This window comes from Stenella coeruleoalba, assembly GCF_951394435.1.
Source record: "Stenella coeruleoalba genome assembly, chromosome: 16".
Taxonomy (NCBI): Eukaryota; Metazoa; Chordata; class Mammalia; order Artiodactyla; family Delphinidae; genus Stenella; species Stenella coeruleoalba.
The window spans coordinates 35,542,681-35,686,859 of NC_137162.1; the positions used below are offsets into that span (position 1 = coordinate 35,542,681).

The following is a 144,179-nucleotide window of genomic DNA, read 5'->3' on the forward strand; positions in this document are numbered from 1 at the left end:
GACGCGGCGGCAGTCTTCGCTGGGGGTTGGTGGGGGAGAGGTTACCAGTTATAAGGAGAATTGATGTCAGGTGGGCTCATTAGTTACCAGGGAAACTAGCAGAAGGGCACGCCCCTCCCGGCCCCTTTGATAAGAACAATCACCAGCTGGGGCCTGGGGCAAGTACATAGGAAGGTCAGTCAGGTGAGTAAGATATAGGAGAAGCAGGCCACTGGTCGGGCAGAGGATGTTCTGAGAGCGAGAGAACAGCCATCTTGAGTGGCCTGACCGTACATAATACAAAAAGAAAACTAATGGCACAATTTCAAGTGAAAACTTCCAGGTAAGAAGCTGCATTTGCATATATAGTAGTAAAATCCCAATTGAAGAAAAGCTTATATGTGTAAGTCCTTGTGTATGTATGTATACATGTGTATACCAGACTGTTAAAGTGGTTATTACTGAATGTTGACATTATCGATGATTTTTATTTCCTTTTTTATACTATTCTGTATTTTCAAAATGTTAATGATAAGTATTTTTTAATAGTAAGTGTGATTTACAGCCTATTCTTTTCCCTTTCCTTATAATTTTCTGCATAGAATGTATAACTGGAAAAAAGCATCAATTAATTCACAGTATTGATATCACTGTGTACTGAGAGACTGTCTGCAGAAGTGGCTTCCTAATTTAGTAGACTTTTGCCTCCAATAGATCTGTAGACCTGAATATATGTGTCTGTGTGTATGTGTGTGTGTGTATGTATTTATATCATAAATGGATTTTTACAACAAAATGGATTATTCCCGAAGTGCAGTTTGAATATGCTTTCCCAGACTGTCACCATGGACTCTAATGAGATTGAGCTTACCTGCCCTTCAAAATACAGGCACTAGAATTTCATCAGATGGCTTTTAAGCGAGCAAATTCATGTCCTTAAAGTATGGAGATGTAGTAACACTAGGCCATCCCAGTCAAATTTATTTAGTAAATTTGCTTTGCTTTCTTCTTGTCAATATGGAAATCTGTAGAGATATTAAAATGTAATTCATGTTGTGCTTAAAGAAAATAACTGTTGCTCAATACAATACAAAGCCATTGAATGCTAACACCATGCCCCTCCTTGAACTACCAAATACCATTGAGAGGAGTGAGTGAATTCTCAGAGGTGATTTTAATTTAGATTACTAAAAGATTTCCATAGATATAGAAGTTTGAGTTGATTAAACTTTAAACTTATCTGATTATAGCACTTATTATATTATGGTTGAAATTACAGGAAAGTACTTCAATTCATTGGATAATTATGAATGAATAGGGAAAGTACTTCAATTCATTGGATAATTATAAATGAATAGGGAAGGATATGACGTAGAAAATTTGTTCCAATTATTTAAGTGATAACTATATGAAGGAAATTAAGAAACTGAAGTTGTCTCAACGTATCAAATTGCCAGGCAGAAGCTTTGAAGATGAATGGCTTCATGGTGCCTATGATGCCTAATTATCTTCTGAGATGTTGTTTCCTTAGTTTAAGAGATAAAAAGATAAAGATAAAAACATGCAAATTCAACTAATAGAAAGGCTGACCTATTGAATATTATGTGTCTCTAGCTTATTTCCTTAGCTGTTTTTAGAGAAGTCCCCCAGCAAAAGTGTCGTTAGGTGTCCTAAACAGATCTTCCTCACAGAGCTTTTCTTTGTTTGCAGCTATTCTGTAGTTAGCCTCCCTGATTAATGAGCATGATTAGTGGACAGTTACACATTTAAAGCACTGACATCCACAGAGGATGTTTAATAGTGATCCCTGTTTTCAACTTAAACTCAATCTGGGAGTTATGGTTCTTTCCCCAAAGCTAAGAAATGAAACTTCCTTTATGCTGTAAAATGAATCAGCACAGGGACGTGGACTCACGTGGGTAGAAGAGCTAGGGAGGGGGCATCTTTTGGGGGAAAACCCATTTAAATATTTTCTGCCTGTCCATGTGCTTAAGTTAACTGTATTGTAAAACTGTACATGGATCTTGTTACAAATTGGGATTAGTCATTCTCATAAAATCGTTGGCATCTCCATAAAGGCATGTCTTAAAGAACTGTTCCATCTATTGTAACAGACAAATATCTGCTCTGGATGCTCACCCACTGTCTATAGACAGAGGAGAAGACAGTTTTAAAGCTCTTTCTTTAATTCACAATCACTGCTTCCCTATCCAGTCTCCCATCAGTGAAGCAATGCTCAGCTCCCAGTGATAGCCTGATATTGAGCAATTTGTATGCTTACATTCCTAATATCTCTTGCTGTCATCTCTTCAGGCTTCATCCTTTTCTCAGATACCAGGGGGAAGTTAAGTTTGAAATCAATTGATAATGTCAAGCATGACTATAAGTTGGTTTCACAGAGATAGTAGGAAATAAAATTCTTAAATAATACAGGTCAGTGAGAGTATAAGATTGGCAACTTATATTCTTAGGGCAGAAGTAGCCTTCTTTCCTTCCTTCCTTCCTTCCTTCCTTTTCTTCCTTCTGTACCTTACCTTATTCTATATAGGACTTGAGAAAATTTCTATTCACTCATTCTAAGCCTTCCTAAACTGCATGGCTATAAAGAGGAGAGGTGTGCCACCTCTGTCTATTTTGGTATTTTATTTTCTCCAATACCTGCGGGAGGAAGAGGATGACTTATGTTCCTTCTGCACCTTAGTAGGGTCTATCCAGATTTAGGTTTGGCAAATCAACCAATACTTCATTGTTTCTTTAAACTGGCACTTTTAAGGCAAATTTATAATAACAGTTAAGTAGGATTTTTTTGGTTCCCCTCCTATTCGCTCAGAGTTTAAAATGAGTTATTTTAGGGCTTCCCTGGTGGCGCAGTGGTTGAGAGTCCGCCTGCCGATGCAGGGGACGCGGGTTCGTGACCCGGTCCGGGAAGATCCCACATGCCGCGGAGCGGCTGGGCCCGTGAGCCATGGCCGCTGAGCCTGCGCGTCCGGAGCCTGTGCTCTGCAGCGGGAGAGGCCACAGCACTGAGAGGCCCGTGTACCGAAAAAAAAAACCCCACAAAAACAAAATGAGGAATGAGCGCTTCCCTGGTGGCTCAGTGGTTGAGAGTCTGCCTGCCGGTGTAGGGGACGTGGGTTCGTGACCCGGTCCGGGAAGATCCCACATGCCGCGGAGTGGCTTGGCCCGTGAGCCATGGCCGGTGAGCCTGTGCGTCCGGAGCCTGTGCTCCGCAGCGGGAGAGGCCACAGCAGTGAGAGGCCCGCGTACCGCAAAAAAAAAAAAGAGTTATTTTATTTAAGCCCCCAAATAATCTTATCATTAAGATTTTATTATCTCCATTTTTCTCCTATGGAGACACAGAGGCATGGAGAGATTAAGTCACTGGTCCAAGATCTCAGGAGTGATGGGAGCAGTGTTTAAACTGACTTGAAACTCAATGCTGTAAACCCCCAAATCCCTCTGCACATACACTGTGAATTGTAATCAAAATGTGCTAAATATTTAAGCCAAACTTAGGGAGTTTCTGGTTAAATACTTGCAAAAGCATTTTTACTCCTCTTTCTTCCCTTAAAACTCACCTAAAAAAAAAAAAAAACCTCACCTAAAGTGGCAAAAAGAATGAAAAACAGGGGGGAAAACCCCTTATATTCAATGAAACAATAAAATGGCCCCAACTGCAACCTGCCCCAAACTGCCCCAGATTTCTCTCAAATGTCCCAAACCTAAAGACTCATCCTATAATTCTTTAGATTCCCAGGATATCTTCTATGCTATGACAGGACACAGGTCCCTAAGTGAGGAATGCCCCATGGAGACCCAGGTTAATAGTTCTCACTGGCAGTGATGCCATCTCTAAAAGAAAAGTCTCACTGGCATTCCTTTTTTTTTTTTTTTTTTTGCGAGTTTAATTCTCTTTTTTATTGAGATACAGTTGCTTTACAATATTATATAAATTTCAGGTGTACAAGATAGTGATTCACAATTTTTAAAGATTATACTCCATTTATAGTTATTATAAAATATTGGCCATATTCCCTGTACAGTATATCCTTGTAGCTTATTTATTTTAAACACAGTGGACTGTACCTCTCACATATGAGGAAACTCAGGTCCAGAGAGGTTAAAGTGTCAAAGTTTACCCTGGGAGTAAGGAAGTAAAAGGTAGAGCTGAGATCAGAGTCTAGGATATTCCTCTTGTCTAAATCCATCCAAACAGCAGCAGGATAAAGGAGAGCGGGGAAGCTGTTTTTCACCTACTCATAACCTAGAAAGGACTTGATGGACAGCGGCACTAACCCTCAGAGACAAAGGGGAGACATCCTCCCAGGGCAAAGCATTAGGTGTCCCACCTCTGGACCTGCCCTCTGGCAGATTTCAGCAACCACACCCTCCTCCTTCCACCTTGATGTCCCCGTCCGCACCGCCCCCCTCCCCACCGCTTCTCAGCTCCTGGTCTGAATCAGTTGGGGCTTCTGAATTCCTAGGAATGGCAAGAGGAAGCACTTGGGAAGGAGCAGAGCAGTCAGGGCTGTGATTTGAATCCTTCTTCAGCTTTTGGCTTTTCCATGTAGGTACTAGAAGTATGAGTCAGGAGGATACATGTGCGTAATCAGAGCTTAATTGATTGTCTAACCAGTGGCACAGATCAGTTCTGAAATTCTGCAGTACTCAAGCTCTAAATCCCAATACTAGAGTTTCTTATACACTTAACTCTGCCTCCTACATAATTCTGAGTATGAGTCATCCCCTTTCTCCCTCTCCCAAGCATCCCTTTCAGTTACACATCTTTTGGTTCTAACTCATTTTGCCCCTGCCTATCCCTGGGTTTATTATTTACCAGCAGTCTTCATTACCATTTCAGTATTTCACTGGGGATGAGAAAATATTCCACTGTGATGCTGAACAACACTGAGCAGAAGTGTCAACCTCCATGAATTTTCACTCCACACGAAGGCTGGAGAAAGATAGAGGGGTCTGCCTGTAGCTGAAAGTGATGGGTCCACAGCAGGGGCTCTATATATTCCAATCTCTTTGGTAATCTGTATGTTTCATCAGCCAGGAATGTTGGCGATGAGCACCCTTTCAAAGTGGATGAAGGTGTCCAGATGGCTGTTTCCTTTCATTCTGATTAAAACTGTTAGCTTAACATATGCACCAGAGCTCCGAGCCCACCATATAAATTGAGATAGACTCAGTGAGACTGTGTCCACAGCCATGAACCTGAATTGACTTTGTGGATTGCTCTAGATCGCTCTCCCCTGTCCACATTATTCCTTAGCTAATAGTTGGCTCCATTTAAAGAAGACTCACTATTTCCATTTTAAAGGGTAGAAAAAAATACATCACAAAAAGAATCAACCCCCAAAAATTACCAACAGAAAGGAAGAGTTCAGACAAATAAGTGTACATATTTTTTAAGAAATTACATTATGTTTTCCAAAAGAGAGCTCAAAGGGTTCTGTGAAGAGACTATAATACATCAAGCAGGAAATGAATAGTGTGTCAGTAGAATTTAGGGAAGAACTGCAAGGAAACAAAATCATTACAGAGATGAAGCACACTTCAGAAGTGACAAGAGTAAAGGACACAGTGCTGAAAACACAGCCAGAGGTAAAAGTGGTGAATAGGCTTGAGGAATCACAAAGACAAAAAGGAAAAGACAGAGATATTAAAAAGGGTGTATGGGAATTCCCTGGTGGTCCAGTGGTTAGGACTCAGTGCTTTTACTGCTGAGGGCCCAGGTTCAGTTCCTGGTAGAAGAACTGAGATCCTACAGTGTGGCCAAAGAAAAAAAAGAAAAGAAAGGTATGAAAAAAAGAAAAGAAAGGTATAAAAAAAGTGGTCAGATTGGAAGACAGAGAAAGCATAATCAACAAAAGTAGAATTGATTTTCTGAAGAAGAGAACAATAAATGGAAGAGAAAAAGTATTCCAACATATCATTTATGCATTCAAGGAGTATTGATTGCATACTTACATAACTCTAGACATAAAGGAAAAATTATCGAGTAAAAATATAATAGAAGACAACTTTTTTGAACTAAATAAAAACATGAAGTTACAGATAAAAAAGACACAGTTTATCCTAGGAAGAAAAAAATAACAACTTTGATAGTTAAGGCACATCTAGGAGAAATTACTATATTTTAGGAATAAAGGAAATTCAGTGGTCAGAAAATTTAGATCTTATACAAGGGAAAAATACGTTTGATCCCAGCTTTCTTAACGGGACCAGCCAGTGTCTGAAGACAATGGAACAGTATCTACCAATATCAAGTGGCTTGGTTGTGCAAGTGGAAAGGTGTAAAACAGACATTCTAAATCATGTGGTATCTGTGATCCAATCTTGAAAAATCTACAGGATGACAAACTGTAGTACATCAAGAGATAGATGATGATGTCATGATTTGTGGAGTAGTGGTGAAACTCATGGAATTAGAGACCAAACAGCTATGAGGAATATGACCACAGAACAGACTGTAATATTATAAACTTTGACAATGTAAAATAATTATGTAACTAATAAAAAGTGGGAATTGAGGGAGGGATGGTGGGAGAAAGTATGGTGTTAATTTCCATATCTTTCAAGAAGGGAACGACTAGGCATTAACTAAACTTAAAATAAGTAATTAAGAAAGAATCTTAGCATAGTTTAAAAAAATAACTCTATGTCTTTTTGTTTGGGTTCCTTTTTATAAATTAACTCTCAGAAATATTGATTTGAGATTTAGTAATTTTTCAGTTCTTTGGTAACTTCCGGCAAATTTCAAGAACACTGAATTTATAGTGAAAAATTTTATCTTGCTTAAGAGATAGGTTTTAACATGATCCCAGAATGTGAATATTACATGTAATCAAAATTTTCTTTGAAAATCTCAGAAAGTGTGTGGCAGTGAAGGCCACTTTTGCTTAGTGAGTTCAGCACGGCCAATTTAATCTCCAGCTTTGGAAGAAATCATTGTTTCCTCATTAGAGTACTAGGTAGGGTAGTAAGTTTGTGTTTGGAGGCATATTATGCAAACAGTATGTCCTCTTGAATGCCAAAGCTCGTATTCAGTTCAGCGAGATACTTGCATACGGAGGTACATTGTCCTTGACTGTGAATGAGGAACAGATAGAAATGTCTCTCATGCTCCTTAAGTGAAAGGGAAGGTAAGTTGAAATGTCTGTACTATGTAAATTTTTAATTTTCCTCTCTGTCTCTTTCTCTCTCTTTATATAAGTGTATGGTTGTATATGTGTAAGTTAAAGAAATGCTTAGTGTTGACTTTAAAAAAAGCGTAAGATCTGTGAGTTTAAGTTTTATTCAGGGTCTTGCTGAGGACTAGAGCCTGAGAGTCAGCTACTCAGTAGCTCTGAGGAAACTGCTCCAAGAAGGTAGGGGAGGAATGAGTTTATACATGATTTTTGGTTAGGAAATTCATGCCGTCAAGCATACATCTTAGTAAAAGATTGCTGCTAATCGTGAGGAACAGATATCTCAGATGAATGATTTTAGTGCTTTTCTGTGTATGGGAAGATGTGAGAATCTGGGGTCATTGAAATTCTTCCTGAAGTATGCATCTAACTATTGAAGGGCTTGCTTCTCAGGAAGCACAGAGTGCCTCATCCTGTTTTTCATCCTGAATTCCTTTCTGGGTTTGCTGTTGGTGGTCAGCTGCAGTGGGTTCTGACTTAGCCCTTGTAGAACTGAGTGGTGAGTAATGTTCTCTGTCTTAGCAATCTTAATTTTTGCTGTATCCACATTAGATAATGTGACTCCATGGAAATATTTTAATGAAAACAGCAGGTAGAGTAAGTTCATTTTGCAAAAGTTTTCTTTCTTTCACTCTCTCTTCCTTCCCTCCCTCCCTCCCTTCTTTCCTTCCTTCCTTCCTTCCTTTGTCTTTTATTTTTGCTTGCTTGCTTGCTTCCTCTTTCTATCTTTTATCTATTTGTTTTGTATCTGTGTACATCCTTCTGTTCATCCAACCATGCATACAGTTATGTGTGTGACATATATGTGTGTGTGTGTGTGTGTACTTAGATGTGTGTGCTTGTATATATATATATATATGTTTATATATATATGTGTATATATAGATAGATATAGATATAGACATATCTGATTTACCTGAAATGATGTCTACAATGTGGTAGCAATGCTAATCTCCAGTAGGTGGGATTTGGGTACTTTTTTATCGTCTTTTTTTCTACCATTCAGTATTTCTAGAATTGTTTCATGAGAATGTATACATTTATGGAACTATTAGTCATTCTTTTCTACTCTCTATACATAAAGAATTATACAAAATTGACTCCTAACGTGTTATGCCGTTATATCTACAGGTAGACCTGCACAAACGCTGCATTTTGTACTTAGATCCATAGGGAGCTGGCAAAAGCTGATGTGCCAAAGAACAGGGTCTTGGTGTCTCTCCGTACTCCATCTCTTCGCCTGTCAGCCATCTCTGTTGGTTTCTCCTTTGGAGCAATCAGTTCGCAAAGATTTACTGATTGTGCTGCTCCTTGGGCTGTCATCTTGGAGGCGACCTACTGTCACTGGGGACCATTCGCTGTCTGCTTGTCGTTATCAGCTTTCTAATCATTTCTTCTCTTTGTTCCCTCACTTTCTTCTTTCACTTTGCTTTTATGCTGCTCTCTGCTTCTTTCCTCCCTGCTTTCCTTCCATTTCTCCCTACGCTTTCTATGATGCCATGCATTCTGTGCTATGGCCTTGATTTATTTCCTTTGGACTTGCTTTTCTATTTTCTCACTCATGGGATGGGGCTCTTCATGGCACTCCTAAGGGTAGTTTGTTATTTTGCCCAGGAGGAACTGATATAGTGGACTCTGCCATCAGAGTCTATCTCTTTCCAAAAAAGCACTCTCTATCCTGGTTCTCAGGAACAACTGAAAGCATCTTTAGTAGAAGCTACAGGACATGGGATCAAGGAAGAAAGGCAAATCGATTCTCTGGAATGCCGCCAAACATTCTTATCCCAGGTGCAGGCATTGCCCAGGGAAAAGAATCAGATTTGAGAACATTATGCTGTAGTGCTATTTCCTTCATCTTTCTTCTTAGGCATATACATATGTATCTGACTCACTTTACACCTAAAACTAACACAACATTGTAAATCAACTATACTCCAATATAAAATAAAAATTCAAAAGACTAAACAAACAAAACATTGTATCTTAAACATATTGTTTCTCCCTTCTTATCTCTGCTCTCTCTTCCATGAATTCCCAACAGACATTTTTGGAACTCATGTAATTTTTCTTGCCTCTTTACTTTTTCATGTTTTTATCTCTTTATCTCTTTGTGCTGTTTTTTTTTTTTTTTTTCTTTTGCGGTACGCGGGCCCCTCACCGCCGCGGAGCACAGGCCCCGGACGCGCAGGCCTAGCGGCCATGGCCCACGGGCCCAGACGTTCCGCGGCATGTGGATCCCCCTGGACCGGGGCACGAACCCATGTCCCCTGCATCGGCAGGTGGACTCCCAACCACTGCGCCACCAGGGAAGCCCTCTTTGTGCTGTTTTATGTGAGACTCATCTGGGGAAGCATCAGCATTCAAGCTAATGTGGTTTTTGGGAGTGTTCAGTTCCTCGCAGGCTTTCGGGCTGAGGGCCTCAATTTCTTTTCAGCTTTGGCCAGAGGCTACCTTCAGCTCCTTCTTGCCTGGCCCTTTCCATATGGCAGCTCACAATATGGCAGATTTCTTCTTCAAAGAAAGCAACAGAGAGAGAGACTCCTGGTAAGATGGGCTAGTTTTATGTACACACAGTCACCTACATTCTGTTACCTTTGGCATGTTCTCTTGATTAAAATCAAGTCACAGGACCCACCCACAGAAAGCATGGGAATCATGGGCTCACCCTAGATTCTGTCTGTCACAGACACCTCTATAATTTAATGCAAAATGAACCTACATAACCACTAAAAATAGAGTGTTGCCTGTACCCTTTAAGTTCTTTTTGTACCCCTTCCCAATCATTTTTTCCCTTCTCCCTAACGATAACTACTCTGTAAAACAATCTCATTTTTTCAAAGAAAACATATTTATTTATATTCCACCTAGGAATGCATCCCTAAACAGTATGGATCAGTATGGGCTATTTTATTTATTATTTTGTTCGACTTCTGATTTATTTTAAGGATACAGAAAAAGAACTTAAAACTTTTATTCCCACTAGTCCCCTACTGCCAGGCATAACATCTTCCAGACACAACATGAGGGAGTTCACTCATGCATAATAACTTTTCTTCATTATGACCACTGCATCTTCCTGACCCCAGCAGCTCTACGTGGCACATGGTACTGCAGCATGAGCAGTGTAATTTATTTCTTCCCCATATTACATTGAGGTATATACACTCTTTTTTTTTTTTTTTATTCAGTACGCGGGCCTCTCACTGTTGTGGCCTCTCCCGTTGCGGAGCACAGGCTCCGGACGCGCAGGCCCAGCGGCCATGGCTCACGGGCCCAGCCGCTCCACGGCATGTGGGATCTTCCCGGACCGGGGCACGAACCCGCGTCCCCTGCATCGGCAGGCGGACTCTCAACCACTGTGCCACCAGGGAAGCCCGAGGTATATACACTCTTATCGGTCAGTTTGTCCTGTTGGTTTGTGTAGATGTTAAAGTTCTCTATGCTTTGTTCTCTTACAAGTGTTAACTAGAACACTTTTGATAGGGTCAGAACTCAATCTTTTTTTTTTTCTTTATTGAAGTATAGTTGATTTACAATGTTGTGTTAGTTTCAGGTGTACAGCAAAGTGATTCAGTTATATGTATGTATATATATATTCTTTTTCAGATTCTTTTGCATTATGGGTTATTACAAGGTATTGGATATAGTTCCCTGTGCTATTCAGTAGGTTCTTGTTGTTTATCTGTTTTACATATAGTAGTGTGTATCTGCTAATCCCAAACTCCTAATACACCCCCTCCCTCGTTTTCCCCTTTGGTAACTGTAAGATTTTTTTCTATGTCTGTGAGTCTGTTTCTGTTTCGTAAATAAGTTCATTTGTATCATTTTTAAGATTCCACAAAGAAGTGATAGCATATGATATTTATCTTTCTCCCTCTGACTTACTTCACTTAGCATGATATTACTCAGCCATAAAAAAGAATGAAATAATGCCATTTGCAGCAATATGGATGGACCTAGAAATTATCACACTAAAAATCAGCTATTTTAAATGGAACCATCTTTTTTAAAGTGTTCCAGGTTTGCTTTATTTAGCTCAACATTAGGTTTGTGAGATTCACCTAGGTTCAGTGTGTAGCTTTATCTTGTTCGTTTTTATTGTGTTACAATAGTTCATTGTATGAACACATCACACTTTGTCAAGTTTACTATTGATGGACATTGGCTTATTCCAGTTTGAAGCAACTGTAAATAATGGTGCAAGGAACATTCTTGCACTATGTGTACGCTTACACTCATTTATGTGGGATATCTATCTAGAAGTGGAATTCCTGGGTCATAAGGTCTGCATATTTTCAATTTTAGTAGTTATGTCAAACTGTTTTCCAGAGTGGTTCTTCCAATTTACACCCTCCACCAGTAGTGGGTGAGAATTCCTTCTGCTTCCCATCCTGACCAATAGCTTGTATTGTCAAGTTTTTTTAAAAAATTGTTTTTACTTTTAGCCCTTCTAGTAGGTATATAGTAGTACCTCATGTGACTTTAATTTGCATTTCTCTGATCATTGATGAGGTTTCATGTGTTTGTATATGGTTATCAGCATTTTGGATAGACTTTTCATATAGTACCTGTTCAAATTTCTTGTTCATTTTTCTGTTGAGTCGTCTGACGTTTTCTCATTCATTTGTAGGGATAATTTTCTTTTTAAATGTCCATTAGACATGAGCACTTTGTCAGTTATAAATAATATTAAGAACTTCTCCCACTCCATGGGTTATCTTCTTACTATCTTAAAGGTGTCTTGATTTTAATTTATTCAAATTTGTCAGAGTTTTCCTTGATAGTTACCATTTTGTGTGTCAGGTTTAAGAAGTCTTTCCTTTTCCTTAAACCATGAAAATACTCTCTTCATTACCTTCTAGGAGCTTTATTTTTGGCCTTTGCATTTAGATTTACAATTTACCTCGAAATCATTTTTCTGTATGGTGTGAATTAGGGGGTTATGTTTCTTTTATTATAAATGGATTTACAATTGTGCTGGGACCATTTATTGTAAGTAATATCCTTTCCCTACTACTCTGCCATGTTATCTTTGTCATAAATCAAATCTCCATAAGTGTAGGGGTCTGTTTCTGGGCTCTCTATACTTATACTTTCTGCTCTTTCTATCTTTTCATCAATACTGCAGTCTAATTTTTTAAAACAAGCTTTATTTTTTAGAGCAGTTTTAGGTTCTTAGCACAACTGAGTGGAAAGAACAGAGATTTCCCATATACCCCTTGGCCCTCACACATGCATAGCCTCCCCTATTATCAACATCTCCTACTACAGTGGTACATTTGTTACAATTGATGAACCTACACTGATACATTATTATTAACTAAAGTCCATAGTTTACATTAAGGTTCATTCTATGTGTTGTATAGGTCTATGGATTTTGACAAATGCATAAAGTTATGTATCTACCCTATAGTATCATACAGAATAGTTTCACTGACCTAAAAATTCCCTGTGCTCCACCAATTCATCCTTTTTTCCTTCCCACCCCAAGCCCTAGGAAACCACTGATCCTTTTGCTGTCTCCATAGTTTTACCTTTTCCAGAATATCATATGGTATGGAATCCCACAGTACGTTTATTGCAGGGCCAAGAAAGGAGAATGGGTGGCTCATGCTCAAAAGACCTGAACGCCCCAGTGGGTTTCAGGGAAGAAGGTTTTATAGGCAAATTTTGGGTTGCAGGGAGTCTAACTCTCCTCTGACTGGTTGGTGGTGAGGTAACAGGGTGGTGTTCCAGGAATCTCAATCATTAGCCTTCTAGTTCCAACCAGTTTGGGGTCCATGTTCTTGTGTTTAGCCTGTAGTTACCAACCTCCACCTGGGTGGGGGCCATAGTTCCTGTAAAAGAACTCAGAGGTATGTATCACATTGCTATGAACACCTGCCAAAGAGGAACTAGGACCCTGCCCCACCGCTGCATTATCATTTCTCTGTGTTCCCTCACTCCTCTAGTTGCTAACTGTTTGAACCTGCCCTTTGTAACTCAGAGAAGGTCTAGGAGGCTGAAGGCTTTTCCCTACAAACAAGAAATGGGGAGCACAGAAAGGCCTTCATATATACTTGGGAGGGCCCCATAGGGTCCTACATGGTTTCAGAATCATAAAATGAATTGGGTCGTGTTCACACTTTGTGTATATTCTTTGGTAATATTTTCCTGTGAGCCAACTTTCTGTGAGCCTTGTGGGGTTACAAGGTTTTTAATTACAGAGTCAGACTTTTAAATTGTTAGTAGACTGCAAATTTACTATACCTTCTGTATCAGTTTTTGTAAGTCTTATTTTATAGGAATTTATTTAATTCATCTCTTAAAAAAAATTTTTTTTTAATTTCTTTATTTTTTGGCTGTGTTGGGTTTTCATTGCTTGCTCTAGTTGTGGTGAGTGGGGACTACTCTTCACTGCCGTGCACGGGCTTCTCATTGTGGTGGCTTCTCTTGTTGCAGAGCAAGGGCTGTAGGTGTGCGGGCTTCAGTAGTTGTGGCTCGCGGGCTCTAGAGTGCAGGCTCAGCAGTTGTGGCGTATGGGCTTAGCTGCTCCGCGGCATGTGGGATCTTCCCAGACCAGGGCTTGAACCCGTGTCCCCTGCATTGGCAGGCAGACTCCTAACCACTGCACCACCAGGGAAGTCCCTATCTCTTTTTTTTTTTTTTTTTTAGTTAACTAATATCTCCAAGAGTTGATAAGTTTATTCCTTTTTTTAAAGCACACACATTTTGGCTTGGTTGATATTTTCTATTGTATGTATTATTTCTAGTTCATTAATTTTGTTATCTTCCATCTTCTATTTATCTTCATTTGGTAGGTTTTTGTAATTTCTTGAGATGGATGTTAGGATGTTTATCTCATTGATTTTCAGTCTTTCCTCTTTTCTAATGCATGCTTTAAAATTATAAATTTGCCTCTAGTTGTTTTCATAAGTTTTGATATGTCATTTAAAAAACAATTTACATACCTTCAAATTTCCATTTGAATTTTTCTTCTTTGACTCCAGGTTACTGAAAAGTGGTATTTCTGAAGTTGCAAACAAATGAGGATTCTCTCTTATCTTTTTGTTATGGATTTCTCTGTGGAAATAATTGTTTGCAAAAATAACATTAGGTGATAGTATCTTCCTCCAGTGAAGATCTAAGTTTGCTTTTGCTAGGCATCTGGGGACATAGGAATCCAGGATAAGCTTCAGAGGTTGATATGATTCGAAGCTGAGCTGCAGGCTCTGTGAAAGCCTATTGATTTCTAGGAAACTCCTACTCCTTGAGTGTAGCTCCTCAGGCCCTAGAACAAAGCTAGGGGCATTCACCGGTCTTCACCTTTGGCATGCCCTGGACTTAACTACCTAGCTCTTTTAGACCATTTTGCTCCCACCTCTCAGTTTTCTCCTGGAATGGGCAAACACTCATAGCAGAACAGCATCCTCCAACACTCTTGGACCACCAATTATCCCAGAATCTTTGCATCACACTCCTCAATATCCTGTGAGCTCTCCAGTGTTCCTAAGCAGATGTGTTTGACATTCCACCCTGCTTCTCTAATTGTCCCTGGTGGAAAGGTTTGTCTGTTTTCCTTAGTCTGTAATTATTGAAAGTGGAAATTTTATTTAGTTCTATTTATGTCAGGTCAATTTTGATAGTAACTTGTTCTTGTCTTATACTTAAGAAGAAGCCTCTTTTATTTCTTTAAATATATTAAACATACTTATTTTGTATTCTGTATCTGATAATTCCAATACCTGAAGTTTTGTGGATTTGATTCTATAGGTTTTTTTTTTCCCCCCAGTTGTTGAATTTTTACTATAGTGTCTTCTTACCTCATAAGATTAGGGATTTTTTTCATTGTGTGCTCAATTTCCTGGGAACTTTATCTTAAATTCTTTGAGTCCTCTGCCTAAAATATGTTAATACAGAAAGGATTTTCTTTTGCTAATGCCATGTTCCTGGGGGCATAACAAACCTAAACCACTTTAAACTAAAATTTTAGTTTATGCTTTCCTGGGCCACACAGGCTACTTGAGTTTTAGCCCCAATTTGCCTGGTTATGAACTTATGATTAAGAATTCTAAGGAGCCTTTTCCCCAACTATTTCCACGGCAAAGGCCAAGGCCAAGGGAGTCAGGCATTCCTGTCCTCTCCTTCAAGGGTGAAAATCCTTGGTGGGGGGAGCGGTTCCAGGTCTCTGACTGACCTCTTATCTTATTCTCATAGGTTTGTTTCCAGCCTCCTTATGCCTGTTAAATCCCAGCTCTAGACCTCCCAGGATTAATGGTAGATTGGTGCTTACTTTTGACCTGTATTTCTTCTTTCCCCACAAGCTCAGCTATAAATTTTTAAAGGTTTTAAAAGATTTCATCCAGAATTTTAAGTTTTAGGGCTGTTTCAGGAGCAGTGTCCATAAAAATCTGCCCACTGATCAGAAGTCTCTCCCCTTGTCATTCTATACTTTGTGATTCTAAAATGACTTTGTTACTGATTATTACATTATGGTTATGCTTGTTACACAACACTCCTTCCCTATCTACACTTGCCTGGGGTCTATAGGAGTCCAATACATTTTGACCAAAAGGAGGGGGGATACAGCCATTAGTCTGGATGTTTATATATTACACAGGTCAGACATTTAGATGATTCATTAGATCCTTCATCACTAAAATGTGCAGTGCTGTTTAGATACATCAGTAGTTTGCACGTCCTGATTTGCTGCTATCATTTTAGATATATCAATAAATATGAATAATTCATTTATTTTGGTGCATCTTGTCATCTCACTGCTGCTCTTTCTTTTCTGTAAATATGCCAAGAGGGGAGGCATTATTTTAGAACTAGATGTTAGTATAAGAGTATGGCTAAGCTACCGTGGCATGAAATTCTGATTATAATCAATTCCTTTCTTGGCATATCCTCCTGAGGATGGGATTACATAGCAGAGGACATTAGCATCACCACTTACACTGATGCATCTATTTTGGAGCATTAAGAAAAATGCAGAATCCAAAGAATAATTTGGAATTGTTAAGGAGTTTACTTACTGGGTGATTTCTGTTACAATGTTTTAATCCCATTTTATCCACAAGGAATCTCATACTAGTAATCAAATGACTTACTGATTTATTGAGAAGTACCATAAACTAGGAGAAAATAGAAGCAAACCCATTAGTTCTTAGGGATCAACCAAGCTTCTTCCTAGAATTTTGTTCATATAGTTTCTAAATAATGAGAGATGTGCTCAGTTCACAGCAGCGAGGCCCATGACGTGTATTTCTCTGTTTGTTCTACACGTTGAAATAAAATGGAGGACTTACCTGGTAGCGCAGTGGTTAAGAATCCACCTGCCAATGCAGAGGACACGGGTTCGAGCCCTGGTCTGGGAAGATCCCACATGCTGCAGAGCAACACAGCCCGTGCGCCACAGCTACTGGCCCGTGAGCCACAACTACTGAGCCTACATGCCACAACTACTGAAGCCCGTGTGCCTAGAGCTCGTGCTCCGCAACAAGAGAAGCCACGACAATGAGAAGCCCGTACACCACAATGAAGAGTTGCCCCCGCTCGCCACAACTAGAGAAAGCCCTCATGCAGCAAAGAAGACCCAATGCAGCCAAAAATAAAATATAAATAAATAAATAAAATGGAAACATATTCAGTAACATCCATCTGAGGTCAACAAAGCACAATGAGCAGAAGACCTAAATAGACATTTCTCCAAGGAAGATATACAGACTGCCAAGAAACACATGAAATGATGCTCAACATCACGAATCATTAGAGAAATGCAAATCAAAACCACAATGAGGTATCACCTCACACCAGTCAGAATGGCCATCATCAAAAAATCTACAAACAATAAATGCTGGAGAGGGTGTGGAGAAAAGGGAACCCTCTTGCACTGTTGGTGGGAATGTAAATTGATACAGCCACTATGGAGAACAGTATGGAGGTTCCTCAAAAAACTAAAAATAGAACTACCATATGACCCAGAAATCCCACTACTGGGCATATACCCTGAGAAAACCATAATTCAAAAAGACACATGCACGCAAATGTTCATTGCAGCACTATTTACAATAGCCAGGACATGGAAGCAACCTAAGTGTCCATCGACAGATGAATGGATAAAGAAGATGTGGCACATATATACAATGGAATATTACTCAGCCATAAAAAGAAACGAAATTGAGTTATTTGTAGTGAGGTGGATGGATTTAGAGTCTGTCATACAGAGTGAAGTAAGTCAGAAAGAGAAAAACAAATACTGTATGCTAACACATAGATATGGAATCTAAAAAAAGAAAAAAAAAGATTCTGATGAACCTAGGGGCAGGACAGAAATAAAGACACAGACGTAGAGAATGGACTTGAGGACATGGGAGGGGGAAGGGTAAGCTGGGACGAAGTGAGAGAGTAGAACTGACATATATACACTACCAAATGTAAAATAGCTAGTGGGAAGCAGCCATATAGCACAGGGAGATCAGCTTGGTGCTTTGTGACCACCTAGAGGGGTGGGATAGAGAGGGTGGGAGGGAGACGCAAGAAGGAGGAGATATGGGGATATATGTATATGTATAGCTGATTCACTTTGTTATAAAGCAGAAATTAACACACCATTGTAAAGCAACTATACTCCAATAAAGATGTTTTAAAAAAAGTAAACATTTAAAATAAAATTTGAAAAAGGAAAACAAAAGCACAATGAGCACTAGAACAAATTTGTTATTGTTCTAAGCTCACTAGTTGCCACAAATATTATCCTCCTTATATGAAAATGAGACCATAGTAGTTCACCTTAAGAAGGAGGTGAGGGATTGGGGATTATATTCAGGAATGAAGATAGATTTGGCTCAGACCACCCACGCTCTGCTGGTTGAACTAGCCCACACTTCCTCTGATGATGATAATAAGAAGAGTGACAATTAAACAGACTTACGTTACTGTAGCATTTTGTAATGTGCAAAGAGGTTTTTTTTTTTTTTTTTTTTTTTTGCCGTACGCGGGCCTCTCACTGTTGTGGCCTCTCCCGTTGCAGAGCACAGGCTCCGGACGCGCAGGCTCAGTGGCCATTGCGCACGAGCCCAGCCGCTCCGCGGCATGCGGGATCTTCCCGGACCGGGGCACGAACCCGTGTCCCCTGCATCGGCAGGCGGACTCTCAACCACTGCACCACCAGGGAAGCCCGCAAAGGGATTTTTATTTACCTTCTCTTAATCTGATCCTACCAAGAGCCCCTTGAAGTTGAAGAGGCAAGGATTATGAATTCCTCCTTTTACAAAGGAGGAAACCAAGGCTTAGGGAGATTCCATGACACACCTGAGACTGAAATCCAAATATCCTGATTCTCAGCAGAGTGTCCTGTCCCTCCACCAGTCTAGTGATTTGGCAGGACTCTTGCTGCTGCAAGAGGAGAATGCAAACAAAACTAAGGGAGCGTTTTGGCCACATGACCTTGACGTGGTCTGTGACATGATTCCCTGACACTCTTACGTTATGAACTTCCTGGGGATTCTCATGTTATAACCTCTCTGTGCTTCACCAATACCTTGAGCCTTAATTATTTTGGAATAAAACAAACACATCAACAACTTTTCCTAGAAGGTATTTGGTGAATGCAATGAGTGGAGAGTTTGGAAAAGTGAGAGGGAGGGATGCTTTGGAAGATTTTTCTTTTATCTTTTGTTTATTTCTGTTATTAATCCAGTTAATCTTGTTTCCTTGCTTCTCAATGGTATGAAGTTCTCTGGAATATTCCTGCTGTTTTTTGTCTCTCTCTCTCTTTTTTTTTTTATCCTGCTGTTGGTTGACAGTGGATGGAGGTGGCCGACATCCTGGAGCACAGTGAAGTGACAAATAGCACTTCCTGAAGAAACTTTAGCCACGTGATGTGAGGGTTTGACATCTTTTCCTTCTCTTGTATGAAGATCTAAACTCTCCCGTCATTGACTTTTCTAAGCCCTTTTCGGGTTTTGCCTTACCTGTCTATGTCCAAGAGGAGATTAGCTTCCTGACACATTAATTTAGGAATTGTCCATTAGAGGGATTCAGAGTGGCAACAGAAGACAGCGCCCAGACACTCATCAGACTATTGATTTAGCATGTTTGAACCAAATGTTTCCAGTTCTCATTGAATTTGTTTTCTTTTTTTCTTTTATTTTCTTTTCTTTCTTCCTTTTTTCTTAAAAAAAATAATAATAATGGGTTCTTCTCTTTTTCAACTACCATATCCAACCTGTATGGCCCATCTTTTCAAGGATGTATTTCCATTCCTGTCTCTGGAGCCCACTGCCTTTGCCCTGGTTCAGGCTTGTGCAGTTCTCAAATGCATCAATCCATCAACGTTCTAACGGGTCTCTTTGCCTTCATTTTGGCTCCTCTCCCACCTGCCCTTCCTCGTGCTCTCCAAGAGGGATTGTTATAAAATGCAGTTCTTATCATGGTATTCCCTATTCAGACTCTTTCACCATCGTCTCCTTATAATTTTCACTAGTTTAGCACAGAAGACTTTCCGGATGTTGGCTCTTACTTCCTTTAGAGCTTCATTTCTCACTCAGGTACCCTGTGTCCAGACAAACTAAATCACTTGCAGTTGCCTGAAGATGCCATGGTATTTGCTTCCTTTGACCTTCATATCTGTGCAGTTCCATGTCCCTTACGTCCTTGTCCACCTCATGCACCTGGCTGGCTTTCTCACACCCTCGCAACTCCAGAGAAGCCTGGTTTTCTCTGGCTAGCTTCCCCTGCCTCTTCTCTCCCCCAGCCAGCTTAGACGCCACCACTTTCACCTGCCGTCCAGCCTCACTTGTCCCACAGCACATGTCGCCTGGGACTCTAGTCACCTGTGAACTTGTCTGTCTTTCCCACGAACCTGTAGATTCTTTTTTTTTAAATATATTTTATTATTTATTTATTTATTTATTTAATTTATTTTTGGCTGTATTGGCTCTTTGTTGTTGGGTCTTCATTGCTGTGCACGGGCTTTCTCTAGTTGCGGTGAGTGGGGGCTATCCTTTGTTGTGGTGCACGGGCTTCACATTAAGGTTGCTTCTCTTGTGGCGGAGCACGGGCTCTAAGCGCACAGGCTTCAGTAGTTGTGGCTCGCGGGCTCTAGAGCTCAGGGTCAGTAGTTGTGGCTTGCAAGCTTAGTTGCTCCGTGGCATGTGGGATCTTCCCGGACTAGGGCTCGAACCCGTGTCCCCTGCATTGGCAGGCAGATTCTTAACCACTGCGCCACCGGGGAAGTCCTGAACCTGTAGATTCTTGAAGGAAGGAGCTGTGTCTTATTTGACTTGGCATCTGTAGTAACTCTCTAGGTTCTTTTACATGATAGGCACTTAAAGATTGAGAATGAGCAAAAAAATGACCCCAGAGATATCCTGGAGAAGTTACGTTAATTGTGCCATGTCAGGGGTAACCCTGCTGCACACCCAGGTGCTGGACTGATTCTAGAACTTTCACAGTCAAGGATGATGTGGCAGTGTGGGCATGAGAACTGGTTCAGCTTCTGCCTGTTTATGCCAAGTGGCTGCCCACGTGTTATGACTCAGGGACAAGCAGGGTCTCTCTCCCTCCTGCTAGCTCCAGATGCCTGGAACTGTGCTGTGAATGCAATATTTCCCCAGGAGAGTCATTGCCCCATTAAGATTTCATCTTTAAATGTCAAATACAACCAAAGTATGAGTGGCCATAAAGGTGTTCATACCGATTCTTTAGACAACTGAACTAGAGAGAGACTCCTTGAAAAAGTAATCCCTAATGCCACACAACTAACAGTGACATCTGGGCTAGAACCTCAGTGTCTTGGCCTTCTGTTCGGGTGTGATATGATTCTGCTGTCCTCAGTTCTATGTGTGGAAGTATGACCTAGCGTGGTGACTGCAGTGGGCTCCGTACTTCTGAGTCAGGAGGTCTGTGCAGATTTGGGAATCTCCATTCAGCATCACGGTCTGGGGAATTTTGAATTTTGATGCAGCTTATGAGAGTGAAGAAGTTCCCTCCCAGGATTAATCCCCTCTCAGGTAGTTTGTGCATCTGTTGGGTAACTTATGTCTGCCAGGTAGGCTTATAGGGGTAGAAATATGTGAGAAGGGCAAGGATTATCATCTGCTGCCTTGTGCTTTTTATGTAAAATGTTATTTATTTACTTTTTTTAAAAAAGAGCAGAATTGGGCTCTACCATCTACTTGGAAACAGTAGAAGTAAGTAGAAGTAAGTGGAATAGCAGTGCCCTCAGGGCTCGGCTCCCGGATGTTCTCTCGGGCCAGTCCCAGCCCGTGGAGTCTTGGGGAGCAGAAGTTGATCACTTTCCCAGCCTCTGTGCTTGGGGCTATTTTCAGCTTGCCTCTGGGTTTCCTGTGTTCTATCCACACGTGAATCACAGAAGGGAGTGGTACTTTATCACTTGCCACAGGATTTCTAACCTTACTTCAGAGTTTCCCAATATTGTTGAAAATGGTTCCTCTTTCTTCTAACTAGAAGATTTTCTTTTAAAAAAGGAGTCTGGACTGGTTTCTTCTGAACATATGAAACTTTCAAATTAAGTAGAAAGCTGTTTAAGACGTCTTGCTTAGGGCTTCCCTGGTGGCACAGTGGTTGAGAGGCCGCCTGCCGATGCAGGGGACATGGGTTCGTGCCCCGGCCCAGGAAGGTCCCACATGCCGCGGAACGGCTGGACCCGTGAGCCATGGCCACTGAGCCTACGCGTCCGGAGCCTGCGCTCCATAACGGGAGAGGCCACAACAGTGAGAAGCCGCATACTGCAAAAAAAAAAAAAAAAGTCTTGCTTATAGACCAGAGGGAGCTCTTTTGAGCTGTGCTCAGTATTGGTGTTGAGTGCAGTCCTTACAGGGTGATCATTTTGTTCTAACACTGAAGAGTGCATGAGTTTATCACTTCAAGCTTCAGGGACCTTAATGAAAATCTGATCCAACCATTATATTTTACAAGTGAGGAAATGAAGGCCAAGCAGCAGAGGATAGAATAAGAGGGTATTAGGTGCCTATGAATAAAGGGTGCCCTGAATGGGAAGAAAGGCATCACGTTTTAAAAGGCATTTGTGATTCTCTGATTGACCCATTTCACAGGCTTTCCTCCATCAGGGTTGCAGCCCACAAGACAGTGACACGTCACTGGACAAGTTGGTTCTGAGATTCTCCACGGTTTTAAATCCAGGCGCTCTCTCGATGGCTCTCTGAGCATTTTAATTTGATCTTGTCTTTGTTCATAAACACGTGATATAGAGAAAGGGAGGGCCTGTGATTTAGAAGGGCAGCAATTCTGGGCACATTCATAATTCACTTCTTCTGAGGGGAGGAGTTTGGGGTTTCAGCTAATAGTGGAATCATTTATCTTTGTCAGAGAAGGGAAGCCTTGTTTCAATTTACCCTGGGTCTCAGTGTTAGATATATGTATATATGTACATATATTCACACACACTATATGTATGATGTATGTATATATATACTACATGTATGCATACATATTAGTATATATATTCATACACATTAGCACATATATATATGTTTACACACACACGCACACACACACAGTCTTTCTGGTCTTTCTGGCCCTGAGGTTGTGCATGTTGCCTGATTTTATGGGTGTCAGTGTCTCTTGTCATCTCAGTTGAGGACACCCCACTCTAAATTTCAATCCAGTGGAAACTAGACTCTCAGTGACTTTTTAGGAAAGGACCATGCTAAGGGAGCTAAATTAGACACCAGGGGCACTCAGACATGGATCTCTTATTAAGTCTCCCAAAAGGATCATTTTGATATCCCACCCTTAGTGGAGATAACATTTTATCTCCTTACCAAAAGAACAGGAATTTTAAAAACATTTCATCAACCATGTCTTTAAAGGTGATAGTAAAAAAAAAAAAAAAAAAAAAGCTTTCAGTGTAAACTAAATCTACAATAGCCTTTAGTGCTTTTCTCTTTTTCCCTTCCTTTGCTTTTTCTTCTTTTAACATCTTTATTGGAGTATAATTGCTTCACAATGTTCTGTTAGTTTCTGCTGTAAAACAAAGTGAATCAGCTGTATGTATACATCTATCCCCATATCCCCTCCCTCTTGCATCTCCCTCCCACCCTCCCTATCCCACCCCTCTGGGTGGTCACAAAGCACCAAACTGATCTCCCTGTGCTATGCAACTGCTTCCCACTAGCTATCTGTTTTATATTTGGTAGTGTATATATGTCCATGCCACTCTCCCACTTCATTCCAGCTTACCCTTCCCCCTCCCCATGTCCTGAAGTGCATTCTCTACATCTTTATTCCTGTCCTGCCCCTAGGTTCTTCAGAACCATTGTTTTTTTAGATTCCGTATATATGTGTTAGCATATGGTATTTGTGTTTCTCTTTCTGACTTACTTCACTCTGTAGGACAGACTCTAGGTCCATCCAACTCACTACAAATAACTCAGTTTCATTTCTTTTTAGGGTTGAGTAATAGTCCATTGTATATATTTGCCACATCTTCTTTATTCATTCATCTATTGATGGACATTTAGGTTGCTTCCATGTCCTGGCTATTGTAAATAATGCTGCAATGAACATTGTGGTACATGTCCCTTATTGACTTACGGTTTTCTCAGGGCATATGCCCAGTAGTGGGATTTCTGGGTCGTATGGTAGTTCTATTTTTAGTTTTTTAAGAAACGTACATACTGTTCTCCATAGTGGCTGTATCAATTTACATTCCCTCCAACAGTGCAAGAGGGTTCCCCTTTCTCCACACCCTCTCCAGCATTTATCGTTTGTAGATATTTTGATGATGGCCTATCTGACTGGTGTGAGGTGATACCTCATTGTGGTTTTGATTTGCATTTCTCTAATGATTCGTGATGTTGAGCATCCTTTCATGTGTTTGTTGGCAATCTGTATATCTTCTTTGGAGAAATGTGTATTTAGATCTTCTGCCCATTTTTAGATTGGGTTGTTTGTTTTTTTGATATTGAGCTGAATGAGATACTCATCAATTTTGGAGATTAATCCCTTGTCAGTTTCTTCATTTGCAAATATTTTCTCCCATTCTGAGGGTTGTTTTTATATCTTATTTATGGTTTCCTTTGCTGTGCAAAAGATTTTAAGTTTTATTAGGTCCCATTTGTTTATTTTTGACTTTATTTCTATTTCTCTAGGAGGTGGGTCAAAAATAATCTTGCTGTGATTTATGTCACAGTTGGTTCTGCCTATGTTTTCCTCTAATAGTTTGATAGTGTCTGGCCTTACATTTAGGTCTTTAATCCATTTTGAGTTTATTTTTGTGTATGGTGTTAGGGAGTGTTCTAATTTCATTCTTTTACCTGTAGCTGTCCAGTTTTCACAGCACCACTTATTGAAGAGGCTGCCTTTTCTCCATTGTATATTCTTGGCTCCTTTGTCAAAGATAAGGTGACTGAAAAATGCCAATGGTAGTTTGATAGGGATTGCACTGAATCTGTAGATTGCTTTGGGTAGTATAGTTATTTTCACAATGTTGTTTCTTCCAATCCAAGAACATGGTATGTCTCTCCATCTGTTTGTATCATCTTTAATTTCTTTCATCAGTGTCTTATAGTTTTCTGCATACAGGTCTTTTGTCTCCCTAGGTAGGTTTATTCCTAGGTATTTTATTCTTTTTGTTGCAGTGGTAAATGGGAGAGTTTCCTTAATTTCTCTTTCAGATTTTTCATCATTACTGTATAGGTATGCAAGAGATTTCTGTGCATTAATTTTGTATCCTGCGACTTTACCAGATTCATTGATTAGGTCTAGTAGTTTTCTTGTAGCATCTTTAGGATTCTCAATGAATACTATCATGTCAACTGCAAACAGTGACATGTGACTTTTCTGATTTGTATTCCTTTTTTTTCTTTTTCTTCTCTGGTTGCTCTGACTAAACTTCCAAAACTATGTTGAATAATAGTGGTGAGAGTGCGCAACCTTGTCTTGTTCCTGATCTTAGAGGAAATGGTTTCTGTTTTTCACCATTGAGAATGACGTTGGCTGTGGGTTTGTCATATACGGCCTTTATTATGTTGAGGAAAGTCCCCTCTATGCCTACTTTCTGCAGGGTTTTTATCATAAATGGGTGTTGAATTTTGTCAAAAGCTTTTTCTGCATCTATTGAGATTATCATATGGTTTTTATCCTCAGTTTGTTAATATGGTGTATCACATTGATTGATTTGCATATATTGAAGAATTCTTGCATTCCTGGGATAAACCCCACTTGATCATGGTGTATGATCCTTTTAATGTGCTGTTGGATTCTGTTTGCTGTATTTTGTTGAGGATTTTTGCATCTATGTTCATCAGTGATATTGGCCTGTAGTTTTCTTTTTTTGTGACATCTTTGTCTGGTTTTGGTATCAGGGTGATGGTGGCATCATAGAATAAGTTCAGGAGTATTCCTCCCTCTGCTATATTTTGTAAGAGCTTGAGAAGGATAGGTGTTAGATCTTCTCTAAATGTTTGATAGAATTCACCTGTGAAGCCATCTGGTCCTGGGCTTTTGTTTGTTGGAATATATTTAATCACAGTTTCAATTTCTGTGCTTGTGATTGGCCTATTCATATTATCTATTTCTTCCTAGTTCAGTCTTGGAAAGTTGTGCATTTCTAAGAATTTGTCCATTTCTTTCAGATTGTCCATTTTATTGGCATACAGTTGCCTGTAGCAATTTCTCATGTTCCTTTGTATTTCTGCAGTGTTCATTGTTACTTCTCCTTTTTCATTTCTAATTCTATTGATTTGAGTCTTTTCCCTTTTTTTCTTGTTGAGTCTGCTAATGGTTTATCAATTTTGTTTATCTTCTTAAAGAACCAGCTTTTAGTTTTATTGACCTTTGCTATCGTTTCCTTCATTTCTTTTTCATTTATTTCCTGTCTGATCTTTATGATTACTTTCCTTCTGATAACTTTTGGGGGTTTTTTGTTCTTTCTTCTCTAATTGCTTTAGGTGTAAGGTTAGGTTGTTTATTTGAGTTGTTTCTTGTTTCTTGAAGTAGGATTGTATTGCTATAAACTTCCCTCTTAGAACTGCTTTTGCTGCATCCCGTAGGTTTTGGGTCATTATGTTTTCATTGTCATTTGTTTCTAGGTATTTTTTGATTTCCTCTTTGCTTTCTTCAGTGATTTCTTGGTTATTTAGTAGTGTATTGTTTAGCCTCCATGTGTTTGTATTTTTTACAGTTTTTTTCCTGTAGTTGATATCTAGTCTAATAGCATTGAGGTTGGAAAAGATACTTGATATGATTCCAATTTTCTTAAATTTACCAAGGCTTGATTTGTGACCCAAGATATGATCTGTCCTGGAGAATGTTCCATGATCACTTGAGAAGAAAGTTGTTTTTGGATGTTGTTTTTGGATGGAATGACCTACAAGCATCAAGTCTATCTGGTCTTATGTGTCATTTAAACCTTGTGTTTCCTTATTTATTTTCATTTTGGATGACCTGTCCATTGGTGAAAGTGGGGTGTTAAAGTCTCCTACTATGATTGTGTTACTGTTGATTTCCCCTTTTATGGCTGTTAGCACTTACTTTATGTATTGAGGTGCTCCTATGCTGGGTGCATAAATATTTACAATTGTTATGTCTTCTTCTTGGATTGATCCCTTGATCATTATGTGGTGTTCTTCTTTGTCTCTTGTAATAGTCTTTATTTTAAAGTCTATTTTGTCTGATATGGGAATTGCTACTCCAGCTTTCTTTTGATTTCCATTTGCATGGAATAGCTTTTTCGATCCCCTCACTTTCTGTCTGTGTGTGTCCCTTGTTCTGAAATGGGTCTCTTGTAGACAGCATATATATATGGGTCTTGTTTTTGTATCCATTCAGCCAGTCTATGTCTTTTGGTTGGAGCATTTAATCCATTTACCTTTAAGGTAGTTATCGGTATGTATGTTCCTATTACTATTTTTTAAATTGGTTTGGATTTGTTATTGTAGGCCTTTTCCATCTCTTGTGTTTCCCACCTAGAGAAATTCCTTTAGCATTTGTTGTAAAGCTGGTTTGGTAATGCTGAATTCTCTTAGCTTTTGCTTGTCTGTAAAGGTTTGGATTTCGCCGTCAAATCTGAATGAGATCCTTGTTGGGTAGAGTAATGTTGGTTGAAGGTTTTTCCCTTTCATCTCTTTAAACATGTCCTGCCACTCCCTTCTGGCTTGCAGAGTTTCTGCTGAAAGATCAGCTGTTCACCTTATGGAGTTTCCCTTGTATGTTATTTGTTGCTTTTCCCTTGCTGCTTTTAATATGTTTTCTTTGAATTTAATTTTTGATAGTTTGATAATATGTGTCTTGTCATTTTTCTCCTTGTATTCATCCTGTTTGGGACTCTGTGCTTCCTGGACTTGATTGACTATTCCCTTTCCCATGTTAGGGAAGTTTTCAACTATAATCTCTTCAAATATTTTCTCAGACCATTCCTTTTCCTCCTCTTCCTCTGGAACCCTTATAATTCGAATGTTGGTGCATTTAATATTGTCCCAGAGGTCTCTGAGACTGTCCTCAATTCTTTTCATTCTTTTTTCTTTATTCTGCTCCTATTACAGTTATTTCCACTATTTTATCTTCCAGGTCACTTATCCATTCTTCTGCGTCAGTTATTCTGCTATTGATTCCTTCTCGAGTATTTTTTTTTTTTTTTTGCTGTTCGCTGGCCTCTCACTGTTGTGGCCTCTCCCGTTGTGGAGCACAGGCTCCGGACGCGCAGGCTCAGTGGCCATGGCTCACGGGCCCAGCTGCTCCGCGGCATGTGGGATCTTCCCAGACTGGGGCACGAACCCGTATCCCCTGCATCGGCAGGCAGACTCTCAACCACTGCGCCACCTGGGAAGCCCCCTTCTAGAGTATTTTTGATTTACTTTATTATGTTGTTCATCATTGTTTGCTCTTTAGTTCTTCTAGGTTCTTGTTAAATGTTTCTTGTATTTTCTCCATTCCATTTCCGAGATTTTGGATCATGTTTACTATCATTACTCTCAATTCTTTTTCACTTAGACTGCCCATTTACTCTTCATTCATTTAGTCTGGTGGGTGTTTACCTTGCTCCTTCTTCTGCTGCATATTTCTCTGTCTTCTCATTTTGTTAATTTTCTGTGTTTGGGGTCTTCTTTTCACAGGCTGAAGGTTCATAGTTCCCTTATTTCTGGTATCTGTCCCCAGTGTGTGAGGTTTGTTCAGTGCCTTGTGCAGGCTTCCTGGTGGAGGGGACTGGTGCCTGTGTTCTGATGGGTGGGGCTGGATCTTGTCCTTCTGGTGGGCAGGGTTGTGTCCGGTGGTGTGTTTTGGAGTGTCTGTGAACTTAGTATGATTTTAGGCAGCCTCTCTGCAAATTGGTTGGTTTGTGTTCCTTTTTAGCTAGTTGTTTGGCCTGGGGCGTCCAGCACTGGAGCTTGCTGGCCGTTAGGTGGAGCTGGGTCTTAATGTTGAGATGAAGAGCTCTGGGAGAGCTCTCACGAATTGATATTATGTGGGGATGGGAGGTTTCTGGTGGTCCAATGTCCTGGACTCGGCCCTCCCACCTCAGAGGGTCAGGCCTGACACCTAGCTGGAGCACCAAGGCCCTACTAGCCACATGGCTCAGAAGAAAAGGAAGAAAGAAAAAAAAAAATGAACACACAAAACCCTAGGACAAATGGTAAAAGCAAACCTAAACAGACAAAATTACACAAAGAAGCATACAGATACAAACTCACGAAAAGAGAAAAAGGAAAAACAATAAATAAAAAATAAATTAAAAATACAAAAAAAGAAAATAAAAGGAAGAGAGCAACCAAACCAATAAACAAATCCACCAATTATAATAAGCATTAAAAACTAAACTAAGATAAACATAAAACCAGAAACAAATTAGATGCAGAAAGCAAACCCCAAGTCTACAGTTGCTCCCAAAGTCCACCACCTCAATTTTGGGAACATTCATTGTCTATTCAGGTATTCTGCAGATGCAGGGTTTATCAAGTTGATTGTGGGGATTTCATCTGCTGCTTCTGAGGCTGCTGGGAGAAATTTCCCTTTCTCTTCTTTGTTATCACAGCTCCTGGGGTTCAGCTTTGGTTTTGGCCCCACCTCTACATGTAGGCCACCATCAGGAGTCTATTCCCTGCCCAGACAGGAGGAGGTTAAAGCAGCTGCTGATTAGGGCTCTCTTGCTCACTCAGGCTGGAAGAGGGAGGGGTATGGTAGTATAGTTGGAATGCAGGGTGAGCCTGCAGCAGCAGAGGCTGGCCTGACATTGCAACAGCCTGAGGCGCACTGTGTTTTCTTCTGGGGAAGTTGTCCCTGGATCTCGGGACCCTGGCAGTGGCATGCTGCACAGGTCCCAGGGGGGTGTGGGTAGTGACCTGTGCTCGCACATAGGATTCTTGGTGGCAGTGGCAGCAGCATTAGTGGTTCATGCCCATCTCTGGGATCTGAGCTGATAGCTGCGGCTCACGGCCATCTCTGGAGCTCGCTTAGGCAGTGCTCTGCCTTCTGTGGGCATGTGGGGAAGGAATCCCTTTTCCTCATGCACCTGGAAACAATGGTCTCTTGCCTCTTTGGCTGGTCCAGACTTTTTCCTGGACTCCCTCCTGGCTGTGGTGCACTAGCCCCTTCAGGGTGTCTTCACACAGCCAACCCTGGTCTTCTCCCTGGTATCCGACCTCCGAAGCCTGAGCCTCAGCTCCCAGCCCCCGCCCGCCCTGGCGGGTGAGCAGACAAGCCTCTCAGGCTGGTGAGTGTTGGTCAGCACCGATCCTCTCTACAGGAATCTGTCTGCCTTGCCCTCTGCACCCCTGTTGCTGCGCTCTCCTCTGTGGCTCTGAAGCTTCCCCCCCGCCGCCCATCCCCTGTCTCCGCCTGCGAAGGGGCTTCCTAGTGTGTGGAAACTTTTCCTCCTTCACAACTCCCTCCCAGAGGTGCAGGTCCCGTCCCTATTCTTTTGTCTCTGTTTTTTCTTTTGCCCTACCCAGGTACGTGGGGAGTTTCTTGCATTTTGGGAAGTCTGAGGTCTTCTGCCAGCATTCAGTAGGTGTTCTGTAGGAGTTGTTCCACATGTAGATGTATTTTTGATGTATTTGTGGGGAGGAGGGTGATCTCTGCGTCTTACTCCTCCGCCATCTTGAAGGTCTCTCCCGCTTTCCTTCTTATTTAAAATTAATTGTCTTAGAGTCAAAGACTCTTCTCAGTGAATAGACAGCATGAGCTGACTTACTGTGCAGTGTCAGGGCATTCCTCAGCTGTTCACCTCTATTAACCAATCGCATTCCCTCAGTGATCTGTGGTTTGCTCCCGTCTCTCCTTCAAGGCTCAGCTCAAACCTCCCCTTAAAAAGCAAGGCCTTCCTAGGCTGTTCTTAATAAAACAATGATCCCTGACTGCCCCTTCTTAGCACTCCCTATTCTCCTTCCGTCCTTGCGTTTTCTTATCGCCAACCACTCTATTTGTTGGTTTGATGGTGTCAGCTGGCTCCACTAGAAATTGAACTCCCTAAGGATAGGGATTTTTGTGTGCTTTGTGTCCTTAGCACTGAGACTCTCTGATGCATAGTAGTTGCTCAATGAATGTTTGTTGAATGAAATGTACAAGCAAATGAAATACTTAAAGTACTGCTATTTAGTACTTTAGTACTTTTACTTAATAGCAAAAAATAAAAAATAAACACATAAACAAAAGCTGAGCATATGCTATCTCCTGCTTCTAGCACTCCTGGATTCCATCTTCTAGGACAGAAGAAAAGAAAGTAAGGCACTTACCAGTGTGGGACCAGAGTCTGTGTTAGACAAATAGGTTACGGACAAAAAAAGACAGGGAACACTATACTGTCTCTTGTAACTAGGAAACAGAGGGTTGGGTCTGGGGATGCAAAACAGCTTAAGGACTGTGGCTCTCTCTCACTCTTCAGCTCTTTTCTGAGCTTCTACGGTATGTCTTGGCCTCCTCCTTCTAGTGCCATCACAGCGCAGAGGACATGGCTGCTGGGAGCTCTGGGATTGTATCATTACAGCTCTCAATCAAGGGGGGAAAAGGAGTATTTTTTTCACTGTCTGCATGTAAAACTCTAGAAAATAACTCCAACTGGTCTAATTTGGCCCAACTTCTCCAACTAGGATCTAAGCTCCAAGAAAGCAGGAACTTTTTCATTTTTTGCTCACTGCTGAATTCCAAGATCTTAGAATAGCTCATGGCACAAAATAGGCACTCAATAAATAATTACTGAAGGGGTGAATGAATCACTATGACCAGGAGCAGGACACTGATTGGCAACTGTGCTCTAAGCAGAGAGGATGGGGCAGGTGTTGTTCCCCCCGTGCCCCACCAAAAATATTAACTCAGGGAAGGAAGGGATACTGGGCAGCTAAAATATTAGGTGCCTGTCTTAGAGTATAAAGTCTTTTTTTTTCAGTCAGAAGTGATTTTCCATTAATCTTAGAGTCCCTTCCTGGGAGAGAACAGTCTTTGGTTGAAGGGATTAAGCATTAAGGTTGAAATGAACTGTGGGCTTCTTCCAGTTATAAGCATGATGGGACAAAATGCCATTGTTTCTAGGTGCATAATTTTTACAGAAACAAAAGGATTAAAATGTAAAGCGACTGAAGGATGAACACATAGGCAAACAGATGAAGTTAGTTAACAATATTCACACTTGATTTTTAAAAATTTAAATGTAGGAAGGAATAGATGCAGTACATTTTCATAGATTGAAAGAATGAAAAGTCCTTCATGAGCAACTCCACAGCATTTACTAAAAATTTCTAAAATTGTTCGTATTTTTTGACCAGCAAAACTAGGAATTTTTCTAATTTTTCTAGATTTTCAGAAATCTCTTCTAAGGAAATAATAAGAGATGTACAAAAAATGTATGTAAGGTCACAATTACATTTACTTATAATAGAAAAAGAACCTCACAACTGTTAAAAAGTGGGAATTAAATAATCTATGGTGTATTTATATATAGAATAAGATAAAAATCATGTTTTAGGACACTAATAACACAGGAAATTGCTCACAGTATACTGTTAATTGAAAAATGCATGATTTTAGATCCTGGTGTAGAATATGATTCCATTTTTATAAAAAAGAAAACCATCATGTTAACAGTGTGGTTCTCTTGACAGAGAATATTAAAGTATTACTGGTGGATTTGATTTTATTTTCTTCTTTGTGCTTTTTTGTGAATTTTGAATATTTACAGTAAACATGTATTTGTTTTGTAACAACATTAAACATAAAAATATTTGTTCTTCAATCTTCTTTGTATATAAAGCTTAAATAGCTAACCAATCTTACGAAGTACTCCTAGTTATATTCAACATCCTGACATTTATAGAGAGACATTTTAAAATGCATGTATCCTGTGGACCTTTTATTTATTTTTGGTTGGAGGAATTTGATCCTGCAGCATTTGTTTTTGCAATAACTGCCCATTTCTCCACTTTTTAAATGATCTGCACTGAAATTTCCTGCAAGAAAAAGATGTGTAGAAGTTACTGCAGTAAATATATCTGGATGTGAAACTTTAAATGTAACAAAACTGTTGATTTGCTTTTGCTTATAAAATCAACCACCAAATGGGATGCTAGCAAGTACTGTGAACAGCTCAACAACGGGATCTATGGATAGAATTAGAACAATGTGGGAGGAAAGTGAAAGGTGATTTCAAGAGGACTGGTTAATTAAAGGAGCAGCAGAATGGCGCCATGCAGGTGGGAAATCAGGAACATTTCTTATTTTCATGCCTAAACAGAAACAGAGCAAATCCACTGGATTACTCAGGAAAACGTTTTCCTAAATCTGTCTTCAGTGCACCAGAGTGATTCCACAGGTCAAAATGTTGTACAGTTTAATTCAACCCAGAAAAAAGGCTTAGTTTCGCTACTGATTCGTTTTTTATGTTTAGTCCTTAAAGATACCCCAACTTTTATTTTAATTAGTGTGTTTTATTGATGGTAATGGTTTCGTGTTTGTATAACAAACCGTTGACAGAAAACAATATGTTGTTTACCTGGCAGAAGAATAAAGCAGGCAGAAAAAATTGTGGAGGACTAGTCATTCAAGAATGGATGTAGACTTAAATTAGTGAAAATTGCAGCAAAAATCTTCATTAAGATTTTAATCACCTTGGGCTTCCCTGGGGGCGCAGTGGTTGAGAGTCCGCCTGCCGATGCAGGGGACACGGGTTCGTGCCCCAGTCTGGGAGGATCCCACATGCCGTGGAGCGGCTGGGCCCGTGAGCCGTGGTCGCTGAGCCTGCGCGTCTGGAGCCTGTGCTCCGCAACGGGAGAGGCCACAACAGTGAGAGGCCCGCGTACCGCAAAAAAAAAGATTTTAATCACCTTAATTTTGCAAGGACTTACCATAGTTTCAGCAAGAAAGCTTGAACTCAAAAGAAGATAGATTACTCAAAATAGGTTTCCAAAAAAGAAAAAAAAAGGTTTCTTGTAGGGAACTTAAGGAAACAACAATATGGGAGGACTATTTTGCTCAGAATAGTTGAAAAGTTGGAAATCTCTGTATGTTTAGTAATAGAGCAGTGGTTATATGGTACATTATGATATAGTCACTGTGATATAAGTATTAAAATGATGGTTAATAACACTCTGAGGGAGCATATAAATATTTACACCCTAATGTTAGTTAAAAATCAGAACATTAAATTATATATATAGATAGATATCCATGTATATTTATAAATAGCATATAAGGAAACATTCTAGTACATACTAGAAAAATCAATGGAAGGAAACATTCTAGTACGTACTCCATTTCATTATTTTTTTCTTATCCATGCTAATAATATCAATTAGGATAGTGGTGTCTTATTTTTCATTTTCCAAAGTTTCCATATTGTGATTATATGAAAAATAACTTAAAAAATTTTACTCATATTCATCTCTAAAATTAAAAAAAAATTGCTCTGAGTCAACTCCTCTAATTATCCTTCTAAGATTAAGCTGACCTTATGTTAATTTTCTTATTTTGTAAAACATAACAAAAAGTATCAAGTTTATTATATTTTTAACATTGGCGTGGAATATTATTGTTTCCCAAGGATTCTAAATTTATTTTAAGACACAGACATTTTTTTTCTACTTAGGATTAGATGAGGTAATACATTTGGAAATTATTTAAAAAATAAAAACACTATAAAAAATGAAAGCTACTCTTACCATCATCTCTGTTATTCATGGTATAAGATTGTGAATACAGTAGACACATGCTCAATAAGTGCTTATTTGATGGATGAGTGAACTCATGAAGGCTAATGGCAACTGAGCCAAAAGACGGTTTTTCCTGGGTGCTTAAGAACTGGGTAACGTTAAGTGATAATTGCATTACAGAGTTGTCTGTAAGGGGGACACAAGGATCTTCCCAAATCCAAATTTATATCTGGTTTAACCTGAGTTGAAGGGAATGTCAAAGGAAGCTTGTATTGAACGAGTCCTTTAAAGGCTGTCTAAGGGCAGCGTGGAGGGTGGGAGGTTAGATCTGTTCACCTACATAGAGGAGGGTAGGACGGAAAGAAGGATAGTGTGGGCTCATAGGAACTGCAATTCTTTAATTATTTTTATTTAGCAGTACTTGGAAGAGCCAAGTCTGTCTCCACAGGCAGTATCCATGAGAAGATGCCGGAGCTGTCCATCATGACAACTTCTCCCTGCTCACCAGCAAAGGCTGCAGCCAAGATTGATGTCCAAGCCCCCCGTCTGTTAAGAGTGGAGTTGAGGTAACCACCTGGATAAGATGGATTTTAAATTTTGGTTATCTATTTAGGATAAAGAATCTACCTACCTGGATAGGATTTACTGGACTATTTGAAAACTGAGTCTGTCAGGTGAGGCCTAGACAGAAACTGGCCTATTTGAAAAACTTAGTTTAATGAGGAAAAGGATACCTCACATTAAGGAACAAAACGTATTTACAAGAGGTTACGTTTGTTACAGAAACGACCCTCCTTCAACAGGTGTGAGGTCACATTTCTCCTTAGTGACCAAATTTGACTGCCTGTAGAAATTCCACTGGTTTCCAGGTTTCCCTATGTTGGTATTTCTGGGGCTTCTGGGAAACGCTCACATTACAGACATCGGTCATGGTTCTTGTTGCCACCTCTGCCCTCTGTCAGTTCATTTCCTGCCAACTCGCCCCCAGCCTGCTGCTTCCCAGCCCTCTTCGTCCTGCAGCTGGATGGCCCTTGACTGTTTTCCCCAGGTGGGCACAGCCACTTCCCTTAACCCCCCATAACTGCCTGTTAGATGGTCTGAGGCTTTATGAAGACTTCGGGGTTTCAGAAGGGAATAACAGCAAAGAGAATGCAAAAAGGATTCCAGGTGTGGCAGGGTTCAAAGCCCCTCCGTGAGGTCATCTACAAGGTGTACCTTTTTCCCCAACTCCCCTTTCAGTGGAGTCCCCAGCCTGCTGCCTAACCGTCCATAGTGCAGTGCCCTTGAGCACGTTCTTACCTAGAGTCTAGCCCCCCTGCCATAAAGACCTCCAAACATTCATGTTCCCTACCTCTCCTTCCAAGATGACTAGAGATATTCATTCCCTGTAGAGAAAACTCCACAGGAAGAAGGTTTTCTCTGAAGGCTCTAGAATAAACCAGAAGTCTGAAGTTTGAGCATATTCGTGTTCCTAATTCAGTTTTTCATGACACCAACTGTGCAATGAAGAACCCAGGCCCAGCATGGACAGCACCAGTCCTGGCCTGTTCCTTTTTACCTTCTCTCTTGCACTGTAGGTGAAGAGAGCATCAGGACTCCACTCAGGCTCGTCTGTGATGCTGGCTCTTCCATCCCATCTTTGCAACTCCTGGACACAAATGCTAACAGAGACACACTTTACTCTGCCACATGCACTCGTGTATATGAATACAGCATTATAAATCACACTTAGGGAAGAAATGTTTCTCTACTGGCTATATAAACTATAGAAACATAGATCTGTTCAAAGATCTGCCCAATTTACATTTCTAGACAGACCCCAGATTGCTTCTGGGTTTACATTTAGGTCTTCCCCAGAACCAATGGGTGGGCATTGCACAACCAAAGGACCCACTCAAGTGGGTTTTCACAGAACTAAAGAACAGTCATCAAAAGCTCAAGCCACTACCCTTGAAGAGGGAGTCTGCCTGCAACTCTTCCAGCTTGAAAATAAAATATACTAAAGAAGAATTATGAGGAAAAACTAATCCTACCAAGTATTAAAATGCATAATAAAGTTAGAGTAATTAAGTCGGTTTATAATCAAGGTGTAAATAAAAAATCAGTGAAACAGACTACAGATTCTAGAAATAGACCTGCATATGTTTTCAGACTAGACATGCTGGGTAGTATTTGAAATCACTAAGGCAAAATTACATCATATAATAAATTATTTTTGGACAACTGGAAATTTGGAAACAATCCTTATGTCATGTCTTATACCAAAATAAATTCCAAATTATTAAAACATTTATACTTAAAGAATTAAGTAATGAAAGCGCTAGAAGAAAATACCAGTACTTAAAAAAATAATTTTGGAGTGGGGAAGCTCCTGGGGTGTGACATAAAACCCAGAAGTTATGAAGCACAAAGTTGACAAATTGGGTTACGTTTAAAAATGTGTAAAACTTTAGTATTTTAATAATACTTGTAAACAAAGTAAAAAAATTCAAAGATCAAAGTGGGAAAAAATGTGGATGCAAATGATAAAGATATTGTCATTTCCTATATATGTACATCATCTTACAAATCCAGAAGAGTAACTGAACAGTCCAAAAGAAAATGAGTCAAGGATATGAATAAGCAGTTCGTGGAGGAAATGTGTTTCTGTAAAACTAAGGCATTATAAATGCACACTGAAGGTTTATTGTGAGTAGGGATATTCCCAATTTTATTCATAATTAAAGAAATGGAGATTAAAACAATAAAATCCCATTTTCAGTTAGTGGTGAAAACTGGGCATGGGCCAAGCTGTGGAAAAGCAAACACTTTACCTGTAACTATTGTTGAGATCAATCTGACTTCATCTATCAGAATTTACAAGGCACATACTTTTTAAGCCTAGGATTCCACTTCGAAGATCCGCGTGCACAGCTACACAAATATATGTGTACAAACAATTTAACTGCAGCATGGCTGGTAACAACAAACAACAGAAAGTCACCTAACAGTCTCTTAGGAGAGGATTCATTAAATTACAGTCTGCCCAAGCAATGTTCAGTTCTTAAGAAGAACAAATTAGATCTGAGCATACCGATATGGAAAAATGTCCAAATACATTAAGTTTAAAAAGCAAGCAATGGAACAGTGTGCTCTGTGTGATCCCCATTTGAATATTTAAAAAATTATTATCTACAGAATCAGTTGCATATGTATAAATCATTTCTTAAAGGATATAAGGATATAAGGAGAGGAATTTTACCTTTCATCGTATACCATTCTGCATTATTGAAGATTTTACTCTGAATATGTAATGTTTTTACAATATGTAGCGAATCTAATCTTTGGGACCAGTCTTGGCCAGGGCAGCCCATTATGTAGAGGAGCTCTAGGTTGACAAAGCTGGATGGGGTACAAAGCACATGGGATCACTCCAGAAAGAATGACTTCTTACCGCCTGCCACTCTAAGGAATACAGTGTCACCAAGAACGTTTGGTTAGCACTGAGGTGAAATGGGACAGTCTGTAAGTCACACAATTCCCATCTTTCCTCTTCTCTCAGCTGTGGCGCGGTGAAGAGGGTGGTCCCTGGCACAGGTCTTCCTCTCTGGGTTCTCTGGGGAGCCAGCTCTGCCCTAGGTTTGTGCTACCTTGTCATCGTACCCCGGGTCTCCCCATCCTCTTGAAAAACAAAAACAAAAAGATGGTACAAGAGAGTAGCCGTTGTAATTGAGAAGACTCCTTAGCTTCCTCTGCTAGGCTACGGCATTAAGATTCTGGAAAGGTAAGAAGCCTTCCATGTCTAATTACTATAAATGTTCTTATGGTTTAGAAAACATTAGCTTAATGACAACAGCTTGAGAATTGCTCAGGGAGTGTTAGGAAAAATGAGAAATTTTCGACACAGCCCGCATTTATTATCACTAGGGGAAGGAAGGACTTACAGAAGGAACTCTGGAATTTGACAGCTCTTGAATGTTTTTTGTCTTTCTTCTTTCTCCTTCTCTGGGAGGCCAGACATAACCCTTTCAGCTGAGTTTTCATAACTGCCTGAGGACGTGGCTGTTGAATATTTTTTTCAGCTTGCTTTCTTTTTCTTCTACACCCAAAGCAGCGTTTAGGCCCCAGTCAATGGTGTGCAAATGATAGGATTCCCATGACAGGATGAGAGGCTAAGGACCTGGAAAATGTCATTAATGATAAGTCACTGCCCTCAGGGACAAGCTGGAAGGGAGCCCAGTTCAACTTGGCAAGAGAGGAGGGTAGCCTGAGCCCCACTGGGCAGAGCGAGCAGCTGCCTCTGGCCAGCACATTTCCTCAGTCCAGAGGTATGTCCTCGAGAAGTCAGTCTTCAGAGCTATGGTAACGATTCGAGGTGCACAGCTCCCACTGGGTGGGAAGATGCTAGGGTGTGCAAGCCAGATGCCGTGCGTGTGTTAGGGGGTGTATATGTGGGCTGCGGACGGGAAAAACTGGGACCAGTTGTATTATTTCTCCTCTGGACTTCCCAAGCAGGCTCCCTGTTCAGGTGGCTTGTCTGGGAAGGGCTAAATCCTCAGTCCCTCTCAATGCGATGCAGTGATGTACCTACATGGTCACCTGCAGAGCGTGTGTGGGGTGTGTGTGTGTGTGTGTGTGTGAGAGAGAGAGGGAGAGGGAGAGACAGACACATGGTAAAAGAAAACGATAGAGCTAGAGATACTCTGAGAAAAAGAGGCTTGAGCTTCATGTGAACTAGTTCAGACAAAGGAATTTTTGCCATATGTTTGTCAGGTAAGAGCTTCCATTTTATGCAAACTCTCTGTTAATTAAGGTATAAGCTAACTTCTGATAAAACGGTTGTCTGTATTTGTTTCTGAACTCAAAGGGTATTCTCCTAACCATCTCATTGGTATGGCATGATTGGTGACAGTGGAGTGTCAGAGCGAAGGAATTGAGAGCTTCTGCTTCTCACTTCAGCCTGAGTCCTCTCCTCCCTAGAAGGTTCTCTGGGAAGGGGCAACCATATGGAACATGCAGAAAGTAAGCTGAGAAAAAAGCTACATGTTTGCAAGGGGGTTTGGGCTTGAGCTCTCAGTTCATAGAACCCTGGGAAAGCTAATGGGACTGTATCAGCCTAATTTTTAATTCCCCCCCAGCTGGTTATACCCAGTCTATCACATCCGCAGAAGCAGGGGTACGGAACTACAGAGCGAGGGAGGAGAGAGAGACTGTAAGGAAAAATGCAGTTGTTTCACAATCCGAGGCCTAAAATAGCGGAGGCTGCAGATGGGCTTGAGCTCTGCTGTGGACAGGGAACAAGGGAGGGCAGAGTGGTATGGAAAACAAGCCTTGGGCCAACTTTCCACTTCATCTGCATGGCTAAGAGCAGGAAAGGGAGCTACGGCCAAGTGCATCCCACTCCCAAGTGGGCATTTGACTGCACGGAGACCCCGCTCAGCAGTGAAAGTGCCGCTATCAGTGTCTTGGAGTCTGATCATCAGACCAGTCTGAGATGTCACTCCTGTTTCCAGTGGTGTTTGCAATGGGAAGGGAAGAAGCCAGTGTGTGTATGGGATGGGGGGTGGGGAGGGTAGAAGAAGGAACCTTAGAGCTTGAGGTTTGTGGAGGACCTCAGAAATCATCTCGTCCAAACCACACGTGTTGGAGATGAGGAAATATATTGAAATGAAGTGAATTCTATCAGCAGATCCAGGATTAGAACCAACGTCTTTGGCCTGGAAACTCTTCTAGTTGCCCTAAACCACTTGCAGCTGTGAAAACCACTGAGGTGACTCTGCAAATCTCAGGAAGAAAGAGCCTTGTTGGGAAATCATGTGCTGCACGAGTCCACCTCACACTCTGGACCACATTTTAGAGACCCATCATAAAAACGAATATCCCACTAATGGACAGGCTACCCCACAGTTTAATAATCACAACATTGCTTTTATGATGTGAATTTATATGTTTATAAGGATATTTTTTCTGAGCATGTCACATAGTTCTGGATACTGTAGAGAAGAATTGTTATTAAAATAGAGCTAGTGATGGCTTTTTTTCTTTTAAGTCTGGGCTTTGAGACCAGGCCCACTGAAGTATATAAGAAATCAACTACTGTATGAAACATGGTGGTTTTAAAAGCTCACAACTGCTTTTTCACAAACCACTGTCCTCATTTAGCAAACCCGTGGAGATGGATAAGGTAGACTCTTCCCAACTTAATGACTGTTCTTCAGAATAATTTCGTAAAAATAGACCTAGTGCAGCCCAATTATTTCCACTCTTGTCTGAAAAGCAAGTGCAAGGTCTGAAGCATGCCTTCAGGAACTAGTCCTGGGGGGTGGAATTAGTGTTGCTATGATTCTCTTGTATTTTTGATTATGAAACCTATTTATGAAAATACAGGCAGACCTCAGAGATACTGCAGGTTTGGTTTCAGGCCACCACCATAAAGCGAATATTGCAAAAAAGCAAGTCACGTGAATTTTTTAGTTTCCCAGTGTATATAAAATTATGTTTACATTATACTGTAGTCTATTACCTGTGAAATAGCATTGTGTCTAAAAAAATGTACCTACCTTAATTAAAAAATCCTTTATTGCTAAAAAATTAGACTATTATCTAAGCCTTCAGCAAGTCAAAATCTTTTTTGCTGGTGGAGGGTTTGAAATATTGTGAGAATTAGCAAAACGGGATCAGATGCTGTTGGAACAATGGTGCTGATAGACTTGCTCAATGCAGGATTGCCACAGACCTTCAGTTTGTAAGAAACACAGTATCTGTGAAGTGAAATGAAGTGAAACGCAATAAAGTGAGGTATGCCTGTAAACGGAAAAGGTGTTGGAGGAAAAGCCATGAGTTGGGAGAAGTTGATGAGTGAGGAAAACTTACTATATGTAAGCAGTTGATCTAAAACTGGACCATGATACAAACACAACAAAATCATTATAAGTAGAGACTCCAGGATTTTAGAGTTCTGTTGGAACCCGTTGATCTCTAGAGAGATCAAGATCTAGCTTATTCCTCATTTGACAGACTATTTGGGGTACACCTTCATTTTGTTGGTATACATAGAGAGGTCATGAAGTTGTCCTCCTATATGATAATATCTGTTACTGTATATTAGTCAGAAAATGAGATCCTACACCCCTACTTGCTCCAATTGTAAGGGTCAAGATTTTACCATCTGCTGAATTCAACAGTAGGAAACATGAAGTGGTAGCATGAGAAATCTTAGACTTCAAATCCAGATTTCAGGGTTTAAGTTCTGAACTTGCCACTTCTTAGATAAGGAACCTTGGGCAAGTTAACTTTTGCCTTGCGGTTTTCCCAGTTGGAAAATAGGGTCTGTTTTTACCAATGTCAGAGAATAGGTGTGATGATTAAATGAGAGAACGTGGGCATAAACGTGCTTAACAAAGAGCTTGGCACATGGGAAACTCAGTGAGTGATGGTAGTTAAATATACTAGCTTCTGGGACATTATATGCATTTTAAAATAGTAGCTTCATTTCTCTTCCTTTCCTCCTTGAATCCAAGGGTCTGCTTCTCTTAGGATCACATTGCTAGTGGTAGCAATCATCATTGTACGCTTGTTAAATGGTTTGATAGGCAAAACATGTTTTTCATATTTTATGGCCCTTATCACCATATAAGCACAAATATTTTCTGTGACTAAGATGCTCTCAGTACAGGAAACAAAATTCCTGACGGGGACCAAGATAATCTAAGAGGCTTCTCCATATGTTATCAGAATAACATGTTAGATTGAAATCTTCAGAATATGGAAAAGTCAAGAGTTCTTTTCTTTATTAAAGTTATTTGGGAAGGTGGTCTGAGAGTAACATCAATGAGGACCCCAGCCTAGCAGCAAGCTAATTATTTCTGGAAACTACATAAATCCTTTCATTTAGTGAAACGTATTCTCATTATGAGCGTAACACGACTGACTTGCCAGCGCCATGGTGATGAGCCCCACTCTTGCCAAAGCTCCCTTGGCACATTGCTAGAAGAGATCACAATTCTTCTGAGAGGTTCAGTATCACATGGAGGATACACATAGACTGTTTGAAAGACAAATTGGTGGGCTTCCCTGGTGGCGCAGTGGTTGAGAATCCGCCTGCCAATGCAGGGGAAACGGGTTCGAGCCCTGGTCTGGGAAGATCCCACATGCCGCGGAGCAACTGGGCCCGTGAGCCACAACTACTGAGCCTGCGCGTCTGGAGCCTGTGCTCCGCAACAAGAGAGCCCGCGATAGTGAGAAGCCCGCGCACTGCGATGAAGAGTGGCCCCCGCTTACCACAACTAGAGAAAGCCCTCGCACAGAAACGAAGACCCAACACAGCAAAAATAAAATAAATAAATAAATTTAAAAAGAATAACAACCCAAGCCAAGCTGTAGGATGTTATTTGAAATTCAAAATAGATTAAGTCTCAGGAAGATAAATAAACCAAGTGCCCACTGTTTTTTTTTTAAAAAAAAAAAGAAAGACAAATTGGTAATCATCTAATCCGTGTGCTGTGAGCCTTTTAAAAAATTACATGGAGGAGGCGCCTAGAATGAAAAAGTATTCAGCCTCTTCCCATTCTACTCTTCCTAGCCATTTATTAGGCATTTCCTGTATGCCAGGTACTCTGCTAGCCTTTAAAAAATATTATCTAATATAATTCTTACAACAACTCTGGTATGAATTATTCTCTTGATTTTAAAGATGAGGAAACAGGAGGTTAAGAGAGGTTCAAAATGCAGCTCATAAATGGTGGAGTTCAGATTTGAATTTAAGTCTGACCCCAAAGACCAGTTACACTAAATTACTTTGCAAGTGGGTTTGTGGTACATGGGTGGGCAGAGGCCTTTACCTTTAACCTGTGGTCAGATGCTGGTCTTATAGTCAACAAGTCCTGTGGCTACTGAAATTGTCTTAGAGGTATGCGTTTGGACAAAGATTTTCCTTGGCTGCTATGTTTCAGGTTGCATATCCTGCAGAAGTTCTAGAATAAATTGGAATAGGAGTCTTACCTGGTTGCCTCAAAGCAGGAATGGAACCAGACTCACAGGGAACTCTGTTGTCCCAACTCATTCATTTACCAACGTTTAGTCGGTGTATTCAGTGCCTACTTGCTGCTAGGCAACTGCAACACATTTGTGAGCAAGATACATAAGGCTCCAGCTCTCCTTACACTCTGGTTTATATTTTAGGCTCTGAAAATTCCAGAATCGTGCTGGATTTCCAAAGAGGAATGGAGTTTGCCAGTATGAAACTCTGTAGTGGAGATAGTCCAGTGATTTGATTGCTTTTGTAGACTACAATATTTCTTCTCTATGCCTCGAGTCTAAGTAAATGTCAGGAATACTGAAAAAGTTGAAACTGACATGTTTCTATCAACAAATCCATATTGTTTGGATGCAGAGGGATAAAACAGGCTTAGAAATCACCCACCCTCCAGGTATGCTGCTCTGCTTGTATCATTTGTGACCTATGTTGGTGCTTTGGGTATTCATTGGATTCTTAATGTGTCAGAACTGTAAGTGCAAATGCAGATCTCGACTCTTGTTTATTTCTGCCCTGGAAGGTCAGATAAACATGTCCAAAGGTTCTCTGCTAGACAAACATTATACTTGTTATAAAGAGTCTTTTTTCAGTAACAGAAACAATGGCCCCCTCCAAAAACCAAACAAAAGCCCCCAGAACTGGGTTTTCTGAAATCTACCCCTCCCACGAACCCCCAGGCAAGTATGTAGCTGACCATTTCTTTCTTTATCTCTGAGGCCTGGAAGAGGAGGGCAGTCAGCATAAAACTTCTACTCTGAGAGGAGGCTGGAACACAGTGGCTAAACTCAGGAATTCTGAAGCTGGAATGCCTTGAGTCCAAACGGTCGGCTCTGCCTCTAACCAGCTGTGTGACCTTGGCAAGTTACTTAACCTCTCTGTGCTTCAATATTCTCCTCTATAAAATGTGGATGATAAGAAGAGTACCTACCTCATTGTTGCCCTGTGAAGACTAAAGGAGTTAAAACATGTAAGTCATTTAGAAAGGTGCCTGGCACACAGTGAGTGTTCAAAGGTAGCTATTATTGATTATGAGGTTCATTGTGTTGTGAATCTTCTTAATGTGTCCTCCCAGACAAATACCCGTGAGTCCCTACAACAAGCCACGTACTTAGGACTAGTCTGAGAATTCTCTGACCTGCTGTATTCAATAAACCACAGGACATGTCCTTGAGATGCTTCCATCTGGAGGGTCAAGGGGCAGATGGGGGTAGGAGAAGGGAGAGAAATAGTGTGTTGCTTTCTGTTGCCAGCACTAAATGGACCCTTGTTTAAAAGCTTGGGAGTCTAGAATCCTTCATTATAGTAGCCTCATCATTTGGGGAGGAAAGTAGGAAGTAAAACACAAGCTAAGGAGCTATACATTTTCCTTGTTGCATGTACTGGAACTTGAGGCCATTTGTTAGCTAGAATTTACCTAGGACTTAAAATGTGGCAAATTCTGTTTTGGAAACCGAGGTCTGTATAGTGGTTTAGGTAAAAGTCTCACTTAAAATTCATAAGACATTTGCACCTAGTGAGGGAAGCAGTATGTAACTGTATTTAAAAGCTACTGCTCTTTCTAAATTGTGCTTTTAAATGTTCCAGGAGCAAAGGCCCCAGTAAGGAATCATTTTTGCTAAGCACAGCTAAGCAGGCAACTCCTGGGCCCGGGGAGGAGGGCTATTTGAATGAATCAGCAACTTGGTTCCTTCATGAGTTTTTAGGTTGAGTCATGATTAATGGCTAGAATAGCCATTTTGGGGAAACTCTTGGGGATTTCAAAAGTCTCAATTTTCCTCTTTCTGTTGCAGAAAAAGAAATAGAGTATGGAATCACCACAGGTAACACAACCCCCAGGAACAGATAGCAGTTTTCTTCACCCATAGTATGAATATTTAGTGAGAACTAGCCTCAATTTAACTCTGTCAGCAGGAGGACACACCCTGTGTTATATAACACGCAAACTACAAATAGTTAGGAGAGGAGCCCTGGCCTCAGGCATGGAATTATCTCTTTTTTCGAGAAAATAAAAATTTTCCTAAACCAAGGTTTAGTTAAGTGACGATGGAAACAAAATTTAGTGGCAAGAGGTACTGTTCTTCACCTATCTTTGTTTCAATATTATTTCAAAATACAGTCAGCCCTCCCTAACCGCAGGTTTCGCGGATAAGGAGGGAGGAGGGACTGTACTCGGCCATTTTCTAATATATCAGGCACTTGAACGTGCATGGATTTGGGTATCCATGAGGGGCCCTGGAACCAATCCCCTACGGATACCGAGGGACAACTGTACCTGCTCATCATGTGATCTTAGGTAAGTTACTTTCCTCTCCGTGCCTTAGTTTCTTAATATGTAAAATGAGATTAATAGTAGCATCTATTGCATGGGGGTCTTGTGAGGATTAAATGAACTGACACATGCAAAATGCTTAAAATAGTACCTGCTCGCTCACAGTATTTGCTTTTATTGCTATTACAATATACATTTATGTTTAATAAGTACTGTGTTTAGATGACCAAATACATTATGCTTCTGATAGTTCCTCTGAAGAGAAAAGTCATCAAGCAGTGTGGAAGTACACTTTATCTCATTTTCCTCTGTCAACCATGCCGAATGGGGACCTACTTGGTCTGGTCCACACGCCCACAGCAGACTAGGCTTTGGAGAGGAAGGGAGTAGTCTGTGTAGGGCTGATCTTTTATTTTTCAACCTATTCAGCAATGGCAAACATCTCTCACACACAAAGACAAACTCTAACTGAATGATTTGTTTTATTAATCAGCATCACTTATTCCCACAAGTATTTGGAATGGCATCAGAAAACCACTCTAGACTGTTACGTATGTATCCTGCTTGGGATGTTAGACGAGGATCTTAACTTTAGAAATTCAGTAGCACCATAAGGATAGATGCAAAACTCACCTCTCCTGTATCTATAATAATTCTCTACTTATTGTTCCTGGAGAGACACACAGGTTGCACTGTTCCTGTCACATCTGTCTTGAAAGAATGTTTGAAAGATGAAAATGGTAAAATAGCTGAGAAAATATCCAAGTGGTATCCTGATTAAGCAGACCACTGAGCCACTTTTTGTTTAATGGAAGCAGAAGTAGGCTCTTTTCTGCTTATATCAAGGCTTCCTATAAAGTGATCAAACATCCTTGTTTTCACCTTCTTGTCCCAGCTTCTTTGAGGTTTGGGCTCCTACCGAGAGCAGCATAACATAGGGAGAGGGAGTCCTATTTTTCTCAGAATGATGAAAGGAAAATAAGATGGTGAGTCAGCCGGCCAGCAGGCGGCTACTGCGTAGGGAACACTCGGTACTGCTCGCCCTCTCCTCCACCTGGTATCCTGGCTGTTCCTGAATTAGCTGCTATTGCTGAGTACAATGCAACAGACTTGATAGAGGGGTTCTAGGCTCACCCCACCTCCCTCATCTCCTGAAATTCCTGACATTGACTGTCCTCTATGGCTAACTCAGAAATATCAGAAACTGCATGAAGAGCATGGCTACTCTAAGAAGGGACTGGAAGCCTGGAACTCCCCCTGCCCAGGGCCCCATAATGATGCACTAGAAAAGTTGACAAAGAGGCCTTTGACTTAGGAGAGAAGAGATGTTACCTCACAGTGATGCATTAAAACGACAGAGCTGAGTGTTGCTGCCACCAGTGCAGAATTAAAATGGTCAGAGTTAAATGGGATAGAAGGACGTGTAGGGAGATAGCCAAGAGGAAAGAGTAATTATGCACAGTTGGTCAGTGTAATTGCATTTATACAGTCTGGAAGGTTTGCCACCGAGCCGTGTGGGGTGTACCTCCACTCAGCCTTTCTCAACTGAACACAGAAAAGGATTTGGGTGCCGATTTTCTCAGATTCCCTCAGGATAATATAGAACATTCTAGATGAATAAGAGAGACATTAATTTATGACATACAGTGGATGCCTTAGGGCAATAAATCTTAATTCTCTCAGGTTAAGAAAGTGTCCCCACTGTTCTTGGCATAGCATGTTTCAAAGATGGGGCTAGTAATAGAGACAGCCCATGGTTGGGGATGCCTCTTTGGTCGGGGGTAGGATATGTTTTCTTCAACCCCTCGACTCAGTTCAGGTTTGGGCATATATATAATTGTGAAATGCCATTCATTCATTCACTCAACAAGTAACTGAATCTCTTGCCCTTTTCTAGGCACTGTGCCAAGAGCGGGAGTTAGCATGGTAAACAAGAAACAGACAAACACAGGTAAATGATACGCTATGTTGGGGAAAAACTCCAAGGGACCAGGAGGGGGAAAAATAATGGGTTTGGGAGTGTGGTTGGTGGGTGTGTCAGGAGGTAGGCATACTTTAAAGAGGGATGTTCCTAAACATACAAACATCGCCTCAGCTTGGTAGAGTCACCTATCTGGCAGGTGGTGGTAGCCATTTACGCAATGTTTATGCATTTATGCAGAGAAAAAAATGTTACCTCACTGCTTCACAGTTATTTCATAAACACAGACAGTTCCTTCTCAGGATCTCTGCCATGGTGCTGGGAATCTCTGCATTGCCAGCACATAAGAGAGGGCCTGGGACATAGCAGGCATGCAATAATGTTCAATAACATTAATGGATAAATGAAAGGGACTTTTAGAACCATAGGATGTTGAATCTGTGGTGTCATAGAATAAGTCAATCCCACATTTTCTCTACTTATTGTTGAATTTTTGGCAATAATAAAGCATTTTCATTTTTTTCTTGATCTTATTTTCTGAAATCAAAAAAAATCACAGAGAATGTAAACTCCTGAAAAAAGTTGCATTTCTCTTCCATATAAAAGGGGAAAAAATCCTCAGGTTTCTGGTGTAGTGAGTATTATGTGTGTGTTGATTTTTGCCTGTGTTGCTTCAATTCCTGTCCTGTACTTCTGTGGCGATATGGCATTGGATATCTGACCTTAGAATGCTTTCCAAAACATTCTACCAATTTATTCCTATATTTATAAAGAAGAACCTTGCAATATTTTAGAGCTTTTTCTTTAAACAACTCTAAAGCTTACTTGTGACATAATTTTCTCCTTTACCACTAAAAGAGCTATGCCAAGTGTATGAAATGATCATTTTGACATTTCTTGAATTTCTTTTACAAGAAAAGTTATATATTTATTACTCTGGTAGAATGATACCTAAATAATTAAATTCTAGAAGATCAATAGTTTGAGACATCAGTAGGACTGGGTGATGGTAAAATTTTATGTGTCAATTTGGCTAGACTATGGTGCCCAGTTGTTTGATCGAACCCTGCTTTAGATACTGTTGTGAAGGTACTTTGTGGATGTGATTAACATGTACAGTTCCAGTTGACTTCAGGTAAAAGAGATTACCCTTTATAATGTGACTGGGACTCATATAATCACTTAAGACCTTAAAAAACAGAAACTGAGGTTTCAAGAAAAGAAGGGATTCTGCCTTAAGACTGGAACATAGAAATCTTGCCAGAGTTTCCAGCCTGCTGGCCTGCCCTGTAGATTTTGGATTCAAGACTACAGCATCACCTCTTGCCTGAATTTCTAGGTTGCTGGTCTGCCCTAGGGACTTCTTTTTAATTGAAGTATACTTCACTAACAATATTATATTAGGGATTTTAGGCTTACCAACTCGCATAATTGAATAAGCCAATTCCTTAAAATAAATCTTTCCATATATATAAAATAGGATATACCATATATAGGTATATACCACACATAGGATATATATATGTGTGTGTGTGTATCTCCTATATCTATATCTGTCCATGTCTCTCCATGTATATGGATATACACATATACATATATTTATGGATTCATATACATATATTTATGGATACATATATATATATGAATGATTCTGCTTCTCAGAAGAACTCTGACTGTTGCAGACTGTTAGGTTTGACTGTTTGATTCTTCTCTCCTGCAATCCAGTTGGACCAGGGAAAAATTGGTAACAGTTTCTAGATTTCTACTGCTCTGATGTGAGAGCAGAGAGATTAAAAAGGAAACCAAGGCAGTGTCCCACTCTTAAAGCTGCCCCCTCCCGAAAGGAAAAAAGCTTGGTGCTGGGGAGAGGAACACTGAGTACACCCATTCATTTGATTCATTTTGTTGTATATTTGGCAAAACAGAAAAATATGGGTAAGATTTTGCATCTTCCTAAACCATCATATGGGTCTGGCAGGTATTCTGTGAGTCATGGGCCTGTCCTGGAGGGAGTGGCGGTGCTTCAGTATTTCTCTATATGATGGGGCTCAAGGGGCACTGTCACTCGCAGCATTCATCTCATGACAGCATTTTTGTCATCTCTAGTACATGATGTGAAATGATGTGAAGAGGAAAACTAGAAAAGGTATAGTGGATATAGTTCTAGAGTCACAGATTCAAATATTTTGTAGCTAAGATTGATTTTGAGATATTTCTTGGTATTGGGGTATTGGTACTTGAGGTAACTCACTTTGTTCTATTGCCCTAGCTTGTATCTGTAATAGAACCAGCCAAACATCTGGAGATTCCAAAGGTTGATATCCAGCTGGATGCATATATCATTGGTTGTATATCTCATTGTAGTATATACCATTTTTCACCACTACCCATCACTTCACTCACTGATGGTAACAAAATGTCTCCTAAATAGCTAGAACCAAGATTCAGAAGCAGAGTTTCTGTTTCTCCCCCATCCTCTCATCAATTTCACGTCGTCCCACCCTGGACCTTCCATCCTGCAGCAGCATTTTTTCCTTTCTTGTCCCATGTTCTGTCAACCTGGGTGGCAGGGTTAGCTCCATACTCTGTCCCTTTGTTCTTAGGATTTTATTTCCATTCCCTTTTCCCCAAGACCAACTTTACTCCACATTTCTAGTAGCATACATTTTACCTACCTCTCGTGTAATTCATTTTTCTTGTATTTATACAAGATCTAAATAGACCCTGAAATCTTGATCACTGAAAGGCTGGGTTGGGGAAGGATAGTGTAATTCAGGTCGTGGAGTTTCATTCCAATTTTACAGAAGATAAATGGGGTTACATGTCTTTCCCAGGACACACAACTCCTACTACTTAAACTTATACCTGGTCACTACTCTCTAACTTGATTGCTGACATCAGCACAAAGAATGTTGATGTTTTATTATTCTAGAGTATGGAAGATTGCTTGAATTGTCTCTCCTAGATCCTTGGGCTGTGACAAAGTGAGAGTGGCATGGACATATATACACTATCAGATGTAAAATAGATAACTAGTGGGAAGCAGCCGCATAGCACAGGGAGATCAGCTCAGTGCTTTCTGACCACCTAGGGGGGTGGGATAGGGAGGGTGGGAGGGAGGGAGATGCAAGAGGGAAGAGATATGGGAACATATGTATATGTATAACTGATTCACTTTGTTATAAAGCAGAAACTAACACACCATTGGAAAGCAATTATACCCCAATAAAGATGTTAAAAAAAAAAGAATGAATAATAGAACTAAAATGAATCTTAAGATATCTAATAGACCTCACTGCTTTCAGGTAGTTTCTAGACCAGAAATGGCAAAACAAGTTTAGACTCATATAAATAGTCTAATTAATTGCAGGTGACTGCCTGAAAGCCTATGTTGATATGAATTCTGTGATCAAATCCAGGCTCTGGATTTACCATGATTGATTAGTGATGTCTGATACGGGCAAGGGATAGGAAAGTGCTGATACTCCTGATACATAACTTCCATTCCTGGTTAAAATCAGCAGAGATGGAGAATTACTTCTTCAGTTTAAAATGACTTCACACAATGAGAAAGGATTCCTGGTGAGCAAAGGCAGGGGAAAATTCATCTTGCTACAGAGGAAAGAGGATGTTGACAAATAGCCATATTTTTTGAGTATGATAACTTTTCCAAAAATGTGCTAAAATAGAACAGTACTCTTGAGATGATTATATGGACTGTGAGAGAAACTTTAAAGCCTAATAGAATGCCTTTGCTTGTTTTCCTAGCTCAGAAGGACACAATACTTAGAGTGAAAATATGAAGTCAATGAAAATTGGCATTCTTCACAATTGAGGGAAGTTGATCTTTCCATGGTCAGAAAACATTCTTAAATTGGACTTTCAGTACTCTAAATTTAAACATAAATTTAAAAAAATACTGTTTTCCATTTAATGGAAAATCCATTTCCTCATAAAAACAGAACTTGCTGTTCTTGGTTCAGATAGCTTCAGAGACAGTTTTTTTTGTTTGTTTTAAAATATGGTTACCCTATACTTAGCTTAGAAATAAACAGAAGCCAAAATAAATTTCTTTCAGAGACGTTAGCCTGGAAATATGATTCTGTTGTGGCTAAGGTCCAACAGAACATCTGAAGGACTAATGATGTCTTTGTAAATGCAGGCAAATGGATTTACAACCCCCTTCATAAAACGTGCATAGCGACAGCAATAATAATCACACCTACTTTTTGAATAATAAGCCACCATTTATTATCATTTATTATTATATGCCTGCTTGCTTCCTGACTTCCTTCTTTCCTTTCTTCCTCTCCCCTCCCCTCCCAGCTCTTCCTCTTCTTGTTTCCACAAATACTGAGTTCCTATTATGTTTCAGGAACTATATAATACTCAGGATATGATGACATTGGGTTTCCAGATAGACAAGGATTCTGACTTCACAGAATTTACACTCTCGTGGGGAAAGCAGGGTATTCATTAAGTATTAACAATGATGTGTTGTGTCAGGATGGGCTGAAATGTCTATCTGTATCCTTTTTGGTGGACAAGGGGGAAATCTGGGGACTAGAAAAGAGTGATTTCAGTGTGCAGCTATTTATTGCTTACTACTATGAGGAAGGGAGAGGACAAATGGATATTGTTTTGCAAGGAATTGGGTTAAATTCATATTAATAAGAGAAATCAAACTTTAAAAAAGTATATAGACCAGACATAGAGAACAGACTTGTGGTTGCCAAGTGTGGGGGAGGAGGAGGGAGAGGGGTGGACTGGGAGTTTGGGGTTGGTAGATACAAACTATTACATTTGGAATGGATAAATAACAAGGTCCTACTGTATAGCACAGGGAACTATATTCAGTATCCTGGGATAAACCATATGGAGAAGAATATGAATAAAAGAATGTCTATATGTGTATAACTGAGTCATGGCTGTACAGCAGAGATTGCCACAACTTGTAAATCAACTCTACTTCAATTAAAAAAAAAAGAAAAAAATGTATATAGACCAGATATCTTGATCTTTAGAAAGAAATTTACCTTTATTGTGGTAAGTTCTGTGCTGTCAGCTGGGTTGGATTCTGCTGTAATGTGGGGACTGCCAGGAAGTGGCTCCAGACTTCCTCACTTTCTCTCTAATCCCTACGTATAGGTCTCCCTTGATTTCAGGAGGGTGGTTGAGGGTGATGAACGTTATTGTGCTATTGGATGTTAATTGTTATCAATATTTTTACTAAACAAATTAGTCTGTCATGACTCTAGCTATAGCTTAAAGAGTTTTAATCAAAACAGCACACATTTGTGGTTTTTCAAAGATGTATCTTAGTTTAAAAAACACAGTGGAGGACTATTACAACATTGAAGATGAACAATCAAAGCCCTTAGTTTCTTGAAAAAGGAAGAGGTGGTTGTCAATGATGAAACAATGAATACTTCTTGGGTTGGTGCAATTTAAAAATATCCAAATATCTCAAGACATAAAACCTGTGTGCTTCTATCTTTTACTCCATGGACTTGTGTGAACTGGGATTTCTACATAATGCCATAGTGAAAATAAATATAAGAATAATCTTGGTACTGTACCAGAATCAGAAATATTCCTAACAGTTAGAGGCTTTGTAATAAAAGAAAAAGCCACTTCTTTTAGTAAAATATTTTATATCCAAAATTTATAACAAAAATGTAAGATTAAATATATAATTTTGATCTTAATAAATTAAGATGATTTAAGTCTCTAATATTTTTGTTACTTCATAAAGTAAAATATGCTGAACATTTCTAGCATCAATTTAACACATCTGAATGACTTTTCTTCTTTTTTTAAAATTATGTTCATTCAATCATGGATTATGTCATATAAGCGCCTATCTCAATGTGTTCAATGAACTACCTGTTTTTTTGTTTGTTTGTTTGTTTGTTTTTGTGGTACGCGGGCCTCTCACTGCTGTGGCTTCTCCCGTTGCGGAGCACAGGCTCTGGACGCGCAGGCTCAGCGGCCATGGCTCACGGGCCCTCGCCGCTCCGCGGCACGTGGGATCTTCCCGGACCAGGGCACGAACCCGTGTCCCCTGCATCGGCAGGCGGACTCTCAACCACTGCGCCACCAGGGAAGCCCGATAAACTACCTTTTAATCAAATACCATGGTCAGATGAGTGGTGGTGGCTAGTGGTGGGGAGGATGCTGCTTTAGAATGAAGGCTCTTCAGTAGGAGAGTAAGACTACTAGTTTCATAAGTGTGATGCAGTGGGATTAGAAGAAGCTTAGAGAGAGTAAACAATTAAACATTTTAATCATGCAGTTATTGGAGTAGCAACATAGAGGAATGAAACCAGTCCTTGATGGGGCCCATTGGTGGAGAAATCGAATCAAGCAGCACACACCTGACGTTGGCCGGTTCCTTCCCTCTTACGGCTAATGTATCACAGGTGGAAAGTTGCAACCCTATAGAAAGTTACAGAGAAAGATTACGCCGCAAAGTAGGCCAGGGCCCTGGAAGGAGAGATGTTGGAGTTCAAATTTATGCTTCTTATGCTCTCGACCTCTGTCTCACCACCTCAAGTTGGAGTTGGGAAGGATGACCTCTTAATTCTTTCATTTTATACCTTCCTTTGGAACAATGCAATCCATTGAAAATAAACAAATGCATCTTTTAAGAACCATTTTACTAATAAAATTAAAATCTGAACTTGTTACATAGTTTTTGCATTTGAACTTCACCTGGCATTTCCTTCCTGTTCTTCCTTGATTCCGTTCCCTGCCACATGGTAATGCAAAATGCTAACCTTGTATATATCTTTCCATGCTTAAGTAGCTCTCTTGCATGTTTCTTTTTGTCATTGTTTTAGAAAATGAGATATTATTCCCATTTCAGTGCATTTGGATTTTATCAATTAATAATTCCTATGGAAATTTCTCTAGGATAATTGGGTTTTCTAGGTATAGAGACATATATCAGGAATAACATATTATTTTTTTTCTTTTTTAATGCTCACATTCATTGTTTTACTTTTTTTTACTTACTGGATTTTCTAGATGCTTCATGGAAATAATAAAGAATGTTGGTATTATATATCATTTCCTCTGTAATACTGGTTAATTTAAAATACTATATGACATTAGGATATCATATCAGCATCTGTTGATATGATATAAATATTTTGACATGTCATCAAATTCTGTTGGCAAAAAATTTATTTTTAGTTTTGGCATCTATGTTCACGAGGAGAATTGGTTCATTATTCACTCAAATGTTGTTTATTGAGCACCTGCTTTATGTCATGTATCAGTCTGGGTACTAAGGTTGTAGTATTTAAGCATAAACATCCCTGTCGTTATTGAGTTTATATCTAAGGGAAAGGGCTCTTTCTCGTTCTCCTCCCCCTCCTCCTCCATCCCTTCTTCCTCCTTCTCCTCTTCCTCTTTTTCTTCTTCTTTTTTGCTTAATACCTTTATCAGTTTTGATGTTAGAATAATTTTATCTTCCAAAATTTAACTGAAGAAATTTTCATCTTCTTCCTAGGAATGGAATGGATTAAATAAATATTTGTCTGTTCTTTAAAAGATAGCAATACATGGCTATGACCCCATCTGGTGTTGATGCGTTTTTGAATGGTGGATTTTTAATCTCCTTTCCAGTTTTATGATGATTGGAATATTTGAGTTTTCCATTTTTTCTTAGGTCAGTTTAAAGAATTTGTGCTTTCAGGAAAAGCATTTTCAAATGTGTTTTGAATGCATCGTAAACAGTTTCGTGATATATTCTCTTACAATTCTTTTAATTGCTCCTACATCTGTGGTTATATTTCCTTTCTCAACTCTAATATTGCTTTAGTTTTGCTCTTGTTTTTTCTTATTCAAGGGCCTGATGGAAAAAATTATCTATTTTTTTCCTCCAAAGAACCAGTTTGTGGATTTCTTTATCTTTTTTCAATCCTTTCTTTTTCTGTTTTCTATTTTATTAGTTTCAGTTTTTATCTTTATTCTCTCATCATTGCTTCTTGGTTCATTTTATGGTTCTTTTTTTTCCAATTTCTTAAGATTAGTACTTAGCCCCTTTGCATTATTCTTTCTTACTCATTCTTCTTTAATAATAAAGGCATTTAAGGCTATAACATTTCTATGAAGAAGAGCTTTCCCTTTATCCCATAGATTCTGAATAAATGGTTCTCTCGTTGCTTTCTAGATGATACTGATTTCTCTTTTATTGTACTTTTTTGATCTAAGACTTACTAGAAATATGTTTCTAAATTTTTCAGTGGTAATTCTTGTCACTTATTTCAAGTTTCATTGGTGTATGATCAAAAAGACATAGTTTGTAAAAATCTTCATTTTTGGAATCCATTAAGTTTTTGAATCGAATACATGATTAACTTTTCAACATGTTCCATTGATATACAAGAAAAATTGTATCCTTATTTGATCGTAAATGTTCATGCAGAGACTCAGTGGTGTGCTGATAAATGTTTAACAACCAAATCTCTAGATACGATTTGTAGCACTTGTAGCATTTGTTTTCCATGGTGTATATACTCCCACCATGACCTATTTCTAGTTACTAATGTGACATCACTGAATATGAAGATGGGAAGAGATACTCACAATTGGCTTCCAAAAGCTGGTACAAACTAGTTCCTCTACCCTACCACATAATTTATTAAATCAACCTTATTGACCGTATTATTAAATTTTTCTGTAACCTTAACTAACTTTTGACCACTAGGTTCTGAAAGAATTGTATTGAAGTCTCCTATTTCAATTGTGTTTTTCAAGTTTTCTTTGTATATCTAATAGTTTTTGATTCACATATTTAGCTGCAATTTTTTTAGTATGTATAGTTTGTAGTGATTTAGCTAAATTCCTCAATTATACTTTTTATCAAAACATAGTGATTCTTTCAATCGTATATAATGTTTTAGCCTTAAATTCCACCTTATATGTTATTAATGTTGCCATTTCTGTTTTCTTGTCTGGTATCTCCTTGCTGATCCTTTTATTTTCCATCTTCTTTACCACTTCAACTTAAATGCAAGTTTGCAAATAACAAAATGTATACAACGTAATCCAACAGTCTTTATATTTTAATAGGACACTTCAGTCTATTCACATTCAATGTAATGACTTTATTTCTTCAATCTTTGCATTTCATTAGTCATTTTCTTATTTCTTCTGTTTCCTTTTTCTTAGCCTAGCTGGTTTAAGTTTATATTCATTCTATTTCTTTCCCCTTGTTAAATTGGAATTTCTTGTGTATTTTTCTCTTTTAGTAATGGTTGTCTTCCACCAGATGAATAAACCCTGACTTGGTGTGCACTCATTGTTTGATGCTGTTTCTCCAGTTCTCCCTGCCCTACAGGATGAGGCCATTAAAATACTTTCACTTCTCTCACCTTTCTTTCCCCTCTTGCTACCGTTAATCTTTTGGAATGCTTTTCGTTTTTCCAAATGCCTAGATTTTGTTATCACAATTTAGTACCTATTAGAGTTTTCCTTAGAGTATGTCCCTGCTATTTCAAAAGCCTTCTTTACCCCTTAGGTAAGCAATATCATGTAGTTTATCCTCATCTTTTTATGTCTGTATCTTCAGCTGTCAATCTCTATCCATCTTTATGTACAAATACATCATGTTTATTTTCTTCACTGCTCTTTTATCTTTCTCTTTTTCCATCTTTCGGTCAGTTTTTGGTTTCACTTATTAGTTGGTTAATGTTCCTGAGTATTTTCCTTAGATGGAATATATAGGTGATGCACTCTCTGGGGTCTTGCACATCCTGAAAGGGCAATCATAGCTTGATAGGGCATAGAACTAAGTTGCAGTCTTTGCTCTTAGCTGTAGATTTGATTCTACTGTTTAACTTCCAATGTTATAAATGCTAGTCTGATTTTTTTCTTCCTGTGTAGGTAGTAGTTGTTATTGTTGTTTTGCTTGGGAGCTTGTAAGATATCTCTCTTTATCCTTAAGAGATCAAAAACTTTATTACAGCATGCCTCAGTGTCTCTTTTTCTTATTCCTGTCCTTGAAATCAGAGAGCCCTTTCAATCTGCAGACCAAAGTCTTCCATTATCTCAGAAACATTTTTCCTTTTATTTGTCTAAATACTACCTCCTCTCATCTATCTCCCTTTATCCTTCTAAAATATCTGTTATTCATATATTAGGTCTCCTGGATATAGACTCTAAGTCTCTAAAATTTTTCTTCATGATTACCATTTCTATAGTTTTTTTCCTCAAGTGTTTGGGATATTTCTTGCAGGCCATTTTCTAGGCTAGTAATTCTGGTTTCAATATGGATCCTCCACAAAAAAGTGAAATGCTACTTTTGTTTGATAAAATTTCTCCTTTAAATTTATCCAGAGTTCCAGAGCATGGATGGATTTTGAAGTCACAGAACAGGTGTTGGAACCCTAGTTCATCCCTTATTAGCTTGTGACCTTGGACAACGTACTTGCTCTCTTAAAGCTCAGTTTCCTCAGCTATGAGGAAGGGACTGATTTCACCCACTTAACTATAATAATGATTAAAAAATAGGAAATAAAGAGATTTTTTTCAAGGTATTGGAACCTAAAGAATGTTCCATAAATATTTCAGTGTATCATTTGATTAAGCATCAATATCAACTAATATAAAATTGAAGCATGTGGGAGGAAATCATAAGGCTTTTCTCAACATTAAGTTTGTGTTTTTATGTATTTTTTGGTGGCCTTTGCATAAAAAGCTTTTAAACTTTGCTAATAAATCATAATGTCTTACATTTGTATAGCACTTGACAGTTTATCTATAGCCCTGTGCTTGAAAACTGGTATTATTATTATAATGCAACTGCTGTGGTAAATGATTTTCCAAAGGTTACCTGGCGAACAGGTGGTATAGACTGCACTCATTCTCTGGTCTGAAAACATTTCTCCTGTTGAGAGTCAACGCCACAAACATCAATAACTGAGTTTTTAAAAATATAATCATCAGTTTCTGGTGGGATTTTATTCATTCAGTTATGTATACAATGAATAGAAATGAAAATATATGCGGAAGCATCTTACTATGTACCATACATTGTTTTGAGTGCTAAGGAGAAAATTGTGAACCAAAACAGATGATTTTTCTGCTCTCATGAAGTTTACAGTCTAGTGAGAGAGAGATACATTAATCAAAAAATCATATACATACATGTAAACTTACCACTGAGAAGAAGTACATATGACAAGATGATTTTACATTTTTAGGAAGGTTAGAAAAGGCTCCCTGAGGAAATGATGATCAGGTGAGATCAGAAGGAAGAGTTCTGTTAGCCAGGCAAAGGAGGGTTAAGTGGGGAGAGGAGCCTTCAAGACAGAGGGAATAGTATACACAAAGGCCCTGTGTCAGGAGGAAGCCTTTCAGATTGAGAGACTGAAATCACACCAGTGTCACCAGAATGAGAGTGAAGGGGAGTGTGTGAAGGGAGGCTGCAGGGGACCAGAAGACGCAGGATTCTGAGAGGCATGTTAAATACTTTGGTCTTTACCTTAGAGTAATAGGACACCAGCTAGAGTCTTAAGAGGAGTATGTGTGTGGTGTGTGGTGTGTGTGTGTGTGTGTGTGTGTGTGTGTGTGTGTGTGTGTGTGTGTGTGTGTGTGTGTGTGTGTGTGTGTGTGTGTGTGTGTGTATGTGTATGTGTGAGCTGATTGGCACACATCTCTCTGGCTGAGGTGGGAAGAAGGGATTAGAAGAAGGCCAGAGTGGACACAGGTAAACCAGCCACCTGACTGGTTTGAAGCAGTCCAAATGAGGGACAATGGTGACTTGGAGCAGGAGGTGGCAGTGAAGACAGAGGGAAAGGGGCAGATTTGTGAGGTAATTAGGAGGTCAAAGAAATAGGACCTGATGATGAATTATATAAAGAGGCTGAGGTAGAGAGACTTGCCAGTATTAGCTCTAAATTTCTAGCTTGAATAGCTGGGGGATGGTAAATGCACTTATTGTTTTAAGGAATTCCAAGAGAATGCCAGATTTGGGGAGATTAAGGTTATGAATTTGGTTGAGTATATTCAAGTTGACACCATATAGAGATATGAGTTTCACTTGGCTACATATGTCAGATGTAGGAGTAGTCTGGGCTGGAGATAAAACATGTTGAGTCACCTACTGTAAATGGTTATTGATGTCGTGGGTGTAGTTGGAATGATGAATAAGATTCCATCTCTTGTACTTTCTCAGACATTTATTTCTGGAACTCTTTTGACCACTTTATTTAGGAGATTGAGGAGCAGGGGCCAGCATGACACCCTACGTCACCAGGATTAGCTGCATCTCCACAGACACTGGTAGAGAGTGCCTAGGAGCCTGTCTGCACCAACACTTGCATCGTAGAACTGTGAGGTAAGGAAAGCAGGTAGACTAGATGGCCCAGTCCTATGAGGAGAGGATGCATACTCAGATACTATACTGTGAAGAAGGAGGGAATAGGAGAACACTGAAATTGAAGAAAGAGGGAAAAGCTGCTGAGAGGGAGTTTGAGTAGACTATTTGCTCAAATGAAGTTTTACACTGAAGGAGGCTTTTTAAAACTTGAAACTAAATAACCTTGAATTGTCATATTTATTTCCTTTTTCCACTATTGGTGGGAATGAGAGCCCCATAAAGATGTGATTAGTTATGGGACAAAAAGGACTTTTGTTTTTGTTGCACATGTGAATTGTATTGCACGTATCAGTGCCCTGCCTCACCATAATTTAAATTGTCTGACCCATAAGCTTGTTATGGACCTCACTGGATCTTGTAGATTTACTGAGCTAGTTAGTGGCAGAGCTGGAGGAAAACCAAGCTCTTTCCACCATGTTTCCTCTCAAGAACTATAATTAGATAAAGTTTGTATTTCTTTAAAATTTATTCTCCTGGGTGTTTTATATCCATGCCATGTATTAATTCAGTCATATAAGTACTTGTTTTGATCTATAAATAGTTTTCACTTTTGTGTATTTTTGTGTATGTGCAGCTAGTAATTGGGCTTTGATATATATATATATATATATACACACACACATTAGGCATTATACAATGTCATATGAGATATTATATAAGTTATACATTATAAATTATATAATTTATATAATGTATGTGTTGTATATGTATAATACTATGTATTCTATATGTATTACATAGTCTCTCTCTCTATATATACTTTCTGGATTTAGTTCCCATGAGTCCAGAAGTGGTAGCTGGGCTACTCAGTCAGCAGTTTCTACCATCTAATAGCAGCAAAATCCAGAAGGATGAGGTAATCTCAGCTGCATTTATTTTTATTTTTACTATTATTTTTTAATAGATCTTTATTGGAGTATAACTGCTTCGCAATACTGCGCTAGCCTCTGTCACCCAACAAAGTGAATCAGCCACATGCACACGTACATCCCCATATCCACTCCCTCTCGAGCCTCCCTCCCACCCTCTCTATCCCACCCCTCTAGGTGGTCACAAAGCACCCAGCTGATCTCCCTGTGCTATGCGGCTGCTTCCCACTAGCTATCTATTTTACATAGGGTAGTGTATATATGTCGATGCTACTCACACTTCGCCCCAGCTTCCCCCTCCCCTACAGTGTCCTCAAGTCCATTCTCTACGTCTATGTCTTTATTCCTGTCCTGCCACTAGGTTCATCAGGAAATTTTGTTTTTAGATTCCATATATATGTGTTAGCATACGGTATTTGTTTTTCTCTTTCTGACCAGTCTCTAGGTCCATCCACCTCACTACAAATAACTCAGTTTCGTTTCTTTTTATGGCTGAGTAATATTCCATTGTATATATGTGCCACATCTTCTTTATCCATTCATCTGTGAATGGACACTTGGGTTAGACAGCTGCATTTAGATTGCAAACACAGCACAGCAAAAACTTGACTGTAGAGGACAGCTGTCTCTACTCCTCACCTCGTGCTAAGGGACTGACCAGGAAATGAACAGCTTCAAGAGGCCTGGCCTTGCGAACATAAATCCGTAAGTTTGTTGTTACCATCATTCTTCAAGCGTGCGTCCAACTAGCTCATCAGTGTGCACCTGAAATATCCACTGCATGACCTTTCAGCAGACTCTGGGGGCTGGTTCAGGGAATAACGATCCAGCCCGGCCTCAGCCAGCTGTCTGCACCCAACTCAGCTCTCTTCAGGCTAACCGTGAAATCTTGGAGAAACAGAACGCCAGTGTTGAGATTTTTATTCCAGATCACACAGCCAGTGACTCAGGACATGTTTTACGCCGAGGTTCATACTCTAGCCATGGTCCACACTGCCTCTCGTGGGGCAGTGATTAAAAACCAGGGCATGGGAGCCAGACAGTCCTGGATTCAAATCTTCTACTTTCAAGCTGCTTGGAAAAGCTAATTAGCATATTGAACTTCAGTTTGCTTGACTGGAAGTCGGAGATGATAATACTTGTATCATGGAGTTATTATGAGGAATAACTGCGATAGCAGAGGCCACATGCCCTTGGCACTACATCTGAAATGTAGTTAGGACTCAATAAATAGCACTTTATTGATGGTGCTGTTTTTCTTTTTTTTTGCTGTTATTTCCTTTAGAGGAATATTCCTCTGAAACTGCCATAAAAGTTCCAAATTCTTAAAGAAACCAACACCTGACTTACAGCTGTCTGTAAATGACTTTTGGTGCTGATAGTAAGTATAAACCATGTGGGTTCTGCACGAAGCACTTCAGTTGGAAGTTCCCCCTCAGGTTGGGTTTAGCATACCACTCTTTGGGTGCAGCATGAATTTCCTCAGCTAGTTTAAGCACTGACCTTTTAATATTTTCACTAAGGGAAATGGAGATAAATAACACAATTTGAATCTGATAAACCCCTGGGAGATCAAGGAGGGTAATATTGTTGCTGACAAGTTAGTAAAATCACAAGTACCCTGAGAAATTATATACGGGCTCTAATCCTCATCCAGGGCTAATGTCCAGAATCTTCTGAAATAGGCATTGCATACTAAGGAAGCTTCTTGCTGCAACTCTTTTTGTTTTTTTGCGGTACGCGGGCCTCTCACTGTTGTGGCCTCCCCCGTTGCGGAGCACAGGCTCCGGACACGCAGGCTCAGCGGCCATGGCTCACGGGCCCAGCCGCTCCACGGCATGTGGGATCTTCCTGGACCGGGACACGAATCCGTGTCCCCTGCATCGGCAGGCGGACTCTCAACCACTGCGCCACCAGGGAAGCCCTTTGCTGCAACTCTTGTGGGGCATGGTGGTAGACACCATTGATCTGAATGTCTGTTCAGGTCCTCTTTTCTGAGAACTGTGTACCCTACTCTGATGCAAGAAACCAGATACCTTAGTGAGGCTGTGTGGGTCAAAAACAATATGCGCTGTGCAAAGGAAGAGGCTACCTGGCTCAGAGCTTGTCCCCTGGCTGCACTGGATAAAGGCTGTCTCCATGGTGCTTAGTGAGGAGGAACTGGATACTGACATCAGAACCCAAAGGGCCTCTCTGTTCCCCTGTGTACTGGCTGGTATCATCACCATCATATTTGTCTTTACTAACAGCATCATCTTCACCGAATCCTCCTAAAGGTGAAAACAAAACCTAACCTTATCGAACCAAAGGAAATCGACTTAATTCCAGCAAGGGTGCTGACACCCAGTGTAGGACACTCTGGTAAGTAGTTGCCCTGCCCTCTCACAGAAAACAGTTCCATGAGGCTTCCTTCTGTCTCTGTGTGGGAAGTATCACTCTTTTAAAGCAGAACCCAACCCTGGCTTGGTCTCAAAACCCTAAGGAGATTAGACTTCCCTTGATGTTTCTGAAGCATGTTTGGAGTTTAATTTAATTGCATTTAATTGGGCCTCAGAGTAGCTCCAGATTTCTGGGACAGTCCTGGAGCCCACTTCGGCTTCTGCCCGCAGGAATTTCCTTAAACTGAGTCCCTTGTGGTTTCAGGCCAGCAGCTTCCTGGAATAACAGAGCCCCCCAGAGCCATTTCTTTTCCTCCTAGAGATGATGAAAGGGCAGGCTGCTGAGAGAGGCTTTCCTCCCTCCCATTTTCACCGCCACCTTGTATCTAATACTGTGTTTCTCAACCCTATCAGACCCAACACCTAATTAAAGCAAACATTTGGTAGTGTCCTCTTTACTATCCTAAAGGAAGATACCCATTCACACAATTAAAACGTTAATGTAACATTTTAGTGATAATATACAGGAGAAATAAAAAGAAAACAATTTCTGCTAAAGTGATATATGTATTTCAATATGTAAATTTTCAAACATAACCACAGTGGAAGACCTAATGAAGACATTCTATACCAGGCATTTATATATAGAACCTCTGTAAATGCATAGACTACAAGTGCGAGCTCACACCGTCTAAGATCCAAAAACTACCGTCTGTGTTGCTCTAAGTCATGATACTGTGCAGAATGGTGAACGGCTTGTGGAAATTTCAAACGATGAAACCTCTTTGGTTTTCCTGGCGGTTGTTGTTTCTGCAGAATTAATAGCTTGCAAAAGATACTTTGTGTTTCTGTGCAACACAGAACTGTGTTCTAGGCTCTGATAAGTCTGCCCAGATTTTGCTCGTCATGGCTCTCTGGAGTGATGTGTAAAAAGCGTGTGGAATGGAGGATAATTGTTTGGTAGGTGGGACCCTGCCAGGTGTTGTGGGACGTCTGGCAATTCTTGCCTCTCCCCATTACTGTGACAACCAAAAGTATTGGTTGGAGAAATTCTCTTTGAGGATTTCAAACATTGGCATTTAAATCTGCACAACTCAACTCATAACCCACACTGCTCTTCTTAGTGATGTAAGCAGTATGCTGGTGACTTTGCAAAGAGTGATAGAGATTTGTCTTCTTATTTTAATAGCCTTTCTAGGCTGCTGGCCTGTGTTCAGGTTGGAGTCCAATCCCCAGGGCATTTTCCTCAATACTAGCCCCTGATAAAAGTGCATTTCCATTCCAACCCCCGGCCTAACGTCTGCCCCCTGCCCTCTCTGGTGGGGCTCTGTTTCACATGACCACACACAGGCTGAGATGGCTAAGACCTGTCATCCAGGCCAAGCCTTAGGGACAGGGCCCTTCGGTCATTTGCCCTCTCCCTTCCAGGAGAAGCCTTCTGACTAATAATATTAAGTTCTTTTTCTCTAGTCATGAATCTTTCTCTAGAAAGAGCCTATTAGCCACCAATAAATTGAGCCCAATGGCATGAGCAGACAAATGGAATTAAAAGTAGGTCAGGCCTGGTATGTTCCAGCTGTCGTTTCCGGCAGTGGAGGAACGACAGGCACTTGAATTGAAAGGGAATGGGGCGCCTGTCAGCAGTGTTTCCCGCTGCTTTGCCCTTCCAACCATCCCCTTTTGGAAATAGCCTTGCTGGGCCGGGCCTCCCTCTGACTGAGTGCGGTCCAGTTCTTAGTCCAGCTGCCAGGTCCTTCCTGATCTGACTCTTCCCACGTCAGTGTCCCGTGTTGTGACACCTTTCCTGCCCACTTAGTGCCCTGACAACACCAGAGGGCTCAGTAGTATCCACATCTTTACCCAAGCTGTCCTGCTTAGGAGGCCTGCCCTCCCCACCTCCTGATTCATTCCAGAAAATTGCAGCTCAGACAGTGCCTCCCTCCTAAAAGCCCACCTTTACCACCCGCAACGTTGGCATTAACCCTTGCATTTTCTGTGCAGACTCAGCACATTTTACATGCATCCATCCTTACACATTCCACACTGCGTTACAATTTAATTACTTGTCTCCCCCGTCACTCTGGGAGTTCCTTGTGAACCTAACCCATATCTTTAAAAAAAAAACAAAAAAAAACTTTAGTTTCTAGAACAGTTTTATATTTGTAGATAAATTGCAAAGATAGTACAGAAAATTCCCATATACCTCTGCAGTTTCCCCTATTATTAATGTCTTACGTTGGTACGGTACATTTGTTACAATGAAGGAACCAATATGGTATGGTATTATTACTAGATCCATACTTAGATTTCTTTTGTTTTCACCTAATATCCTTTTTTGTTCTAGGAGCCACCACATTACATTTAGTTTTCATGTCTCCTTAGACTCTTCTTGGCTATTACAGTCTTTCAGAACCTTCTTGTATTCAATAACCTTGAAAGCTTTGAGGAGTACTGGTCAGGTATTTTGTTGAATGTCCCTCAACTGTGATATATCTGATGTTCTTCTCATGAGTTGGCTGGGGTTAGGGTACATGCAGTTAACCTGACGCATCACTGTTGATGGTGACCTTGGTCATCTGGCTGAGGTAGTGTTTTGTCAGGTTTCTTAAAGTTGTCGGTCCCCTGCCACTTTCTACACTGCGCTCTTTGGAAGAGAGTCACCGCGTGGGGCTCTCACTTATGAGTGGGGAGTTATGCTCGAGTATCTACATAAATTATTTGGAATTCTTCTGCATGGCAGATTTGTCTCTTCTCCCCATTTATCCGTATGTTTTTACATTATTGAATGGACCAGGGGAATGGTAGGCACTTAATATGTTTTATTAGTTCTTGTTTTCTGAGCATCCGTTGTAAATCTCTCTCAATATGGACATAACAGTACTAGTAACAGCCTCAATAATAATACTCAAATAGGAAATACTATTTCAGAAGCACTATTCTAGGTATTTTAGCTCATTTAATCCTCACAACAATACTATCAGGATGACACTGTTTTTATCACCACAGAGGATTTTTTAACTTATCTGAGGTCACACAGCTAATAAGTGGTTACGATCCAAATCCATGTCTTTGGACTCCAGAGTCCACACGCTACAGCTGTAGAGGCTGGACTGCTCTTTGGTCTCTTTTCCCATTACCTTGGACTTGCTCTGTTGAGCTTATCCCCTTAGAGAACAGGGTCCAATATACAAATAGTCCCCAGCTGGAAGTCCTCTAGTGGAGTCTTCCTATTTACCCCAGACTCTCCTTTCAATCCGTGAGGTCTCCAAAGCACACTGGAGCAGAAATTCTTAAGAAGTCATAAGACGCCTCCCTTCTGAAGCTTTCTTCAGAACAGTAATTAAGTTCCCCACGTTATGGAGGCCAGACCCCAACATTGTGTCCTGGAAATGGGCAGACAATACTCAGCTATTAGAAACAGGAGGAGCTGCCTAAGCTCATGGTCTTAATATTTTTCACCCTTAAAATGGAACACATGGCTCTTCAGGGTTATAGGGAAGTAATAAAAAAAACCACTTAGCTATTTGAATTTCCAGGATGATCTGAGAGTTTATGCTAAGAATAGGCCAGAATATTTAACATTGGAACTGGATTAGGAAATCAAGATATGTTGTCAATATGCTAATTAGGTATGAGTTGAGGGCATAAGTATCAGCCCCAAACATCTGGGTTTTTTCGTTGTTTGTTTGTTTTGCAGTGTATGAAATCTGACGACGATAGAGTAATTCCTTTGCGTCTTGAATATCCTGCTGCCAGGTTGAATAAAATGGATGGATTAACGCTTTTATAGTCCGTCCCATGTCTAGATTTCAGAGTGAAATCAGTCATTATAAGTGAGGAAAAGAGAAACTAAAGATAGAGGGGAAGCTGACATTTTTACAACAAGCAGCTGCTATTCTTTCGTAGCAAGGAATCATGGAATCTTGTACAATTTATCTTGGTACAGTTTGTTTACATACTGTGTAATAATTTCCCAAAATAGAATCTATCCTAAGCCCAGAGTTTGAGAGATTTTAGCAATTTATTTTTAACTCCAATTAAAAACATAAACAACATCTCCCAAAGCATGATCTTATATTTTGATTTACAGCCATAAGGAATTTAAGAATAAACCCATTGAGTCATGGAGTTCCTTTAAGCCAAAAATAGCGGAATTCCTTTAAACCAAGATATTCAAAGAGTTCAGACTAAGCACTGAGCCTTTTAGATGCCCCTATGGGACGGGCCTACCTGTTTGTCATCAAATAATTGTGCTAAGCTCCCACATGTGCAGGCAGCTAGAATCTGCTCAGATGAAAAAAAACAATGCTTTATGCGAAACTGCTTGTTTCACTCATCCTTTAGAGATGATTTATTGAGAAGTCCATGTTCAGCAGGCTACAGATAGTGGTGGCCCATAGCCAGTAGCTCTATTACAGCACTCTTGACAGCTGACGTTACTCAACGATAAGAGAGGGAGGTATTTTCCCTCTTTTCCTCACCATTTCACATTGAGGTTCATGATTGTTTTCTTATCTGCATGCTTTCAGGATGAATTTAGGCCATCACGAAAGGGGTTTCACTTAGCTATTCTATTTGGTAGAATGGCAGGAACTACTCCGAGTACTTGAGGTGTATTAACTCATTTCAGCCTCATAACATCCCTGTGAGGTAGATACTATTATTCCTCCCTTTGTACAGATGAAGAAACTGAAGCACAGAGAAGTTAAGCAATGGGCCCAAGATTGCACAGCTAATAAATGATAGAGCTGGGATTTGAACCCAGGCAATCTAAACTCAGAGTCTATGCTCATAACTAAGATACCACGCTGCCTTAGTGAATTCACTGGTATAAAATCATAAGCAATTAGGGCTTCTTTATTTACATCATCTGTCTTAAAGACCTCCACTCTCTATTTTCTGTGCTGGCAAAATGAATTTGGTGGAAACTCCAGCTACTCTGTTTATTCAAGTTCTGTGTCACAACCACCTCTTATAGAAGTCTGGGACGTTTATTATCCTGTCAGGAAAAAAAGTGGGGCTGCATATGAACATCAGGACATATTTCAGAGGACTCCTGTATCCTAAGAATAGTCAGAAATATGGAATAAACCTAAAGAACAAGAAAGTTTGTCACAGTGTAATTTGTGAGGGCAAAAAAGAGAACCAGTTGGATGTTTCTCTGACCCTCGTTGGGAAATCAACTTAATTACATTTGACCCTTGAACGAGCCAGGCTTGAACTGTGTGGGTCCACTTATTTGTGGATTTTTTTCAACAGTAAATACTGCAGTCCTACAGGATACTCGGTTGTTGAATCCAAGGATGCAGAACCTTGGATATGGAGGAACCTCAGATACAGAGGAACCTCTGACACGGAGGAATCGCATATAGGGAGGGTTGACCCTGACATTCTTCAGGTCAACTATATTTTAGTTCATTGGAAAACACATGTATAATTTACCATTTGCTAGGCAGTGTTGTCAATAAATATTAACTTATTTAAGCCTTAACAAAATACTGTGAAGTGGATACTATTATCTCCAGTTGACAGATATAGTACCTGAGGCACAGGGAGATTAGGGAATCTGCCCAATGTGATGGAGTCAGAAATGTAACCCGACAGGCTGGCTCCAGAGCACTGGCTTTAACCACTCTGCACCTGAGTGCTTGGAGGCCACTATAATTGTGCTTTTTGAAGAATTTTGTTTTCTGGTATTTTCGTTTTTCTGTTCTTTTTTCTTGCCTTCCTGAGGGCTACTTAAATTCAGTTTTGATTTATCTATAGCATTTTTGAGTGTTTCTTTTTGTATAGCTTGTATAGTGGTTGCTCTAGGTGTTACGTTACATATAAACACCTTATCACAGTCTACAGGTGTCCACATTTACCAGTTTGACTTAAGTGTAGAAAACTCACCCCTCTTTTCAATCCCTTTACTTTCTCTCATTATACTTGTCTTACATATTTCCTCTATATACATTGAGAACCACAGCAGACAGTGTTACAATTTTTGCTTCAACCATCCAACACAATTTAGAAAATTTAAGAGAAGGAAATATTTCGGCGTTTACCCATCTTTTGATTTTTCTGTGCTTTCTTCTATCCTGATTTTCCAAGATGTCTTCTTTCATCATTTTTCTTTCTGTTTAGAGAACTTCCTTTAGTCATTCTTTTCTAGTTGGTCTGCTGGCAACAATTTCTTGTTACCATTTATCTGGAAGTATCTTATTTCCTCTTTATTCGTCAAGGATATTTTTTGCTAATTATAGGATTCTGGATTCATGGTTCTTGTCTTTCAGCATTTGAAAATTGTTGCGCTACCTTTTTCCGGACTTTAGGGATTCCAATGAGAAGTCTGACTCATTCAAACTTTTTTTTTTTTTCCTATAGGTATGCATCATTTCTCTCAGGTTGCTTTCAAGATTTTTTTGTCTTCAGTTTTCAGAAGTTTAGCTATAGTATGTCTTGACAGAGATTTCTTTGGGTTTATCCCATTTGAGTTTCTTTCAGCTTCTTATATCTGTAGGCTTATGTCTTGCCAAATTTGGGAAATTTTCAGCCATGATTTCTTTGAATACTTTTTTTTCTTTTAATTAAAAAAAAAACGTATTTGTTTTATTTATTTTTGGCTGCATTGGATCTTCATTGCAGTGTGTGGGCTTCTCACTGTGGTGGCCTCCCCCGTTGCAGAGCATGGGCTGTAGGCACACTGGCTCAGTAGTTGTGGCTCACGGGCTCTAGAGTGCAGGCTCAGTAGTTGTGGAGTACAGGCTTAGTTGCTCCATGGCATGTGGGATCTTCCCAGACCAGGGCGTGAACCTGTGTCCTCTGCATTGGCAGGCAGACTCTCAACCACTGCACTACCAGGGAAGCCCCAGAAGCCCTCTTTGAATACTTTTCCAGCCCACCCTCTTTCCCCTTTCTTACTGGACTTCACTGACATGAATGATAACCTTTTGTCATAGTCCCCACATCCCTGAGTCTCTATTAATTTTTTCTTTTTTTTTTACTGCTTTCTCTCTGTTGTATAGATTGGGTAATTTCTATCGTTTTAATTTTCAACTTTATTGATTCTTCTCTGTCCTTTCCATTGTGCTGTTGAACCCATCAACTGAGTTTTTTATTTCATTTATGGTGTGTGTTAGTTCTAAAATTTCCATTTGGTTCTTCTTCATATCTTCTGTTTCTTTTCTATGACTTTCTATGTTTTCATTTGGTTCAAGCATTTTCATATGCTCACTGAAGCATTTTTTTTAGATGGTGCTTTAAAATCCAAGTCAGATGATTCCAACATTTGTGTCATATTTGTTCATTTTCTTTTCTCATTTAATTTGAGATCTTCTTTGTTCTTGGTATGAATGATTTTCAGTTGAAACTTGCACTTGTGATGTTATAAGACTGGATCTTATTTAAATAGCTTATTTTAGAAGACTTTTTTTTTTTAAATATGGAGACTCAGGGCTCTAAGCAGACAAAAACAAAAGCTGTAAATCCTCTTAAAGCCTAACATCATTATTTGTAAATGTCATTCTGCCACATTCTACTGGCAAACAAGCTTCGATGTCAGCCCAGATTCACAGGGAGGGAAAGTCAAACTCCATCTCTAGATAAGAAGAGTGGCAGTCATATTGCAAAAGTGCATGCAGGAGGGAGAGGTGGTTGTGACCATCTTTGTAAATGACTTACCACTTAAACAGTTATTTTGTCTTATGAAATTATACTCTTGTTACATCAATTATTTGTGTGTGTGTATGTGTTTCCTAGTTTCCTATTTTAGAACAATGCTCCATTTACAGTTGACCCTTGAATAACACAGGTTTGAAATGTATGGGTGCACTTATATGCAAATTTTTTTCTATAAATGTATACCAGAGTACTACATGATCTGCCATTGGTTTAATCCCTGGATATGGAACTGTAGTCATGGAGGGCTGACTGTAAAGTTATTCATGGATTTTTGACTGCATGGGGGGTCAGTGCCACCAACTCCTGTGTTGTTCAAGGGTCAACTGTAGTACAAAAATGTACATCAAAAAACACCAAAAAATGTCATGTGTCAAATTATAATGTCAGGCGCTCTGCAGATGGAATTTAACAACTGTGATCTTTGCTCTTTAAAACTGTAAAATGTCTAAAGGTAATGCCTGGGATGATTTCAAACACTTGGAAGTGATGACTTGCATGTGTGTCTTTTTCATCTGATCATCCAGTGTAAAGCATGGGAGGATGTTCGCTGTATACCTGTCATCTTTGCCTTTACACATGTTCAGGCAAAGGAGAACCTCTGCAGCCTTCTCACCCACAGGGCTGCTGGGAGTTGGAAGATGCCAGATTTCGCTCAGAATCTCCCCCTCCCAATTCCTCCACTCATCTTATTGGCACAGGTGGGAACCATGCCTGGATCTCTGTCGCCATGTAATTATAATGTCCATGAAAATAACAGCAACTCTATTTTCCTGGATATGCATTAGGGAAGGCAAAGAAATAGGAGCGATTCTCTAGCTTCTCCTCAGGGGTAGATTAGGGCTCTGTACATATGGGGTCAGAAGCTCCTTGAGGGTGGAGGCTGATTACACATAATAGTGGGTGCTGAACATGCATTACTGAATGCATTTTAAATTCAATAGAATTTAAATGAATTAGATTTTAAATTCTGTGATGAAAATGCACTACTTTAATCTTTGAAAGGAAGACTTGGGAAACATTGTACTCCTTATCTTGAGTAATTATAACACCTTATGCTAATGTACAGTTTTCAGAGCGTTTTCATGTTACTTTTACTCTTCACATGACTTTCAGTGTCTGATCTATAACATGGAAATAATGATATCTACAAGCCAGAATGTTGACACTTAGATAACATCTACCACTTTAGATAGAAGCTAAGAGTTTTGTTTAGAATTTTTTTTTAACATCTTTATTGGAGTATAATTGCTTTACATTGTTGTGTTACCTTCTGCTGTACAACAAAGTGAATCAGCTGTACGTATACATGTATCCCCATATCCCCTCCCTCTTGCATCTCTCTCCCACCCTCTCTATCCCACCCCTCTAGTTGGTCACAAAGCACCAAGATGGTCTCCCTGTGCTATGCAGCTGCTTCCCACTATCTATTTTACATTTGGCAGTGTATATATGTCAATACCACTCTGTCACTTAGTCCCAGCTTACCCTTCCCCTCCCTGTGTCCTCAAGTCCATTCTCTATGTCTGTGTCTTTATTTCTGTCCTGCCCCTAGGTTCATTAGAACCTTTTTTTTCTTTTTTTTTAGATTCCATATATGTGTGTTGGCATATGGTATTTGTTTTTCTCTTTCTGACTTACTTCACTCTGTATGAAAGGCTCTAGGCCTATCCACCTCACTACAAATAACTCAGTTTCATTTCTTTTTATGGCTGAGTAATATTCCATTGTATATATGTGCCACATCTTCTTTATCCATTCATCTGTCGATGGACACTTAAGTTGCTTCCATGACCTGGCTATTGTAAATAGAGTTGCAATGAACATTGTGGTACATGACTCTTTTTGAATTACGGTTTTCTCAGGGTATATGCCCAGTAGTGGGATTGCTGGGTCATATGGTAATTCTATTTGTAGATTTTTAAGAAACCTCCATACTGTTCTCCATAGTGACTGTATCAATTCACATTCCCACCAACAGTGCAAGAGGGTTCCCTTTTCTCCACACCCTCTCCAGCATTTATTCTTTGTAGATTTTTTGATGATGGCCATTCTGACCAGTGTGAGGTGATACCTCATTGTAGTTTTGATGTGCATTTCTCTAAGGATTAGTGATGTTGAGCATCCTTTCATGTGTTTGTTGGCAGTCTGTATAACTTCTTTGGAGAAATGTCTATTTAGGTCTTCTGCCCATCTTTATATTGGGTTGTTTGTTTTTGTGATATTGAGCTTCATGAGCTGCTTGTATATTTTGGAGATTAATCCTTTGTCAGTTGCTTCATTTGCAAATATTTTCTCCCATTCTGAGGGTTGTCTTTTCGTCTTGTTTATGGTTTCCTTTGCTGTGCAAAAGCTTTGAAGTTTCATTAGGTCCCATTTGTTTATTTTTGTTTTTATTTCCATTTCTCTAGGAGGTGGGTCAAAAAGGACCTTGCTGTGATTTATGTCATAGACTGTTCTGCCTATGTTTTCCTCTAAGAGTTTGATAGTTTCTGGCCTTACATTTACATCTTTAATCCATTTTGAGTCTATTTTTGTGTATGGTGTTAGGGAGTGCTCTAATTTCATTCTTTTACATGTAGCTGTCCAGTTTTCCCATCACCACTTATTGAAGAGGCTGTCTTTTCTGCATTGTGTACTCTTGCCTCCTTTATCAAAGATAAGGTGACTATATGTGCATGGGTTTATCTCTGGGCTTTCTATCTTGTTCCATTGATCTATGTTTCTGTTTTTGTGCCAGTACCATACTGTCTTGATTACTATAGAATTAACTATGATGATAAATGTGAAAGGAGCATTTAAAATTTTATGATGACATTCAACAGTGAATAGTTACTATTCTTGTTCTTATTCCTTTAGGCACAGCATTTCCTTTTTTTCCACTTAAAAATGAAGAAACTGAGATTCTCAGAGGTTAAACAATTTGCGAACTAGTTAAATGATGGAATTTGCCTTTAACTTCCATGTTGGGCTCCTATTTCAGTGATCTTCATGTTACTATTATTATTGCAAATTTTTTTATAGCTTTGCAACATTCCCCTGACTCCGTCCATAAAATCTATCAGGCCTTGAATATCTCTGTAAAGATAAGACCATCACTTATATCAGGAGTCAGCAAACTGCAGCCAACGGGTCAAGTCCCCACCACGTGTCTTTGTACTGGACACAGCCATACTCATTTATTTGTTGTCTGTGTCTGCTTTCACACTATAAAGCCAGGGTTGAATAGTTGCAACAGAGACAATAGGCCTGCATAGCCTAAACTATTTATTATCTGACCTTTTACAGAAAAAGTTTGCTCACCCCTGACTTATTATCATCCCAAATACTGTAGAACACTTGCCCACAAAAATGATTTTCCAGAGTTCACAAGCAACATTAACAAGTGCCCTTTTCAGCTCTTCACCCCCGTTAGATCAAGGTGGGAAAATGGAGCCCTTTAATTTTCATGTATTTCCTCCCCAGGAGAAACCTGGGTTCTGTGTACACTGGAAGCATTTATTCCTAGGAATCCCTCAGACCCTAGCTTCATTGAACATTAAATCAGAAAGGAAGGGACCTTAGAAACATGTGGTTCAGCATCCTCACTCGAAGGATGAGAACAGTGAGACCCACAGAAGGAAAACACCACCTCTTAAGTTAGGTAGTGGTTGGCAGTTAGATGAAAACCCAGGTATCCTGACTTCTGGTGGTTCTGTTACATTGAAAACTGAGTTAGACTGAATTATGGTTCCTCACTTTGGGACTGCAGGTATGAATTTTTATCCAGGTATTTTGTGCTGGGTAGGAAAAGGCCACAGATTAAATGAATCACAAGACATCACCCAGAAAGTTCACATTAGGATCTGGAGCCCTTGAGCCTAAGTATATAGATCAAGCATCTCCTTGCTTTGCTAAGAAAAATTACAAAGAATGGCCTGCACTATTCATTTTGGTCTGTTTTGCCCCTGATTTTCCTCATCTCCTAATTCCCTCCTGGCTAAATATAGTATTGATGTTACTGTCTGACCTGATGTCATGGAGGGTTCAGAAGACCAGGCTGAGCCTGTGACAGCTGTTCAAATAGCATAAGGGAGTTCACAGAGGGAGGGAGTTCATGGAGAGGCCACATTTCTGCTCTGGTTTCTGAGTTTCTTTGTGTTGTTTCTGGGTGAAGATCACAGTTTTTAAGTTTTTTTGAGTCATCAATTTTGTGGAGTTTGTTTGCATCTCTAAGTGAGAAAACCAAGTCTTACATTTGGAGCACCTAGGCCTACCCATTGGATTGATGGTGTTTTATGCCCTAGTTAACCCATAAAGAGCTTTGCCCCTAAAGGCTATTAAACTCAGCAGGACTTCCAATGGGAAATTGGCTGGAAGCACAAAAGGCCCAACAGGCAGGCAGGTTGGGGAGCAGGAAAGGTCATGGCAAGGACATAACCAGAGGGTGATATCACTGAACAGGCCATTAAAAAACAAACAACAACAACCCAACAATGCCTTTTTAGAAGGATTTAACCTTGTGTGACATTGATGATGACTCTCCCGACTGGGTGTGGAATATGGTTTCTCTCTTCCCAGCAACATCTGTCTCTTATTCTGGTAACAGTACCTCCTCCCTTCAGGGATGTCACCCCTCTTCACTTCATACAGCTTGAACGGGGTTTTCCATCACACAGCTCTTTCCCTTTGACCAGATGTCATCGTATGATCCAAGCTAGGCCAATTGGGTTAGGTCTCCTGGCAGTTTCCATCCTAAACACAGAAGGTGGGTGGGGCAGGGACCCAGGTAGAAACGTTCACTCTACTGTGGGGATGCCCAAGTCTGCCCCGGGCGCAGTCCTTCCAAGGTCTGGTTGCTCTCTCTTCAGTTTTCTGAGCTCACTCAGTAGCATTTATTATTGCCAATTTATTATTATTTTTTTTGCTTAAGTTAGTAGTTTTCTGTTTTTGTTGTCTGTGGAGTGTTTACATGATCCCAAGGGGCACAGAATAACTGGGCTTAACATATGTTATCTTATGTACTTAACAAAAATACCATCTATTATTGTGTATGTAGGTTAAATATATATTATTTGTTCTGTTGCACGCATGAGGAAATTAAAATTAGAGCTTAGGTAATTTGCCAAGGTTTATGCTGGTAATTAGGGAAAGAGCTAAGGCTGGAGCTCAGGACTGTCATACCCTGGATCCATGACATCACAGAGCCCGGGGGTGCAGTGTGCGGCTGACAGAAGGCACGACAAGTCTGGGTCTCAGGAAGCATCCAGGAGAGCTGCAGGGAAACCAGTTGTTCCTTTAGGAACAGGAGCCAAGCATCAATCCCACCCCTCCCACACCCTTTCTGATTTCCTGGGAGCAGTCACATTTTACCTGCTTGGTTTTTTCTCTTGGTATAAAAGGGTTAAGGCACATTTCTCAGAGTCAAAATCATTTTACAGGTGAGGGAACTGAGCTCCAGAGATGTCAAATGGATTTTGACACACAGCAAGGTCACATAGCTCTCGGTCACATAGCAAGTTAGTGCCAGATCAGGGATCAGTTCCAGGGGATCCTGGTTCTTAGTCTGGCACCCTTTCCAGTTCTCCACATACTCTTACTCCCCTGATGACTCTGGAAGTGACGGCATATCATGCTTTCCTGAAACAGTGGAGTGGAGTTGCACCAAATACACATTTAACTTTGGTGAATTTAAGTGTTTAAACACTTGGCAATGGAAAGAGACAGGAACAGAGAAAGAGCAAATTTTAATATCCCAGTGATTCCATCTGTCAGTCTGGCTTATGGGCCAAAGGAAAAATGAAATGGAAGAGGTGAGTATGATGATCATTCAGTGGGTTTCAAATCTCATATATCTCTCGTAGTGTGAACATCTAACCATTTATAAAATACATGGCCCTGTGTGTATGTATTTTTCTTTTAAATTCAACCTGGACTCTGAAACTCAATCTATCTATTTATACTGACCTCTCTCCCTCCCAAACCCTAGCTGTCTGTTCAATACTGGAGGAAAAAACTGACTCTGGTGGACTTCCTGACAGCTGGTGTTGTAATTTATAGAGAAAGACATTTTCAAGGATAACTTGAACTGCAGTTATTATTGGCTTAGTGTACTGATGTTAGATTTTCAGCCCCATTTAAGTTGCAGCTTTATGCCTTACCATAGTGAGAGGCAGTAGAATATAATGGAACTGTAGGACATGGGCTCTTGTGTTAGAAAAATTCACATTCATAAACGTTCCCTGTGTGATTCTGAGCAATCCTTCATTCCTCCAGATTATGGGGAAAAACCGATGTAAAATGTTTAGCATAATCATCTGTCTATATTAAGTGCCTAAGTGCTAGTTAGTAATATGTTTATCGTAATAGAACTGATCAAAGAAATTTTGTAACATTAGCCAAATGTAGTAAAGAAAAGAGCTGGTGCTTCTGACTCTTAGTTCATGTCCTTTATGTTTTATCTTTACTTATATTCACAAACTGAGGAAATTAGACCCAGATTCTTCCCAAAGATCTATATCTCTGATGGTGGCAATAGGGATGCTCTCATCTATTTCTGTTTTAGTTATCTATTGCCTAACAATTTGTATAAAACCAAATCTTAGTGGCTTAAAAATACAAGTATATTTAGTTTGCAGGTCTGTCAGCTAGGCAGTTGTGGTCTCCCATGGGCTCATTCTGTGTCTGTGAGCAGCTGTGGGTTGGATAAGCAGCTCTGCTGATCATGAGGAGGCTCTCTTACACATATGTGGATCAGCTGGCTGTAGGCTGGTCTAGGACAGCCTTGGCTAGTACAGCTGAACTCTCCTCCAGCAGGCTAGCTTGGGTTTGTTCATATGATTGTGGCAGGGTTCCGAGAAAGAAAGGGGAAGCACATGACGCCTCTTGAGACTTAGGCTCAGAACTGGCACAACATCACTTTCTCCATGTTGTATTAGCCAAAGCAAGTCATAGGACTGGCCTAAGTTCAAGGGGTGAATAAAGAGACTCATCAGGGGCTTCCCTGGTGGTGCAGTGGTTAAGAATCCACCTGCCAAGGCAGGGGACACGGGTTTGAGCCCTGGTCTTGGAAGATCCCACATGCCACAGAGCAACGAAGCCCGTGCGCCACAGCTACTGAGCCTGCGGTCTAGAGCCCGCGAGCCACAACTACTGAAGCCCGTGTGCCACAACTACTGAAGACTGTGTGGCTAGAGCCCGTGCTCCGCAACAAGAGAAGCCACCGCAATGAGAAGCCTGTGCGCCACAACGAAGAGTAGCCCCCACTCGCCACAACTAGAGAAAAGCCCGCGCTCAGCAACAAAGACACAACGCAGCCAAAAATAAAGTAATTAATTTTAAGAAAAAGAGACATCATTTTCATAGGATAAGCTGCAAAGATACATTTTTAAGGAGCGTGGATACAATAAGGGCTATAATTGGGACTATTTTTTTAAACCAATTTTTCATAGCTTCAGATGTCTTGGTATCTGTCAGTGAGCTCTGATGTGTTCTCCAGACAAATTTTTGTCTTCCCTGGGGGAGAATTCAGGTTCTCCAGTAGCTTATGGTGATTGACACATGTAGGCCACTAAGTTTTCCCTCAGTCTGTTCTCTCCCCACAGGATTCCTGAAGTTGAGACAAGGTTTTTAATAGAGATGGTTCTAGCCCCGTCAGAACTTGACCTGGAGAGACAAACATTTGTTTTAGATTTGGAATAAAATGCTATGCCTATTAACTCATAGAATTGTGACCATCTGGACATGGCCGGAATTGACAAATGCATTTGTCAATTAGGATTGCTCAAAAAGCAATTATTGCCCCAAATAATGACAGAAGAATCTACTTCATGATCTTCAGAAGAGGGGAACGTAGGCAAACATATGGCAAAGAATGCTACTTTTGATAGCTACAATATAAATTTGTTCTTTTCCTTAGCAATGGTAGAGATGGTGGTAGTGTGTGTGTGTGTGTGTGTGGAAACTTAGAATGTCCAGCAAATGTTCTTTAAATAGGAGAGTGGCTTATCATCATTAGATGTCAGCCAAGTGGTGTATAGTGTTCTTGTAGCTGCCGCTGCTGCTTGTACGGGTATAGTATTTGTCACTGATGAAGATGAGGGTCACTAGCTCTAGAGTTCAAGAATAGAGAGTGTGGCTTCTGATATCATGGTATAAGTTCTCTGGGGCACAAAAAAATACTAGTTCTACCGTTAATTGCTCAAGGAAGTAGAAAATGCAAAGTCTGTAGCCGTGTTTTTTGTTTTATATTTTAAAATTTATATTAATTATATATACACATATATGCACATATCATTAATATTCAGCTTGATAAATTTTCTTTGTGTGAACACAACTTTGTAACCAACACCTACATCAAGAAATAAAAAACAATATGGGGACCAAGGAGCCTCTCTTTTTCCCTCCCAGTCTCTACCACTCTGCACATGTACCCACTCTGTCTTTTAACAGCATGATTGGTTTTGCCAGTTTTTCTACATTAAATAGGTGGAATCATCAGGATGTTTTCTTTTTCCCCCCTGATTTCTTTCATTCAACATAATGATGTATATATTCATCCAAATTGTTGCATGTATCAGTAATCCATTCCTTTTCATTGTTGAGTAGTACTCCATTGTGTGTGGATAATTCACAATTTGTTTTCTCATTCACCTCTTGATGGACTTTTGGGTTGTTTCCAGATTTTGTCTGTTATAATTAAGCGATAGATCAATTTGGTGAGAATTCCCAACTTTACAATATGAGTCTTCCAATCCATGAACATGGCATATTTTTCTGTTTATTTAGGACTTCCTTAATTTCTCTCACAATTTTTTACAGCTTTAAGTTTCAAGGTATTGGGTGTTTTTGTTAGATTTATTCTTAAGTATTTTATATTTTTGATACCACTCTGAAAGGAATTTTTAAAATTTCACTTTGCAATTATTTTTGCTAGTATATAAGAATACCATAGGTTTTAAAAATAATAACCTTGTATCCTGCATCCTGGATAATGTTTTTATTGATTCTACTAGTTGTTCTGTAGACTCTCTGAAATTTCTATGTGAAAAATTATATCATCTGCAAACAATGATGATTTTCTTTTCCTTTTCCAAGTTTTGTCTTTTTTGTCTTTTTCTTATCTTATTGCAATGACTAGAAGTGCCAGAACAATATAGGTTAGAAGTGGTGAAAGCAAGCATTCTTCCTTTGTTCCTGATTTCTGGATAAAATAATTTGCACTTTCACCATTAAGTATGACATTAATAGTAGATTTTTAAAAATACTGTTTACCACTTTGAAGGTATTCACTATTATTTCTAGTTTGTTCAGAGCTTTCATTATGAATAGTGTTAAAATTTTTCAAATGTTTTCTTCTGCATGTATTGAAAGTATTATATAGTTTTTCTGCTTTATTTTTTTAATATAGTAAATTATATAGATTGATTTTTGTATGTTAAGCTAACCTTGCATTCCTAGCATAAACCTTAGTTGGTCATTATCTATTATCTTTTTAATTTATTTAAAAAATTATTTGCTTATATTTTCTTAAGGATTTTACTTCTGTATACATGAAGAATATTCCTTTGTTCCTTCTCTATTTTTTAATAAAGTTTGGGTAATATTGGTGATATGTCTTCCTAGAATATTTGATATTCACTCTTAATATGAATTTTATTGGAATTTTCTTTTGGGGGATGTTTTTGATATAAAATTTAAATTATTTAATATATATTTAACTATTCCTGTTTTCTGTTTCTTCTTGTGTCAGTTTTGGTAAATTGTGCCTTTCAAGAAGTTATCCATTTCTTCTAAGTTGTTGAATTTGTTGTCACAAAGTTGTATGTAATTTTCTCTTATTATCATTTTCATGTTTGTGGTGATAACCTTCTTTTTGTTCCTACTAAGGGTGACTTTTGTTCTTTTTTTTTATTGATCAGTTTATCTAGAGGTTTCTCAATACTACTGATATTTTCAAAAAAGCAGCCTTTTATTTTTAAAATTATCTATTATCTGTCCATTTAAAAATTTCATTAAATTCTGTTGTTTATTATTTTCTTCCTTCTAGTTTCTTTGGGGTTACTTTGCTCTTTTTCTAGTTTATTTTTAAGGGGGGACATTATATCATTGGTTTTAGATCTTTCTTCTTTTCCAATTTAGGCATTCAAAACTATAAATTCCTTTTTAAGCAATACCTTAGCATCATCTGGCACACTTTGATGTATTGTATCTGATGGTTAATTTTATGTGTCAACTTGTCTTGGCTATGGTGCCCAGTTGTTTGGTCAAATACTAGGCTAGATGTTACTGTGAATGTATGTGTGGATGTAGTTAACATTTACAATCAGCAGACTTTAACTAAAGCAGATTACCTTCCAAAATGTGGGTTGGCTTCATCCAATTAGTTGAAAGCCTTAACAGCAAAAAATGGGGTTTCTTAAAGAAGAAATTCTGCCTCAATATTGCAACATAAAATCTTGACTGAATTTCCAGCCTGTTGTCCTGCTTGCAAATTTCAGACTTAACACTGCAACATCAACCCTTACTTTGAATTTCCAGCCTGCTGGCCTGCCCTACAAAATATTTTCAAATTTCTTTGGTTATTTCATCTTTCAGTCACAAATATTTAGAAATATATTATTTAAATTCTATCTCTTTAGAATTTTCCCAGATATATTATTTATAGTAAATATTTAAAAATCAAATACTATTGTGGTCACAGGATACACTTTGTGTGATTTCAGTGCTATAAAATTATTGTGACTTGCTTTATGACTCAGCATGTTGTCTCTCTTGGTGTATGTACCACGTGAACTTGAAAAAAATTTGTATTTTGCATTTTTTGGATGTAGTGTTCTATGAATGTTAATTAAATTTAAATGTTTCAGGGTGTTGTCCAGATCTCTTTGTCCTTCCTGATATTTTAATGTTTAGTTTCTCTATCAATTACTGAAAAATGGATGTTAAAATCTACTCTATTTGTATAGTAGTCTATCTCTCCCTTTAATTCTTCAGCTTTTGATCCATGTAGTTTGAGATTCTGTCACTAGGTGAATACACATTTTAAATTGTTATATCTTTTTTTTTCATCATTATGAAAAATCCTTCTGCATCTCAGGTAATATTTTTTGTCTTAAAGTTTATTTTTTTGATATTTGAAATCTTTTCTTTTGATATAAAAAGTCATTCTAGCCTTCTTATGCATATTGTTTGCATGGTATATCTTTATCCCTCCTCCCTCCCATTTCATTTCACCTATCTTTGCCTTTATATGTAAAGTTTGTCATTTTTAGGGAGCATATAGTAAGTTCTTGCTTTTTAAAATATATACTATTAATTTCTGCTTTTTTTAACTGTAGTGTTTTCTTTAGACCATTAATAGTTAATGTAATTAATGATATGGTTGGATTTAAGTCGACCATTTTACAGTTGTCTCTCTGTATCCATGGGGGATTGCTCCCAGGACCCTGTGAATACCAAAATCCATGGATGCTCAAGTCTTCTATAAAAATAATGTAGTATTTGCCTATAACTTAGAGGCATCCTCCCATATACTTTAAATTATCTCTAGATTACTTATCTTTTATAATTTAAATGCTATGTAAATAGTTATAAATACAATATAATTGCTATGTAAATAGTTGCTGGAGTGCCACAAATTTAAGTTTTGCTTTTTGGAATTTTCTGGAATTTTGTTTTCAACTATTTTCAATCTGTGGTTGGTTGCATATGTGGATGCAGAACCCATGGATGTGGAGGGCTGATTGTATTTGTTTTCTGTTTAACTTTGGTTTTTATTCCCCTTTTCTTTCTTTCCTGACCTTTTTGAATTACTTGAATATGTGTTTTAGTATTCCATTTTAATTTTCTATTGGCTGTTTGGCTATATCTCTTTGTATTATTCTTTTTAGTGTTTGCCCTAAAGATTACACTACACATAGCCAATTTCTCACTGCCTGCTTAGATTCAATACTATACCACTTCAAGTAAAATGTAGGTTCTTTGCAACCATTTACTACCTTTCACTAACCTCTATGTTATAGTTTCCATATGAATTTAATCTACAATTATTGAAATCCATTGAGATCTTATAATTTTTGCTTTCATTGGGCATATATATTTTAAAGAACTCAAGGGGAAAAATAGATTTTTACATTTGCAAAGATATTTATCATTCTCTTGCTCTTCCTTCATTCCTGAAGATTTAACTTTTCCTCTGGCATCATTTCCCTTCAACCTGAAGAACATCCTTCATCCTTTATCAGTTCTTTTACAGTAGGTCTGTTGGTGACAAATTCTCTAAGTTTTCCATCATCTGATAATGGTTAGTTTGCCTTCATTCCTGAAGGATATTTTCACTAAATATAAAATTCTGGATTGAGGGTTTTTTTCTTTCAGCATTTTAAAGGTGTAGTTCTACTATCTTCTGGTCTCTGCTAGGAATTCTGCCATCATTCATATTGCTCTTCTCCTGTATGTAATGTATCACTTTACTCTAGCTATTGTAAGATATATTTTTTCCCTGTGGTTTTCTGCTATTTGATTATGATGTGTTCAATTGTAATTTTCTTTGAGTTAATTCTACATGGGGTTCACTGTGCTTTTTTAAATCTGTAAATTTACTTCTTTCACCAACTTTGGGATGTTTTAGAACAGTGCTTATTAAAATATATTTTTTTCTACCTGAATCTTTCTGTCCTCTCTTTCTAGGACTCAAATGACATGGAACTGAAGATCTTGTCCAACCTTCTGATTATGATTTGATTTTCCTTGTACACTTTCCTGTAGAGATACAAAGATCTATCCATACAGGCTTAAATATTTCAGTACTTACATATTATATTTCTCAAAATAAATTAACAAAAATGCACAGTCTGATCTTATACATCAGGCTTGTGAGTTTGTAAGTCTGCCCCAAGCAATGAATTTACATTCATGTGCCCTTAATGTCAGATTTCTGAACCTTGCAGGAGTAAAATCAACATATCCACATTCTAATTCCTGAATCTATGTTACCTTATGTGGCAAAAGGGACTTTTCACATGCTACTAATTTAAAGATCTTGAGATGGGAAGGTTTGCATCCTCAATTATCTAAGTGGTCCCAATGTTACGACAGGTGTCCTTATAAGATGGAGGCAGGTGATTAGGATTGGAGAAGGCAGTGTGACAACAAAAGCAAAGACTGGAGTGGTGTGGCCACCATCCAAGGAACGCTGACAGCCACCAGAAGCTGGAAGAGGAAAAGAAGGGATTTCCCCCTTGGAGCCTTCAGAAAAAACCTAGCTGACACTTTGATTTTTAGCTTCACTTCAGACTTCCAACGTCCAGAACTAAAAGAGAATACATTTGTGTTGTTTTAAGCCACTTAGTTTATGGAAATTTGTTACGTCAGCAAAGGAAAACCACTAAGCAAGTGATCAAGAAAAAAGTCAGAAGGGTCAAATATTTAATGGAATTAGGCTAAGATGGTTTGGTTTATCCACCTAATAATAGGGATGTATAATTAAAGTCTATTGAACAAAACTTCATAAGGTGTGAGTGTGCACTACTATAAAATCATTTTGTGAAGTCTTTTAGATGTTCCATTGACTGACCTATCCATTCACAATTGTCGCAGTCTTACTTCGGATATTGATTATATTTATATAGGTCTCAGGTAAGTTGTGCTTTTATGAGACTAACTGTATTTTTGTAGGTTTGATTTTGCATAATTTCACTTTGATCAATTTTCTGTCCATATAAAATTTTACTGTCATAGGTCAACCTAATTCCCATTATTACCAATGATATGGCATAGTCTCATTCTGGACTCCAAACACCATGCCTGCTCATCAAGAAAGAGGTTTATATTCAAACAAACAAATCATTTATTGAATTCTAAAGTCCCTTTTTCATCATGTAAAATAGAAAACTTGGTACCTACCTAATAATCATGTGGATAAGGCAGCAGTAAATGTTTATTTGGATAAATCTTCAGATCATCCCTCTTCCTCTTATTTTTTTGCTCTTACAACGTAATAAACTTTCCAATAAAAAACTAAAATTTGCTGATATTCCTTAGTTTTACCTTTACAATCGACTTACTATATTTGACGTCTTTTAATGAGGAGAAATGACAACAAAATTTTTCAGTGTGTAATGCCACATATTGTAACTCACTAGTAATGCTCAATTCTATAACCCTCAATTATTGCACATAAAATATTATGAAACATAAATTCCTAAGAAAGTTTACAGGAATAGATGATAAAATAAACTGTATAACCACACATGCCAAAGACCTTTAGTGTATGTGCATTAGCAATCCAGATCAGACTCCATTTCTTCACTTTAATGCTGAAATTCTTTATTTCTTTGCATATCCTTTGAAGTACAATTGTATCCTGTTCACAACATATTTGCATTTTAAAAACTTTTTCCAAAACGATTGAAAAAGAAAACCCCTTTAAGCAGAGGGCTTCTAAGACTGGTAAAACCGCCAGAGTAAGAGGCATAAGAACTTTCTTGGCATGTTCAAGACTATTCTTGGAGAAGGAAGGTAAAATACTAAGTGATTGAGAAATCTTTTAAGTAATAATTTCTGATTAAAGGTAGCAGTCTAGGGCTTCCCTGGTGGCGCAGTGGTTGAGAGTCCGCCTGCCAATGCAGGGGACACGGGTTCATGCCCCGGTCCGGGAGGATCCCACATGCCGCGGAGCGGCTGCGCCCGTGAGCCATGGCCGCTGAGCCTGCGCGTCCGGAGCCTGTTGCTCCGCAACGGGAGAGGCCACAACAGTGAGAGGCCCGCGTACCGCAAAAAAATAAAAATAAAAAAATAAAATAAAGGTAGCAGTCTCAAACTCTCCAAGTTGGGAGACAGGTAAAAAGAACTTGAAAAACAGAGACTTGGCCTCAGAAGGAATAACTGCAATTGGAGGGGGGACGTTTTAGAAGCTCAACCAGGGAGCAAGCCAAGACAGGATGGAAAACGGAGACAGGCAGTGCAGCCTGAAGGCAGGCTCTGAGGAACACCTGGGGGTGGGTAGAGTGGGCGTGAAGAAGCCCATAGCCAGGTGCAGTAGGTTAGTTTCAGAGATAGTTTTCCTAGAGGAGTCAAAATGATATCAAGATGATATTTAAAAGTAGTATGTTGTCCATTACTAAAACAGATGGTGTTTGCAAGGCAGAGTAACTGGACCAAGGACTTTTAGCCAGAGGTTCATGGACTCTTCAAGAGTCCATGGACAAACTAGGAAACATGCAACTTCCTGAAACTCTTTATGAAATGTGTGCGTGTGTGTGTAGACTTTTATGGGGGTGGCTGTCCCATAATTTATAACAAATTCACACAGGGGCCATAGTCTCCAAAATGTTGAGACTGCCAACTCTAGGCTCAGAGGTTATAAACTGGTGGGCTGTGTACCATTATTTGCCACTGTGCACTGGCTGCAAAGCATGTTAAAAGGCATGTGATTAAGGCTGGTCTGAAGCTTAGTTCCAGCCCAACCAGCTTAGCACCCATTTTAAAATAAATCCAATTTAAGTATTTATATAACGACATGCTCCCAGCAGGCATTTGGGTTGTGACACCTCAGCTCACTGAATCAGTGTAAGGCTGGTGGTATAGAAACAGTCAGAAGGGGCTTGTTGAAGTTTCAGATCTGCGAGAAGCTTTGGGGTGGTACTTTGGAATTTGTAATTTTATAAAGTTCTCTGTGAGGTCAGTACTTAAAGGGGGAAGCATAGCAACAGTGATATCACTTAGGGACTTATAAGAAGTGTGAATCCATGAGCTTCCCCCTTTGCCCCTTCCCCTACCTACTAAACCAGAATCCGCATTTTAACACTATCCTTGAGTGCTTTGTATATGCATTAAAGTTTGAGAAGCACTGGAGCAAGTTTTAGGAACTATCAGCCCAAGTCTTCTCTCTCTGTTTCTCTGTCCTCACTGATATATAGGAATTCTAATTAGGGTAATAAAAATATTAGGTATGGCTAGTTGTTTCAAAGCATCTAATATATTTTCACATTTGATTATTTTAGAAAACAAGCTATATTATAGGTTCTTAATAAAGTAACATGTATTAGTTAATGTCCTCCTAGGAGATGAATAGACATGTTGAAATGTCATTAGAAGCAAGCGTGAATAAAAAGGGAAACATTTAGGTAAAACAAGTTTCCGGTACAGTATTAGAACTGTGTTGATCTCTTTACAAATGTACTTTCAATGTCACTTGATTCTTCTAGAAGCAGCAACTTGAACCTTCAAAACACAGCTCTATCTGTGTAGCAACCCTTGTAGGGTTTTTTGTTTTTTTTTTTTAACCAGAATGAGATATCAGGAGATAGTCCATCTCTCCTTAGGGCATTAAGTGAGTGGATGTTCTCCAAATACCAATTCAAAGGAGAAACCAAACAAAAGCAAGTACATTTCTGCATGGGCTTGCCCTACTCAGATTTTGCCAAGTTTTTGATCGTTTGTTTGTTTGTCTTTTGTTGGTCGGTTGGTATCCAGTCACATGTCAAGGGCCTCTTAGCAGTGCAGATCTCTTCCATGGTTAGAAGACGAAACTTACCCGTGCTTATGGAGCATGTGTTTTCTTGCTATGCCTGTTCTAATCAGAACATGATTAGAATGTCCTGATTCTAATCATGACTGATGTCAACGACCAGTCAAGAAGCTGTAGGTTTTCCCCTCTATCCTCCTCTAATCCTCTTTGTTCCTTCACTTGTTCCTAGTGAACTGCTAACAGTAAATGAATTTATTTAACCACTTTCTGCATTTTTATAATCTCTACCTTTGTTTCTGCTTGGTAACCCAGAGCCATACCAGTCACTGCACGCACGTGCTCCAGAAAGTTTTCACCCAGAAGGAAAAAAAAATCAGTTTAGCCATGAAATTAAGCCCCAGTAAACCATAAATTAATTGGAAATTGGACACAGGTGATTACAGTAAAGTTCGATTCCTTTCCAATTTAATTTAAAATTTTGTTTCAACTAAAAAATGTACATGTTGGTAATTGTGGTGGACAGAATAATGGCCCAGAAATGTCCGTGTCCTAACCCCCAGAATCAGTGACTATGTTACCTTTCATGGCAAAAGAGGCTTTACTGATGTGATTAAATTAAGGGTCTTCAGATGGGAAGATTATCTTGGGTTATCCAGGTGGGCCCAATGTCATCACAAGCGTCCTTATAAGAGTGGGGTAGGAGGCGGAAACTCAGTTGCTGATATGAAGATGGTAGCGAGAGGTTGTGCTGATGCCGGGAAGCAAGCGGCAGCTAAGGCCTGCAGGAGGCCTTTAGAAGTTGAAAAGTCGAGGAAAGGCCTTTTCCCCGAGAGCTTCCAGGAGGAGCCAGCCCTGCGAACACCTTGATTTTCGCTCAGTGAAACTGATTTTGGACTACCTACCTCCAGAACTGTAAGAGAACAAATTTGTGTTAAGTCACTAAGTTTGGTAGTTTTTTTTATAGCATTAACAAGAAAACTATTGCAGTTGTATAGATATTTTACTAGTTATTCATCCTATAATTTTATATAAGTGCATTTTTATTTAAAAATGGCTGTATTGTGGGTATTACTAGCTTTTCTTCCCTAAAAATGTTGACTTTAAAAACTCCTTTATTATTTTGACGCCGTTATCAACCTGGTGAATGTTTAGAAACAAACAGCCTTGTAAGGGTTATGAGTAAATTATGATTTGGCCTGAGGTGACTGTGTCTCATCACCCCACCTGGCACAGAGCATTGCATTGTCACGGTAAGTTCTCAGAGTTTGTGGTTAACCGTTTGCTTTTGGGAGTCAGAAAGGTGTGTATTCAAATCCTCGTTCTGCAACTGCTGAGTTCGTATCTTTGGGTAAGAACTTAACTTTTCTAAGCTTTGGATTCCTTACATGGAAGATAGGGATCACAGGGGTGCTGTGAAGAGTATATGAAGTAATGCATGCAAAATGCTGAGCCAAGTTTCCAATAATGGCAACTACCATTGGTTGGTTAAAACTGTAGTATGCTTGGTCGTGGTACACCAATGTTTGTTGATTATGATTGCATCTGGGCCCCAACTGCTAGACTGTCATGGAGGAACCTCAAGCATCTAGGTAATGAGAAATCTCTGGTAATCAATCAACCAGCTGCAAAGAATAATCTAAAGGGTGGAAAGAAACTGTATCTTTAAGAGCATGTATGCTCATTGGCAAACATGGTATCCTCCCAAGGGGCAACTGTGTAGCTAGCTCTGCTCTACATGTGGCAAAGAAATACTGTCTGATGTGCTTGGGGCATGGGAGGCCATTCTTTCTTACGGTATAATCATCTCCTAGCAAAAGATGACATTCTGCTGTGGTTCCCATTAGAGAATCATAACTAGGGAGTTGTAAATGCAAGAAAACAGTATTGTTACAATGTTGGATGTAATTACGCTGTTTGCTAATTGGGGATCACTGCTTAATTTCAAAGCACATTTTTGTATTTTCTCATTTGTGAAATTGAGGCAAAACATTCACTATCCTGTAATAAACTCACTTGTTGATTCCCTAATTTCTGAAATGAAGGCCTAAATGTTCACATACAACCTAGAAGATGTAACAGAGAAGGAAGTCACTTTCAAAAGTGCTGCACTAGAAAGTTTCCCAACTAGGTGTGAAATAGGTGTAGTAGAGCTGAGCAGGATGTGTGAGCACATGAAGGCCCACTATATTCTCTTTTATGTTATATTCCTAATGGAATTGTCGAACAGTATTTACTCAGGATTGACAGGACTGTTTCTTGTCTTGGCTTCGCCGTCAGCCAGACATGTGACTGTGGGCATCAGTATCATCATCAGGTCCCCAGGTGTCAGTTTCTTCATTGGTAAAATCAGGGGTTGAATTTCAATTTGTATATTGGCTTGGCAAATTTTGCAACACGAATATATCTGTGTTCTAATTTAATACTCTTAAGTTGACTCGTTTAAAAAATTTTTAAAGGAAATGTTCTATTGTGGCTGCAAATTAAAAAATTGATGACATCACAAATAGCAGGTAACCATAAAATGAATAAATTAAAATAAAACCTTGTTAATCCAAGATAGATGAGGTGGTCAGAAGATTCTGAGACAGAGGCTTCTCTATGTAAAAGGCAGTTTAGAAAGTGCTAGAGAGGTGTTGAAGATATATTAGCACCAAACTGAAACCTTCTCCCAGACCAATCAGGGTGGTTGGAAGAGAATTGGAAACAATACTATCTTACCATGTGACTCAATGTTTTATGTATTCCCTACAATCTTGTCATTCTCTAGTGGAATGCATCCCATGCTTTGGGAATCACTCAACTCGGTTATTTCAACAGTCCTTTCTAAAGGCAAACGTTTTATAATTTTGCGTCCCGTTGGAAAGCATTTTGACCCCCAAATGTGATCAAGTCATAGACAAAGACAGACATGTAGATGGAAAGGAATTATCTTTTAAGGGAATTCATGATGAGGATAGAGACAGTTTCTCTGCCAGGGAAATGCAGACAGGGCTACATCTCCTCTTGGTGCAATGAAGCTCAGACATTACCCTGAGCAGTGGTAGTGGCTGGCTTCCTCCCTGGGAATTCAAAAGCCAGGAGCCTCTTGTCTGAACAAATATACATATATAGACACTGAATAAATGAAAAATTTGCAGCCCCTCACCGTTGACTTAGTTTTTGTGTAATATAAAGACCAAAAGAAGTTTGAGATATTTATAAACCATAGAAAATGGATTAAACTTTGAAGTTTTTGGCTCCTGATCTTTTGCTGCAATGTTTGCCATGGGTTGTGTACTGACTTCTGTATTTGACATACCTATATTAAATGATTCTTAAATTAGACTGAAGTATCAAAGTAGAGATGGGAGCAAGAGGTGAAACCCACAAGTGCCAAAGACATCAAAGCTTTGATCAGCAGGCAGGTGAGGGATAGAGTGTTTTGGAAGCAAAGGTGAATAAGATCCCGGTGTAAGCATGACTCTGTGGCACACTCCTAACTCTTACCGAAGAGGAGGGAGCTGGCTGGATCAGTTTAACTCCTTCTCATGAGGGATGTGGGGACATGTACTAGGGCATCAGACTAATAGGTAGCCTGGCAACTGAATAGCAAGTTTGATAGTAAATTTGAGAGGTGAGTCCCATGTAGGCTGAGGATAGTGGCTACCTGGGGAGAGGTCTGCTTTGAGGGAATGCTGTGAGTCATGTGTTGGAGGCTTGAAGATGGGTGGTGGTGCTCATAGACGTGTTCTCCAGAGGAAAAGAGTTTGCGTGAATTAGGTGAAAGGTTCAAGCCCTCTTAAGTAACTGGCTGGAGTCTAGGGCTCACTTCAGTCTTTGAGATGAACCAGAGAGAGATTGGGATTGGAAAGCAGTAGAGACAGTGATGCAAGCACTTTAGACATGGCAGAAAGATGAGTCTACTGCATAGGGCTGGGCCCATCTGCCACTAGTGGCGTGGTCAGCCCTGGGCATGAGGTGGTTCCTCATGGGCCACCAGGCTGACTTCTCCCTGGCCGAGGTGTGGGGTGACTAAGCTAATAGTTGGTACTCATGACAGGCAGCCCAGGCTCTGATGGGACATGAGATTTCCTTAGTCACTAGTATAATCTAAAACGCAAGGACTTCTGGGTGGTACATTTACATTAAGAATAACTCTCATTTACTTGAGCTTTACTATGTGCTGAGCACTGTGCTAACCTCTCCACGTGCTTTATATTCTATAATTATAAAGCAACTTTACTAGGCAAGCACTTTCATTATCCCCTTTCTTAACTGAGCAAAACAAATGAGAGGTTAAGTAATTTGCCCAAAGTCACACAGGTGATACGTGGTAATGTTGGAATTCAAACGTGCATTGTTTCGTCTGGATAGTCTATGTTCTTAAACCACTCAGGTGTGCTACCCCTACAAGTCCTGAGACTCTCAGAATTGATTCCATTATTTACAGGAGACAGGAACTGGGCGAGAGGAAGGCTTTGGGCTTGGCTTCCTCCCACTGTAAAATGCTCCTTCTCTGTAGGGTCCAGGAAAGTTTTTTGCACTCCATCCCTGCCTCCTTGTGGGAGCCCATTTGGCATAAATCAGGCTGCTCCCCCTTTTGTAGCTGGGCTGCCTTGACCGTAAGTGGAGACTCCATTGCCTCCTGCTGTGAGGAGTCCGCCATGCTGCCACGGTATAATAAGCTGCCCAGTGTTACCCATTACTTTGAAAACTTGGTGACAAACTCGGGTGAGAGAGGACCAAGCAACTGGATCAGACATTGGTATTTGTCTCTGTCACTGAGAACAGACAGAGGCACCAAGACTGAGGAAGAACAGAGCAAGAGGGAATAGTTCTAGCAAGAGGCTAACACACGTGCATGAGCCATTGAATCTCAAGCCAAAACCAGTTCTCAACAGTGACACTGGACTGATTTTTTTTTTCCACTGACCCATTGGACAACTTAACCAGGATGTCCAATCTTTACCGTATTTCTCATCTTTACCGTATTTCTACCCCCAGCAAGAGTGGTGTATATGGTAGTGCAGACAAGTGAGCACTTAGGAAATTATAATCAGGAGCCTAACATATAGGACTGTGTAAATCAGTGTAACATCTGTGACCCTCGACCCTGGCTACAGAATCGCTTTGGGAGCTTTTAAAAACTACGAATGCTTTGGCTTCACCATCCCTAGATGTTCTAATTTAATCGGAGCTCAGGCATAATTGGCTGTTAAAGCTCCCAGGGTGATTTTTAAAGTACAGCCAAGTTTGAGAATCCTTGTGTGAATCATTCCAAGTAAGCTCTTCCTTTGATTTCTCTGGGAGGAAAGCGTTTCTCCCCAGCAGTATTGCCTAGAAATGAAAATCCGAGTGGAGAGTCCTGTCTGGGGCTGGGATGGGGCATTTACCTTCTCATTGTTTCCAGATCATGTCTGTGTTGCCCCAGCTCACCTGTCCCTTCTAGCATGTGGGTGCCACCCACCACCTTGGTAGAATGTTAGACCCCATGAGAGAGAAAAGAGAGGGAAGCAAGAGAATCCCGTAATGCCAGGCACATAGTACGTCCTTATGTGTTTGAATGAATGTAAGAGGATAGGGGATGATCTATCACTTTGGACTTTTATATACTTAATGTATTGGGTTGGCCACAAAGTTCCTTCAGGTTTTCATATCATGGAAAAACCTGAACGAACTTTTTTGGCCAATCCAATAATAGTTTTTATATGTCGACCTGATTGGGCACAGGGTGCCTAGATATTTGCAGAAACATTCTGGGTGTGTCTGTGGGAGTGTTCTTGGATTAGTTTAACACAAATCAATGGACCAAGTAAAGCAGATTGCCCTCCGTATGTGGGTGGCCCTCATTCCATCAGTTGAAGACCTGAATAGAACAAAAAGCCTGACCCTCCCCTGAACAAGAGGGACTACTTGCTGGACGGCCTTTGAACTGGGATAGAGGCTTTTTCATGCCTTTAGACTCAAACTAAAACTTTGGAAACTCCTGGGTCTCAAGTCTGCTGGCATTTATTCTAAAATTACACCACCAGCTCCCCGGTCTCCACCTTGCCAACTGCAGAAATTGGGACTGTAGCCTTAATGATTGCTGGAACAAATTCCTTATAATCTCCCACATGTACATGTATACATATACACCACTGGTTCTTTCTCTGGAGAACTCTAACACATTTAATTCTTCCTTGTCTATGAAAAATCAAAAGCCTACTCTTTTTGCATCAGTATTTTTCTGTAATAACTAGTGGCTATTACATTTCTTTTCCCAACCTCTTCTAGAATGAATTTCAGGATGTAAAAATATTCAACAAATTGATTGAGGACCTCTTATGTGTCAAACGGTGAGGCAAATACTTTGGATAGATAAATGAGGCAAATTATCTGTCCCTCTTCCCCAGCGTTTCCCCTTCTAAAGGGAGACAGATAATCATTTAAAAAGTACAAAAGGTTAGGGGCATGACAATAGAAGTGTATACAGGTTATAGTTGACAGAAAAGTAGTTATTTCGCTTTGAGAGATGTGAGGGAGGCTTCACTGTGCAGAGTAAAACCTCAGTGTAAACTTTATTTTCCTCATATTCTCTTGTGTGACTCGAGGGCAGCCGCCTCAGAAGCTGCCATACTGCTGAGCAGATTATATTTGGGACATTAGTGCTATACAGGCTTCCCCCCCCCCCCAGAAGGACGGACATAATAGAATTCACATTGCTGTTTCCCAATGGAGTGCCAGAGGCCACACTTGTCCTCCAGCTTGGAGAGGGCTGGTTAGATGACTGATACAGGGCAGTTTGGTGATATTCAGTCTAGGAGGGCACTTGAGGGTAGGGGAAAGAAAAGAAGAGTTTCTAATAGAAGAATTAGAAGTCGGAGAATCTGAGGGCCAGAGTTGTTCAGCAATGGAGCTGAAAATCCAAGCAGCTCCAGGACAAATGAAGTAGCCTCTGCCCTGCATCATCTTCTCCATCAGGTAGTCACCAGACGAGAAGTGACATGCTCTTGGCTGATAAATGTTGATCTGTAGGTGGGAACTGTGTAATCGCTTACATTTGTTTGATCTGATTTGCTACAAGCACCAAGCTGCTCGGAAAGCCCAGATCCTTTGGAGACACAAGACAGCAAGTGCGTATAGCAAAATACAGAGGGAGGACAATCTCTAATGGGAGGCCGATCTCTCCTAGCAGCGCCCACCTGCTTCCGATCATATAATAAGGGGTTAATAAATCAGAATGGGGCAAAACTGAGAGGGAATAGCAAAATAGTAGACGCTTGTTCTAGGAGAAGAAACTCTCTCTGTTTTCCTGTCAGCCCGCAAGCATCCATTTTTGGAGCTAGGCTGGAGATGCTCATGATCGCTCTTTCAAGATGTCTTGTTAGAAATCATAGGGTTCAGAAAATTTCCCAAGATGTCTCATCCAAAAATTTTCTATCCCCTCTTGATGATCAAGATGCTAATGTCTCTAATGGCTTATTACTAAGCACATAAGTACTCAGTGTCAATTCCTTTTTCCTTTACTGTCTTGCCTGTGCACTCAGGCAAATCTTCTAAGGGCCCAGTGTCTTCATTACTTTCCAGTCTTTGTCACTGTGCCCGCCCTGCTGCTACCACAAGTGCGCACATATTCTATTGCAGCCAGGATATTTACTACTGAAAAAAAACTACGTGTAAGTGGACCTGCACAATTCAAACCTGTTATTCCAGATCAAGTATAATGGAAGTGTACTGACACTGCTTTGGATAAGACAGTTGACAGTTCATTGTTTCACCAGTCATACTTGTTTGCCGAAATGGAATTGTGCTCAAAACAACTTGCTCAGGTGAAATTTTGTATACTCATTACTAAACATTTCACAGGAATAATTCCTTTAATTTTAGCTAAACATTGACTTACTGGGAATATGACACAGGATGAGAGTTTTGAAGAGAAAGCAGCAAGAAACGAGGACGAGGTTTGAAATAAACAAGAGGATTTGGAGGTTGATCTGACATTGTCCATGAAAAATTAGTTGATTTAAAAGAAATGGAAACTTATTCTAGCCAAATTGAAGATTGTAACCTGGGAACAGCATCTCAGAAAGCTCTGAGAACCATTCTTCCCATTAGAAGTCAAAGGCACAGTTGCATAGCTTTTTGAAACAGAGGGCTGTACATTAAAGGATGCATTATTGACAGTTTACACAGTCCACATCTAAACGTCATTGTGGCCCCTTAAGAGATTAACAAAGGGGCTTCCCTGGTGGCGCAGTGGTTGAGAGTCCGCCTGCCGATGCAGGGGACACGGGTTTGTGCCCCGGTCCGGGAAGATCCCACATGCTGCGGAGCGGCTAGGCCCGTGAGCCATGGCCGCTGAGCCTGCGCGTCCGGAGCCTGTGCTCCGCAACGGGAGAGGCCACAACAGTGAGAGGCCTGTGTACCGCAAAAAAAAAAAAAAAAAAAAGTGTTACCTTTTAAGGAGTTGTTGATGCTGGGAGAATGTTGCTGTTTATCGTTGAGCAGGTATTCCTGCCGATGGGGGAGGTTTGGTGGATGTGTAATGTAGGTACACAGTGCACAGTAGAGGGGAGAGAGGAGGCCAAAGGACAGAACATTTTTCTGTGTGTTTTAAATTTTTCGTCTTGCCATAAAATATAAATTGTATTTCAAAATACAAAGAGCATGATAAAAAACTGAATTTCAGTCAAAATGACTTCATTGCAAACCTACTTCATCTTAACAGGCAGTTTCCCTTAAATTCCTAAAGGGTATTTGTGTAACAAAGGCTCTAAATGATTTTAGGGGTCAACTCCCTGTCCATATGCATCGAGGGTGGTACTCTTAAACTGGTTTGGGAAAAAGGTTCCAAATACCAATCTCTATTCTTTTTTTTTCTTAAGCCAGTCTGTTCACTGAGGTCGTATATTATCTCCATTATAAAAAATTGACTTGCTGAAGGTACCACAACTGGAAGATGGTACAGCCAAGGTCTTAACTATGATGACATCTGCCTCTATGAGAAGTAATGTTATCTGCTGATAGAGGTTTAACTTTTTCATCTTGACCAGAAGATCACTAGCTGTTTGATTTGGACTCCATTTTTTTTAAGAAAAAGTAGTGCTGATGTTCTGAGTGCCTTTGTTTCTTTTAATTATGTTTTGCTTTTGATTAAATCAGTTTTGATGAGTTGAAGTCAAAGCCTCTGTTCTTTTCTATGATATCATTTTTTCAGAGGTAAGAAAGAAATGAACTGCAGAAACTTACCCCATACCATGTGGGCCCCATCTTTCAATCCTGTGCAACTGAAGTGAATCTGTTTCCCAGGAAGTAGAGAAACTTCAGTGAACAATGCTACCGGAGCTCTTTTTTTTTTTAACATCTTTAGTGGAGTATAATTGCCCCATAATGCTGTGCCAGTCTCCACTGCACAACAAAGTGAATCAACCACATGTATGCATATCCCCTCCCTCTCCCACCCTCCCTCTCCCACCCTCCCTCTCCCACCCTCCCTCTCCCACCCTCCCTCTCCCACCCTCCCTCTCCCACCCTCCCTCTCCCACCCTCCCTCTCCCACCCTCCCTCTCCCACCCTCCCTCTCCCACCCTCCCTCTCCCACCCTCCCTCTCCCACCCCTCTAGGTGGTCACAAAGCACCGAGCTGATCTCCCTGTGCTATGCAGCTGCTTCCCACTAGCTATCTATTTTACATTTGGTAGTGTATATATGTCAACACTATTCTGTCACTTCGTGCCAGCTTACCCTTCCCCACCCATGTCCTCAAGCCCATTCTCTAATCTGCGTCTTTATTCCTGTCCTGTCCCTAGGTTCGTCAGAACCCCCCCTTTTTTTAGATTCCGTATATATGTGTTAGCACATGGTGTTTTTCTCTTTCTGACTTACTTCACTCTGTATGACAGACTGTAGGTCCACCCACCTCACTGCAAATAACTTTCATTTCTTTTTTATGGCTGAGTAATATTCCATCGTGTGTATGTGCCACATCATCTTTATTTATCTGTTGGACACTTAAGTGGCTTCCATGTCCTGGCTATTGTAAATAGAGCTGCAATGAACACTGTGGTACATGACTCTTTTTGAATTATGATTTTCTCAGGGTATATGCCCAGTAGTGGGATTGCTGGGTTGTATGGTAGTTTTAGTTCTTTAAGAAACCTCCATACTGTTCTCCATAGTGGCTGTATCAATTTACATTCCCACCAACACTGCAAGAGGGTTCCCTTTTCTCCACACCCTCTCCAGCATTTATTCTTTGTAGTTTTTTTTTTTGGCCTGGTATACAGATGGCAATCTATTTATTTATCTTTTACATCTTTATTGGAGTATAATTGCTTTACAATGGTGTGTTAGTTTCTGCTTTATAACAAAGTGAATCAGTTATACATATGTTCCCATATCTCTTCCCTCTTGTGTCTCCCTCCCTATCCCACCCCTCCAGGCTGTCACAAAGCACGGAGCCAATATCCCTGTGCCATGAGGCTGCTTCCCACTAGCTATCTACCTTACGTTTGGTAGTGTATATATGTCCATGACTCTCTCTCGCCCTGTCACAGCTCACTCTTCCCCCTCCCCATATCCTCAAGTCTGTTCTCCAGTAGGTCTGCGTCTTTATTCCTGTCTTGTCCCTAGGTTCTTCATGACATTTTTTCTTAAATTCCATATACATGTGTTAGCATATGGTATTTGTCTTTTTCTTTCTGACTTACTTCACTCTGTATGACAGACTCTAGGTCTATCCACCTCATTACAAATAGCTCAATTTCGTTTCTTTTTATGGCTGAGTAATATTCCATTGTATATGTGTGCCACATCTTCTTTATCCATTCATCCGATGATGGGCACTTAGGTTGTTTCCATCTCCGGGCTACTGTAAATAGAGCTGCAATGAACATTTTGCACATGACTCTCTTTGAATTTTGGTTTTCTCAGGGTATATGCCCAGTAGTGGGATTGCTGGGTCATATGGTAGTTTTAGTTCTTTAAGAAACCTCCATACTGTTCTCCATAGTGGCTGTATCAATTTACATTCCCACCAGCAGTGCAAGAGGGTTCCCTTTTCTTCACACCCTCTCCAGCATTTATTCTTTGTAGATTTTTTGATGATGGCCGTTCTGACCGTCGTGAGGTGATACCTCATTGTAGTTTTGATGTGCATTTCTCTAATGATTAGTGACGTTGAGCATCCTTTCATGTGTTCGTTGGCAATATGTATATCTTCTTTGGAGAAATGTCTTATTTAGGTCTTCTGCCCACTTTTGGATTGAGTTCTTTGTTTTTGTGATATTGAGCTGCATGAGCTGCTTGTAAATTTTGGAGATTAATCCTTTGTCAGTTGCTTCATTTGCAAATATTTTCTCCCATTCTGAGGGTTGTCTTTTTGTCTTGTTTATGGTTTCCTTTGCTGTGCAAAGGCTTTGAAGTTTCATTAGGTCCCATTTGTTTATTTCCATTTCTCTAGGAGGTGGGCCAAAAAGGATATTGCTGTGATTTATGTCCCAGAGGAAAAACATAGGCAGAACACTCTAAGAGTTTTATTGTGTCTGACCTTACATGTAGGTCTTGAATCCATTTTGAGTTTACTTTTGTGTATGGTGTTAGGAAGTGTTCTAATTTCTTTTACATGAAGCTGTCCAGTTTTCCCAGCACCACTTATTGAAGAGGATGTCTTTTCTCAGCTGTATACGCTTGCCTCCTTTATCAAAGCTGAGGTGACCATATGTGTGTGGGTTTATCTCTGGGCTTTCTGTCCTATTCCATTTCTATTTTTGTGCCAGTACCATACTGTCTTGATTAGCTTTGTAGTATAGTCTACTACAAAGGTGGGCAACCTTGTCTTTTTCCTGATCTTAGAGGAAATGTTTTCAGTTTTTCACCATTAAGAATGATATTGGCTGTGGGTTTGTCATATATGACCTTTATTATGTTGAGGTATTTTCTCTCTTCCCCCTTTTGGAGAGTTTTTATCATAAATGGTTGAATTTTGTCAAGAGATTTTTCTGCATCTATTGAGATTATCATAGAGCTTTTATCCTTCAGTTTAATATGCTGTATCACATTGATTTGAGTATATTGAAGAATCCTTTCATCCCTGGGATAAACCCCACTTGATCATGGTGTATGATCCTTTTAATGTGTTGTTAGATTCTGTTTGTTAGTATTTTGTTAAGGATTTTTGCATCAATGTTCATCAGTGATATTGGCCTGTAGTTTTCTTTTTTTGTGATATCTTTGTCTGGTTTTGCTATCAGGGTGATGGGGGCCTTGTAGAATGAGTTTGGGAGTGTTCCTTCCTCTGCAATTTTTTGGAAGAGTTTGAGAAGGATGGGTGTTAGCCCTTCTCTAAATGTTTGATAGAATTCGCCTGTGAAGCTGTCTGGTCCTGGGCTTTCGTTTGTTGAAAAATTTTTAATCACAGTTTCAAGTTCAGTGCTTGTGACTGGTCTGTTTATATTTTCTATTTCTTCCTGGTTCAGTCTGGGAAGGTTGTGCTTTTCTGAGAATTTGTCCGTTTCTTCCAGGTTATCCATTTTATTGGCATATAGCTGCTTGTAGTAAGCTCATGATCCTTTGTATTTCTGCAGTGTCAGTTGTTACTTCTCCTTTTTCATTTCTAATTCTATTGGTTTGAGTCTTCCTTTTTTTCTTGATGAGTCTGGCTAATGGTTTATCAATTCTGTTTATCTTCAAGAACCAGCTTTTAGTTTTATTGATCTTTGCTATTGTTTCCTTCATTTCTTTTTCATTTATTTCTGATCTGATCTTTGATTTCTTTCCTTCTGCTAACTTTGGGTTTTTTGGTTCTTCTTTATCTAATTGCTTTAGGTGTAAGGTTAGGTTGTTTGAGATGTTTGTTCCTTGAGGTAGGATTGTATTGCTATAAACTTCCCTCTTAGAACTGCTTTGCTGCATCCCATAGGTTTTGGGTCTCTGTTTTCCTTATCATTTGTGTTTAGGTATATTTTGATTTCCTCTTTGATTTCTTCAGTGATCTCTTGGTTATTTAGTAGCATATTGTTTAGCCTCCATGTGTTTTTTTTTTTTTTTTTTTTTACAGATTTTTTCCCTGTAATTGATAGCTAGTCTTATAAGGTTGAGGTTGGAAAAGATACTTGATACAATTTCAATTTTCTTAAATTTACCAAGGCTTGATTTGTGACCCAAATATGATCTATCCTGGAGAATGTTCCATGAACACTTGAGAAAAATGTGTATTCTGTTGTTTTTGGATGGAATGTGCTATAAATATCAATTAAGTCCATCTTGTTTAATGTGTCATTTAAAGCTTCTGTTTCCTAATTGATTTTCATTTTGGATGATCTGTCCATTGGTGAAAGTGGGGTGTTAATGTCCCCTACTATTATTGTGTTACTGTTGATTTCCCTTTTTATGACTGTTAGCATTTGCCTTATGTACTGACGTGCTCCTATGTTGGGTGCATAAATATTTACAATTGTTATATCTTCTTCTTGGATCGAGCCCTTGATCATTATGTAGTGTCCTTGTCTCTTCTAATAGTCTTTATTTTAAAGTCTCTTTTGTCTGAATGAGAATTGCTACTCCAGCTTTCTTTTGATTTCCCTTTGCATGGAATATCTTTTTCCATCCCTTCACTTTCAGTCCTATGTGTCCCTAGGCCTGAAGTGGGTCTCTTGTAGACAGCATATATAAAATATTTTTGCATCCATTGAGCCAGTCTATGTCTTTTGGTTGGAGCATTTAATCCATTTACCTTTAAGGTAGTTACTGATATGTATGTGCCTATTACCATTTTCTTAATTGTTTTGGGTTTGTTATTGTAGGTCTTTTCCTTCTCTTGTGTTTCCTGCCTAGAGAAGTTCCTTTAGCATTTGTTGTAAAGCTGGATTGGTGGTGCTGAATTCTCTTAGCCTTTGCTCGTCTGTAAAGGTTTTAATTTCTCCATCGAATCTGAGTGAGATCCTTGCTGTGTAGAGAAATATTGGTTGTAGGTTTTTCCTTTTCATCACTTTAAACATGTCCTGCCACTCCCTTGTGGCTTGCAGAGTTTCTGCTGAAAGATCAGCTGTTAACCTTATGGGGATTCCCTTGTATGTTATTTGTTGCTTTTCCCTTGCTGCTTTTAATATTTTTTCTTTGTATTTAATTTTTGATAGTTTGATTAATGTGTCTTGGTGTGTTTCTCCTTGGATTTATCCTGTATGGTACTCTGCACTTCCTGGACTTGATTGACTATTTCCTTTCCCATGGTAGGGAAATTTCCAACTGTCATCTCTTCAAATATTTTGTCAGAGCCTTTGTTTTTCTCTTCTTCATCTGGGACCCCTATAATTTGAATGTTGGTGCATTTAATGTTGTCCCAGAGGTCTCTGAGCCTGTCCTCAATTCTTTTCTTTTTTCTTTGTTCTGCAGTAGTTATTTTCCACTATTTTATCTTCTAGGTCACTTATCCATTTTTCTGCCTCAGTTATTCTGCTATTGATTGCTTCTAGAAAATTTTTAATTTCATTTATTGTGTTGTTCATTATTTGTTTGCTGTTTAGTTCTTCTAGGTCCTTGTTAAATATTTCTTGTATTTTCTCCATTCTATTTCCATGATTTTGTATCATCTTTACTATCATTACTCTGAATTCTTTTTCAGGTAGACTCCCTATTTCCTCTTGATTTGTTTGGTCTGGTGGGTGTTTTCCTTGCTCCTTCATCTGCTGCATATTTCTGTCTTCTCATTTTGCTGAACTTACTGTGTTTGGGGTCTCCATTTCACAGGCTGCAGGTTCATAGTTCCCCTTATTTCTGGTGTCTGCCCCCAGCGGGTGAGGTTTGTTCAGTGGCTTTTGCAGGCTTCCTGGTGCAGAGGACTGGTGCCTGTGTCTTGGTGGGTGGGACTGGATCTCATCTATTTTGTGGGCAGGGCCATGTCCGGTGGTGTGTTTTGGCATGTCTGAACTTAGTATGATTTTAGGCAGCCTCTCTGCTAATGGGTGGGATTGTGTTCCTGTCTTGCTAGTTGTTTGGCATGGGGCATCCAGCACTGGAGGTTGCTGGCCATTGGGTGGAGCTGGGTTTTAGTGTTGAGACAGAAATCTGGGAGAGCTCTTGCTGTTTGATATTACCTGGGACTGGGAGGTCTCTGGTGGTGCAGTATCTTGAACTCAGCTCTCCCACCTCAGAGGTTCAGGCCTGACACCAGGCTGGAGCACCAAGATCCTGTCAGCCACACGACCAGTAAATCAGATGTTTCTCAAAGGTCCCCATTCATGGTTTCTCTTGTGAAATCTGAAGTCCTCTGGATGTGGTTCTGTATTATGAATTGATTGTACTAGATAACCAGTTTATTACACAAGGATGTAACTTAGGAACAGCCAGATGGAAGAGATGCATAGAGAAATGAATGTGGGATGGATCACGAAGCATCCATGCTCTTTCCAGGTGCCCCACTCTCCCCACATCTCCATGTGTTCACTACCGGGGCTCTTTAGAGACAGGACTCTGAGCCTGATTATCTCTCAAGATTTTATCCAGTGGTAAAGCCTCATTTTATGACATACTGGCTTCAGTTTATAAAACAATTATTTTTTATTTCTGTTACTGTAGGAGGTGGGTCAAAAAATCTTGCTGTGGTTTATGTCAGAGTGATTTTCCTACATTTTCCTCTAAGGGTTTTATAGTGTCTGGTCTTACATTTAGGTCTTTAATCCATTTGGAATTTATTTTTGTGTATGGTATTAGGGAGTGTTCTAATTTCATTCTTTTACATGTAGCTGTCCAGTTTTCCAGCACCACTTTTTGAGGAGGCCGTCTGTTCTCCATTGTATGTTCTTTCCTCCCTTGTCATAAATTAGATGACCATATGTGCATGGGTTTATCTCTGGGATTTCTATCCTGTACCATTGACCTATATTCCTGTTTTTGTGCCAGTACCATACTGTCTTGATTACTGTAACTTTGTGGTATAGTTTGAAGTCGGGGAGCCTGATTCCCCTAACTCCATTTTTCTTAAGATTGCTTTGGCTATTCAGGGTCTTTTGTGTTTCCATACAAATTGTAAAATATTTTGTTCTAATTCTGTGAGGAATGCCATTGGTAGTTTGATAGGGATTACATTGAATCTGTAGATTGCTTTGGGTACCATAGTCATTTTCACAATGTTGATTCTTCCAATCCAAGAACATGGTATGTCTCTCCATGTGTTTGTGTCATCTTTGATTTCTTTCATCAGTGTCTTATAGTTTTCTGAGTACAAGTCTTTCACCTCCTTAGGCAGGCTTATTCTTAACTATTTTATTCTTTTTGTTGTGATGGTAGATGGGATTGTTTCCCTAATTTCTTTCTGATTTTTCATTGTTGGTGTATAGGAATGCCAGAGATTTCTGTGCATTAATTTTGTATCCTGCAACTTTACCAAAATCATTGATTAGTTCTAGTCATTTTCTGGTGGCATCTTTAGGATTTTCTATGTATAGTATGTCATCCACAAACAGTGACAGTTCAACTTTTTTTCCAATTTGTACTGCTTTTATTTTTCTGAACAAATGGGACCTAATGAAACTTCAAAGCTTTTGCCCAGCAAAGGAAACCATAAACAAGACAAAAAGACAACCCTCAGAATGGGAGAAAATATTTGCAAATGAAACAACAGACAAAGGATTAATCTCCAAAATATAAAAACAGCTCATGGCAGAAGACCTAAACAGACATTTCTCCAAAGAAGATATACAGATTGCCAACAAACACATGAAAGGATGCTCAACATCATTAATCATTAGAGAAATGCAATCAAAACTACAAAGAGGTATCACCTCACACCGGTTAGAATGGGCATCATCAAAAAATCTACAAACAACAAATGCTGGAGAGGGTGTGGAGAAAAGGGAACCCTCTTGCACTGCTAGTGGGAATGTAAATTGATACATCCACTATGGAAAATGGTATGGAGGTTCCTTAAAAAACTAAAAATACTGCTACTATATGACCCAGTAATCCCATTACTGGGCATATACCCTGAGAAAACCATAATTCAAAAAGACATGTACCACAGTGTTTATTGCAGCAGTATTTACAATAGCTAGGACATGGAAGCAACCTAAGTGTCCACTGACAGATGAATGTATAAAGATGTGGCACATATATACAATGGAATATTACTCAGCCATAAAAAGAAATGAAATTGAGTTATTTGTAGTGAGGTGGATGGACCTAGAGTCTGTCATACAGAGTGAAGTAAGTCAGAAAGAGAAAAACAAATACCGTATGCTAACACATATATATGGAATGAAAAAGAAGAAAACATGGTACTGATGAAGCTAGTTGCAGGGCAGGAATAAGAGATGTAGACATAGAGAATGGACTTCAGGACATGGGGTTGGAGGGGGAAGCTGGGGCGAAGTGAGAGTGGCATCGACATTTATACACTACCAAATGTAAAATAGGTAGCTAGTGGGAAGCAGCAGCATATCACAGGGAGATCAGCTCAGTGCTTTGTGATGATCTAAAGGGGTGGGGTACATATGATGGGAGGGAGGCTCAAGAGGGAGGGAATATGCGGACATGTGTATGCATATGGGTGATTGGCTTTGGTGTACAACAGAAACTAACACAGTATTGTGAAGCAATTATACTCCAATAAAGATCTATTAAAAAAGCAATTATTGTGAGAAATAGTGGAAAGGGGAGTTCTCTTAGGTGGAAAATACTTTGAAGTTAGTAGCAGTAGAATATGCGGTTGAAGTGCTGTTGCTTTGGGTCATCCCTGTTACTTTATCTATTGTACATAGAATTTTTTACCCAAACGAGGATATGTCTTCATATGTGAAGATCCTTCACAACAGAATGTCAACGTTAGTGTTTGGAACTGATGACTGAGACAACACACATTTTCTGCTGGAGGCAGTTGACCACAGTCACCCACCCAGAAAACCCAGAAAGGGTTGACAGGAAAGCAGAAAAGAAGTGAAATTCTTCTATAATTTGCTTGTGGTTGATAATGGTTTTATTTTCAGCAGGAACAAATCAGCGTTATAAAGCAACAGATCTGTCTGAGAATCCAGATCTCAGTCCCATCAGTCTAGGTCTAGTATGGACGGTAGCTGAGGAGGATATCTCTGCCCTCAATCTGGAGACTTCTAAGTAATTCCAGTGGGCTTGAGGTGGCTTAAATATGACCTTTACTGAGAACCAGGCTGGTTTGATGAATAGGCTGCTTTTTATCTTGTGGGAATTGGGGCTTGTGGCCAGGAACTTTCTTGTGGATGTTCTACGCCAAGACACAGGTCTGGCTGATCATGGTTCTCCGTTCTCATGACCACAGTGCTGTGTTCACTGTGAGACACAGAACTAGTGAAGGCCAGTCACTGAGGCTGGGGGATGGGGTCCTGTTATTGGCAGCCCCGATCAAGAATGCATGATTTTCCTGAGAGAAGAACATTAGCCAAGGAAAGAGGTGGTGCTAGGCAGACACAAATGGCAGATCCCCGCTCTAGGGGAAGTGGGATGACAAATGTGAGGCAGGAGAGGGGAAGAGAGAATGAGATTTTGGTTAAAGCAGAAGTAGAAGGGGGCCAGTCTGCAAGTGAAAAAGTAATTCACCCAACAGTGCTTGTATTATGGGGGTGAGGGGTAATTTTGAGGAAATGATCACTTTTTAAATTATATAATTTTGTGGTATTTACATTTCCTGCCACGCTTAGATATTTTTAAGATCAGAAAAACATACTAATTTCAGAAATATTTAGTGTCTCCCTATGCATCTAGCATTTGAGATATAATAGTGAATAAGACAGACATACCCCAAGGAACTTACTGCAGAAGACTTAAAGGGGATTTCTACCAGGCAACCCAGAAAGCTTTATGCTCTTCTATGGAATAGCTGAGGTGCATGCAGCTTGGACTTAAGAGTTGGCACTTCCCTGGTGGTACAGTTAAGAATCTGCCTGCCAGTTCAGGGGACATGGTTTTGAGCCCTGGTCCGGGAAGATCTCACATGTAGCAGAGCAGCTAAGCCCACGTGCCACAACTACTGAGCCTGTGCTCTAGAGCCTGTGAGCCACAACTACTGAGCCCTCGTGCCACAACTACTGAAGCCCGTGTGCCTAGAGCCTGTGCTCCTCAACAAGAGAAGCCACCGCAATGAGAAGCCTGCGCACCACAATGAAGAGTAGCCCCCGCTCGACTCAACTAGAGAAAGCTTGCACGCAGAAATGAAGACCCAATGCAGCCAAAAAGAAATTTATTTTAAACAAGTTAAATTTTATAACATGCCTAGTGCAGCATGCAGGTGTCCAAAAGAAGTTAAACAATAAATGCTAGCTCCCTTTCCTTTCCCTTACATCTTCAAAATTCTTTGGACGTTAGTCATCCTTGAATTAAAAAACAAGTACTTAATAACCAGGAAAATTATCTTTTGGAGGATCAGTGATATTGCTTCTGTTTCTTAAGACAGAATTGAATTCATTAAACACACTTAGAAAATGATTTATGACGAAGCGGAAGGTATTTTCTTCCTCAAAGGCTCAAGGACTTGGAGAAAAACAAAGGTGGAGAAGAGAAGAGTTAAGGTTGTCCTAGGTCCAGGCAAGAGAATGTACGTGAGACTAGAAGCAGCATGTGGAATTTCTGTTGCGCGTTATTGATTTGACAGCTTCTCTAAAGATCATACCAAACTTCACTAAACTAATAGCGGCTTTTGTATCAAAAATCATTATTGAGGGTAATGTCCTAAAAGCTCATGCCTGAACAAAATCACAAGATAAATTCTGCAGGATCATGTCTCGTTTGCATTTCAGGGTGAGCTAGGTGGCAAGGTGGGGTCACTACCCACGTGGAAGCTCTAGGAATAAACTAAACCAGGAGAGGGTGTTAACCATTGAGAGGCAGGGGCAGAGGTCTGGTGGGAAAACAAAAGGCATGAGGCAAATCCAAAGTTAAAAAGAGGATAGAGAGGAGAGTTAGGGGCATCCTGAAGTCAGTCTAGTAGCATGGCCCGGGCAGCTGGTTAAGTTCTCAGGATCTGTGTGGGCACCAGAGAATGCCCAGGGTGTGCTTGAGAAGACCATATTCTAGTGGTTCAAAGCTGCACTGTCCGACTTAGTGCCTGGGAATGAAGAAGGTATTGGGCCTGGGGGAGATAACTTTAGTTTTACAGAGAAATTCAGCAAGACCATTAAGAAGGAATTAGAAAAATGTCCTGCCTGCAGTGTAGAAAGTAAACTGGATTAGAGCAAGCCTAGAAGTATCTAAAAGAAGTGTTTCTCCCTCATACATACTCCTTATAAGGAAGACAATGCAACCACTTCTCTGCCTTCCAGGCTTGAGGACCACAAGTTCTTCTTTCAGAAAGTTTCTACCAGCTGCCAGATGTGAGGATTCTTGTTGGGAGAATGCTGGAAGCAGTGTGCTTTTGCTTTGTGAACCGTGAGTTCCCAAGTCCAGTTCAAGGACATGCCTAAACATCCCTGTATTTAATTTCTAAAACAGTGATTCTGTAACATAAACATGCTTTGGCACCCAGTTTCATACCATTACGGCAAATGTACTGGAAAGAAAACCTGATCTTTCTTAACCTTTCTCACACAGATGTACTCTCTGTACCCTTGACTCTGGCTCTGCGACAAGTGTATATGCTTGTGAGGATTAAATCATGAAGTATTTCACCTAAATCCTAACACATAGTCAATCAACAAATGCTAGTTTAGCTGTCATTTGTAATCAGCAGCAGCATCATCATTCTCACTATCTAGATGCAAGTCTAGCATGCAAACATCATAGTAGTGAAGAGTATTTTTTTTAATTTATTTTTTTATTTTTTAAATTTAACATCTTTATTGGAGTATAATTGCTTTACAATGGTGTTAGTTTCTGCTTTAGAACAAAGTGAATCAGTTATACATATACATATGTTCCCATCTCTCTTCCCTCTTGCGTCTCGCTCCCTCGCACCTCCCTATCCCACCCCTCCAGGCGGTCACAAAGCAGCGAGCTGATCTCCCTGTGCTATGCGGCTGCTTCCCACTAGCTATCTATTTTACGTTTGGTACTGTATATAGGTCCATGCCTCTCTCGCTTTGTCACAGCTTACCCTTCCCCTTCCCCATATTCTCAAGTCCTCCATTCTCTAGTAGGTCTGTCTTTATTCCTGTCTTACCCCTAGGTTTTTCATGACGTTTTTTTTTAAATTCCATATATATGTGTTAGCCTACAGTATTTGCCTTTCTCTGACTTCACTCTATGACAGACTCTAGGTCTATCCACCTCATTACAAATAGCTCAATTCATTTCTTTTTATGGCTGAGTAATATTCCATTGTATATATGTGCCACAGCTTCTTTATCCTTTCATCCGATGATGGACACTTAGGTTGTTTCCATCTCCGGGCTATTGTAAATAGAGCTGCAATGAACATTTTGGTACATGACTCTTTTTGAATTATGGTTTTCTCAGGGTATATGCCCAGTAGTGGGATTGCTGGGTCATATGGTAGTTCTATTTGTAGTTTTTTAAAGAACCTCCATACTGTTCTCCACAGTGGCTGTATCAATTTACATTCCCACCAGCAGTGCAAGAGGGTTCCCTTTTCTCCACACCCTCTCCAGCATTTATTGTTTGTAGATTTTTTGATGATGGTCATTCTGACTGGTGTGAGATGATATCTCATTGTAGTTTTGATTTGCATTTCTCTAATGATTAATGATGTTGAGCATTCTTTCATATGTTTGTTGGCAGTCTGTATATCTTCTTTGGAGAAATGTCTGTTTAGGTCTTCTGCCCATTTTTGGATTGGGTTGTTTTTTTTTTTGTTACTGAGCTGCGTGAGCTGCTTATAAATTTTGGAGATTAATCCTTTGTCAGTTGCTTCATTTGCAAATATTTTCTCCCATTCTGAGGGTTGTCTTTTCGTCTTGTTTATGGTTTCCTTTGCTGTGCAAAAGCTTTGAAGTTTCATTAGGTCCCATTTGTTTATTTTTGTTTTTATTTCCGTTTCTCTAGGAGGTGGGTCAAAAAGGTTCTTGCTGTGATTAATGTTATAGTGTTCTGCCTATGTTTTCCTCTAGGAGTTTGATAGTTTCTGGCCTTACATTTAGGTCTTTAATCCCTTTTGAGCCTATTTTTGTGTATGGTGTTCGGGAGTGTTCTAATTTCATTCTTTTACATGTAGCTGTCCAGTTTTCCCAGCACCAATTATTGAAGAGGCTGTCTTTTCTCCACTGTACATTCCTGCCTCCTTTATCGAAGATAAGGTGACCATATGTGTGTGGGTTTATCTCTGGGCTTTCTATCCTGTTCCATTGATCTATCTTTTTGTTTTTGTGCCAGTACCATACTGTCTAGATTACTGTAGTTTTGTAGTATAGTCTGAAGTCCAGGAGCCTGATTCCTCCAGCTCCGTTTTTCATTCTCAAGATTGCTTTGGCTATTCAGGGTCTTTTGTGTTTCCATACAAATTGTGAAATTTTTTGTTCTAGTTCTGTGAAAAATGCCAGTGGTAGTTTGATAGGGATTGCATTGAATCTGTAGATTGGTTTGGGTATTAGAGTCATTTTCACAATGTTGATTCTTGCAATCCAAGAACATGGTATATTTCTTTCATTAGTGTCTAATTTTCTGCATACAGGTCTTTTGTCTCCTTAGGTAGGTTTATTCCTAGATATTTTATTCTTTTTGTTGCAATGGTAAACGGGAGTGTTTTCTTGATTTCACTTTCAGATATTTCATCATTAGTGTATAGGAATGCAACAGATTTCTGTGGATTAATTTTGTATCCTGCTACTTTACCAAATTCATTGATTAGCTCTAGTGGTTTTCTGGTAGCATCTTTAGGATTCTCTATGTATAGTACCATGTCATCTGCAAACAGTGACAGCTTTACTTCTTTTCTGATTTGGATTCCTTTTATTTCCTTTTTTCCTCTGATTGCTGTGGCTAAAACTTCCAAAACTATGTTGAATAGGAGTGGTGAGAGTAGGCAAGGGGCCTACTCTTCATTGCGGTGCGCAGGCTACTCATTGCGGTGGCTTCTCTTTTTGCAGAGTACGGGCTCTAGGTGCATGGGCTCAGTAGTTGTGGCTCGTGGGCTCTAGAGCGCAGGCTCTGTAGTTGTGGCGCATGGGCTGAGTTACTCCGTAGCGTGTGGGGTCTTCCTGGACCAGAGCACAAACCCGTGTCTTTGGCATTGGCAGGCAGATTCTTAACCACAGTGCCACCAGGGAAGTCCTGTACAGATTTTATCTACAGAACTTGATGAATGTAGAGAGAAGTATATACCTCTGAAACCATCACCACAATCTGTGCCATAAACACATCCATCACCTCCAAAAGTTGCCTCCCACCCTCTTATTTTGTCATAAAAATACCTAATATAAGGACTACCCTCTTAGTAATTTCTTTGTAGTACAATACAGTATTGTTAATTATCTGACAGCATTTTCTGATATAGATTGATTTACTGGTTTAGGCAAGGACATGGTTTTAGACTGCCCTGTGTACCCTTTTCATCCTTTCCTATCCTCTGTGACCAAAGGAACACACTTGAAGATGGTTTGGGTGGGATTAGAGCTGTTTTCCCAGAAATAGAAATTGTTCCTTCAGGAGCTTGAATGCGATCTTTCTCCGGACCTCATTAAGGATGGGCTGAGCCAACCATGTTAGGCGAATCCTGGAGTTACATGGGACTTTCTTTAATCTTCTGGCCCTGGGTCTTTTCTACATAAAACTTTATTTTATCCTTTATTCTGTGACATTTGCTTTGGCTATTATCTCTAGAAGTTAAACTATGTCAAAAGGTTTTTGAAAAATGAGTGTATTGCCCTCACTGACTCATTGTCATGAGAATAGACAATTTCAATGGCTGTAGCAGGTATTAAGGCCTTTTTTTTCCCCCCTGAATCTAGGCTGGTGAATCTTAATCAAAATGTTCTTCTTTTTCATAACCTCCACCCATGTTTCTGAAGTGCCTTTCAAACAATTTATTTTAGAATCTTTGTGTTTTATTTAGGTCCCTATGGACAGCACACATTAAATTTAGGGAAGTACTCTTCTTTCATGTCCTCCGCAAGGCAGTTTGAATTCCTCTCCTCATAATCAAATTTCCCCAACACAGTTTGCTCCATTCCCTTGTTTAGTGTTGTTTTCCACTAGGGTTTTCCCTTAAGACCTAAAGAAAATATGGAAGTAAGTGGATGTACTGGCTTGTTGGCTATTTAAGGGGGTAGGGAATTCCCTAGAAGGTTTCTTCTCTAGGAATAAAGATCCAGATGTGATGTCCACTTAATTTCTTCCTCTTAAACCATCTGAACTAGGCTTCCCTACTTTTGTGAGTAAAAAGGGGATTTATTATTAGAAAAGAAAAAGATACAATAGAAAAAGAAATAGGATATATGTAAACTGTAATCATGGTGATATTTGAACTTATCTGGTACTCATCTAGGCTTTCCTCGGAGGCTATTTCCAGCCCTTGTGGTCTGGCACCTATCCTTGGGATGCAGTCAAACTAGGATTGGAAGTAGAGTCCCTACTGGGCAAAGTGAAAGTATCTGCTCCCCAACCTTGGATCTTGCCTGAGGAATTTGTGGGGCATTGTTTCACAGTTAGAGATGTGAAGTTTTTGAGCCCATTATTGACTAGAGAGCTTGGACCATGTTTGCCTTAAGTGGAAAATAAATTGCAATTGCAACATATTTTGGTATCGCAAGCAGGAACGATGTAACAGAGGCATGTGGGTGTCAAAAGCAATCATCTTCAATGGCCAGGACATTTTTGCAAGGGAGGAAAATATATGGGAGGCACCAGGGGGCAAAAGCAGAGATGAGGTGGGCCTAAGAAAAAGTCTCAGGATGCATGGAGTCTCCCTCCTCTAAGATTGCTGATTACTTTCTGTCTGATGTTGAGCTAGTTTTCCAGGTTTGATCTGGAGCAAAGGAAGCTGTGATAATGTTATGCTAACATGAATATATAAAATACGAAAGGTCTCCTTCCAAAAACATCACTCATACTCCCTTAGACACCTTCCATGTTCCTCTCCCTTTTACACCTCCTTCCCTAAGTTTATGGAGGTCTGTGCTTTCACCCATCCCTATCAAATATTACTCCCAACAAAGGAGCTTATCAACTTGATTATACTGAAGGCAAAAGTCTTGCCTTCCCTCTATCCCCTACCCCAGGGCATTTGTCATTCTATAGAAAAATTTAAGCCAGAGAACCACGGAACGTTAGAGTTTCCATATTTCAAGTTTTCTTTGGCTGCCTTTTTCTGTTTTCCATGTGGCAATATGGAAAAATCTGCTGTCTGAAGTTTTAGCTTTTTTTCTTAGCAATTAACTTCTTTGGTCTACCTTTTTTATCCCATTAGATTGAAACTAACAGTTTAATTAAAATAGACTACAAAGTTAGAATTTGATAGGTCAAAAAAAGCCTGCTTTTACACATAGTAGCAATTCTTCTACACAGCTGCCACCCTAAAGATAATGAGCGCCTCTTTACGTACCTCACTCCTCTTACTGCTGTATCTATCTGCTTGGTCTTGTGGAAGAGACTCAGCATCTCCTTGGGTTGTGTGGTCAGTGCCTTCTCCCAATTCCAGACCTCTCCCCTAGTGGCCTAGTATACTCTGCATTTCTAAGTAGGGAAATGTCAACAGGGCAGTGCTGTTTATAGGTAAATATTTGATAGTTCTCTCTTCTAAAAAGTGATTTGAGCGTTCTATGTTATATAGATAAAATACCAAAGAGGAGACAGGCATCCAAGATGGGAGGAGGCTGACTGATTGCTAGGGTAAGAGAAGGGAAGCAGCTAGATATTAATGGAAATTTAAAGGAATGATAGAATTTTCTGGTAGCTTAGTAAGGTAGAAACCAGTAGCCCTCATCTCTGGCTGCACTAAATCACCTGGTACTTCTTGAAATACTTATGCCTGGGCCGCATGCCCGGGGGTTCTGATTTAAGTAGTCTGAGTAGAGGCCTGAGCATCTGTATTATGAAATGTACAGCCAGAGTTGAGAAACACTGATCTAGGACTAGAAGAGTCTTCAGATTTTTCAGTGTTTTCAGAAATGGCTCCTCAAACTGAGGGATATAATAAGATTGTGTCTTCTGCTATACAAATCCGGACTCTCAATGGAGGGGGTCCTAGAACATGATTTTTTTTTTTGTGGAAGCCTCTCTGATACTAATTCAGATGGTTCATGGACCATCCTTGGAAAAATACTTTAGAATGGAAAGAGAAGAGAGTGTTTCCTTTCTATATACTAATTGTTTCTGATGAATATGTTTTATTTTAGCTTCATAAGTATCCTATGAGGAAAGCAATATTATCCCATTTTACAGTTAAAGAACTGGTAAAGGAGATGAAGTAACTTGTCCAACAACACAGAGCTAGTAAATAGCAAAGTCTGAAATCACTCGTGACTGTTGAAGTGCTAAGGACAAGGAAAGCTTTAACAATGAATTTGTTTTCCTACACTTTGCCATGCTTCCTGTTGGTACACTAGCTGAGCCCCAAGGGTCATCAGCTCTTGGCTCAAAGAGGATGGATGAGAGGACCTGGCTGAGAAGCAGAAGCACAGCTGTTGACATAACTTGGCCCAGGCAGGGAGAGGTTCTAGGGAAGTGCTAGGGTCAGAAAGATGTTCCAGTGCTACAAATTCTGAGAAATTGTAAGCTTGGCCAGCCTTGCATGTAAGAAAAAGACAATAGTTTTAGAGAAAATTAGAAAGGCTCACTGCTTTAATTCTTGTTTCTTCCTTCTGTCAAATGTCAACTCTTTTTGTCCCCGTAAGGAAATAAACCCTCTACCAGTAAAGAAGGTTTGAAAGCTCCATTGACAGCCATTTGTGGCTATAAATGTAATGGGCAGAAGGGCAGCATTGTCAGAGCTGTGAAGGTTTATGCATGGAGAAGGGAGTGAACTCACGGTAGTGATCTGGTCTTTGTTGAATCTGGCTTCTGAGGAGGAGAGAAGCCCATTTTCTCGGTTATTCTCTCTCCCTCATCAGAAGGGACCATCTCCCCTGAGTTCCACACATTTTAGCCTAAAACAAATACAGCTCAGATGTGGTTCAAGGTTCTCTGTATTCTGGACTCTGTATACCACTGCTTGCTCAATACTTCCATGTGGATTCCTCAGTCGGTTAAACATGTTCGTCTTCTAGCACATTCTCAATGTCATAGACTTCCTAGTTACTCCAAGCGGAAACAGAGCGTCTCCCCCTCTCACCCGAGAGCTAATCTAGTGCCAAGTTCTAGGGCTGTAGCCTCACAAATCCGTCTTGGATCTGTCCACTTCTCACTATCCTCGTTGTCACCTGCTCCTTCAAACTGCCATTATAACCCGCCTGGACCACGACACGAGCCTCCCTTTCACTGCTTTTCCTGCACCCATGCATGCCCCTTGAATCCATTCTTCCACTGTGTCAGATGAGTGATCTTTTCAAAATGTTAATTTTATTTTAAACCTGTAGATTTTTAACATGCTGTTGTTAGAATAAAGATCACAACCTCTGACTTGGCTGGTCAGGCTTGGCCCCTGTCCACTTCCCCAGCTGCCTCCCCCTTGCTTTCTCGGTCCCATTCGTGCTCATCTCCTTTGGTCTCTTGAATGTTTAATATTTGTTCCTTCTTTGGGGTCTTTGTACTAGTGTTCCTGCTGCTGGGATTCCCACCGCTTTGCACGTTAATGCTTTCTCACCCTTCAGATCTCTACTTGAAATATTATTTCCACGGGTGTCCTTTCCTGCCCCTGCTAATCCTCCAGCAGTGCACCCTGCCTTCCTACATACACCTTCCAACTGCTTATACGAGCATGCAGGGCCAGGGCAGGGGCGCAGCCCGTTCTGTCTACACTCTATCCGCATCATAACTTGAGTGACTAGTGTATAGCAAGTACTCTATTTGTAAGTGAAGAAATAAAGGCATAAGTGGCATGACAACACCCACCTTCCCCTATTCCCCCCCACCCCATTCTTTTTTTTTTTCTTTTTTTTTGGCGGTACACGGGCCTCACTGTTGTGGCCCCTCCCGTTGCGGAGCACAGGCTCCGGACGCGTAGGCTCAGCGGCCATGGCTCATTGGCCCAGCCGCTCTGCGGCATGTGGGATCTTCCCGGACCGGGGCACGAACCCGTGTCCGCTGCATCGGCAGGTGGACTCTCAACCACTGCGCCACCAGGGAAGCCCCTCCGCACCCCATTCTTACATAAACACTTCTACATTTCCTCTATCTGAGCTACAGAGGATTCCAGGATTTCACTTCTTAAAAACTTCAGTTGCTCAACTCACATTTTTAATATCACCTGGCCAGAGTCGAAAAGACTATGATCAAAGACTATTTACTAAACACCCCCTACTATTCTATCCCGCTTGATCCTGTTAAGGACTTGGTGAATTGGGTAGGGCTGCTGTAACTGTCTACAGAAGAGGAACCCGGAGCCCAGTGAGATGGACTGTTGAGCAGAAGGTCAGACTGAGGCATGAAAGGGAAAAGTCCTTAGGATTTCTTTCTAGCACAAGTGATGATAATGTTAGTAATAATAATAGCTAACTTACTGAGTGTTGGAAATACTTGGACACCGTGCTCATAGCTCTGTATAAACTGTCTTATAGGTACCATAAAACCCTGCGAGGTAGTATGATGGAAGCTGAGCCTTAGAGGGGGTGAATGACTCACTGTCAGTGAGGTACAGAGAGCCCTAGGCACTGCGGCGCCAGCCCTCTGCTTTTGTGTTTCACCGACATTCACAGGGGCTCCTGGCTTCCTAGATGCCATTTCTATCATGTGAAAAAAAAGCAAAAAAACCTTCAGTTAAAAAGTCTTGTTGGGGCTTCCCTGGTGGCGCAGTGGTTGAGAGTCCGCCTGCCGATGCAGGAGACACGGGTTCGTGCCCCGGTCCGGGAGTGTCCCACATGCCGTGGAGTGGCTGGGCCCGTGAGCCATGGCCGCTGAGCCTGCACGTCCGGAGCCTGTGCTCTGCAACGGGAGAGGCCACAACAGTGAGAGGCCTGCGTACCGCAAAAAAAAAAAAAAAAAAAAGAAAAAATGTTGTTTTTCTTTTTGCTATTCATTGGTTCATTGGCCTTTCTTTTGTGGTTCCCTGTTTCCTTTGTACCACATCCTGTTTTCTCCTGGGACTCTTCATTCTTCATGGAATGTAAGAAGTTGGGTTGCTGCTGAAGTAGCAGCCACAACAAAAAACTAACCTTGCTGAAGAGTGCCTCTGAACTGTACGTCCACATAGTTTTCTTGTTGAGGATGTGATGGTCTTTTGCCAAAAAAAAAAAATTGCTCAGTTTGTCTCATTTCCAATCTTGGGTGAGGGAAAGTGCCAGTGATGATATGATGTGGGCTGGGTTGAAGCCTTTGTAGTTGCTCAGGTAAACTCATTGGTGGAGTGAAAAATGTTCTGAATTTCAATTCAGAAGACTTGGCTTTTAGGCCCTGCTTTGTCATTTAGTCGTGTGATACATGGCAAGTCACTTAACCTCTCTGAACCCAAGTCTCTTCATCTATAAAGTGAAATAGCTTTGTCTTGTGAACAGTCATCTTGAAATGTAAAGCATCTTTCTATAATGGAATTACTGTGTTGTACTTCTTTTAGGAAAAGGAAAGAACATGAAATAGAACACTTTCATTAATACTTTAGAGTGCTAAAGAAACACTCTTTTCTCAAAATAGCTAGCTGGTGCCGTTGAATACACTGAGTAGGTTACCAAATGGCCAATGCGTGATGGGGCTCAGGGAAAGGAGGGGTGGGGATGGGGTGAGGGAGGAGGAAAAAGTGAATAATTTCTTTTCTTTAGGCTTTGAGTTGAACACGGCTGGCATGGCTAGAGCTGAGGGGTCACATAAAGATTGTTACTCTTTCTCCGTTCTCAACAATCCTTAGGGTTAGGAAATTGTTTTTCTTTCTTATGTTTCAATTTAATGCCTGCCAGGAACACTTTGTTGGGGCCATATCAGGGCTCTCTGGGAACTGCGCTGCAATGAATCTGCAAGCTTAGGGCAAGGTGGCCTCACTTAACATGAATTTGCTGTCTCTTCCCTAGATCTAAATTAGGATGATGGAGAAGATATCCAGTGTAAGGGGAATTTAGAAATCTTAGCTTGGGGACTCTCCCTGCCCTCCTGTGTTTTATGCAGTACAAAGCACCAGGGTTGAAAGATGGCTTTTTCATGGTTTGGGGCAAAAGTTATAGCCAGCTGACTCACAGTGCATACTCACCAGCTTATATTAGGTGTAGCAATTTGTAAAACAGGCCCTTTTCTTCACCATTATTTCTACACCTGCCTTTCAGGGGCTTATTGACTTTGGAACTCAGGAGCACCAAGGACCTTTGGAGATACCTTTTGAACTGTCAGATGTTGAACAAAACCTGGCTCCTTGGTTATCTTGGTGATGTGGCTGTCTGGGAATAGGCTGGACCCAGGTGAAGGTCTTTAGGACAGAGATGGACCTGCTAGTAAATTCTCCTGTGCACTAGTACAGATTTATTTTCAATTTACACCATACACAGAACTGTGATACAGCTTCACTGGTAGCTGACGTTTTTTTGTTTATTTCTATTCATCATCTAGTACTGTCCCTCTTTCTTGCTCTAGGTCTAAGATGAAGGTTTGGTAGTTTGGACCTTGCTGCCTCTAAGACCAGATTCATGTTCATCTAACATTTGCTTAGCCTTTACAATGTCTTGGGCCCTTCCATATGTATCAGCTCATTAAATTTATTTCATTCAGTCCTGCCAGGTGCCTATTACCATTTTGCTCTTTCTACTGAGAAACCTGAGGCATAGAGGGGATTACCTAACTGCCTAAGCCCTACAGCCGATGACTGGCGTATTGGGGCTTATGCCCAAGTGTTCTCAGGCTCGTTCCTGTGGTCTCTCCTTAAGCCCCAACTGCCCAGTGGATGACGATGCTGACCTTGTCGCCAGGATGTCCTGTGCAATTCAACTTTGTGCAGCCGAAGATGGGGGCCCCTCCATTCTCATCTGAGTCCCTTTCTCAGGACTTGTTCACTGACCTTTTGACTATGAGGTGCCCTTGAGGTTGTCATCTCCCAGAGCCTGTCATCTCCTGGCCCTTTAAACATGCTGTTCTTGTGGGAAGTTACTTTCTATGCATCTGTTGCCTTCCGACTCCAGCGCTGCACTGAGGATTGAACAGTGAACAGAAGTCAAAGTTCACGCTCTTGGGAAGCTTTTTCTAGTATACGAGACAGCAAAGGAATACTATCATGTCAGATACTGATAATCCCTCTTAGGATAAGCAAAGGAGGACACGAGGATTATGAATAATGGGGATACAATGTTAGATGGAGAGATAGAGGAGACCTCTCAGAAGAGGTGGCATTTGAGATTAAACTTGAATAATATGAGCAGTGAGTCTTATGGATATCTGGAAGGAAAGTGTCAGAGGAAATAGGCAGTGCAAAGGCCCTGAGGTAGAAACACTAGATGTGCTCACAGATGAACAAGAAGCCTGACTGGGGTGGGTGAGGGAAGAGTGAAAGGAAATGATAGGATTGGTATCTGGGAGAAGTGGGCACAGCAATTAGACTGTGGTAGGGGCTTTGGGTTTTCAGTGTGATGGGAATCTACTGGAGGGTTTTTGAGCTGGGATGTGATGCACTGTTTTTAAAAAACGCTGTATTGGTAAAAGACTATGGGGTGGGGTTGGGGGGACAGTAGAGCAGGCAACCCAATTAGGAGGCTGCCACCAGGTTAGGCATGTTGGTGGACTTGGGTGGTCAGAAGTGGCTTAATTTAAAGTGTATTTTGATGGCAGACAAGATAGGATTTGCATGTGTATTAGATGTTGGGGTTAGTTCACTCACTCTGGCCCAAGGCCAACACTCTCATATACATACTTGGAACTGGTGGCTACCACCCGTGAGAACTGTCAAAGAGGCAGAATGGTGGGCACTTGTTCTCAGCCTCTTACCTTCATCCTGGGGTATTCGATCCTTCCATTATGGAGGGGTGTCCTCTAGAGGTACGTGTAACTTTGCTGTGTCTTCTGTTACGCATTGCTGTCTCCTGTACCTGGGAAGCTGAGATGATCAAAATATACATCAACTGTTTACTGCCCTCAAGGAGCTCTTAATCCAATGAGAGAGGTTACATTATAAGATGGAGTGAAAAAATGCTATAAAGAGGTAAAAAGTGCTCTGAGGGAACAGGGAGGTGAGTGACTGATTCTAACTTTGGTCAGAAGACTAAAAATCAGGTTTGATAAGGGGGAAGTGGCAAGGGATCTGGGCTTTGAAAGAGATCCTCCAGTTTCATGTTCATGTCTGTTCATGGTCAGTTTCCTCAATTTTTCCCCTTACCCTTTCTCCCTCTGTGACTATTTGCTCCTTTGTATTTATTGTTCCATAAATGAGTAATCCTCCTTCAGCCTGGAGGCGGGGGTGGAAGAAGTGTGCATTTGTCTCTAAGTCCACAGCCGAATTAGAATGGAGACCCAAGGCTATTTTGTCCTGTGGCCGTAGTCATCAGGTTTCAGAGTGAGCCTTGATTGCCCAGTGACCCATCAAAGCCAGGACAGTGAGGGAGCGTCTTAGAACTTTGTAACATGAAACTTGTGAAATCCTCTAACCCAGGGAGCTTGTGCCTCTGGGCCTAAAGGTCTGTGAACCTTGCTCTGTGGGCCACCTGATAGCTTTCTGAGCTGCTAGGGAAGAGCATTTCTAGTCATTACCCATCTCAGGCTGAGGCAAGTTCTGTGAGGGTTTGCTTCTGTCCTGCAGAGCTGCTTTTCTCTGGCTTGACCAAGCATTCCTTCGTAATACAGATGCAAACATCGTCATGACAAAAGGCCTAAGGTTCTTGGCGCTGTCAGGGCCCTGATAGATTCTCATGCAGAATTACTGTAGATCTGTTTATAATGTCCATGCTTCCTGAGGAGTATGAATATGTTGCTATATTGTCAAGTGTTACTAGCTGACACTGATAGGAGAGACTCCTATTGCGGGGTGGTGGGGAAGCAGTCTGTCTGGACTTTCTCTGGAGCACTTGACAGCTAAGCTTGTGAGTTGTATCCACGTGTCTCCCATACTGAACTCTAAGCTCTTGGAGAACGGTGTGTCTTACTCATTTTTTTTTTCCTTCCAGGATTAGAATAGTCATGAGCAGACCATGCTTCAAATTGAACATTAGTCAAGTTGTTGAAATCTTCTGTGTCTTAGTTCCTTTAGGTAGGAAAGGGAAAACATAAATAGTTACAAAGTTATTGAAATATTAAACAAGGTGATGCAACTATAAACACACTTAGTACCGTGCTGAATTCACAGTAAGCAGTCAATAAACAGGACTGCTGTAGTAGGGCAAGTGCTCAGTACTGTATACTGAATGGATGGAGGCTGTTGGAGACGAGAGGGATCTGCTGGAGGAAGTGAAGTCCTATGACGGCCCAGGGAAACAGGCAAGAGCTAGTGGCCCTCGTCCCAGGCCCGCTCCTTTCCTAATGGGTCAGAGCTGGGACTGTGGTTGGTGAAAGATGTCAGTTTGTTTTGGGTGTGCCCTAGTAAACCAGGACACTAGCCTGTGGAAGGCATTTGCCAAAGGTTGAGGACCCCCTCCTTCGAGTAGCATAAGGAATGTCAAAGGCTGGAACTGGACTAATGTTTGGGCCACTTGTCTGGGAGGCAGCTCGACTCACGGGATGGAGCAGAATGGACTGACACCCGGTTCTAATCCATTTCTATTTCACTGACTTATGCCTTCGTTTAATGTTGACTTTTGCTGAGTAATATCTATCTAATGACATGGGATGAAGTGTCATGAACAACCGTATGGGGCAGAACACACGTCCTCTGGTGTGAGGGGTGGGTCTTCTTCGGGGTAGACCTCTAGTGACTCTGGGGTGTGTTTGGGGAATTCTGGATCAAAATAAACCAACTCCTGTGGTTGCCTCTCTAAGCATCCCATGTTTTAAGTGTGTGTGAGCGCTTGCCTTTCTTGTCAGGACCAGAACCCAAGAGTTTCCAGATAGCTTCTCATACCAGCTTTACTCTAGGCACAATTTAATTGGAGATAAAGATGATTCCCAGTTGTAGATTTCCTTCTTGATACCTTATCTTGTTTAATCCTCACCAAAAGTCTGAAATAAGTATTATCTCCATTATCCACATGAAAGCAGAGATTTAAGTAACGCTCCCAAGGTCATAGGATAAGGAAGGATTTAAATCTAATCTTTTAAGCTTCAGCTATACCACTCACCTCCCAGTAGGTGTCTCACTTATTAAAAAGTGAGCTTGCAGTGTTACGTGAAAATAATTTTAACTTATTAGTAGACTGTTGAGCCTTTTCTAGTGCTTTAACCATTCTCTGGTCACTAATTTAATAGCTTTTGTTAATAAATTGTTAATAATTTCAGAACAATTTTCTTAGACTCATCTGGTAAACTGAGTATTTTTTTCTTTTGTACCATGCAATACTGAAACATTCTCTAGTAATACAGGTACTTGTAGAAGTATTTTAAAAATGCAGTGCCTTTCACCCTTTATGAGCTGTGATAAAAATTTTTGTGTATGTGCGCATGTGTTGTCCTTCAAAGTGTACACTGTAGGAGGTCAAATATTTATTTCAACGTAAGTCACCGTTGGTCCCTCACTTTGGGAATTATTTTCAGACTGAGTTAACAAGCTGTGAAAGAATCTGTCCCATTTTAAAAATTTTTTCTATTGAGATTACAAACACATGTGTAACATTCACTAAATTAAAGATCTGTTGCCCAGCTCATTTATATTCAAGATCATATGCTTTACAGATGATGTGGGAAATTGAGATCTGTTGTTTAAGATTTCTCCATTTACTACATACGGCATGCCCAATTAAAAATTGGAAATCCTTTGAAACCCACCCACCTTCCATTTTGCATGACATTGTCAAGGATGCTTCACCTTCAGACATGTCTAAATATAGTTTAATTGGACCCAGTGTGGAAATCTACAATCTGCACTACCACTTATGAGCAGTGCTCCAAATCCTACTTTTGAATTTTTATAAACATCGTTAATATTAGTTCAATTTTGTATTTGCTAAAAGACCACACATATGGTTTTTCTCAAAATTGCAGTTCTTGAATTATTGAGAGAAATAAGATTTTTTTCTTCTTTATAAAGATGAGATAAAGACAACTGTAGTGTTGACAGATGTGAAGTCAGATGTCTTTAATTCCTGACTGTGCCACTACTGGTTATCAGTCCTGATGGGCAGACCTGACCTCTCTGTGACTCAATTTCCTCATCTCTTTCCTAGTGTCTGTTTTGCTGTTGAGAACTCTATCAGTGTATTCCTTTGCTGGGTAATCTGTCTTTTTCTCTTCTGGTAACTTCTAGGTTTTTATTTTCAATATCTTTGATATTCTGCTATTTGTCTACGATGAATGTAGATGTAGATATTTTGTTTAATTTGCTCAGGACTTCTGGTGCTTATTCAGTCTGAGGTTTCATGTGTTTTTATTAATTTGGGAAGTTTCACAGCCATTACCTCTTTGAATATTGCTTTCCTTCGTTGTCATTTTCTAATATTCCTAATACACAAATGTTGGATGCTCTCCTTCTGTTCTCCATATCTTTCAACATTTCCTAAAGTGGCATCACTATCACTCAGTGATACATCTTGGGTTATTTTCTCAGCTCTTCGTTAATTGATTCTCCCATTGACTATATTAGTTTTCTCAATCAATTGGATTTTAAATATCAATGAAAAATATATTCATTTCTAGAAGTCCCATCTTTCTAGATTTCTTGTATTTTTTTATGGTTCTTTACATTTCTTATTTCCATTCTTTTATCTCTTTAGGCATTTAAAATATTCTAAGCTGATTCAGATTGTCATTCTTAGGGGCTATTAATCTTATTCTGTCTGCTGATTATTTTCTAACATGTCTCATAATTTTTGACTAGGAACCTCTTGTATGTCATTTTTCCCTCTTTAGACATTTCACATGGCACTGGTTCAGCCCAGTTTTCCATTTTCTCATGCTGTGTGTCTCAGTGGTATCAGCTTGGATTTTCATCACTCATGGGCATTGTAAATTGGACTCAAAATCCCAGATGATGTAGGCTTGAGGTTTTGACTGAGGTAATTTTTTTTTCTTATCCAGAATCCGAGATAGTGAAAATATTATTGAGATCTCACTGTGAAAGTAGGCACATTTTTATCTGTTCCCCATTTTCTGAGGGTGTAGCACTTTGAGGGTCCTGGCTTTATCCAGGGATTTACATTTCAATTCCTGATGTCACACAGGTCTGATCACCCACATGGGCATTAGGATCTGAACCCCTAGCAATTAGAGGAGACCTCCTGGGTTCTGTATCCTCCTGCATACCACTCATGTTGACCCCTGGCTGTTGCAGTGTCAACTTGTGTACTTTCCACTTTTTTAGTTCCTGATGCCCACGGCTTATGCTTCTTTTTCTAGCTACCTCAATAATGTATTTAAACATGCTGTTTTAAAAATGCTTTTCTTTTATTCAGAATTTCTAAGCATTTGCAGTGGGAGTAGTTATTAGTTCAATCCATCAAGGTTACACCATATGGTTTTATTAATATGAAGATTAAATGAGATTTTGCATGTATGGAATTTAGTACCTGATGGTAAACTTGACATTTTCAGTATTAGCAAACTGACAGGACAACTTTCATAGAGTCAAAATGAACCTCAGGCTACTACTGAGAGGAGGAAGAAGTAACTTGAGCATATAATTTTGGTTATTTCCACAAGAAATCCTTTGATAAATCATAGGATTTGGTATTGATAAGCATGTCAACTTGCTAGCACTGTTCCTGGAAGATCTCCATTTTCCTCATCATAGCCTCCCAATAGAGAGCTCTCTAGTGGCTTCTTGTTTTTCTCAGCCTTCTTTTAACCATTTCACCATTGTTTTCACAAGAGTTTTATGAGAACATGGTTTAATTCTTTGCCTATGATGATACATAATGCCAAGTATATCTTTCACTAGGCTACTAGTAAAAGTAACATGATTTGCAAAGGTGACATTTTTTTCCAATAAAATGAAACCCGAGACCGTCTCAGGGCAACGAACAAAGAAAAGCCCTTCTTGACCATGTCTGTCATTGACCACAGTTAGTGTCCCAGGTCTTTGATGCTAAACAGATGGTCATATTTTCTTTGGCAATTAATAAAAACATACTACAAATAACATGAAAATAATATTTAACTCTAAGTCTGGGGGCATTAAGAAATGTATTCTAGAGTCTTTAGTGCAAATTGTCCTTTTAGCTTTTATGAATTTTTCTGGTTTTTATAATATGTGTTACTATACCCACTAAAGTAGTATTTTGAACAAAATATAATTATTTATAATTAACCAAAAAAATTGAACTAACCTACAAGCAAAACTGAGAATAGTTAATATGTTTAGTCTTTTCAAAGCATAGAATATTTTATTGTCATTAAATAATTATGCAAACAAAAATGATGTATCACCAAGCTATATTCAGAGCAATATGATTCACTGCAAATGGTTTATTAACAGCAAAGAATAAAAATCAGGTATTCTATTCAAGAATCTAGACAAACTAAAAGCTAAGGAAAATAAGAGATGGAATCAATAAGGATAAAAACATAAAAATAAAGCCATGAATAGGCTTTTGGAAAGACCAGTAAATAGCTCAAACCCTGGCAATGCAAATGTTGGAGACACCACACATACATAGTATTTGAATGAGAGGATATAACCAGAAACCTGAAAGCAATTAAAAATATAGGTAAAAAAATAGAAAATAGGTGAAATAGAAAATCTCAGTGAAATTTTAAAAACATCAACTAATAAAAATCTTGAGTAGAACACATAAACAGTGTAATTATCATGCTAGATTTTATAATTTATTAAGGATTCACTATTAGGCTTCAGACTGGAGTACCTCACAGGTTAGTTCCTTCAGATCATTCTTAAGCTGTTAAAACTATTCCAGATTTCTGGTAGAAATATTCAAGTTAAAACATGTTTATTCCCCTCATTTTCTTAAAACCTGCCAGAAACAGCAAGAAAAAAGCAAACTCATCTACAATGATAGAAGGCAATGATGTCTACTACAACCTCAAATTACAAAGCACTGGCCAGAGATACTCAAATATCTCAGGGAAGAGACTTTGCTGAGAGCTGAGAGGTGCTCTTGACCTTCTGCAAGATAAGGAATGGAACACTCATGGGAGATATAGAATGTCCCTGAAGAGACATGGTTCAAAACCACAAAAAGTCAAGGAAGTACAATTGAACAATATACCTTGTTATGGCATTTCTACTGTCTCTAACTAACCTATCAAAGAGTTTACTATCCTCATTTTACAGATGAAAAAACAAAGACATTTAAAATTACTAGTTCTTGGATCTTAAGCTAGTAAGTGGCAGCACTGAGATTTTAATCCAGTGGGTGGCTTCAGAGCCTGTTTTTAATTATAATCCTCTGTGCCTTGCCTCCTCCTCCCTGCCAATTTTACTAGTTTTTCCCTAGGTCAATAAAATATTTAGTGAGAAGGTAAAGGAGATCAAAGAGGAGGCTGCAGGTTGCCACATCACATCCTCTTCTTCCACAGAATGTTCTTCATCTGGAATGTGGCAGATGAATCATACAAAGATGGGTAAAAGTATTAAACAAAAGGAAATTAACAATACAAGTTGTAAAATGAATTGCCCAAAGAAACATAGGGTTCAGTTCAGTAATTCTCTATATTCTCTTTTGTTATTCCAACAAAGTATAGATAATACAATTCTAAAAATAAGAAAAGCTCAGGGAGAAGGTTATATGATAACAGGATAATCTGAAAAGCCAGTAGGAAAAGCTAAGAAAATACATGAAAGTGAAACCTTAGATATTATAGAATGAAAGCAACAAAAACTAGAAAAATAACAAACTCTAGCAAAGATACAATGGATGGCTTGGAAGATCATCTAAAATGAAAACTGAAAGAGTAAAGGTTTTTATAATATATACAAAAAGTAAGTAAGGGAAGGGGAGGTCTAATATATGTACAGCTGGTATTTTTGAAAATGAGAACAGACCAGATAGAACAGATTCAAACATTCAATGCCAAGGAGGGTAAGTTTTATGAATGCCAAGAGCTTCAATATTAGAAAAAATAGCTAATGTTAAATTATCAATAAAAATATATTGGTAGATGCTAAAAAGGCACTTGAAGTATGAAACACATCTTGATTTAAATATTAAGTTTAGTAAAATAGGATTAGATGAAATAGATATGGTAAAAATCTCAAACTACCAGACGTGTTTAGTTATTGGAAGACTAGATTTATTCTCATTAAAACCAGGATAAGAATAAAGGTTCTGTTATTAATTACTATTTAATTTCACTCTTTAATGTTAGCCAATTCAATTAGATGAGAAATAAATACCTATATTAAAAATACGGAAGATAAAGGAGTAATATAAACTCATATTTTTAAATGGTTACAACAACAAATAAGCTTATCAAAAGTTAAGCCTAGAAATAGAAGAAAAATATAGTCAGTAATTCTATGAAAAATTATTTAGCCTTGATAGTAATCAAAGGGATTCAAATTAAGGCAATGAGAAATAATGTTTTTCCTACTAGGTTAGAAAGCTAAACTTAGTAATGATATTAAAAATTGCTAAGTGTGTGAAACAAACATTCTTAGGTACTTTCAGTACAACTGCATATTCGTACAACCTTCCAGAAATCTTGGAAATAGCTTTTAAAATGTTACTACAGTTTGACTCGGCAATTTCACCTCTAGACATTTCTCCCGAGGAAACAATTGGACACGTGTCCAATATAAGCAAGGATATACCTTAAAACATTTTAATTTGTTTTTTAATAACAAAATTAGAGATACCTAGGATGTTTATGATCTATTGCTAAATAAGAAACTGGTCAGAAGGTTTTGTATAACTTTTTAAAAAAGCTTGGAAGTACATAGAACAAAAATTGTGTATACTAGGTGGCAGGATGAGTTTTTATTATTCAATGATCATCTATTTGTATAATATAAAAGTTCATAAGAACTTTTCAATATCACATTACATGGAGAAAATATAAATATTTCTTATTCAGTATGATTCCAAGTGCTAACCAAAATGCTTAGAAAAAAACCGTGAAATTAAAATGTTAATGGTAGTTGCCTCTGGGAAATGAAATTATGAATGATTTTCCTCATGCATTTCCCTCTACTTTTCCAAAATTCTTTTTTGTAACTTATTAAAAAAAAAAAGCAGAATGCCAAAAAGAGCAAGAAACATGAAGGAAAGTAACCCTTATCCTATTGATTAAATTAAAATTTGCTCTCCCTTCGCCTTATTTCATTAATAAGTGGCTTCAAGTGTGGCCCCAGCAGGGGGCTCATTTGAATTGCATCGCTTTAGCATCCATATTTTACATTTCCTCCAGGCGGCTTCTTTTGAGGAAATACACAAATTAAGACTATAAATGAAGAAATGGAAGTGAAAAGAGCCCTACTTCATAGTCCCATGCTTCTGACCATTTCAATTTTCAGTTCTTTTGGCTCAGACACAGGACTGTCTCTGTCCATGGGTTTCATTTCATTACCTTGAGGTTGAAGTAATGAAATGGGGACAAAGAGAATCTGTTTATACTGAAATAAAGCTTAAAAGAGCTCCACATTTTCTCTTTTTTTCTTCAATTGTAATGTTATCATTTATCTTAGTTTTATAAAAATAAGCTTATTTAAAATTCAAGCAATAGAAAAATATGGGAGACGTAAAATATCATTTAAAATTCCAACACAGAAGTATATTGAGTGATGTTCACCAATTGTTAATGATACCTTCTCTGGATGTACTCAGAGAGGAAGATGACTAGATCAATAGCAAGAAGTAATTTAAGAAAAAAAGCATCAGTCGATACTCCTTAAAGTAAAAATAAATTACTGAATTTACCTTGAGCTAAACCAAAAGAAGAAAATTAAATGGAGTTAATTTGTAGTTTAGAAATTATTATTTCACCAGCAGAAGACATCATAGGTCCTTAAAAGACAATGCTAAAGTTAAGGAAGAACAGATTAAGAGAAACTTTATAAGAATAAAGTCACACATATATAAATATATTCATATATGTATACGTGAATATATACACATCGTTTAAATATTTTTATATTTTAAAATGTATATTTTAAAAATAACTTTTCTCTTATGAGTGCCTTTTTATCCTTTGTTTATCTATCTCACTAAGATGTGTGGAGTTTGGAGTTGAGCTGAAGGAAGCCACTGTAATATTAACCATTGGAGGCCAACAGATTAATTTATATCAACAATGAAAAGGATGAAAACCAGGAAAGATGTACCCATCAGTACACACCACCACTGCTGGATTCCAATACTCCTGCTTCTGCAACTCACAGGGATACCAGTCAGCAACTCAGTGTTCACACCACACGTGACAGTTGTCAGGGCTGACCTTACAATACATCAGAGGTGGCTTACACTCATTTGCACATGAAATCATAGGGAAAAGAAAAGTAAGAAATCTCCCATTCCTCTCACCCTCTTTCATGGTCTCAAGCTAGCCAAACAGATGTAGGTTTCCCACCCGCACCCCCAGTGTGGTCATTCATCACTTTCCAGGCAGACCCAGATTTCTCCAGGAATTCACAGTCAAGGACTGCTGTTTGTAAATGAAAGCTGGTAGGCTGGTGGAGCAATAATGGGAGACCTTGCCTGCATTCATGGAGTCTTTGCAAAAGGCAGAATTGAAGCATTGCCTAGACAGTAGTTTCTCATGTTAATATTTTGGCGGATTGTGCTTCACATGATGTAATGTATACTGAGATTCTTGGCTGGTTCCTCTCATCACTTTCCCTCAGTACTGGAAATATGGCTTCAAATGGATCATAGCTATGCCCTCCACTGAAATTGCCCTCAGCTGCAGGAAACTGCCTCACCCAAGGTTATACTCCCCGGAAGACACGGCCTGTGGTCTATGATTAAGGCAGGACGTGAAGACACAGCCCCAAGGCTCAATTTGGGAGAACTTTGAAGAGTCATTCCAGGTCCATTGCTCCTTGTAGGATTGAATGAGGTCAACTACAATCCTTTTTTGTTTTGGTCAGCAACTGGACTTTAATGAGTAAAAAAGTATTTCTGCAGATATGCAGGTATAAAACACATAAAATAATGAACAAAAATTCCTTCTCTCCTTAAGTATGTCTTAGAGCAGCCATGACTAAGTTTAACGTGATGTATATTTCAGAGCTTAAAACCCAAGAAACTAATTTTTGCACAGTTTAACTTGAGGCACGTGCATTTATTGTCCTAACACTGGAAATACTTTCTTGACATTTGATCTGATGCTCTTCATGGTAAGCTTTTGCCTTTTAAAAGTTTTCCTAGGAGAAAATACAAAAAAAAAAAAATGAGGTCAGCATTGTAAGTCAACTTCCTTTGACCCAGTCTTGCCTTCCTTACTTTATTACAGCTGTATCTTTTGAGGGTGTTCCCCGAAACACCTCTGCAGAAAATGTAAGACAACATTCTCACTACTGAGAGGCAAAAGGTAGAAAATAAATATAATATATAGTAAGTTTTTCATAAAGCTAAAATTTAAAGAATATCTTTTATCCTTTCTGGTGTGGGTTAAAATGTTCTTTTTAGAAAAACAAATCCATAGTGATGATAGATGGTAATTACAATGTATGACCTCAGCTCTGGAGTTTGCTTCCAAGCAGTAATGCTGACAGGGAGTGCAATGAAATCATAAGTTCACATTTTTTTTGTCCTGGCTGTGACCATGCCAGAGGGAATAATGACAGGTAACTATGTGTCCAAGATGATCTCAGCACCCAGTCTAGGGGTTTCCCTTTGAGTGACCAGCTAATCTCTTCCCCTATGATTTCATTCTATGCCCCTCCCCCAAAGCTCATTATAATGTCATCATTATAATGGTAGAGTTACCATGTAAGCAGGGATGGGGAGGGCAAACTGGAGGGGTCCTGTGAATCTCTGTTCACCTGGCCAAATGCCAACTGAGTTGGTTGCACAGGTGACTATTAGAGCTGAATCCAGAACAGACCCTTCTGCCTTCGCCTCCCTGTGTCTTCATATATAATTGTGACTCTGGCATTCTCTACTAAAACACGCACTTTGTACGTTCTAGTTCAATTGACATAGCGTGCAACGTATTTTCAAGCACATGACATAACAATTGAATGCACAAATTTTTCAGTGACTGTATTTTATGCATATATTAACTAACACATTTCTTCCCAGGCCAACAGGCGGCCAGATCTGCTCCTTTCCACTAGGCCACTGTCTCTGTGGAAACAATCTCTTCCAAGCTCACCCCACCTCTCCCAGCCCAGGTCACCCTCACTTAGTCTGGGGAGTCGATGTCTTCCACTCTTTCCAATCTGTTGTTCTGCCCTGCCTCTTCAGAGCTTTCTCTTTGATTCTTCAAGAGTCTTCTTTCAGCCAAGCCCTCTCATGATTCAAAACTTTCACAACTATTGCTTCTGTTAATAGATAAGAACATCTATTTTAGGAATAAAAAAAAATCTCAGTATTTACTGTTGTTCTTGGTTATCTTGCCATAAGGAATTTAATTCTTCTAGAGACAATGTGAATGCTTCTGACCCACTTGGAGAGAGACCATCGGATCTAAAGGGCTACAGAAAACAATTTAAGATACGTTGGGCAGAGCAAATCAAGTGTTTACAAGGCTATATTGTATCCCTGTTCTGATTGCTCTGTCTTCTGCTTGAGGAGACTGCTGCCAGGTGTTAAGTCACTACTTATGATGCCACTACTCCCCCTCTCGTAGCTTATTTATCAAAATCTTTCCCAATACCTTTCCCCATTGTGCCAAGACACATCTTCTCACGATCCCTTTCTTTTCAGTCCCTATCATTTGATCAGTGTTAAGTTTAATCAAGATTAAATCTATTACCTGTCACCTTGGTCTTCTGGGTATATGTTTTAAATAGGGTTTGGGAAGGGAAGCATGAACACAAATGCAGGGGCTCTCTTGGGATATCTCTCTCCAACATTGCCTAGTGGTGGTGATTCGTGGAACCCACGGGTTTTGCAGAATGGATTCAAAATCACTATCTCCCTTAATTCAGCACATAGAGGGTTTAAAAAAAAAAGTATAACAAAGATGCAGATGAAGCTTTGTAACTAGCTACAGAAAGCCTTGTTCCAACTAAGCTGCTTTCTATTTCTAATTAAACCCGAATTAGAACTCATAATTTAACTGAGCTGCATTAACAGTCCCTAAGATATGAAAGCTTACTATGGTGGTTTAAAACCCATGGGTCTTGAAATAACAGCAAAGCTGTCTCACCTGGTTGTGGAGAGATTTATATATAGAATAAAATCCTCCATTTGGTAGTAATTTCAAGACCTGTTTCATAAAATGTGCTTCCCATAGGCTATCAGTTCTTTCCTCTCTTTAATCCATCTTTCACTCTGTTCAGTTACCATTTTAACACATAGCTCTGATCTCACACCTTTGCCTCCATCCATGTCTTAAAACCTCTTTGGGCTACAAGATATGTATTGTCCTAAGTTGTCACCTGACACATGGGACCCTACCTAACCTCCCAACCACTCCTCTCACAAATGCCAGCACTCTCCGTATCTCCCTCGACCAAGCTTACTCTTGGACCACATGTAAACGTTTGCCATGCCAGGAACCCAGAGATACAGTTTCTTTGTGTTTTCACACACGCTGTTTTCTGATTGGGCTGTTCTTCCTCTCTCTTCTGTACTAAAACTACTAATCATCTTGAAGATGACATAGCGAAGAAGTGTGGACTCTGGACTTAGACAGCATTGGTTGGGTTTGAATGTCCATTTGCACGCTGCTTACTAGCTGGATGACATTCTACAAGTTACATCATTCTCTCCTACCCCGTGAGAAGACTATTTCTTGTGTTCTGCTCAGATGAAAAATAAAAGGAAATAGAGGCAATTATATGTTTATCGTCATGATCAAAGGGGAGGAACTTGTATGAAACTGGAGATAATTACTTACAGTTTTGATGTGGGTAGGCATAACTATTTGAACAGCTTGAGAAACTGATTTCACTTCAACAGGTAATTGGCTTATTTGAAGATAGGTGATGGCAAGTGTCAATGCTCTCCAGCCAAACACAACCAGGAGTATGCCTTTGGTTGAAGTTGGGTTTATTACTCGTTGCAGTGAGAGAAAGTGCACACGTAAGGAATTGTGGGGCCTCTCAGTAAGAGGGTGTTAGAAAGATCTATTATAAGATTTGGGCTTTGGTTGGGTGATTTTTAGAAGGGTCTAAGGAAGTGAAGATTGCTCTATATTGGGTGCTGTCAAGAAGCAGAGCAATCCTATGATAAGATTGATTGAGACAGGCTATCTGTAGGAACGGCAGAAGAGAGCAAGGATAATGCTGTAATTGGTAAAGAAAAGCAGTCACTCATACCAGCCAGGAGATGGGTGTATTTGGTCTTTAGTAGGTTACACAGTGATTGTACATTTTCCTGTGCTTAGACAAAGTTATGAAGTGGCTTTGTTTTGTCTCAATTAATCATGGACTCAGTGATCATATCTAATATTGGTGTTCCATGAGATTGTTTATGTCCAACATGAGAGTAACAGCCTAGCTTGAATGCCAGGCCAGCTTCAAACACCACAGAAGCCTTAGTTGCAAGTGTCAGACCAGTTCCCTGATAGCAGTGTTTGGTGGTGGTGGTTTTTTTTTTTCTTTTCATGAGACAACAGTGAGAGATCCTATAAAACGTACCTCTGTACTTTATGGCCTTTTTGGATCCTCTGTATAGGAATCACGTAGAAATATAATCAACTGTCTGGAGCCTTGTGGATGAGACTTGAAATCAGAGATGATTGGAGGCAGTGGGTAGGAGCTGAAATTTGACACAAATTTTGCCCTCCCAAGTGAGAGTGAGAGCTGTCTTTGCTGCAAGTGTTGCCAGAGGATGTCAGCCTGGAGGGATCAATAGTAAGAGTCCAGGCAAGCAGTCATTTCCTCTGTTCTGTCCATTGACTTCCAATCTCCCCCCATCTGTGTGTTTCTTGGTAGTGCTCTGAGTCTGGGTCTCCGTGGATGACTGTAAGACTCCAGGTAGGCATGCTTCTCTTCCTTAGTGTCATTTTCAGTGCTGACTTTTCTCCCTCTGTGTCAGGTCTTGCTTATGTCTTTGAAAATGTCAAATTTATTATACAGTATTAAGACACCTGAAAGTCTAAAAACAAAATATAACAAATATTAACATACCTACTATTTTATTTTGACAACCCAGATTCCACTTGTATAGCCCTCTCTGATCACCCTACCTTTCCCCTTCCCTGAGGTAACCATTATCCTGAATTTGGTGTTTGTTTCTCATACATTTATTTATACTTCTATGCCTATTTATATCTCAGAAAGCAATGTATTGTGCTGCTTTGAATGGCTTTAAATTTCATATGAAGAGCTTCATATATATTCAACTTATATCTTTTGTTCTACATGTTTGAGATTCATCCGTGTTGAAGAACATACAGCTCTAGTTCACCCAGTTTTTCGTTATGTATCAATTATTTTTTTGAATATGCTCTAATTACTGACTTTCCTGTTTTAGATATTATAGTTTTCAACAACAAGAAAACTATTTTGTTACGAGTATTTTCATATGCATTTCCTGCTATATAGGTAGGTGAAATTCTCCAGAATGTACATGTAGGAGTGGAATTACTGACTCATAGATTGTGTCTCCAACTTTAATTCTTAAAATTGATCACATCACTTTACCCACCCACTAGCAGTGTAGGAAAGTTCCCCAGTCTCCTTTTACTGCCAGTGTTTGTTATTGGACTTTAAAGTTTTTGTGATGTAATAGAGTGAAATGGTATCATTTTGATTTTCATTTATATTTTCCTATTTATTGGCTAGATTAGATAATTATTTACATGGTATTTGCCATTCTAGTGGTATTGGTCACCTGAATTGCCTGTTCATATCATTTGCCTATTCTTCTACTTGATTGTTTGCCTTTTTATTAATTGGAGAAGTTCTTTGCACTGCATACGATGTTTGGTATGGTTGCAAGTATTATTTTGTAATCTGCAGATTATCTTTCCATTCTTTATGATATTTTGAATGACTGGAAGTTTTTCAATGTGAATATAGCCAGACTGTTCCAGATTTTAGTGCTATATAGAGAGCATCCCATAGCTTCGTGGCTTAAAACATTAACAGTTATGTTATTACATCCCATGGTTTTTCTGGATTGGAATTTGGGAAGGGCTCAGCTGAGTGTTCTGACTCAAAATCTTTCGTGTAGTTGCAAAGGGATGGTGATTGGAACCAGAACAGTGGGAAGCTGATTGGGCATTTATTTTTTCATGTAGTCCCGGAAATTCTCTATATGATGCATCTGTAGGATCTTGTGTGGGTTTCTTCATGGCATGACAGTGTAGGGTAGTTGGGCTCCTTGCTTGGCAATTCAAGGCTCCAGGGTATATGCTTCAATCAAGAAGGAAGCTGTTGTGCCTTTAATGACGTAGCCTTGGGATTTTGTTCTCAATTCTGCTGTATTCTTTTGTCAAAACAGTTACAGAATCCCATCCATTTTCAAAGACAGGAGACATAGACTTCATCTCTTAATGGGAGGAGTGTCAAGGTCACATTGTAAGAAGATCATATGGAATGGAAAATAGCATTGTGGTCATCTTTGGAAAACATCTATTTTTAACATCTTGACTTAGAAATCCTTCACTAACTGAAAGACAAACATTTTCTCCTATGTTTGTCTTTATAAGTTTGAGTTTGCTTTACACAATTATGTCTTGAATACATCTGGAATCCTGTGCATTGTGTGAGGAAATAACCTAACTAAATTCTAATTATTCTAACATGTATTAATTATTTTTCTTCTTACCATTGATCTGAAATGCTAGATTTGGTATAAGTTTTTCACATATGCATGATTCTACCTCAGAGCTTCTGATTCTGTCACACTGAATTTTTATTAGTTGCTATAGCATTAAAAAATTCTCCCCACATTGTTCTTAAAAACTATTATGTGTTCATTGTCTTTTATTTTTTCATAAAATTTGAGTCAGTTTAAGAACCCAAAACACCCTGTTGGAAATTTCTTTGTAATGGAATGGAATTTATAGAATAGTTTGGGCAGAATTGTCATCTTTATACTATCTTGTCCTGTTATATGAGGACTATAACTATACTTATATATATTTAAAATTCAAACAGTTCTATATTTCTCCTGGAAGATCAGACATATCAAATTATTTCTAAATTGTTTTTTAAATTTTTCTAGTCTAGGAAACAGAAATGCAAATGATTCTTTTAAGTTGATCTTGTATACAAGATCTTTGCTGAACTCAATTTCTAATAAGTCTAAAATGTCTATGTGAAGATAAATACTGCATGATACCACTTTTATGTGGAGTCTAAAGAATAATACAAATGAATGTATATGCAAAACAGAAACAGACTCACAGATATAGAAAACTAGTGGTTAATGAAGGGGAGAGGGAAGGAGGAAGGGGCAATTTAGGGGTATGGGATTAAGAGATGCAAACTACTATGTATAAAATGGGTAAGCAACAAGGATATATTGTATAGCACAGGAAATTACAGCCATTACCTTGTAATAACTTTTAATGGAGTATAATCTGTAAAAAAAAAAAAAAAAAAAAAAAATCACTATGCTGTACACCTGAACCTAATATGATATTGTAAATCATCTGTATTTCAGTAAAAAAAAAAAAAAAAAGTCTATACATTCTCTTGGGGGTTCTAGTGAAAAAAAGTTTCTTTTCCTTTTCACTGTATACATCCTCTTATTTTTCTTGTCCTATCCCAGTGACAGAAATCTCTAATAATATTGGAAAGCAGGTAATGATGGGCATTCTTTTTCTTGATTTTTAAAGCAAGTGGCTCTAAACAGTTTCCCATTAAGTAAGGTAGTTGACATAGGTTTTTGGTGCATACTCCTTATTTGGTAAAAGGAGTTTCCTTCTATGCATAGAGTATTAAGAGCTGTTAATTGTGGTATTGACTTGTATGGAATTCTTTTCAAGCATCTATTGTATTGATGGTATGATTTTTATTAGTGGCAGTTTATATTACTCAGCTTTCTGTATTTAATCTCACCCTGTATTTATGTCTGTTATAAATACAAATTTATTATAGTGTGTATATTTATTGCTATCTTTTACAAACCAGTATTTCATTTAGGTTGTTTGAGCTCATGTCACTGAGATTGGGCTACAATTTCCCCTTCTCATGTTGTCCTTACTTGGTTTTGTTTTAAGATTATACTGTGATCATAAAATTATGTGAGGAGGGTGATGTCAGCAAAAATAGCAGAATAAGGAACCCCAAAGTACATTCCTCTATAAAAGCAAAGCAAGAAACTAGCAAAAATGGCAAGAATCAAAATTTTTGGAACTCTAGAAACTAACCAAAAGCTTTCAGCAATCAGAGGAACACCTAATGAAGAAAATCTAATAAATCTTGGTAAGAACAGTGCTTTGTGGTCTTTTAACTTATCTGGGTTCCATACTTCAACCCCTAGATTAGGAGTGGCATTGAAGGTAATACCCCTGTGCAGATATCTGTACCAGAACGAACTTTATTTACAAACAATTGTGGTTTTATCTGTGTTTTTCAAGAAATGTGTCCATTTGATATAAATTGTCTAATTTATTGGCCTAAATTTATAATATTCCTTTTTTACCCTTTATTATCTGTAGTAATATCACCTCAGTCAATGCTGATATTTTTATTTTATGTATCATCTTTTTTCTTCAGTACCCCACCTAGAGATTTATTAATTTTATTGATATTCTCAGTGAACTAACATTTGGCATCATTGACTTTTCTCTACCATTTTTCTGTTTTCTATTTCACTGATTTCTATTCTGATTTTTATTTTCTTGTTCTTTCTGGCTTAATGTGCTCTCTTGTTTATAAAGGTGAATATGAAATTGCTGCTTTGAGATCTTTCTTATGATACGTATTTAGTGTTATAAATTTTCCTCAATGCACTGCTTTAGCTGCATCTTGAAGATATTATGTTGTGCTTTATTTTTATTCAGTTTAAAATTCCTGAATTCCTTTTTTCCCTAAGCTTTGAGATATAACTGAGATATAACATTGTGTAAGTTTAAGGTGTATAGCATCATTATTTGATACACATATATATTGTGAAATTATTACCATAATGTCAGTCAATATCTCCATTTCACATAATTACCGTGTGTGTGTGTGTGTGTGTATGTAGAGAACATTTAAGATCTACTCTCTCAACAATTTTCAAGTACATAATACAGTACTATAAATGATATTTACTGTGCTGTATGTTAGATCCCTAGAATTTATCTTATAACTTGAAGTTTGTACTCTTTAGCAAGATCTCTCCATTCTCCCCCACAACCAGCCCCTGGTAACCACTATTTTACTGTTTCTGTGAGTTCAGTTTTTTAAAATTTCACATACAAGTGAGATCATAAATATTTGTCTTTCTCTGTCTACCTTATTTTACTTAATGTAATGTCCTCAATTTCCATCCATGCTGTCACAGAAGGCAGGGTTTCCTTCTTTATTATGGCTGAATAATATTCCATTGTGTATATATAACACAATTTCTTTTATTTGTCCATATTTAGTATGATTGACATACAGCATTGTGTAACTTTAAGGTGTATAGCATGATGACTTGACTTACATACACCATAAACTAATTACTACAATAAGTTTGGTGCACATCCCTCTCATATAGATAGAAAATTAAAGAAATAGAAAATTTTTTCCTTGTGTTGAGAACTCTTAGGATTTACTCTAATCAACTTTCATATATAATATACAACAGTGTTTATTATATTTACCATGTACACTACATACCTAGTACTTATCTATTTTATACCTGGAAGTTTGTAAATTTGCCTTCAGACAGTTTGCCCTCCCCCCCACTCCCTGCCTCTGCTAACCACAAATCTGGTCTCTTTTTCTGAGTTTGTTTGTTTTTGAAGTGTAATTGACCTACAACACTGTTAGTTTGTGTTACACAACATAGCAATCCAATATTTCTGTGTTTCTTCAGAATGATTACCATGATAAGTCTAGTTAATCTGTCAACATACAAAGATACTACATAATTATTGACTATATTGCCCATGCTATACATTTCATACCTGTGACTAATTTATTTTGCTATTGAAGTTTGTACCTCTTATCTCCATCACCTACTTCTTCCTCCCCTCTGGCAATCACCTGTTTTTTCTCTATCTATAACTCTGTTTTGTTATGTTCATTCGTTTGTTTTTTTAGATTCCACATATAAGTGAAATCATACAGTATTTATCGCTCTATTCATGACTTATTTCACTTAGTGTTAGTACCATCTAGGTCCAACCATGTTGTTATAAATACCAAGATTTTATTCTTTTTTATGGTGGAGTAATATTCTATTATATATATACACACAAACATATATACACATGTGTGTATGTATGTATATGCATACATTTATATATATATATATATATATATATGCCACATCATCTTTATCCATTCATCTGTTGATGGACACTTTGGTTGCTTCCATATCTTGGCATACTGTAAATAATGCTGCAATGAAAGTAGGAGTGCATATATCTTTTCTAATTAGTGTTTTCATTTTCTTATAAATACCTAGGAATGGAATTGCTGGATAATATGGTAGTTTCATTTTTAATTTTTTGAGGAGTCTCCACACTGTTTTCCACAGTGGCTGCACCAATTTACATTTCCATCAGCAGTGCACTAGGTGTCCCTTTTCTCCATATCCTTGCCAACACTTGATACGTGTTGTCTTATTGATTATAGCCATTCTGACAGATGTGAGATGATAATCTCATTGTGGTTTTGATTTACATTTCCTGGATTAGTGATATTGAGCATCTTTTCATGTGCCTGTTGGCCATCTGTATGTCTTCTTTGAAAAAATAACTATTCAAGTCCCCTGCCCAGTTTTAAAATCAGTTTCTCTTTTTTGATGTTGAGTTGTATGAGTTCTTTGTATATTTTGGATATTATCCCCTTGTCATATAGCATTTCCAAATACCTTCTCTCATTCAATAGGTGGCCTTTTCATTTTGTCGATAGTTTCTGTCACTGTACAAAAGCTTTTCAGCTTGAAGTCCCATTTGTTTGTTTTTGCTTTTGTTTTCCTTTCTTGAGACATATCTAAAAACATATTGCTAAGACTAATGTCAAAGAGTATACTGCGGGCTTCCCTGGTGGTGCAGTTGAGAGTCCACCTGCCGATGCAGGGGACACAGATTTGTGCCCTGGTCTGGGAAGATCCCACATGCCACGGAGCAGCTAGGCCCGTGAGCCATGGCTGCTGAGCCTGCGCCTCTGGAGCCTGTGCTCCACAATGGGAGAGGCCCACATACCCGGGGGAAAAAAAAAACAGAGTGTACTGCCTAGGTTTTCTTCAAGTTTTATGGTTTCGGTTTTACATTTAAATGTTTAATCCATTTTAAGTTTATTTTTGTATATGATGTGAGAGAATAGTCCAGTTTGATTCTTTTGCATGTAACTGTCTAGTTTTCCCAACACAATTTATTGAAGAGGTTGTATTTTCCCCATTGTATATTCTTGCCTCCTTCATTGTAGATAAATTGACCATATAAGTGTGGATTTATTTCTGGACTCTAATCTGTTCCATTGATCTATGTGTCTGTTTTGTGCCAGTACCATACAGTTTTGATTTCTGTCACTTTGTAGTATAGTTTGAAATCAGGGAGCATGATAGCTCCAGTTTTCTTCTTCTTAAGATTGTGTTGGCTATTTGGGGTCTTTTGTGTTTTCATACAAATTTTAGAATTATTCTAGGTCTCTGAAAAATGCCGTTGAATCTATAGATGGCCTGGATAGTAAGGTAGTGAGGTCATTTTAACACTATTAATTCTTCTAATCCATGAGCATTGTATACCTTTCTATTTGTCTTTTCCTTAATTTCTTTCATCAGTGTCTTATACTTTTCTGAGTACAGGTCTTTAACATACTTAGTTAGATTTATGCCCAGGTATTTTATTCTTTTTTGATGTGATTGTGAATGGGATTATTTACTTAATTTCTCTTTCTGATAGTTCATTGTTAGTATATAGACATGCAACTGATTTCTGTGTATTAACGTTGTATCCTGCAACTTTACCAAATTCATTGCATTCTAGTAGTTCTGTGGTAGCATCTTTAGGCTTTTCTGTGTATAGTACCATGTCATCCAGAAACAGTTGACAGTTTTACTTCTTCCTTTGGATTCCTTTTGTTTCTTTTTCTTGCCTGATCGTTGTGGCTGGGACTTCCAATACTATGTTAAATTAAAATGGCAAGAGTGGGCATCCTTTTTGTGTTTCTGATCTTAGAGGAAATGTTTTCAGCTTTTCACCATTGAATATGATGTTAGCTATGGGCTTATCACATATGGTCTTTATTATGTTGAGGTATGTTCCCTCTATACCCACTTGGAGAGTTTTATCATAAATGGATGTTGAATTTTGTCAGTAGCTTTTTCTGTGTCTGTTGAGGTGATCATATGATTTTTATTCAATTTATTAAAGTGGTGTATCACACTGATTGGTTTTGCAGATATTGAGCCATCTTTGCATGTCTGGGATAAATCCCACTTGATCATGGTGTATGATCATTTTAATGTTTTGAATTCAGTGCAAAATAACTTGCAATTATTTTGTTGAGGGTTTTTGCCTCTATGTTCATCAGTGATATTGGCCTATAATTTTCTTTTGTTGTGATATCTTTATCTGGTCTTGGTATCAAGGTGATGCTGGCCTTGTAGAAAGAGTTCAGAAACATTCTTTCCTCCGTAATTTTTTGGAATAGTTTGAGAAAGATAAATTTTAACTCTTCTCTAAATATTTGATAGAATTTACCTGTGAAGCCATCTGGTCACAGAGTTCTGTTTTTTGGGAGTTTTTAAATTACTGATTCAATTTTGTTTCTGGTGATCTGTTCATATTTTCTATTTCTTCATGGTTCAGTCTTGGGAGATTGTACATTTCTAAGACTTCATTCATTTCTTCTAAGTTATTTATTTTATTGGCATAAAATTGTGTATAGTAATCTTACAATCCCTTATATTTCTCTGGTGGTTTACCTTTCCCATTTCTCATTTTATTTACTTGGGCCCTCTATCTTTTTGAGTCTGGCTAAATGTTTATCAATTTTTTTTATATTTGCAAAGAAACAGCTTTTAGTTTCATTGATCTTTTTCTAATTTTTTGTTCTGTATTTTATTTATTTCTGCTCTGATCTTTATGACTTCTTTCTACTCACTTTGAGTTTGTGTGTTCTTTTTCTAGTTCCTTTAGGTATAAGGTTAGGCTTTTTCAGATTGTTCTTATTTCCTGAAGTAGGTTGTATGCTATAAACTTTCTCCTTTGGACTGCTTTTGCTGCATCCCGTAGATTTTGGATTGCTGTGTTTTCATTTTCATTTGTCTTCAGGTATTTTTTAATTTCTTTGACTTCTTCAGTGATCAGTTGGTTGTTTAGTAGCATATTGTTTAGCTTCTCTTTGCATTTTTTTGCAGTTTTTTCTTGCAACATTTCTAGTCTAATAGAATTTTGGTTAGAAAAGATGCCTGATATTATTTCAATTTTCTTAAATTTACTGAGACTTGTTTTGTTGCCTACCATGTGATCTATCCTGAAAAATGTTCCATATGCACTTGAAAATGTGTATTCTGCTTTTGGATGGAATCATTTATATATATATAAAATCTATCTCCATGTGGTATAATGTGTCCTTTCAGTCCAGTGTTTGCTTATTGATTTTCTCTCTGGATTATCTGTTCATTGATGTAAGTGAGAGTGTTTTAAAGTCCCCTATTATTATTATACTGTCAGTTTCTCCCTTTACGTTCATTAATGTTTGCTTTATGTATTTAGGTGCTTCTATGTTAGATGCATATATATGTACAATTGTTATCTCTTCTGCTTGGATGGATCCCTTGATTACTATGTAATGTCCTTTGTCTCTTGTACAGTCTTGTTTTTAAATCTATTTTGTCTGATTGTTGCCCGGGCTTTCTTTCTTTTTGTTTCCATTTGCTTGGAGTACATTTTCCATTCCCTCACTTTTGTCTATGTGTGTCTTTAGATCCGAAGTGATTCTCTTATAGGCAGCATATATATGGGTCTTGGTTTTGTACCCATACTGCCACACTTTTTTCTCTTTTTTTTTTTTTTTTTTGTGGTACACGGGCCTCTCACTGTTGTGGCCTCTCCCGTTGCAGAGCACAGGCTCTGGACATGCAGGCTCAGTGGCCATGGCTCACGGGCCCAGCCGCTCTGCGGCATGTGGGATCTTCCCACACTGGGGCATGAACCTGCATCCCCTGCATTGGCAGGTGGACTCTCAACCACTGCGCCACCAGGGAAGCCCTGTAGTGATAAACTCTTAGCTTTGGCTTGTCTGTAAAACTTTGATCTCTCTTTCAAATTTGAATGAAAACCTTGCTGGGTATTCTTGGTTTTAGGTTTTTCCCTTTCATCACTTTATATATTTTGTGCCATTCCCTTCTTGACTACTGAGTTTCTGCTGAAAAGTCAGCTGATAGCTTTATGGGAGTTCCCTTGTAATTTGTTACTTTTACCTTGCTGCTTTTAATATTCTATCTTTAATTTTTGCCCTTTCCATTACAATGTGTTTTGGTGTGGTTCTCTGTGTGTTGGTTGGACTTTCTGTGCTTCTTGGACCTGGGTGTCTGTTTCTTTCCCAGGTTAGGGAAGTTTTCAGCTATTAGGTCTTCAAGTAAGTTCTCTGCCCCATTCTGTCTTATTTTTCTGGAACCTCTAAAATGTGATTGGTAGTATGCTTGATGTTGTCCCAGATGTCTCTCGTACTACTCTCATTTTTTTTTTCTGTTCAGCATTACTTATTTCTACTACTGTCTTCCAGTTCACTGATCCATTTCTCTGTATCATTTAATCTACTGTTGAGTCCTTCTAATGTATTTTTTCAGTTTAGTTGTTTCCTTCATCTCTCTTTGGTTTTTCTTTATATTTTTTAACTTTTTGTTAAAAATGTCTAACTTCTCACTCTGTTCATCCATTCTTCTAAGTTCTTTGAGCATCTTTACAATCATTACCTAGTTCTTCTTCTGGGGTTTTTGTCTTTTTCCTTCATTTAGTACATATTCCTCTGTTGCCTCATTTTGCCTAATGAGCTATTTTCTGTTTTAATTTCTACGTACTTAGGTTTATAATGTTTCCAGTGTTGGAGAAATGGCCGTTTGTAGGAGATGTTGTATTCATCCCAACAGCATACTCCCTCTGGTCATCAGAGCTATATGCTATATGGGTGCCTCCTATGTGGGCTGTGTGGACCCTTCTGTTGTAGTGGGCAGGGCTGGCCCCTGGTCTGGTTGGTTGCCAGGCTTTTCCTTGTGCAGAGCTTGATGTCTACAGATGGGTGGACCCCGGTCATGAGGTGGCTGGTTGCTGAGCCCTGGGGTTTCCTGGAACTAGTACTGGCCCACTAGTGGGCAGAGCCGTGTTCTGGGGTGGGTGGTTGTAGGCCAGTAGTCTGAGATCTAGTGTCAGCCTGGCGGTGGGTGGGGCCAGTTTCTGACGTGGCTGGCTATGGGGTCTGGGGTGTCTAAATACTGATGTTGGCCCACTGCTGGGCGGGACCACATTCTGGGGCATCTGGCTGAGGGGTCCAATGGCTGAGGATTCCCAAAATGGCACTTGCCAGCACCAGTGTACTTGTGGTAGAGTAAGCTCTCCCAAATCGCTGCTAAGTACCCAGAGTGAGCTCTGATTGCCTCCTGCTTCTCTGGGAGGCTAAGATCAGCAGGTGGGTTTGACTCAGGCTTCTTTCCAACTACTGCTTCTGCCTTGGGTCCTGGAGCATGTGAGATTTTGTGTGCCCTTTAAAAGTGGAGTGTCTATTTCCTATGGCCCTCTGGTTCTCCCAAAAGTAAGCTCTGGGGGCTCATCTTCCCCATGCAGGACCTCTGGCCTAAGCCCTATGTGAGTCTCAGACCCCTTGCTCC

General features: G+C 39.4%; 1 protein-coding gene across 6 annotated transcripts; it reads left to right on the forward strand.

Moving 5' to 3' along the window:
- Positions 1 to 224: 224 nt before the first annotated feature.
- Positions 225 to 84,386, forward strand: LOC307175299 (uncharacterized protein). 6 transcript variants are annotated; one of them, XR_013824296.1, is made up of 6 exons: positions 279 to 322; positions 9,610 to 9,719; positions 34,695 to 34,845; positions 47,459 to 47,512; positions 59,708 to 59,831; positions 83,452 to 84,386. XR_013824296.1 is itself a non-coding variant. In XM_079900276.1 (5 exons), the coding sequence occupies exons 1-4, from the start codon at positions 294 to 296 to the stop codon at positions 47,481 to 47,483; spliced, it is 315 nt and encodes a 104-aa protein (XP_079756402.1). In that variant the 5' UTR covers positions 279 to 293; the 3' UTR covers positions 47,484 to 47,512; positions 59,708 to 60,351. The 6 variants fall into 6 exon arrangements, 2 of the variants coding, with proteins under 2 accessions (XP_079756402.1, XP_079756403.1); XR_013824297.1 differs by lacking the exon at positions 83,452 to 84,386 and adding an exon at positions 60,647 to 60,713; XR_013824295.1 differs by lacking the exon at positions 9,610 to 9,719 and having other exon boundaries at positions 225 to 322.
- The last annotated feature ends 59,793 nt before the right edge of the window (positions 84,387 to 144,179 follow it).

Coding starts and splice junctions, on each gene's coding strand:
- LOC307175299 (XM_079900276.1), top strand. CDS start 294: ATGGCACAATTTCAAGTGAAAACTTCCAG. Junction 323..9,609: donor TTTCAAGTGAAAACTTCCAG/GTAAGAAGCTGC, acceptor ATTTCTTTTCAG/CTTTGGCCAGAGGCTACCTT. Junction 9,720..34,694: donor AACAGAGAGAGAGACTCCTG/GTAAGATGGGCT, acceptor ATTTTTATTTAG/CAGTACTTGGAAGAGCCAAG.